The sequence below is a fragment of the Pelodiscus sinensis genome, chromosome 18 (genome assembly GCF_049634645.1).
Source record: "Pelodiscus sinensis isolate JC-2024 chromosome 18, ASM4963464v1, whole genome shotgun sequence".
Classification (NCBI taxonomy): domain Eukaryota; kingdom Metazoa; phylum Chordata; order Testudines; family Trionychidae; genus Pelodiscus; species Pelodiscus sinensis.
The window spans coordinates 23,724,433-23,848,762 of record NC_134728.1 but is presented as its reverse complement, the minus strand read 5'-3'; the positions used below and the strand labels follow the sequence as shown (position 1 = coordinate 23,848,762).

The window sequence follows — 124,330 nt, the reverse complement described above, 5'->3', positions numbered from 1 at the left end:
CTGCAGGCTGGGCTTCCTGCTGGGAGCCAGTGGGGAAACAGCCATTCAGACTGACAGGCCACCGGGAGGGATGGAGGGTCTGAAACAGCCCGACTGGCCCAGGGGGCACTGAAAATGCAATGCTAATCTCTGTCCCTGTTTGGGGCCTGACACAGAGCCCTCTGCAGTGGAGGGCAGTGGCTTCAGCAGGCCCCCTGAGTGACTAATCTAGTCAGTGGTGTTCCCCCTAACAAAGAGCCTCACACCCAGGATAGTGTAACACAGAAGTCAAGGCCCAAAGAGAAGGGTTGGAGACAGATCGGGGCTTTCCTGCAATCTTCTCTCTAATCTTTTCCAGCCGTGTGCAGAATAAATGTTTCTGTGTGCACCAAGGCATGTGCACCGCCAGTCGAAACACAAACCTAGCTGTGGGCGCTCTGCTAATCAGCTGGGCGGCATTTGAATCTCTCCCGAGCGACTGCACAAGCGCCCAGCTTACAGGGAACAAGGCCTCTGGCCCCAGCTGCAGCAGAAGAGGTGAGGAGATCATTTGGGAGAGGTGGGTCGCAGCTGCTTGGAAGCTGCCCCCTTGGAGACAGTTAAGTTCAGGCGAATGAAGCTGTTTTACCCTCTGTTGAGGTTCTGAGTGTAGTGAAGTGCAGAAAATAACAGGGCCTCATCAGAAAGAGGCAAAGGAACGCCGACTGCCATGAAGCCACTAGGAGAGGCTGTGGTTGTTGCAGTGATAGGGATGCCATCACCTTCTGTGGGTGGCTGGAAAGCCCAGCAGTAGGCCAAACCCGCCTTGTGCTAAAGTGAGCAAGGTCTGGCTAGGCCTTCACTAAGCTGGACTAGATCATGTGCCAGCTGGACAAAGCTGTGTACCATGTGCTTTGGAGGCCTCTGCCAGAGCTCGGCTTTAACCCAGCCCCACTGGCCATGCTTCTTGGAGACCCACAGTAAATCTTGCCAGAAGTGTCCAAGGGGGGGACAGAGTCCCCACAGCTGTAATCTCCAGAAGCAGCAGGTACTCCTGTATTATCCCTCTCTTCTGCCCCCGTTCGACCCAGGACGGGAGCTGGCGTAGGGGCACATTGTACTACGTGTTTAGCTATTTGTCTTCAGCCTCAAGAGCAGAAAATACAAGTATGGAAGAGCCTCTCTCTCCTCACAACCAGTCACCTCTCCTCCCCCCACTTGAGAGCACCACCTGTCACACTCCAAGGGGAGCCACTAACAAACAGCAGGACTGTTGGCTCTGGAAAGGCACCAACGTTTCTTGTTCATGGCCAGAGTAAAGGTTCATTCTTCCTTTTGTAATTTAGGGGTCTGTGTAGCCAGGGCAACAGGCTAACTTGGTTCTTTGAGATTTTCCCTGAGACCAGTGGTATGAATACTCTTAGGGGTACTTGAGAGAAGTCTGGGGGGTACATCAACACAACTAAAACTTGGAGAAAACTGAATTTTTGTTTTAAGTTTTACAGTGCTTTATTATTTTTGTACTTTTTACACCCAAAAATTTAATCGCCTGTCTGGCTACAATTAAGTTTAAACAAATGTGTTGCAATAGTAGAAAAAAAATTATGTATCTGAAAACTGTAGGTACTGGGGGTACTTAGTTTTTTTTAAAAGGAGGTACATATATATTTTTTTTAAAGGGTAAAGATTGAGAAACACTGTTAATAGAGCTTCTCTGTCCTGGGAAATGCTTCCCCCCTTTACATGAATGGGATTGGTTCCCTTATGCTCTGCAATGGTGTGACATCTGTGCTCCACCCAAGTGCCCACAGAGATAGGAGGAATTTGGGAAATCTCCAAACGATTTTAAGAAACAAAACCTGATTTAAGGCATTCCCCGAACTGCATTGCTGCAAAGCAAGAGGCTTTACCACACCCACCTGTGCTCAGCTGCTCCGTGAGTTGTCCTATTTCTGTCCAAAGGCAAACAAGTGTTGTGCAAAGCTTAGAAGGGAGGGTCCTAGGAAAGGAGACTGCTGTGCTACTGAACACCACAGGCTGCTTTTCCTAACAGCCGTCTACTTGCCTGTGCAAGATGTGTGCATGTCATTGCATTTCTGTGCACTGTTAAAACAGCTGCATGCGGAATGGATCCCTAGTGCAAAGTGCAGGTGATTGGAGCTGGCCATTTGTGTGTGCAAGGACCCGAGTTGCAGGAAATGCCTGTGGCCAGTCAGGCCTGCAATTGCTTAGGCTCTAGGCCTTGAAAATTTGCCTATAATGTGCAAATAGAAACATTTGGAGAGCATGCCCTCCACCAGAGCAAACTAATAAGCATCATGTCTGAGCCACTATTGGCCAGAGGATTGGGGGGGGGGGGGGCCGCACTGGGAAGGTCAAAGCTCTAAACATTTTCCTGTAGCCACAGCCAATTTATGTTTCCATGGCCTCAGCTGCAAACATTACATTGCATTAACCTTCAGTATGGACTTTGAGGACTGATTTAATCACCCTACAGCCACCCAAGATCAGGAAAAGCTTGTTAGAACTAAAAGGGGAAAAGTGACAAGACTAGACCTCAGGCTGCATTAGAATTAATACATGTGTGTAAGGGGGGGAGGGGCTGGGTTGGTTTTTTTAAATGGAGATGTTCTGATTTTAATTTATCACCACCCGTGGCCCATCATGGGCAGGCCCTGGGCTCCCTGCCAAGACTCCTCCTAAAGCCTGTCTGAGCTCTCACCACATTTGTGAATGAACCATTGCTGCAGGGGCTCCTCGGCTGTGCAAAATGATTCCTCTTTTATTAGGGTGTCTATAGGTCCCATTTTTAAAGGGACAGTCCAAATTTAAGCTCTTCTGACAGTGCCATGATTTTTTCTAAAAAATGGGCAGATTGTCCCGTACTTTCTGTTTCTCTCTCTTCTCCCCAGCCCATCAGTAGTGCTTGATGGATCCCTGCTTGCCAGCTGCCCACTCACCAGCACTGGTGGGAGGAGGGAAGGAGTAAAGATGCAGCACAGAGGGCCAACTGCTCCCCCTCCTGGTTTGTCAGCACAGCCCCTGCTGTGTGCTGGCTCTCAACCAGCCAGGCCCTGCCCCGTCCCATGCCCAGCAGGCACTTGCTGTGTGCAGTGAGCTGTAGTGGCTGATGAGTGGAGGCCAGTGGTCCATTATGTGTTGCCTCTGCTTCCTGCCCATTGGTCCTTTATCTGCCCCTCTCACTGTTATCTCTGTGCTTTGCCCCTTTGTCCTCACCCATATCCCTCCCAGTGGGGTGAATCCTACTCCCAGCCGTGTGTGAAGAACCAGTCCCTGGTGGAGCACTCAGCTCACTAATAACATGGCCAACAGGCTCTTTCCTTCCCCCAATACTCATGGCTGGGCTTAGGGATATTAAATATTGGTTAATTGAATAGTCAGTTAACCTCATGAATTCCTATTGGTTTGTCAACTATTCCATAGTCCCCAGGGGTACGGCTGGCAGCCAGTGCACTCTGGCCTCACTCCCAAGGAGCCCCTGCCACTCCACGCTGCTGCCTCTGTGTCAGAGGCAGCAGCACAGGGTGCCAGGTGGGAGCTGGTCAACAAGGGGGGGCCAATTTAAAAACCAGCTCCTCTCATGGACCTGCTGCCTGTTGCCCTGTGCAGCTGCCTCTGACACAGAGGCAGCAGCACGGGGTGGCAGCCGTCCCTGTCTGGGGGAGCTCCCAGACCCAGTGCAAGCCAGAACTGAGCCCGGCTACCTGCCCTCCTGGCTCCTAATACACTTTAAATGCAGAGCAGCAGCTGGGGTAGGTCTTGGACCCGGCGTGAGCCAGGACTGAGCTGGGTTGCTGGCCAGCCTGCTAAAATATTTACTGGCAAGGGAGGTGTGTGTGCAAAATGTGTGTAGTCTATAGCATTAACCTCTAAGCTTTTGCTTATTGGTTAATCAGTTAATGGACTACACTGTTCCATCCCTAATTGTGCTGGTGCACAAGGAAAACCCAAGACCCTCCACTCTGGGACACTGGCCAGAAGGTGCCAACCCCTGCATGTACCACAGCACTGGCACAGGAAGCCTCGCCATGCCATGCTAAGCTCTCAAATGGGGGAGGGGAAAATGGTGGGAGTGATTTCCAGCCTGTTCACACCCTGAACCTGCAGGCTCCACAACAGCCACCAGAGACCCCCCCCCCACCTGTACCCCCATCCTGCCCCTAGGGAGCATGGGACTGCACCCTCCCTTGTTAAGCTGCCTTTCTGGCTGTATTCGCTGAATCCCCTGCAGTCCGGTTCCGGTTCCCCGAGCCCTGGTGCACAAGGCAGCCTTAGGGCTTAATCCTTTTCTGTTGGTGCTGGAGACAGGAGGGGGCTCGGTTATGTCAGTAGCCAGCAGCAGCCTGGAGGTGTTAGTTGCGTTCAACACTGTGTGGGCAAGAAGGGACAAATCACAAGCTGTGGGGAAAAGTGGGGAGGAGCAAGGGAGAGCGGAGAAGAGACTGAGCTCCACAAAGATCATCCCTTCACCCCTGTGTGCTGGAAGCTGCTCCCATTGCTTTCCTCCTGCACAGTGCCACAAGCCTGCTGCTGGCCACATTCTCCTGTGAACCCTGGCAGAAATATGGAGAGGGATCCTGCGTAGCACCCAGCAGAGCCAGCAGCCTCCTTGGGCCCCTTGGAAACGTGAGGGGGCCCCTCAGCTCCACGCTCCCAGAAGGGACAAGGCTGAAGGCAGAAGGGGTGAGGTTGAGGGCAGGCAGCCCTCAGCAGTGCCCAGAGCACGGCACCCCACCCCCAGCACTGCCTGGAGTGTGCAGCATGGTGCTCCAGCAGTGATTTAAAGGGGCCCAAGGGTTCCGGCCTTGGCAGGGGTGGCGGCCAGATCCTTGGGCCCCTTTGAATTGCCAGGTTCTAGGGCAACTTCCCTCTTTGTCCCGCCATCAGCAGGCCTGGTGGCACCCCTTCTACACACCTTGCCTTGGAAGACACCTCGCCCGGCACCAGGAGAGGCAGGTCTGTCCTGGGGGGCCAGCCAGCTATGGAGGGCAGAGAGCACTGGGCAGGGAGGGTCGAGTCAGACAATCCCAGCCCTAAATGAGAGAGGTGCATGAAAGAGAGAGAGACAGAGACTCCTCAACTTAAAGTACAAATGTTCAAATTAACATAATACTTCTTATCGATTGCTGTTTACCACTGCACCTGAATATGAGTAATTTTACCATGGGCCCCGTATTCAGCATAGGGAAATATGGTTGCTCTCTCTCTTATGGTCCCTGAGCACCATAGTATCTGTGCACCTTGATGCTGGGGAGGGGGAGTTTCCCTGGAAACCAAGCAGAGCATTGTAGAGAGGGGACTCTTCATGGAGAGGCCAAGGTTTTAAAAGGCTGCTTTCCTGCTGCAGAAACAAAGGCTGTAAATATTGTGCTGTCTCTGAGTCTGGCTCAGTATGGGACAGGGGAAGCTGGGAAAGGTGGTTCTAAGCCACCTCTTTGTTCCCCTAATCCCAAGGCAGGCTGGTCCAGCACTCTGCCAGAGACTGTGGGAGTCTCGCATCCCTTCCTGTTCCTTACACGGGGAGAGAGGAGGGAGGTGGGAGCAGGTGCCACCGAGATAGCTTTATGCCATGCCAGAATCCTAGAGAGGGGAATGAGGACATGGCCCATTGTGTCTGAGAGGAGCTGTCGTGAGCTCAAGCCTAGCATCACTTTGGGAGCGAGGGTGTTGAAGATTACCCACCAGTCAGAACTACAGCAAAGGCTGCAGAGCAAGTCATTCGGAGGGATCAGACATATACACAAAGGAGTTTCCTATTAGAATTGCTGTTAGAGCTCCTGGCTGAGTGTTAATCACAGATATTTTTATCTTAGCCCAGGCTTTGTAGCTGGTGTCCAACAAGGCAGCCACATGTGGCCGTTTTGCCAGTAGAGTGTGGCTAGTTTGCTTCGGAGCTGGTTGGACACCACGGCTCTATAATTTGAACCTGAATTGTCATTTGAATAGTGAAAGGCTGGTTATTAGAGGAAAATGGGGCTGCTCCTTCATTTAAAGGTCTCAGATGAGAACATAATATGGTCACAAATCCAGTGAGACCCAGGGTATTGTATTTGTGCAGCTGAATATCCTAGGTGTGTAGTTTCTGAAATGAGATGTCCCAATTGACCATCTGTGCATTTCGCTGGGGCAGAGCACACAGCACAGCTGCTAACTGATGCAAAGGGCTCTCATGGGCATAGACACACTTGCACACGTGTGAAAATCGGGGCCTAACACCTGTGCCCAACAATGCCCAATTTTCATTCAGTTGTGGGCACGGCAGCTCTCAGCAACACAAGCTGCTGAGAGTCAAGAGGTAGGCAAGAAACAGCTGGTTAGTCCTGACCCTTTCAAACCCACTGCAGGAATGACCACATGGGGTGCACGGGTGCCAAGAGACATTGAGGAGTGAAAGATAGCTAGACACTGATATTATTAATCTGTCTTCCTGTATCAATAATTCAACATTGATGCAATCCAAGACTCACTTATCCTTTCAGTGAGAAGCAATCACTGAGGAATTACCCTTCTGCTCTGGGAGTCTACCAGCTCCTGCTACCCAAGGAAGGGGTTTCCCTTCACTCCATAAATATTCCAGTAGCAAAATGTAATTTAAATGTGAAAACTATGTTTATTGAAGGAATTATGCAAATAACTAAAGCATGTAAAGTAATTTTGTATCTATGCATGGAATGCAAACTGTATATTTTATTAAAGATCTAAGTGACCCATCATGCAATCTGGTTCTCTTTCTGGGGCAACTCAGAGCTTTGATGTTATACAAAATTAAACTGGCTTGTCTTGGGTTGGGACCATTCGCTTGCCTGACCCTTCAATAGCCAGGGGCAAACTCCCTATTTCCAGAATGACTTGTGATGGACACAGCAAATCAGCGTATTCCTGGCAATGCCTTGTTGTGCATTGTGTGGTCTGTCCTATTTTGCAGAGAGAGAGTCATAGAAGGAGGGTTCCTGTGACAAGCTGCTTTAAAAGCAGCATTAGGCACTCATGGATATTTACAGGGGAACATCAGTGGGCTGGAACAAAATGAAGTGTATGTCACCGGCCTCTAAATAGCTTCATCACCATTTTCTCCTAACAAACACGCAAGTGCAAATGCCTCATCTGTTCCCTAGCACAGATATACCAATGGAGCTAACATGCTGTGAGCTGTCCAACAGCAGCATAAGTAACGGCGCCTTTCCCTGGAAGGCTGGAGAAGGGACTGTACACATTACTGAGACACTTGGATTTTACTGCCTGGTGATTTTACTCAGCATTAATTTACATTTAGTTCAATCCACGTGCTGCAGGGGGTGAAAACATGGATTGGTAGTTCCAAAGCCTCATGATTGGGAGTGTGTGCCAGGCAAGTGGGTGTGAGGAATGCCCAGAAAGGACCCTCAACATTAATCCGTAATGATACATTTCCTAAGTATAAAGCAAGCCCCATTCGGACTCTGTCTCCCTCATCCCATGAAAGGCCTGTGAAGTCAGACCAGGCTGATCAGAAACTGTTGGAACCAAAGTAGCAATTTTCAGGGGGGGTGTTTTCAGAGGCTGTGCACTTCCTGGGCCCCTGAACACCAAGTGGTGCTGACTACTCTCCCGCATCTTGTAAATGTGATGCCAAACTGGGTCCAGCCATTTCTCCTCATGACCTGACCTGCTTCAAAATCAGCCTTTAACTCAAGTCTGGTGGAACCTTCCAATGGAAAAACAGAGGGCTACAATTCAAAATGAAACAACATTTTTTTCTTAACTGTTTCAACTTCTTTAAAGGCATCTTTACAAAGGCTAGAGGGCATTATAGAAGCCAGTAACTCTTAACCTTTCCAGATTACACTGCCCCTTTCAGGAGCCTGATTTGGCTTGCGTACTCGACCTTTGATTTCTTTTAAACCACTTGCTTATAAAATCAGACATAAAAATACAAAAAAGTGTCAGAGCACACCACTGCTGGAAAATTTCTTCCTTCCTCATGTTGTCTGTATGAAATTTTAACTTGTAGTGACCCTGCTAGTGATTTTTATGTAACCTGTTGTAAAACTAGGCAAATGTCTAAATGAGGTGATGTACCTCCAGGAAGATCTCTGTGTGCTTTGTGTAGCCTCAGGGTTACGTGTACATTTGGATTAGAACCACTTGGTTGAGAACTTTTAATTTTGCCCCTACGTACTTGTGTTACTTATTTATATTGTCCTTTGTCTTAGTTCACACTTTTTATAGGACTCCTTTTTGATTTGTAGATCTCCTGGCTAAGTCTCTTGCCAGATTTCTTATCTTTTCTACACAGTGGAACAGTGCACTCTTATGCCCTTAATAATGTCTCTGAAAAACTGCCAACTGGCTTCAACTGTTTTTCCTCTTGGTCTTGCTTCCCATGGGACCTTACCTACCAGCTCCCTGCATTTACTAAAGTCTGCCTGCCTGAAATCCACTGTCTTTATTTTCCTCTTCTCTTTTCTACCATTCCTTAGAATCACGTACACTATCATCTCATGAGTGCTTTTACCCAAGCTTCCTTCTACTTTCAAATTCTCAACCAGTTCCTCCCTATTTGTTGAAATGAAATTTTGAATAGCTTCCCCCCAGTAGTTTTCTCCACCTTGTGAAATAAAAAAAATTGTCTCCAATGCATTCTTAGAACTTGTTGGATAATCTGTGCTCTGCTGTGTTATTTTTCCAACAGATGTCTGGGTAGTTGAAGTCCCCAATCACCACCAAGTCCTGAGCTTTGGATGATTTTATTAGTTGTTTAAAGGCACCTATTGCTGAGAAAAGGGTGAGGTATCTCCCCTTAGTTAGTTTAGATGGCTTCCAAGTTAGTGTGTTGGCTTTTGTGGCTCATCCTGTAAGGCATTGTACAGGGAGCCTGGCCTTAGCCTCTCAGTGGTGTTCCCCATTTGTCATGGAGACGGTAGCATGGCCCACCGGCTACAGATATTTCAAGGCTAAATACATCAGAGCCAGAGATGCTCAGACACTGCAGAGCTGGGAGCTGCATAAGGACCTCCAAAGAGACAAAAGAAAACAGCAGCTTGGACTCTTGATCTGAGAGAAAAGCTGCACAGAAGGCATCGTATCCACCACTTGAAAACAAGGGAGTGGTTGACTAAACAGTCTGGAAAATGGTAAATGTAGCGTTAATCCAGTGCTCAGGAGCTAAGAGTGAATGGGATTCTGGGGAGGGCCCAGATACTGCAGAACAGCCTGACATTCACCTTTACAAAGCAGGGGCTTTGCTCTGTTCCCCCAGTGGTTCACTATGTTCTGCAGTGTAATCTCTGCTCCTGTCATGAAGTAAAACTAAATAAAATGTCTGCTGGCAGCTAATACTTCGCTGATTAAAAATGGCCACCTGGTAGGCTCCTGGAATTAAAATACAGACTTGATAGGGGAATTGCAGTAAACACTGTTGCTATATCCAGAGGGACCATAGGAACCAGATTACCCCAACTCTCTAATGATCAGGGGGACAGAAAAAACATCCAGATTCAGGGGCCTTCATCTTACTTCTGGGGCTTCTCTGCTCTCCACCACTCACTGATATTAAACCTCACTGATCTGGGAGTCATCGGGGGTAATGAAATGCTGAGTAACAAACTTATACTACAGAACAAGTAATTAATACACTACCTTACTTGAAATGTGTCTCTTAGGGTCCCCAAATTTTAGCTAACTAGAGCTATTTCCGGCAACCCTTACTCAGACAAGCGATTCTAATGGAGTCAATAGAATTGCACATATGAGAAATAGGTGTAGCTTGTTGAAAAATCCGATGGTGAGCCATTCTTTTTGATTGACAAATCTGAGGAACAGGCCAGATTGAGGTGTCTTTAGAGGAAGTTTTGGAACAGATTAATAAACTGTAATAAGTCACTAAAACCAGATATTATTCACACAAGAATTTTGTAGTAACTCAAATATGAAATTGCAGAACTGTAGTCTATAACCTAAAATTTAAATCAGCTTCTGCACTAAATGACTGGATGACAGCTGATGTGATGCCAATTTTTAAAAAGACAATTACAGCCCAGTAAGCCTGATTTTTGGCACTGGGCAAACTGGTTGAAAGTAAAGAACAGAATTGTCAGACACATAAATAAACATAATTTGTTGGGGAAGACTCAACGTGGTTTTGTAAAGGGAGTTCATGCCCCACCAATCAACTAGAATTCATTGAGGGGGATCAACAAGCATGTGGACAACGGGGGCGGAGATCCAGTGGCTATAGTGCATTTAGATTTTCAAAAAGCCTTTGACGAGGTCCCTCCCCAAAGTCTCTCAAGCAAGGTAAGCTGTCATGGGATAAGAGGGAAGGTCCTCTCATGCATTGGTAGTTGGTTAAAAGAGGAAACAAAGGGTAGGAATAAATGGCCTATTTTCAGAATGGAGGGAGATAACTAGTGATGTCTCCCAGAGGTCTGTATTAGGAACCCTCTCCCCCTTAAACATATTCATCAATGATCTTGGAAAAGGGGTAAACAATGAAATGGCAACATTGCAAGCTGGGCCCGGTAGCCTCTCTACCAACATATAAAAGATGAAAGAAGCTACCTGCCAAGTTGTGTAATTCACAGGTGCCTCTCCCAGGTAAATTAATGCAGTCTGGAATAATGACCTAGTACTCAGTGCTTTGTACCCTCAGAGACCTGCACAAGCATCCAATAGTGAATCCTCGCAGGTCACTGTGCAGTAATTATTAGTGACCCCACTTTCTAACTGTGATGTAAGAGTCCACTAGAAATACCCTCCTTTTGTGTCTGTCTCCTGGTCATGCTCTACAACACACACTTGCCCTCTTATAAGATCTCTTCCCCAGCCAGCCTTTCTGTACGGATGACAGCTGCAACCTTTTGTAGCTCTGAAGTAGCCATCACAGTTTTCGGAGAACCAAAATACACCCTTTTCTCTCTCCTCGGAGACTCCCTGTGTTGGCATTGACTGTCTTTGTCCTTGAAATGTTCTGGGCAGACAGCTCAAATGACAAACTCAGAAGGGCTGGAGCGGTTCCCACTACTCTGACTGCTACAGGACTTTGAAACCACCTTTCTGGCCTCTAAAAACCTGTCCCCAGGGACAGAATTGAAATGTAGAGGGAAGCAGGCCTTATTTTTTAGCTAGAACTAACCAAATGATTAGCATCAATAGGATTTAATTTTCACTTACCTTATAGCTGGAAAAAATTATATATAAAAACCCTTGTCTAACTTCCAGCTCACTGTGCTCTATGAAATGACAATGCTACAAACCTACCTTTACTAGGGTTTCTAATGGAAAAACATGTGAACCCTAGTAATAGAGGAAAATCACTAACACCTGGGACAAATTCTGCAGCCCTCAACTGAACAAAACCACCATTGTCTTCAAAGGGGAATTTTGCTCAATTAAGAACCACAGAATGAGACTGGAGGATTAAAGATGATTTTAGCCTTCTACACTTTGTGATGCTGCAAGGAGTTGTATTATTGAGTAATTGTATCAGGACTGGAAACCTATTGGGAAATCCTAATGGCTAGTTCCAGAGGGGTAGCTGTGTTAGTCTGTTTCAGCAAAAACCACAAGGAATCTGGTGGCACTTTAAAGACTAACATATTTATTAGGGTATCAGAGCATAAGCTTTTGTGAGATATAACTCACTTCCTTAGATGATGAAAAGAGAAAAAAGGGAAGGGTTACAGAGATGGGAATGTAAAATCGGTGCTAATTAAATCAGAGTGGCTATGGCTTACCTCCAATAGTGATGAGAATGTGAGAGTACCGGAAAGAGAAATTACATCTTGTAATGTGAGAACCACAAATCTGACACCCTAAAACATGGTTTCAATAGACACCTGAAACGGTGGTTTAAATAGTCCCCTAAAGTGGTCCTTACATTACAAGAGATAATTTCCCATTCTGATACTCTCACCATCTCATCAGTATTGAAGATAAGCCATATCCATTCTGATTTAATTAGCACTAATATCACATTCCCATTTCTGTATCCCTTCCCTTGTTTTTTTCTTTTTTGCTTCAGCATCTGAGGAAGTGAGGTGTGGCTCATAAAAACATATGCCCTAATACCCTAATAAATGTGTTTAAAGTGTCATCAAACTCCTTGTTTTTTCTAATGGCTGGCATACAAGATAAAACCTGTGCTGCTAGAGTTTGACAGAGCTAGGAAGAAATCAGAGCATAAAGGTTGGACTATGTGAGTCAAAGGAATAAGCGATCATAGCCCACACTTGGGTTACCAACCATGCTTCAGGGCATGAAACCAAGTGCAAAAGGCAGTTGCAAAAAACAACTCTGGAGCTGAAAGCATAATTTGCATGAACAGTAGCAGACTCACTCACTTTCATGGGGCCTCTTAAGTGAACATTGACATGATGGTGTGGTCATCATGATTTGTCTAATCAAAACCCTAATCACTTTTCATAAGAGTGTATTTTCATGTGGTACAATAGGCAAATAAATTAATCACTTTATCAAGTTGTTGCTACAAAAGCTGCTTTCCTGGCTGAGAAAATAATGATTGATTAAATTGATTATTTTTGCCACAAGATGATGATTAAAAGCTAATCAGATGAAGTGTTTTCTTCTAGCTAAAGATTAAAATACTAAGATTATAAGGAGAGTTAATTTAATTACCTAATTTTATCGCTGCATTACCACAAATGTTCAAAAACTATGAGTCAGGGCCCCCCTAAAAAAATGTCATGGCTTGAAAATCATGAGGTTAAAAACAAACAAATACCACACATTTGGGATTATTTGCTTTCTGGATTTTGAGCCTTTAAATCAGGGCTACTTAACTTTGGAAGCCCCAGAGGCCACAATGATACTCATAGTACATGCCGAGGGCCACAGCTTAAGTGTGGTTGCATATACATGCAAATCTATATGCAAATAGCTTCATTTACACTGATGGGCATAAATACAAAGATTAAGGCTAAACTATACAACATACAGGCCCCATTTAAGTCAGTTCTGCTGATATTAATAAAATGCAATATTTACCCGATTTCCACTCATATGACAGAACTTAATGAGCAACAACAGTCCAGGAATTTAACTACTAAAATTGCATATCAACAGAAGACCGTTATAGTGGCTACTTTTTTGTTTTGGCTCCCACCTGCGGGCTGCGTGTTGAGCCCTGCGTAAATCCAAACTGCACCACAGGCCACAAACAAAGGGGCTGCGGGACGCATGTGGCCCACGAGCTGCATGTTGAGTAGCCCTGCTTTAAATTATTACAGTTGGGTTACAGCATCAGACTTTTCTCAACAGCAATGAAGGGCAGAAACTATTTTTTAATATGGAAGTTGAGTTTCTCTTAGTGATGTCTCTCTAAGTGCTGGGGTTCTAAAACATCAGATCTTTCCAGCCTCATGATAACATTATGAATTCGCAGCACTAACATAGAAAATTCTGCTAACAGATAATATTTTTGCAACTTGTTTTATGTATTTGAAAACATTTTGTGTGTAGTCTGTCAGATTTCTCTTGCTTTTGTGTTTTTTGCACAGCAAGACGGGGGAGTATAAACAAAATAACTACAATAGATAGTAGGAAGGACACGGATGGATGCAGGACTTTTGCATGTATTTGCAATGTGCACATAAAGGGTTCAAGTAGAGATCATGCAGATAAACAGGTTTACACCAATGAGTGTGCATTCAGAGAACTCATCTACAGACTGCAATGAATAGAAGAGTCTATTTTATACCACTGTCCTGAGCTCTGGATTCCTTAATTTTGTAAAAGTTTATCTCCCCCTCTGAACTAGCTCTTCAGTGACGGTGTGCTGTAGTATGCTGAAGTCCATGCCTGTAACATTGGAATATTTTTTTCGTTTCCATTGCTGTGCAATGCATTTGATTGCATGAGAATATAAAAATTCCTTGGAGAAGCTGCAGTCTTCAGGATGAATCTCCAAGAAGACATCTTTGGATGCAGCTGAAAAATGTTCAGTACTCCCACAGTTCATTTGCTGTTTGTGTATTGCCCCAGTATTTTTGTAGTCTTACACAATTTCATGGTATTAAACGAGCAGGTTGTCGGTATTTTTTCTCCAATAGCAGCTTTTTGGAGTCAACAGCAATCAGTCAAGAAACAACACTGTATTTTCAATTTTGCATTTCAATTTACATTTTCTCAAGTCTTTAAGTGAAGTCATGTTTTTTGGGTGGGTGTTTTTTTTGCAAAATGGTGGGGCGGGGGGAAAGGGAGGCTACAGGGGCTGCCTCAGCTGGTCTGAGGAGTGAGGGTACAAGGCTCTGGGGGCTGGCCCAGGTCTCCAGCTGCAACCCCTCCTCTTCCCCCGTGGCCTAATCTGTCCAGGGCTGGATCATTGTTTCCATCCCTGGCCTCTCCTAGGGGGGGCTCTCCTCAGTGGGGGTCTGCCAGGTGGGGGCCAGGCTGTGCTTTCTGGCACTTGGGGTGGTCCAGGAGGGATGAAGCAGGGGGACCAGTGGCAGGGAGCCCTCATCCCTGTCTGGCATTGTTTGAGGAAAGGGGGACCACTTACCCAGTCCAGTGGCAGCCGACTTGGATCACCATCCCCAGCTGGCCACTGTCCCGCTGGTGCAGTTGCCCTCAGCGGTCACTCTGCAATATATCTCTCCTCTACACTTGCTTCCCCCAGTGGTAACTCTGCAGTATAGTGTCCCTCTTCTCTGCCCCCTCTCTTTCTATGTTCTGGATAACAATCCAATTCCAGGCACTTCCCGTTTCCTGGCACAACCAAATCCTGACCTTGCTTTGTTAGGGTAAGAGGAAACTGCATCCCAAATTTAGTGGCCCCAGTTCTTACGATGTAGGAGTTCTTGAACAAAAAGACTCGCGGACAGATACACAAACTCTCTAAAAATATACAGCTAAACCGTTTTAATACAAATATTCATTCTTCTAGTGTTAAGAGAGTCCCCCTTTGTGCATGTTTGCATGTATCTAGTTTTGTGTCCATGACATATTAATTAATGCTTATAATGCAATTAGTTAACTAATTTAGTTCTAAAACCACTCAAATGGTTTTGACTGGATTTCATGTAAAACCTTTAACTTTCTCTTTTAGGTTTCTGGATAGACTGTCGGATTAAGCTACAAAGTAGGAAGAACATTGAGCTAACGTGTGTAAAATTTTCAATACAGAGAAAAAGCACAATGACAACAGTACACATAAGGGTGTGGCTCCAGAGTGGGACACTGCATCCCAACACACATGCATGAGTCCATCAAGATGTTAGGCAGTAAGTCTTTGGCTTATTTGCAGCAGGATCATTCCATGGTTGGTAGCTATGTGGCTGTGGAGTTTGGCACACACAGAATCATAGAATCATAGGACTGGAAGGGACCTCGAGAGGTCATCGAGTCCAGCCCCCCGCCCTCAAGGCAGGACCAAGCTCCGTCTACACCATCCCTGACAGATGTCTATCTAACCTGTTCTTAAATATCTCCAGAGAGGGAGATTCCACCACCTCCCTTGGCAATTTATTCCAATATTTGACCACCCTGATAGTTAGGAATTTTTTCCTAATGTCCAATCTAAACCTCCCCTGCTGCAATTTAAGCCCATTACTCCTTGTCCTCTCCTCAGAAACCAAGAGGAACAAATTTTCTCCTTCCTCCTTGTGACACCCTTTTAGATATTTGAAAACCGCTATCATGTCCCCCCTTAATCTTCTTTTTTCCAAACTAAACAAGCCCAGTTCATGAAGCCTGGCTTCATAGGTCATGTTCTCTAAACCTTTAATCATTCTTGTCGCTCTTCTCTGTACCCTTTCCAATTTCTCCACATCTTTCTTGAAATGTGGCGCCCAGAACTGGACACAGTACTCCAGCTGAGGCCTAACTAGTGCAGAGTAGAGCGGCAGAATGACTTCATGAGTTTTGCTTACAACACACCTGTTGATACAACCTAGAATCATATTTGCTTTTTTTGCAACAGCATCACACTGTTGACTCATATTCAACTTGTGGTCCACTATGACCCCTAGATCCCTTTCCGCCATGCTCCTTCCTAGACAGTCACTTCCCATCTTGTATGTATGGAACTGATTGTTCCTTCCTAAGTGGAGCACTTTGCATTTCTCTTTATTAAACCTCATCCTGTTGAATGACACAGGTCATTCTTATAGGTCATCAGCTTTTTCAAAGGTTAAGATATCTCCCACTTTAACAATCCACTTGCGAAAGGGAGGGAGGATCACAATTATTCCCTTCTGCTGCACTGACCAACCAAGGAGCCCGCAAAGGATGCTGCAATAAAGGATGCTGTAGGGCAGTGGTCCCCAACCTTTTGGAGCTGCCAGGCGCCTGGGGGCGGGGCACTCACGTGCTGGGCACCCAGGGGCGGGGCCGCTCGCACGCCCGGGGGTGGGGCCACACATGCGCCACGCATCCAGGGGCAGGGCCGTCAATTCGCTGTGCGTCCAGGGTCAGCGCCCCCCCCATAGCCGTGCGCCCGGAGCCAGCACTCCCCATTCGCTGCATGCCTGGGGCCGGCGCTCCCCATGAGCCGCACGCCCGGGCGCGGGGACACTCATTCACCACACGCCCAGGGCCGGCGCATGTGCCATGCACCCAGGGTGGGGCCGGCCCTGAGCACTTGGCGGGCACATGTAAATGCCCTGGCGGGCGCCATGATGCCCGCAGGCACCACGCTGGGGAACCACTGGTGTAGGGGCTTCTGTTGTCCATGCAGCCCTAGCATAGCATGTGTCTTACGGAAAGAGTGGTGGATGAAGTGGAATGGGCTGGGAGTGCGGGAGGGAGCCAAATTTTGTTCATACAAATACTGGCTGTCAGCTTGGCCTTTAACAGGGACTTAAATTAATCTGTGCTTAGAAGTAACAGAATTGCCATTTGGGGAGGTTGAGGATCTCTCTGCTGATCATGCTTTGTTTCTGTTTGCCGGAGCAGAGCAGGTTTTGTTCCCCTTCCGGCACAAACCTGGCTGGAGCCAAAAGCTAGGTAGAAGAGTTGTCAAACATTGTCTCTATAGCAGGACTCTAGCTTTCCTGCTGATAAACAAGAGCAAGAGAGATGACAAGAGAATGCAGGCCAGGGGAGGGATGGCTGGGAATAGGAGCAGGCTGTGGCTTTGTCCTCTGACACCAGCTGAAATGCTGAACTAGCCAGGACAGTATTTGAACTAGGAGAGCTGGAATCTCCCCCCTTCACAGGGCTCCTATGTAAGACTTCCCCGCTCACTATTAGAACATGGCCTCAGGAACTTATCTAGCGACTGAGGGAGATGAGGGTTTCCCTAAGTTAACAGTTCCGGGAGTTTACATTTTATCATGTGTGGCGCCTTCAAGTCTCAGTATACTGCTACATTGTGTTACTGATTTATATACATAGGAGGAAGACAAAGCGGGCTCTTCTGCCAGTATTATAACTCCCCACTTTGCTGGAGATTTCCCATTTACATGGGACAAAGTTCAGGGGGATAAGATCTAAGCACCAGCCCCGGCTCATGCAACTTCTTGCGCAACTCTGCCAGCGATCTATTTTGCCATCCTTAGCTATTTTTACTGTGTGTATCATACTCCTAGCATTAACCCTAGGCATGTGAATTTCAGTATTCGAGACAATGCACAGCAGTTCAAAGGTAGCAATGACACTGCTACCGCAGAAGTTGCGCAATTCCCATCTTCATTTTGGCCTTCCAAAATGTGCCAGGAAGAGGAGGTTACTCACTTCCTGTAACTGACGTTCTTTGAGATGAGGATCCCTGGGGGTGCTCCACATCAGGTGTAGAGTGTCCCAGCGCCTCTGCCTGGAGTTTTGCTAGCAGTGCCTCAGCAGGGGCCGCACACGTGCGGCACACAACGCGCGCGAACTCCCTGACTAGCTATGTGCATGTGTGGCCCCCCGCCTCCCTTCAGTTCCTTCTCTATCTGGAACCTGGCAGAGGAGCGTGATTGACAAGATTTTATTTATTTATTTATTTATTTATTTTTAATAGGTTTCCGAAATAGAATGGAGGAAGGGAGGGTAGTGGAACACCCCCAGGGACGCTCATCTCGAAGAACGTCAGTTATAGGCGGTGAGTAACCTCCTGTTCTTCTTCAAGAGACGTCCCTGGGGGTGCTCCACATCAGGTGACTACAAGCAGTCTATCTTATGGAGGTAGGGACTTTGGATCCGGTAAGTATGCTGTCTGCACGACAGCTTTTGTTCACTGAGTATGGCGTAAAGGACCCGAGGAAAGGGAGTAGTGGTTTGCGAATGTGTGATCCGTGGACCACGTTGCTGCTGCACAAATGTCCTCCAGTGGAACTTTTCTGAGGTATGCGACCGAGGTTGCTCGGCTGGAGCAGGTGCAGGTAAGTTATTAAGTGAGTAATACGGACACTTTGTTCCCAGGCTGGGCTGCTCACGTAGAAGGAAGAACAGTTCAAAGAGTGTGGTCCCCCGCGGAACGTGCTCTGCACGTAGATTGGAAAGGCAGTCGAGTGTGGTGACTGTAGGCATGTCCTGTAGGGATAATGCCAGGAGGCTGATGTGAGTAGCTCTGTCAGGAGGGAGGGAGGCTTTGGCTGTGACAGAGTTGAGGTGTGCCCCAATAAATTGGATGGTCTGCATGGGTGTAAGCGTTGATCTGGGATGGTTCACTAGAAGTCCTAGAGAATGAAGAAAGTCTAGCACCATGGCTGTGTCTACACTGGCATGAATTTCCGGAAATGTTTAAAACGGAATACTATTCCGTTTTCAGTTTTTCCGGAAAAGGAGCGTCTACATTGGCAGGCTGCTTTTCTGGAAAAGCCCTTTTTCCAGAAAAGTGTCTGTGGCCAATGTAGACGCGCTTTTCCGGAAAAGAGCCCCGATCGCCATTTTCGTGATCGGGGCTTTTTTCTGGAAAAGACTGCTGGGCTGTCTACACTGGCCCTCATCCGGAACAGTGTTCCGGAATAAGGACTTATGCTCGAGCGGGAGCAGAATAGTTTTTCCAGAATAGCGGCTGATTTTGTACAGTAGAGCGTCGTTGCTTTTCCGGAAATTCAAGGGCCAGTGTAGACATCTCGCAGCTTATTCCGGAAAAGCGGCTGATTTTCCGGAATAAGTGGCCCAGTGTAGACACAGCCTCTGTGAGTGTGTTGATGGCACTCGTGTCTGGACCTTGCTTTGACTAGGCAGTCGTCCAGGTAGGGATATATGGTAACTCCTTGTCTCCTGAGGTGGGCAGTGACTTCTACTAGGATCTTGGAAAATACTCTCAGAGCTGTAGAGAGTCCGAAGAGTAGGACCATGTACTGAAAATGGTTTGGACCCATGTGTCTGAGGTAATTAGTGATGAAGGAAGAGGGTTGCACCAGGAGGCCAGCTGCATAGTGCTAGCTGTAGCCATCATTCTTGTGGCTGTATCTTCTGCATCAAGAGCCGCTTACAACGCTATATGCGGAAACTGATGCCCCTCAGAGACAATGGCTTTGAAATGTGCATTTTTTGCTTTTGGGCAGATCATTAATAAATGTGTTCATTTTCATGTGATTGTTACAATAGTATTTACTAAGCAGGGCTGAATAAATTGCTACCCTCAGCTGGAGTGTGGCTGCAGCATATACTTTTTTACCGAACGAGTCTAATCTTTTATTTCTTTGTCAGATGGGGTTAAGTAATTTTGGTGCTTATTTGTTTGCTGTGCAGCATCCACCATAAGGGAATTGGGGGGTGGGGAGAATGTGTGAAGAGAAATTCAGCTTGTAGGATGTTAGTGAGCTAGTGGGGAGTATCCTGTACTTCCTCCACAGGGATATTTAGATCTTGTGCAACTGTTTTAAGTAAGTTTTGGAAAGAGGAAATGTCCTCCGATAGCATTGCCTCCCCCATATCAGCTAATGATGTTGTGTGAGCCAAAGATCCTGTTGCTGACATAGGGGAATATTGGCTCTCATTATCACGCCTCCTAACGTGCCTGTGAGGAGATTCAGTAGATCATGAGTTATCTATAAGTTTAATTTTAAATGGTCTCTTTCTGTACTGTTGTGGAGGTTAGTTCCACATTTGCCACTGTGGGGGGTACGCCATGGACAGAGGTGTCCACAGATAGGGAGCCCAGGGAATCATTTGCGCTCTGATAAGGTCTGCTTGCAAGTGACTGTATCCCCAGTGACCCTTCTGAATCAGGGACCAGATGTAATGAAAAGCGACAAAATCCTCTCCCCTTTGACGGATCTGAGTAATGAGAAAGCAGTGACTAAAGGTAACTGTCTTCACTCAAAGTGAAGAGATGAATCAATCTTCAAGACTGTATGTGATCAGGGAGTTTGTGATGCGGGGGGCTGCAGTAGCTGGGAAAAGCCCATTTATCCCAGAGCTAAGAGGGCGAGCTATTGCCCCAAGAGTTGAGAGAAAGCGGCAGTATTGACAGAGTGCTCTCTTTCGTAGGTGCCATAGGGAGAGGCTGAGGTACCGGTGGAGCTGCCAAAATAGTCAGCATTACCGGGGTTTCTGAGGCTGGCACAGAGTGGCCTGTTGCCTCTGTAAGGGCAGCGTTTGAAGCACTTTCTGGCTTATTACGCTGTTCATCTGAAGTACCTGGACAGTCAAACGTGCTCAGACGGTTCTTATCTGAGTGGTCTGACTTTTTTACTTCAGAATGCTTCTTGGTGGGTTGCTGAGGTAACGAGCTTGCCCTTCTCTAGGGGAGTGATGAAATGCATCAATATGCAAGTCGTTATTCTCCCTGTAGGTGACCAGGAGAGTTTGTGATGCGGGGGGCTGCGCTACTGAGAGGAGCCCATATTACCTCAGAGCTGAGAGGGAGAGCTCTAGCCCCTAATGGCTGAAACGGAGGGGTCAGTATTCACAGAATGCTCTATTCCTTCTCTGGGCCCCATCTTGAGAGGCTGAGGTACCGGTACAGCAGTCATTGGGGTCAGCATTACTGGATTTGCTGAGGCTGGCACAGAATGGCACTTTGCTTCTGTCGGTGCAGCATTTGAAGCGCTTTCAGGCTTACTACGCTGTTCGCCTGAAGTACCTGGGCGGCCAAACATGCTCAGATGGCTCTTGCCTGAGTGGTCTGACTTTTTTCTCTCAGACTGCCTCTTGGTGGGTTGCTGCATCAGGTAATGATCCTGTCCTTCTTTTAGAGGGCTTAGAGTTATCATTGTTAGGTATTAAGCTGTGCCCTGAGCCTGGGTCAGAGGCATGTCTTTTGTCATTATGGAGCTTTTTCAGTATAAGCTCCTCTCTGTGAGACCTGAGTCAACACAGTGGGGGCAATCTCAATCTCTGCACGAATGAGAGCTCCCCAGACATTTGAGGCAGGAGTCATGCCCATCAGAGGCAGACATCGCGCTGCTATAGAGCGTGCAGCGTTTGAAGCCGGGAGAGCTCATACCGGCTTGTATGCTGAAGCGGCAGTTCAAACCCTGCACTGCTTTTTTTTTTTTAAACTAGTACTAATCTAATATAAACACTAAGAAACAGTGAAAGACTTAACTAAAACTAAAAACTAACTACTTTAACCACTAAGTGTGCTGAGGAGAGAAGTACACTGCCACGCTCCGTCCACAGCCGGGGATGGTAGAAAGGAACTGAAGGCCACGCATGCGCGTAGCTAGTCAGGGAGTTTGCGTGCGTTGTGTGCCGTGCATGTGCGGCCCAGCTTAGGCACGGCTAGCAAAACTCTGTCCAGAGGCGCTGGGACACTCTACACCTGATGTGGAGCACCCCCAGGGACGTCTCTCGAAGGAGAACCTGTGTTCTGAATCGGTCTGCGCTATGTCCCATCTCCAGGCATCAGTCATTTTGCGGCAACCCCTACAGTGTCCCCCACTCCTTGTTAACTCCGGAATTGTGCTGCTAAGGTTTAACTGTTCTGACCTAATTTAATTTCTTCCACATGGCTAACCAAAGGTGACTCGTCCACATCCAGCATCAATTCCATTTCTTCTGCTTTGCTTTGCCATCCTTCCCTGGTTTAGATTTTCCCACTACAGCAGCAGTTTGAGGAAATAGTGTCGAACATGGAGTGCACTGGCAGGGAAGGATAGCACTGCTCATCTTTAACTTACTGCTAATTCAAATTTCAAGGTCTCAGGAATGATGAGTGGCTCCTATGTTTATAAAAGGCCCAACATTCAGATGACCCACAACAATTATTTCATTCAGTTGTACAGAGACAAAGGAACCATTAAAGGTTAACGTGTAGTTTATCAACTCTGTAAAGCTAGCATGTCCATCTTCCATCTCCAGACACAGTAAACCTGTAACCAACAAGGGCAGACCCCAACCTTCTGCAGGGGACTGAATACACAGCAGGATAAACACTTCACTCACTAATGCCCTATAGCTCAGAACCGTGAAAGGACTCAAGCATTGGGATGCCATGTATGGCCACGCTTAGGCTTTGTAGATCCCATTGAATGAAGATGCCTTTAAGCTGCATTCATGCTTAAGTGCCTTGGCCCCGCTTCATATGATACCTCAATACCAACACACTCAGCAGGGAGCTGCCTAAATTGGCCAGTGGGAGATGCTGATGAGGCATGTCCTGAACTCTGCCTCTCTCAAGGAGTAAAGCATCCAAGTAGGGGCTGGAGGAGGCACCAAGCCATAGCCATGAACCCTTCTCCTGCAGACAGGCAGCTAAGTCATTTGAGGAGGTGGTGGTTGGTCCCCCATGCTGCTTCCTTGATAATTTTAGTCTAGTGGCTAGAGTGGTCACCCAGGATGTGGAAGCAGCAGGAAATGCCCATCTTCACCTGGTTTGAGGATCACACTGGAGTTACAGTGTGAGATAGTATCTCTTGGTATGCACACCTCCAGATCAGCTACTAGAAGTGGGCCTCATCCTCCCTGATTGGATCCACCTCATCATCTCTAGCCTGATTCTGGCCTGCATATTTATCCTTGCCTCTGGAAATTTCCACTACATGCATCTGATGAAGCAGGTCTTTGCCCACGAAAGCTTATGCTCCAACACTTCGGTTAGTTGATAAAGTGCCACAGGACTCCTCGCCGCTTTTGCAGATTCAGACTAACACAGCTACCCCTCTGATACTTGAGTGTGAGATAGGTGCAGGCAGTAGTTTCTTCCCCGGGCATGCAAACTAAGGTGCCTATGGAACCTGTATAGCAACAATGCAGACAGTGGGGCTGTGTCTAGACTGGCAAGTTTTTCCTCAAAAGCAGTTGCTTTTGCAGAAAAATTTGCCAGCTGTCTACACTGGCCGCTTGAATTTCTGCAAGAACACTGACGATCTCATGTAAGATTGTCAGTGTTCTTGCGGAAATACTATGCTGCTCCCGTTCAGGCAAATGCTTTGGCGCAAGAGGGCCAGTGTAGACAATGTGGTATTGTTTTGTGCAAAAAAGCCCCGATCGCGAAAATGGTGATCGGGGCTTTCTTGCACAAAACCGCATCTAGATTGGCACGGATGCTTTTCCACAAAAAGTGCTTTTGCGGAAAAGCGTCCGTGCCAATCTAGACGCTCTTTTCCGCAAATGCTTTTAACGGAAAAACTTTTCCGTCAAAAGCATTTGCAGAAAATCATGCCAGTCTAGACGTAGCCTGAGTGTTTAGATGCCACCTTAACCAGGGGTTTGTAGCATCTAAAAGCTGAGTCTCAAGTCCCTAGTGCACATGCCCATTTTCACAAAGTATCAGAGTGAAGTCCCAGGCACAGAACAGGAACAGCAAGCAGCTGTGGCAGTGAAGGTGCCGCTCAGAATGAATGAGTTTTGTCTCCACATGCATTTGATCTCAGTAGAGCCAGCTGACAAAAGGTATAAAAGGGTCCAACCAATTTCTATGGAAAATGTCCAACAAAAGCTGGACTGAATTCCCATTTCCTAGGCCACTCAAGAGTCATCCACTAGTAAGCTTATGCCTCAGGTGTAAATTGTAACCACTTCTCTAGTGGTGACAGGTTCTACATCTTGTTACCAATTTCCAAACCAATCTGTCCTTAAGAAAACTGCTTCAAAGGATTGAGGATGTTTCGACATTCCTGGTACTTACAACTGTAGCAAGAAAATACTGTGCTATAAAGACTTTTTAAAATTCCATATAAGTAATCAAAACATTGTGACTTTCATTTAGGGCAGTTTATTTATCATTTTGAACAAATAAGGCAAGATGTTTGAGCAAGATCATTCAAACAAGATCTCCTGTATCAAACTCACAGGAAATGCAATAAAGTCACTATTTCATACATATACAAACTAATGTCAATACTAATATATACAAACAGCCGGATCTTACAAAATAGCATTTCAAGTCAGCACTGTATGCCAAGGTCACTAATTTGTTACAAAAAGTTAAAGCTACAAACTTCACATTATCAAGTCTCACATAACTCACATCAGCATCTTTGCAATCTGGAAAACCAAGATGGCAGTTTGTTCAGAACACTTTTCAGCAATGCATATGGACCCATAAAGCATGTGAATACAATTTCACAATTAAATAAACAAATTGCTTAAAAATGTTGCCTGAATAGCCTTTTTCCCCAGGATATAAGCCTCAGTTGTCACAGGCTGGAGAAATGTAAGGAGTGAGCACATGTAAGACTCCTGCAGAGAATCTGAAAAGGTTATCCTAGCTAAGATTACAAATTCTTGAAGGTGAAAAAATTCCTATATCTGTTCAAACTCCAAGAGAAGCAAATAACTCAACTTTTATGGGCACGTAAGGCAGATTTAAGAGAAAATTAAACTACTGGACCACTTCTTATTTTCACATATTTGGGTTTTTCAGCTGTGATTTTTTTTATAACGTTTACTGAAATTGTTGGCTATTTCACTTACATTATATTTGACTGCAAGTACCAATTACAGCAATCAAGTTATGTACCCAAAGTGAAAACTAAAACCAAGCACCCAACTTTGGTGTTTTAAATAAAACATGGGCTTCCCAATGTCTTCTTGGGGGTGGAAGAAGTTTTGTCTGCTAGTGGTAAATATGATACAAAGAAACCATTCCCCACAGAATGCTCTATTTGTTAGCTAAGTTGCTACCAACTCACTCATATTGTACTTGTGCATCATGTGGAGGCAAAATGCACATGTACTAGAAGTAATTAAGCAATGAACCAGTGCATCTTCTTTCTGGAAGCTTCATTTAAACAAGGGAATGTAATGAACATTAACCATAAAAAAATGTAATATATGAGCCTCTTTTATAAATATTTTTGCACAAACACATTGCATGCATTTTTAATAAGTACTGCAGATGGGGTGTTTGTGTTCAGCCTAATGTGCTGTATTGTCAACACAGGCGCTTACTAGCCTGCATAGTTCATTTAAATCGCCAAATTCTTATTGCTAAGAGATTTAGCTATTTACTAACAAAAGCAGAGGTTTACATTATTTAGCTTGTGCTGTGAACATGATTTTTAACTTAATTTACTTGGTTTCTTTCAAGAAAGATCTTCATCCTAGAAACCTTTGAAATATCAGACACTACCAAAAATCATAACTTCCCAACAGCTGGTTAAGGTGGGTGTACATGGTGTGTGTTGTTCCGATGCGGTTCCAGAACATGTTGCCTGCTGCTTCCCTTTACTTCCAGAGTCTGCCTGACTAGACTGTGAGCTCATGGAATCAGTTATAGTAACTCTGTGTATTTGAAGCTGAGAGATAAAATTGAGGATGTTAGAAGTTAAGATCCTCACGGGTATTAACTGGCATGACTCCTATGCCAACAGAGCTCACTGATTTACAACAGCCATACAATCCTAAGAAACAAAGGGTCTAAAACTATAATGCTTCCAATGGCTATGACAGGAACCCTTTTGTTACTAGAAGCATTTGATTTCAGGAGACACTGATATTTAATTCTGTGTGTCGTACCAAAGTCTGTTTCAGAAGAATGACATGAAAACTGGTCCTTCTAGCAGAGGAAAGAAAATCACTGAAATACTTGCTCTTTCAAAAATTTCATCTTATGTTTAATAGCTAAATACAACTGAAAGTGTATCCTAAAATGAAATTCAATATTAGCTTTGCTCTTCTAATGCCTGTGCACAGCACATCCACTGTTCTGTCTCTGCGTCTATGACTGGCGATACCTGTATTATTTTTTCTATTTTGCTCTTCATCATGTCAGTGTAAGTTCATTAAATCATTTCAAGGTAATCTGACTCACTGATTGTATATTTACCATCTGGTGATTTTCCACAACTGGTTAATACCACGAAAAAACTAGACTTTTACATAGTTATCCCAGAGAGAAAGTGCACTATTTATCAGCATGTCCAGAAAAACTGGAACAGATTGATTTTAGCCATCTTAAATGCAGAACAGATTAAGCTGGAACGTCAGTTGCCTAACTCATCTGGCATAAAAGTTGTTTTTTTTTTTTGGTGGGGGGTGGGGCTCTTTTGGGTAACTGATCTTTACCTTCAGCTTAGATTTTCTGCTGCACTTGGCCTCTAAGGAAAAAAGCAAACCATTATGCAATTAATTTTTCATCTAAAGATGGAAGCTTAAAATTGGAAAGCCCTATATATTACCATAATTAGTGAAATATTTTTGCATCCTCTCTCTAGTGGAGCAAAAAAATATCTAATTTCCCGAGAGAAGGTTCACAGCGAACTTTTTAGCACTCTAATTCTAGTAGGAACTAAATGAAGCCTATTTCTCAGGATGTGGATGAAGAGGCATCTGGCTTTGTTTTATAGTGGAATTCTGCTTGGTTTCTGGTTTAGTCAATGAGGCTTTTAAACTGCACAATAGCATTTCTGATGGAAGCAAAACATGCTTAATCTACCAGTATTAATTCATACAGTACACAAAAGACAAAACTACGGTCTCAAAAAACTCTTGCTTAAAGCACACAGTGTAAGGCATGGGGTTCATTACAGGCTTTTTTAAAGTAAGTTTTGTTCCTTTCCAAGGGCAGAAACAGTTTCTGCATGTTTTTGTTTACTCTCTTCAGTGACTTCTTCAAATTTGCTAACACTTTCCATGGTACCTTAACAAAAGTAAGACAGTTAAAATGTCTGAAACTGAGTATGTACAAAAAGATATTCAGCAGTTAAAACAGCACAGTACATATTAAATTCAAAAGGATGAAAATGGACTACTGAAAGTTACATCAAGAAAATGAACCAACTTCCATTAGCCTTATTTGTGTCTGTTCCCCTGATTTAAAAACACGTTTAATCTAAAACCAGTAACATAACTCCTCTGAAATAATATACTTTCTATTTTAAATATATCTAACATTAAAACATACCATTATCCATCCATCAGGACGTCCCACTTAATGGCTTTCCTGAGTTCAGAAAGGTGCTATGGAAATATAAGTGAGCAGAAGTTTTGCTCCCTACTTTGCTAACACATTTCAATAGAAATCAATCTGCTTAGTAGTCATAAAAAAAATCAAGGTTCTGATTGTTTCAGAGGGAGGACATTTATTCTACCAGTGGCACTCTCAAAAGTTCTGTTGCCGACGTTTCTTGGCTTCGATGGCATCAAGGATTGGCTGCCGTTTAGACTGATACTTCTGGCGGATTTCTTCAATTTCCTGTTCCATCATGGGATCAAGTGCTGAGAGTCTCCTCTGAAGTTCCTCTACGCCCCAGCTCTTTAACTAGCAGAAAGAAAACAGAGTGCATGCCAACTTCAGAATCTGGACAAGTCCTTGACAGAACAGATCACCACTTGTCATGGCTCCTTCCCCACTCTGGCATGATAAATGCAGGAGTGGGAGCCATCAAAAGTACCCCAAAACCTTATCTACCAGGCTTTGGTATAAAACTTCCCCCCCAAAATCTTAACATAGATTTTGGGGATAAAATCTCCACTGCTACCACCCAATTATTAATAAAGCAACCAGGGAGAGACTACTTGGGAAATCTCACTCCTAAAGTACAAACCAAGACACAAAAATTAACCACTACCAGGTTAATAAAAAGAAAAGAGAAAGAACTTTTATTACCACCACAATATTCCTGTTGCAAGCATAATGACTAGATGGAACAGTACCAAAACAATATACTCACGGAGGAGAAATTTACTATGGGCCAGGAACTTAGTTACAAAGGAGAGCAAAACCCATTTTTAAATGCATAGACCAGATCCCATTTCCCAAACCATAAAACAATCAAACGGATTTACCTAAACTTTATCCTACTTACAGATTGTGAAGAGCATTCTCTTAGGGTGTGTCTAGACTACATGCCTCCTTCGACGGAGGCATGTAGATTAGCCAGATCGGAAGAGGGAAATGAAGCCGCGATTAAAATAATCGCGGCTTCATTTAAATTTAAATGGCTGCCCCGATCTGCCGATCAGCTGTTTGTCGGCAGATCGGGGCAGTCTGGACGCGACGCGCCGACAAAGAAGCCTTTCTTCATCGGCACAGGTAAACCTGGTTTCACGAGGCTTACCTGTGCCGATGAAGAAAGGCTTCTTTGTCGGCGCGTCGCGTCCAGACTGCCCCGATCTGCCGACAAACAGCTGATCGGCAGATCGGGACAGCCATTTAAATGTAAATGAAGCCGCGATTATTTTAATCGCGGCTTCATTTCCCTCTTCCGATCTGGCTAATCTACATGCCTCCGTCGAAGGAGGCATGTAGTCTAGACACACCCTTAGAGGGAGACATCCTGTCCCCTTCAATAGCTGTAGAGAAACTACTGCCCAGAGACAAAGGAGGGAAACCCAAAAATTTCTTTGTCCTAGTTTGAAATACCTACCTACATTCCTATTGGCCAACTCCACCTGAGTTAGATATAGTTAACCCCTTAGTCCCCAGGCTGCTGGCTAACCCTCATGATCATGACATTTCTGCAGGGAGTTCTGTTCTGACAAAGTTAAACAGTCATACAGCATCCCAATAGTAGGCAGAAAAATGGTCCTGAACTAACCAAGGAAAAAAGAATGAAGGGTTAAGTGAGAAACAAAAAGATGAGTAAGTTACATGCTTGTAAAATGCAGATATGGCAAATGTACCTAAATGTGGATTACTACAACCCCTCTGTAGTTACACAATCCAGAAGCAAACAAGCACCTTTTTATCTTCATAGCCAGGATCACTGCCAATCACTTCCTCTAGACACATTCCAAAATTAAGCTGCTTCTTGTTGATAGAAAGTGGGAATCAATATGCACATCACAACAGGTAGGCCACTTTGTCTGGGGAATGTCAAGTTAAAAATGAATTACACAATTCCCAGGAAAGCCAAGAGTTGATGCCTAGCTATTATAAAACCTTTGGAAAGGAACCTCTCATTACGTATATGTGGCAAGAATTCCTACCTCACTGGCTAGCTACAAGGAATTAAGAATCAGAGATAAGTGTAGGAAATGTACTTTCTAGACATCTGGGATTAGCTTGCTGGGAGACTTAAAAAGCCAGGACTCCCAGGCTATGTCTACACTGCAGGGTTCTTTCAGAAGAAGCTTTTCCAGAAGAGCTCTTCCAAAAAAACTTCTTCCAAAAGAGCGCATCCACACACAAAAGTGCATCAAAAAAGCGATCTGCTTTTTTGAAAGAGCCTCTATTCAGTGTGGACGCTATCTCGCATTTAAATTGTGATTGCTATGGATGGAGTGGTCACCAGGGCACCTGTGTGTTTTCCTCTTTCCTCTTCTTCTGAAAGAACTCCCTCTTCCCCACCACATAAGTCTTTTTCCCCCGAAAGAGCTCTTTCACAAAAAAGGCTTCTTCCTCATAGAAAGAGGATTACCAATGCTGGAAAACCCCCTCTATTCTTTCAATTTTCTTTTGAAAGAATGCGATTGCAGTGTGGGTGTAATTGAAGTTTTTTCAGAAAAACAACTGTTTTTCTCAAAAAAAAAAAACACCCTCTGTAGTGTAGACATACCCCCAGAAGTTAAACTTATTGATACCCCACAATGTCCAACAGACATCTTTCATCCCAAATCCCAAATAGAAACAGTATATTCATCTTCATTGCGAATAAAGTCAGATTCCAAGGCCAGTATGAACTATTGTGGTATACAGACCATCAGAGAAGACTAACACAGTAGGGATGTAAGCAACTAGTCAACTATCCGATAAGCATAAGCTTAAAAGACAGTTTCCCCTAGCACCGTCTCCATGGGGGGCATGGGAAGCAGAGGCACAGATGTAGCTTGAGTCCCCGCTTGCCCTGTGCTCCCTGCGGTGCCCTCCCTCCCCTTGCCTCTATGAGACAGCAAGGTGAGGAGGACAGGAGCTGGTGCTGGGGGGAGCCAGCTTAAAAGCTGGTTTGCCCCCCAGCACCATCTCCAGGGTGCTGCCTGCCCCCCCCCCCGCCTCTGTCAGAGGCAGCGGTGGGGAATAGGGGAGGCTGCTGTGAAACAACCCCATCCACAGTGGTCCCCAGGGGAGCTAGACCCCCTTGTAGACAGGGGCTGCTGCCGCCAAGCAGCTCCTGTTTGTGGCAACCAGGACTAGCCATGGGCAGGGGCTGCTCCTACAGCAGCCCTTGTCCACAGCCAGCTTGGCTGCCGCAAACAGGCGGATGCTGGAGCAGCCTTTGTTCACGGCAGCCACAGAGGATGCTCTGGCACCAGCCCCTTGGTAACTGCAATTTAACATCTTTATAACACAGGTCATAGAGTTTCCCCACAATAATTCTTAGAATAGAGCTTTTAGAAGAGTATCCAGTCTTGATTTCAAAATTGCTCATGATGGAGACACCACCACAACCTTTGGTAAATTGTTCCTAGGGTTAGTTAACCTTGCTGTAAAAAAGGATGCCCTATTTCCAGCCTGAATTTGTCTGACATCCACTTCTATCCATTGGATTGTGTTTTGTCTCTGTCAGATTCTAGAGCTCATTATTAAATGTTTGTTCTCCACATAGGTACTTACAGACTAATCAAATCACCTCTTTACTGTCACTTTAAGCTAAATAGCTCCTTGAGTGCCAAATACTGAAGTAAAATAACCTCTGTACTCCTACTCGAGGTTCCCTGTTTATGCACAGGACCTTTTGAAAACAGCGTCACATTGGGATATCATGTTGAAATGGATTGCCCCCATGTACATTTTTTTCCAAAGTCACAGGATGATGGACTATTCTAAGAAGCACTATGGTCTAACTCAGAAATAATCAATTATTTTTTGTCAAGATCCAAATTTCTTGGTCAATATATAATCAAGGTCTAGACTCGAGAGGGGGGAAAAAAAAAAAACACATCACCCCCCCAAAAAACAATAATAAGTAAATAAAAAGATTTTGGGGTCAGTCCAAAAGCATCTGATAGTCTGTACTTGGCCACCAGTCAGCCTACTGTTCCCAGATGTATACATTTAGCAGTTTTAAAACACACTCTTTGCTTAGACCAAGGGTGGGCAATAATTTTTGAAGAGGGGAAAGGGGACATTTCACAAATTTCTGAAATGGCTGTGCTGGAAGGGGCGGGCCAGGACAGTTCCCACGCTCTTCCACCCACAGACCCTAGCTGGCCTACGGATGGGGGAGCATGTGAAGTCTGCCCCCTATCTCCCCGGTGCCTATTGTTCTGTATGCCTCTGGTGGGGAGAGGAGACTTCGTGTGCTCCCCCGTCCCTAGGTCTCAGTTGGCTGGGGGGAGGGGAAGTACCAGGTTGGACATGGGCTGAATCAATAGGCTTGGCGTGCTGGCTCTCTTGTCCACCACTCCTGGCTTAGGCCTTTACCAGAGTACTAGACATACTGGTCCTCTTCCTTATTTACCTAACTGTCCAGGTGAAATCCCTATGGGGAGCACAACATTTATTACTCCCCCAATTCGTGTCATCTGCAAACTGTATCAGTGACGATTTTACTAGTAGAATGAAAAGTATGATCAGATATACATCTCTATATATCTGAACAATAGGTCTTGTTCCTCTAACGTAGTGTCTAATATCTGATAAGCCCTGAAAGATGTGAAAGGAAAAAGTATGTTTTTCTAAATTTAGAGGAACAAAGGGATATTTATCAGAGGGGTAGCCGTGTTAGTCTGAATCTGCAAAAGCGGCGAGGAGTTCTGTGGCACCTTATAGACTAACTGAAGTGTTGGAGCATAAGCTTTCATGGGCAAAGACCCACTTCGTCAGATGCATGTGGGTCTTTGCCCACGAAAGCTTATGCTCCAACACTTCAGTTAGTCTGTAAGGTGCCACAGGACTCCTCGCCGCTTTTAAAGGGATATTTGTTGTTGTAAAATGATAGGAATTGTGTAGCATAAGAATGGAAAACTAGGTATAACATTCGAATATTAGAAGAAATTTCATAAAGTAGGGAAACTTCCCATTCATTTTCAGCTAACACTGAAATACAATCTATGAAACAAACATAAAAACCCTCCGTCCAATTGAAGCACTGAAGAAATTTGTTGCATACTGTTGCCATCTACTGGATACTAGCAGAAGCAAGAGAGAAATTTAAATTTGCAATCTGAGTGCCCAGTTGACCAGTGCCCAAGAGAACAACTCTCTTCTTCCAAGAACCTGGAAACAGGGTATATAAATTGATGCCACCATATGGACTACAAAGTTTGCTGATGCTTCACAACCAGCCTCCCCTTCCTCCAGGGTTACAGGATGAAGCAGAGTTAACTGGACCCACAAGCAAGCCACAGAATTCAGTCATGCAATCAGACATTTGGACCAGCCCTAGATCTCCCCTAATCCAAGATTACCTGGGACTAAGAAATGGTGAGAGTTCGCTTCAGAAATTAAAAAAGAAATAATAATACAGGATAACTAAATAAAACTTGTCTTCTTGAGTCTACATTTAGTGAAGCCTCAAGTAATCATATTTTGGATTTTAAATACTTGTATGTTCTCCTTTTAAAGCCAAACTGGCCAAAAATGATGCAAAAATAACTTTAGGCAATTGCTTTTGTTACTTTAAGTTTGTCTCTTTCACACCAAAGTATTCTACTATCAGAAATCAGACTTTCAAACATGCCTGAAAATTAGTATGTGCTTTTAATCCTTAAGAGTACTGATCAATGTATTTGAGATGCTAAAGAACTGATCGCTGAATGCAATAAGAAATCCTGCCCTGCGTCTACACTGCCCTCTTGCGCAAGAGCTCCTGCACAAGAGAGCTTACACCTCTTAAAAAAAGAGCGTAGTTCTTGCACAAGAAGCCCTCTCTTACAATGCCGTACTGTAAATCTTGCTCGAGAGTGGGTGGGCAGTGTGGACGCTTTCCGGAAGAACGGCCATTCTTGCGCACCAGTGTAGACATAGCATGGGTGATTTGCATTGTTCCTTGGTTTAAAAATAAGTCCAGTGGTACATTCAAGACTGACAAATTTATCTGGGCATAAGTTTTTGTGAGCTGGAACCCACTTTGTCAGATGCATCTGTCCTTCGGTGTAGTTGCTGGGTCCTAACACTGGTCTGCATTAAATGCTTACAAGACTGTGTGTGTATTTCATGTTCAGTGCACACTATTCATTGTAGCTACTCTTGGTACATAAACTGCTGATTGTCCATTTACATGGATTTGTTAATTCATCCAAAGAGCTGAGAAGCTCAGGTAAAAGTAGACCTGAAAAGAACCTACAGCTAAAATTAGCAAGATAATGTTATCTGGACTCTTAACTTTTTTTTAACCTTTTAAAAAAAAATTTTTTTTTAAACTGAGCTAAATTCTATTCCATTATTGGCTAAACCTATCCGACTGGCAAGTCTAGTTCAATATATCAGCCTTAAAATGTAACACGTGCTGTAGCAAACTCATAACATTGACTCCCACTCATGCTAACATATCCTTGATTCACATGTCAAACTCTTGCTGCAACAGGATTGGGTGGCAGAGTCTATATTCTAGGCTGTTGGATTAGTTTAGCTAATTTGATTAGACACACACATGCACACATGAAAGATCCTCAGTGTCTGGTGTAGCAGCTTGCCAGAAAACAAAGTTTTTTTCCACACTTTTTAAAGATAACTGGTCATTTTCATTCTAGAGGAATAGAAATGGAATGATCTGTTATTTATTGGAATGTAAAGAGAATGATGTTTGAATTGAATTTGTTTCTTTGTCCACCTCCATCCCTCTTCTTCATTTCACTTGCTGTAAAAGGGAGGAGGGGTTTGGGAGAGGGGGCTTGGGAATGAAAAGTCCCTTATTTAGTTTGTGGTTTTTGACAAAAGATGTCTCCTATAGCTTACCACCATTGGTCAAAACAACGAGGAGTCCTGTTTAGGGCATAAACTTTCACAGGTAAAACCTACTTCATCAGAATGAGAACTCCTTGTTGTTTTTGCAGATACAGACTAATACGTCCTGAGACTTTTCAGCATAAGTCAGTCTCTCCTACTTGCATTAGGGATGTTAAATTTCGATTAATTGACTAATTGAATAGTTAGATGCAATTTGCATCAACTATTTGATTAGTCAATAGGGTGCCTCCGCCTTTGAAGTGTAGCAACAGCCCTAAGGAAAACCCTAAGTATGCCTTTCTGATAGAGGCAGCAAAGTGGGGGAGGAGGGAAGTAACCAGTAGACTAGCCTGTCAACTACCTGATAAGCATTTGCTTATCGGCAGCGCTTTTTTTGGTTAAAAAAAGGTGCCATTACTCCAGGGGAAAAGGTGCTGGTATTCCAGAGGAAAAGTTGTTGAGCTCTGACTGGAGGTGCCGGTACTGTGTACCGGGCAGTACCATCACAAAAAAAAAAAAAAAAAAAAAAAAGCATTGCTTATCGGATAGTCAACTAGTCGTTCACATCCCTAACCTGCATGCACAATACACATGGCTTGCACAATTACTGAAATTACAAAAAAAATTGGCCTATTCTATACTAGTCTCCATACGTTTTTCACTGCATTCACAATGTGTTTGCCCTTTAGTTGTCTCGGGAGGTTTCCATGAGGCTAGATTCTGAGAAGATCTATACCAAGATCAAAAGCAGCTCAATATTTTGTCTGACATTGCAAATTGTTCATAAATTACAGAAACTTGATTTATTATTGAAATCTGTTAAACAAATGGTTTTGGTGATCTTTTCAGCCTGCATATTGCTCAGAAAATATTCACTGACTCCCACCTTCCCAAAACACTTAAAATGGTCACATACCCATACGCTTGTGTGCAATTACATTTACAAATATTTGTATAACTACTGCCAACATTCTTTCTGCAGAACTTTTTGTAGGAATGCAGAGAAAGGGCAAATAAAATATGCAATAGAATTTGTAGTTTTAGGAGAACAAATAATGGATTTTTGAGAGGTTTAATGAACATTTGAATTAGAGCATTTATCTTTACTTCTGTTAAATGCAAATGGCACTCTGCTAAATGTTTGTTAATCATGCAGCTATAGTGGTTATTTTTAGCCATCATTTACCAACCAATATCACACAGTTAATTATTTTTATTAGGAGTATAAGGGTACTGTTAGCAAATAATTATTTAATGACAATTGCTGTAATTTCAGAGGCACTGGTGTACTAAAATATTAAGAGAAATCCAGCTAATTATTTAAGTGCTTAGCAAATTGAGTACTCCTTTGCTAGACTTTTTTTTAAGACTGTAAAGTGATCATTCCTAGAAGTCACAAGTTATCTGTTAGCAGATCCAGCATGACTCCATCTTTTGGAATTTCATTAGTGCTGTGTACAAAATAGGACATTACTTCCCACCAGCAATTACTTTAAGATCATTACTATGTACGTTATAACAATCCTAGCACAAGAAAGCTTTTTAGCGAAGATACAAAGTGATTTTGCCTATTTAGTATAGAAACTGTTAATTTGAGAGAAAAGGTGTTTTCTCCATAAGATATATTTTAAACATGTTAATACAACTTTATTAGACAGCAGTCTAAAGTGGATAGATGGCACCACTAATTATTCAATATTCTCCCCCTTAGGAGTCTGAGGAATAACATAGTGAAGTCAAGTCAGACAGAGGAAAACATTAATTCAACACTGAGTATGTAGATAAGAGGTCAGAGCCATTTAAACCCTTGAAATGGTTGTCATTCCCCACAGCCTATCCCACATTAATAATACAAAGCTCAAATTACAAAGTGTACAAAGTACAAGAACCTGAAAAGATGTGAAAAAATGGAACAGCAAAGGTGTTGCATGTGAGTATCAAGAGAGGCACTGAAGAAGTGGTAGGAAGGAAACAAACAAACAAACAAAATCGCACCTGCACAAGTCTAGGGCTACTAGTTCTTCACTTTAAAATAAACTTATATGGCGTTATCAGTAAAAGCCATGTATCTTCTCTGCGACCCTTTGTCACTGATAGGGAACCAAGAATAGTGAGTGGGCAGCATGAGTGACCTTCCATGTCAGTGGGCCACACGACAATTGGTGAGCAACCTGCACACTGCAGAGCCCGTCTGCCCCTCTCTCCCACGCACCGGGGCACCGGAGCCCCACACTTCCCCCTTCCTCCCAGCTCTTTTGAAGAACCATAAAACAGCTGGTTTGGGGCTATCTACTCTCTGGGAGGAAGGGCGAGGAGTGGAAATGAGTCTATTTGAGGTTCTCTGAAAGAGCTGGGAGGGCGGGGAAAGGAGTAGGAAATGCGGTGCTCTCGTGTGTGAGGGGCACATGGGGGTAGAGGTAGACAGGGCATCTGTGGGCCACAGGAAGAGCTCTAGTGGGCCATGCATGCCCTATGAGCCATAGGTTGTCAACCACTGCCCCATGTGGTTAGTGTAAACCTTTTTCATACATCCATAATCACAAGTAATTATAAAGGATTTCAAATCCACTACAGGTCTATCATCTGAAAGGTTGTTTTATTAAGACTGCCCTCTGCCATCCATGTGTATCACTACCAAAATAAATTCCTTCTTTGCCTAAAAAATTTCATGGCCCCCTTCTGTTTGGGTAACAGGGGCTCCAATGCAAGCCATATAGACCATTCTTTGGCACAGATGTTTGGGGGTAGAGATCATCCACTCCCCTGTTCTGAGGCAGAACAACACATACCTCTAGAGACCATCACTAATGTGTTCTTCAGAATCCTATTATAGTACTTCACTATCCTAATTAGGATTAGGGATGTAAAAATCACATCCCTAACAGAAACAATTCCTAATTTCTGACATAAATCTCCCTTGCTGCAGACTAAGCTGATTGCTTCTTACCCTGCTTTCAGTAGACAGGGAGAACATTTGATCACTGTCCTTTTTATAACAATCCTTAAAAATACGTGACGACTGTTACCAAGTTTTATCCCTAGTCTCCCCTGCCCAAGACTGAACATGTCCAGTTTTTTTTTAAACCTTTCTTCATTGGTCTAATTCTTTTATCATTTTATCATCCAGAACTGGACACAGTGTTCCAGCTGAGACCTCACCAGTGAGGAGGACTGCAGAACAATTACCTTCCATACCTTACGTATGACACTCTTATAAATATACAGCAGAATTATGAAGCTTTTTTCCCCAATTTTGCCAGTGACACAGTTTTCCCCCCATTCTTCATGAAATTGTTATATGAATACAAATATGCACAACTCAAAGATATTTTGGACAAAATATCTCATGTAATTTATCTCATGTACTCAATCAAGCACTGGTTGGTCTTAGGAATTCATGTGACCATCCCAACTTGTAGGGTCTGACCAGGTAATTTTCCATAGAAGGTGGGGGAGAGAAATCCCACCCAAAGTGGAATCTATAAAACAATGGGAAGCTAGCAGTCTTTGGCTGGCATGTCACTCCCAAGAGAATGAACCAGAAACCCCAGGAAAAAAGATCTTCCCTGGCTTGGAGGTTTGGCTGAAATAAGAACAGTTTTAGGGCAAGTTTGTAATGAGTGTTAGAACTAGCTATGCATTTTTTAAATCTGTAATTGACTTTGCTCTGTCTGTTTTCACTCGCAACCACATAAATCCTACTGCTTGTACTTAAAAAGAAAAAAAAGAATCACTTATTTACTATCAAGCCCAGTGTAAATAATTGTTACCTGAGGGAGCAATCAGTGTGTACATCCTCCTTTTGTTGTTTAAGGGGAATTACCTGAATAATTTATTTGGGGTTCTGATCCCATTGGGGAGTGGGTTCCCTGGAAGCTAGGCACAAAACTGCATTTTCCTCAGACCTGAAGAGTTTCAGTGTCTATATATTGCTCCTCGGGGGAGGAGGGTATCTCAGCTCTGTGCCTTAGCTGGGGGAGACCAGGGGATCTGGCCTAGTAGGATAGGATAGTGAAAAGCCCCCGAGAGCAAAGAGGCGAATGTCAGTGGCTTTGTCAGCACTCCAGGAAACACCTCCAAGAGGTCTTCTGTGACTGCACCCTGTCACACTCACCAATTGCATATTTATATATTTGTCCTTCACATTTTTTACATCATTTGTAAAGAGTACAGGAATCATGCTTCTATTTTGCAAAACTCCCACACATATCCAAATAGCAGAATAAGGGGACTACATTGTCTTTCAATATCCGTGCTTCTCTGTACTAGATAAGGGGAGGGGCACCTTAGAGATACTTCTTTTCTTCACTTGCTGAAGAAAAGACTTGAGATATTCACAACATCCCTTTAAGTCAAAACAGGAAGAGTTATGATAATTCTCTATCTGATGCCCTATTTTTTTCAACTCTTGAAAAAAGGGCAAAAGATTTACACTCACATTGTTAGTCAAGTGAGGTGTCACTGCCATGTTTAATTTTATTGAATATAAATAAAAGAATCTAAATAAAAAATAAAATAAATAAGGAATCTATGCAGACACATTTGACATAGCCACAGGGTATATATCCAAGGGCACAGTACTGTGTAATTTATCCCGTCACAATTCTGTCAGCTCCTGAGACAGACTTATAACAGATACAGTATTTCTAGCCAGACTATGTCAGATTTAAATTTCATAAAAGATTTACCTTAGAAACACAAACTAAACGTGGAAAATTGCCTCGGTGCTCTAAACAAGTAATAACGGGGGCACTATACATGAATCACAATCCAAAGAAAGAGGCAAGCAAGCAAGGGATGTATTAATAACATAGTGACATCCTTTTATTATTCAGAGAACAGGTACAACAGTGATAGTGCAAGTTTTCCCTAGTAAGTGAGCTTACTCTTGGTTTTCTGGGAGCCAGAGGAGACTGCCATAAAGTCACAGAATAATAGAACTAGAAGTAACCTCGAGAGTTATGAAGTCCAGTCCCCTGCCCTCACAGCAGGACCAAGCACCATCTAAATCATCCCTGAAAGATGTTTATCTAACCTGCTCTTAAATATCTCCAATGATGAAGATTCCAGAACCTCCCTAGAAAATTTATTCCAGTGCTTAACTACTGTAACAGATAGGAAGTTTTTTCCAATGTCCAACCTAAACCTCTCTTGCTGCAATTTAAACCCATTGCTTCTTGTCCTATCCTCAGAGGTTAAAGGAAAATATTTTTTCTCCCTCCAATTTATAACACCCTTTTAGGTATTTGAAAGCGGTTATCCCCCCTCTCAATCTTCTCTTTTCCACACTAAACCAAATCAATTCTTGAGTCTTCCCTCATAGCCCATGTTTTCTAGACGTCTAATAGTTTTTGTTGCTCTTCTCTGGACCTCCTCTAATTTCTCCACATCTTCTCTGAAATGTGGTGCCCAGAACTGGACCCAATACTCCAGCTGAGGCCTAATCAGTGCGGAGTAGAGTGGAAGAACGACTTCTCATGTCTTGTGCACAACACTCCTGTTAACGCATCTCAGAATGTTCCCCTTCAAACAATGCAATAGTCTGAACAACGCTGAAGAAACCCACATTGAACACATCAGTTTTAACAATCATCCAGTGTCAAACAATCTGTGCCTGAGCAAACTTCTCGCCGTCCTGCCCCTCACTTGAGGCAAGAATGCCACTAACATTGTGTAGTAAGGCAGAGGGGGAGGGGCACCTCTAGAGCCCTGGTGGGCTACACAGTGTCAACTGAGTTCTGTTGACATTGGCCACTAGGAGTTGGTCTGAGACTAATTTTATTTTACATGCCCCTTGCTAACAGCCCTTTAGCAATGTTAAGTCACTACAGATCTGGACAAAATCTGAACTCGTGACAGATGTAAAAAGACTCGATATCTTGTAACTATTTATAAATAACTAAATAAAAGTTAGGAATAGAAAAAGAGGCAACTGCAATTTACAAGCAGCATTCTTACATTTCCCCGTACGTCAGTATTTCTACAGGCTAGTTCTCGGTCTCCAGTGTATGAAATTAGATCCTGACTCGAGCCACAAAATGGTCTCTGAGGGCAGACAAAGCCTCTGAATCCCAATTGTCCTTGCAACTCCTGTCATCTGTGACATGAAATTTCATCCTCCAGTTAGTGCAAAGCCTTTCTTAGCATCTCTGCCACTTCTAACGCTGTTTAGAATTTTTTTTTTAAATATACTTTCTTTAAAGCCAGCCGGAAACTGGCCAATTGGAGTGGAGAGATTTTGCTAGGGGGTAGGAGCAGTGTGTGAAGCCTCTCCCTCCCCACAGTACCTGAAGCAGAAAGCAGCATGGGGCTGCTCTGTGCCTGAGGGTACCTGTGGGGTGATCCGCAGGTTGGATCTTACCTGCCACTTGGTTAGAATCTATCACTCAAGTACAAGATACAGAGAGCTGCAGTAAAAGAAATCTAGAGCTGCCAGGTGCCCATGTCATTTTCTTATTTTATATTACATAATACATGTGCCTTATTTTGGAATATCATGGCCACAGATAATAATGGTGATGCCATAAAGTCTATTCCTTATTTTATGTCAGCATAACTCAGCTTTTCCAAGGGAACCCCATTCTCAAAAAAACAGAAGTGAAAGTGAGTTCAATGGGGCTTACTCCAAAATTAAGTGCACTCTAAGGCCACGTCGCCACTTGTCAGAGGATTGACTTTCTAGTGATAGATCCTCCGGGCTTTGATTTAGCAGGTCTAGTTGCGGATCTTGTATTGATTTTCTCCGCCAGTGTAGACCTGGTCTAAGCACAGTCAGTCTTAGCTTTTGGGGGAACTTAATTTAAATCATTGATTTAAATTGCCTTAATTTAACTCAATGCACCCTGCTTAAAACTAGTTTCAAGTAGTGAACCTGTGCTCAAAACACATCCCAAAGTTGCTATGGGAGGAACTTTGGTAGGTAAGAGTTAAGTAAATATCCTAAAGGGTGGCAGCCATGCAAAACCTCTTGCCAGAAACAGGGCATTATTAAAATCTTATGCCAGTATCAAGAGGTAAGGAAACTGGAAGTTCTTAAGTTCTAGCTGTGGCTACTGAGGTTAATTGCTAGTAAAATTCAGAGTCCTCTCCCCACTCCTCCACCCCCAGTAAGAAAATACCAACAAGACCTAATGTTGTTAGCAGAAAAAACCCTCAGGGTTTTAGTGGAATTTCAGTGAAAAAGCACTTACTTACTGAGGGAGTTCTTTTTCCTTCCCCATTTACTCTCTCATCTTTCCATAAACACTTTTTATTGTTCTCAACTGGTTTCACATGCCCAATGCTCACCCACCATCTTTTGCCCACACACTCCGAATGGTTTTTAATAAGCCTGGTACTCAGTGTCAAACCTCCATTTCGGTTGTCTGATGAAAACAGGTTTTTCCAAATAATTTCATTAGGAGGGGTGGGAATTCCCAAGATTACAATACAAAAAGGATAAAGCTGAAGCTTCCTACACTATATGGGGAAAGAAGCTACTGGTGGTAGAGATACATTTTAGCCAGACACGTAAAGCTAATTAAAAAAAAAATCACATTCACTTACATTTCATACAAGTTTAAAATATTATTTTCCATTTATGCTCAGTTTCACACACCAAAATTTAACAGCCTTTGAATGCCTATCAACCATTTAAAATGCCTCAAGGAAATTCAGAACAGCTTAGATTTTTATGTCAGCAGTGTACTAAACTGATTATTTGCTTGTGGCTATTCGACAGGAGGAATGTAGATATGACTTGGAGGAAAAAGAAAAATTACTCAAGCTATTCTAACTCATTAAATGCCAAAATATGATATGCTACTAGAGATACACTATATTACAACATGTTTTAGGGCTGATATGGATTTTCAGATGAAGTATTGTTTCTTACATGTGTTCCATTAAAACCTAGCACAGTTACACAAAAATGGCATACGATTAATTACTGTAGGATGCTAAGATTTTTGAGACCTACTAGAGACCCTTCCTACTTCTCCACGTAGGCACCAATGATACTGCCAAGAATGGTCACTGCAGACTATGTGGCTTTAGGAAGAAGGATAAAGGAGCTTGAGGTACAAGTCATGTTCTCATCTAGTCTCCCTGTTGAAGGAATGGGCCCAGGTAGGGCCCAGAAAAGGCCCATTGAATTATGAAGGTAAATGTGTAGTTGCATGGATGGTGTCAGAAAGAGGGCTTTGGATTCTTCGACCTTTGGAGGTTGTTCCAAGAACATGGATTAATAGGAAGAGATGCTCTTCTCATCTCACAGGCAGGCTTGGTAACCCAGTGAAAAGGGCTTTAAATTAGGTTATCTGGGATATGGTGACCTAAGCCCTGCGGTAAGTGGGGAAGTGGAATAATAGGAGGAAACACAAGGAGGGGGCTGCAATTGGGGAAGTCTCCTGAATCATACTTAGAAAGTAGGACAATCAGCTAGTTATCTTAGGCGCTTGCACACAAACACAAGAAGCCTGGAAAAAAACCAGGAAGAACCAGAAGTCCTGGCACAGTTAAGGAACTATGATGTGATTGGAATAACAGACTTGGTAACTCATGTGACTGGAGCACTGTCATGGATGGGTTTAAACTGTTCAAGGAGGACAGAGAGAGGAGAAAAGGCAGAAGTGTTGCACAGTATGGAAGAGAGCAGTAGGATTGCTTAGCGCTCCAGTATGAAACTAGAGAAAAGTCTGTTGAGAGTTCAGGGTTAAGATTAGAGGCAAGAGCAACAGAAGTGAGGTCATGATGGGTGTCTGCTATAGATCATCAGACCAGGAGAATGAGATACAAGAGGCTTTCTTTGGACAACTAATTGAAGTTTCTAGATCACAGGTTCTGCGTCTTATGGGGGACTTCAATCACCCTGGCATCTGCTGGGAGAGCAATACAGCAGTACACAGGCAATCCAGGAAGTTTTTGGAGAGTATTGACAACTTCCTGGAGCAAATGCTGCAGAGGTTTCCAAAGAGGATGAAGCCAGGCTATTCTCATGGTGGCAAATGACAGACGAAGGAGCAATAGTCTCAAGTTGCAGTGGGGGAGGCCTAGGCTGGATATTAGGAAAAAATACTTTAAGCTGGTGACGACGCACTGGAATGGGTTGCCTAGGGAGGTGGTGGAATCTTCATTCCTGGGAGGTTTTTAAAGTCAGGCTTGACAAAGCCCTGGGGCTGAAATGATTTTGTTGGGATTGGTCATGCTTTGAGCGGGGGAGTTGGACTGAATGACCTCCCGAGGATTCATCCAACCATATTTTTTATGATTCTATGATTTTGGCTGCTCAAGTTTTTGGGTGCCTGAGCTGAGACATAAAGGAGTTCCTAATTTTGAGAAATGCACTCTGAGTGTATTTGCTTAAAATAAAACAAAAAAACAACAACAAAACGCTTAAGGAAATGATAATAGGAATGACACCCTAAAATTGAAATGATCAAAAATCAGAGATTTTCCAAAAAAATCTGGCCTATGGTGTGTTACACTATAAAGAGGTTACTCAGATGTAGGGTGCAGACGGACAAAAAGCAGATAAGGATGGTGTTATGGTTTACCATCTGGAGAGAGAGATACTGAACTAATAATTGAAGGGAAACAGATTGGACACAGACCTCTGAAACCCTAAGGAGGGAACAGTGATTGATTGTTTTGAAGACAGTGGACAGACTGAACAGGGTGAGGACTAAGAAGAGATACTTGTACAAAGCCAAGCCAACTGACATTAGCGGGCATCAGTGTCTGGGCAGAAATGTGACTGTATTATAGTCTGAGAAAGAAGAAATGGAAGTACTGTAGTAGGAGCATTCAGCACGCTGCAGGGGTTTGGATGTGAAGAGATGCGACAGTAGGTGGAGAGGCAGAAGCAGTCATAGGATGCAGGTTATAAATAGCACCCTTGTACATTATAGAGCAGTCACAACATCCCTCGGTTCACATTATGTCTACGTGATAAACAGATAAAAACCCTAAACATGTAAATGGGCAGATATATTAACTTATTCAAAATTATTAAAATATAGGCCAAGTTTTATTAAACTATTTGACCTAAAATTTGAGGCTTCAGGAACTGGATATTTTGGAACAATTTACAATAAAATAAGAGAAAGACTCTTATAAACCTTCTGCCAATAACAATACAGACCAAGATGTATGGGTTGCCATATTTAACTCCAGAAGGGGTTCCTATAAACGGTGTGTTAAGTGCTTAGAGATCTTTCAGGATGGAAGGCATTTCATTTAAGAGACTACATGCATATGTGTTTCAATGACCTGGGGTCTGAGATAGGGATGTTACATTTAGTTTAATCAACTAATTGGCTAGTCAATGGATTTTCCATAGATTAGTTGTTAAGTGGGGGAGCCACAGCAGGGTTAACCCCTGTCCCAGGAGCTAACCCCCCACTGTGGTTCTGCCTTTTAAATGTATTAAGAGCCTATTGGCTTTTAATATATTTAAAAGGCTGAAGTGCAGCAGGGGTACCCAACAAGTCAGGAATCAGCTGTCCCAGCTCATGCTGGGTCCCCCCCTCCCCACTGCAATTCTCATTTTTAAATGTACTAACCATAGCATACACTAAGATAGACAGTATGTTAAAGTCTCAAAAATCAAACACAAGACAGATATAAGAGCTTAGGCCGGGGTGGCCAACCTGTGGATGCAGAGGTACATGTGGATTTTCAGAAGTTAATATGTGGCTCCTTACATAGGTACCAAATCCAGGGCTGGAGCTACAGGTGCCAATTTTCCATTGGGCCGGAGGGTGCTCTGTCCTAGGCACTGCCCCCCTACAACCTTTCCCCCCTAGGATTCTGTCACTTCCTAAGAACATAAGAATGGCCGTACTGGGTCAGACCAAAGGTCCATCTAGCCCAGTAGCCTGTCTGCCAACAGTGGCCAGCACCAGGTGCCCCAGAGGGGGTGGACTGAAGACAATGATCAAGCAATTTGTCTCCTGCCATCCTTCTCCAGCCTCTGACAAACAGAGGCCAGGGACACCATTTCTGTCCCCTGGCTAACAGTCTTTTATGGACCTAACCTCCATGAAATTTTCTAGCTTCTCTTTAAACTCTGTTATAGTCCTAGCCTTCATAGCCTCCTCTGGCAAGGAGTTCCACAGGTTGACTACGCGCTGTGTGAAGAACTTTCTTTTATTAGTTTTAAACCTGCTACCCATTAACTTCATTTGGTGTCCTCTAGTTCTTCTATTATGGGAACTAATAAATAACTTTTCTTTATTCACCCTCTCCACACCAGTCATGATTTTATATACCTCTATCGTATCCCCCCTTAGCCTCCTCTTTTCTAAACTGAAAAGTCTCAGTCGCTTTAACCTCTCTTCATATGGGACCCATTCCAAATCCCTAATCATTTTAGTTGCCCTTTTCTGAACCCTTTCTACAGCCAATATATCTTTTTTGAGGTGAGGAGACCACATCTGTACACAGTATTCAAGATGTGGGCGTACCATAGTTTTATACAGGGGCAGTAAGATATTCTGGGTCTTATTTTCTATCCCTTTCTTAATAATTCCTACCCTCTCCACTAAGCCTGTCACACTCATGCTTCCCCCTCCAGAGTCTCCCACTGAGAAAGAGCTGATCCCAGTGGGCAGGAGGAAAAGGAGAAGGTGGCACTGATCGGTGGGGCTGCCAGTGGGCAGGATGTGCTGAGAGTGGTGGTAGGGAGATGATCAGGACTGGTGACATAGAATTGTTGCTCTTTGGCAATGTGCATTGGTAAGTTCTGGCTCCTTCTCAGGTTTAGGTTGTCCACCCCTGGCTTAGGACATTCTTGGTACAAGCCTTTTGCAAACAAACAATGGTGAAGAATCATGCCAAATATTAGGAATGTAAAAACCCATTTAATTAGTTAAACATTATAATTTAACCTGTTAACTGATTAAACTGAAGAGGAGAGGGAGAAGAGCGCTCCAGCTGGGTTGAAGCATTCCCCCTCCCCCCACCCACAGTGGGCACCTCGGGGCTGGAGCAGCCCTTCATCTGTGACAGGCAGGGGGCCACTCCATTCCTTGCTGGCTAACCATAACCAGTAAGCATCACCCAGTAAAGTAAAGGTGATGCTTACCAGTTAACCATTTACTTCCCTACCAAATATATGCACTTTAACGAGTTCTTAAGTATAGCAAATTACTGAACAATGAGATCAGCTTGTTTTCAGAACTCTTAATCAACTAGCAAAAAGTCTGCAATTCTTCTGGAAAAAATAAAGTAAATGCAGAGAGGCATTTCATATGCTGAGCAGTGTGACAAGAATTCAGATCTTGAAAATGGCAAGTTTTTGGCTTTGTTAAAAAACTCTCTAGCACTCTCTTCCTCCCTAGCACTTTCCCGTGAAATCCTGGCTCAACATCACCCACACATAAAAAACACTAAGATACAAATTAAGGGCTCGTTCTCATTTACATTAAGGCCCATGATAAGAGGCATTAAATATTTTATCATTCTAGAACAAGTTGCCCAATGCAAGTAATTGTTTTAGAAATTACAAAACTAGGACAACTAATAGATTTAATTATAAACATGGTGAAACATCTGCAGTCAATCATATTCATCTTCCTTTAAACACCACAGGGCTCCATTTTATGTCTATTATTTTTAAAAAGCTAAATTAAGCCATGAAAAGATATTCAGCACAAACCACAGTGCTCTGATAAAAACTAATTATTTTGATTTTTTAAGCCTTAGAATGTTAGTAAAGTTTTAGTGAAGGCAATAGATGAATGCAAACACTGTAGGATTTCTTGTAAGATTAAAATACAGATATTAATTTTTCAAAGGGATTTGAAAAATAAAAATCTCAACAGCACAAGCTTCTGCTTTTAATGTAACTTAATTATTTAGGTAGTGTTCTGGGTACACACAGTGTAGGCTGTAGCATGTAGTGTGATTCATAACAGCAGTTGTGCTGGAATTTCCAGGAGGGCTGACTGAACAGCAGGCGTAGATTTCTCCATACAGAGTTTTTGTATTGCTTTTTAATGGTTTAGAAACGGATTTCTCATCATGGAAATGTGAAGATTTTACACCAGTATAACTGTATCCACACCAGTTTAACTATACTGGTGTGAAAATTACACCTCTATCTTGAACAGTGAGATAAGTCCAAAAACCCTGAATAACCAAAACAGACCACCACCACAACCTTGTCACCCCAAAGCCTGAGCAAAGACCAAACCTTACTGGCTGTGAGTGAAAGAAAATACATAGTGCAGCATATTTAGAATCCTACTCCCAACTCAATCAAATGTTTAAGACAGACTGGTTATGTGACAGGAGACTCTGTACACTTAGGATTTGTACATTTATGTCAGCTTTACCCTGCTGTTCACAAATATGGGCTTTTTGCCACTGTAGCCAAATCATCTCATTGTCTCAGGATTACACAACAAACATCTCTTTTCCCGGGCCCACCTCCATCATGAACATCTGGATTGGGGAATCCTCTAAAATTTTCTACCTTTCCATTGTAAGCCAGTGGGCTTCATCATGGGCTCAAGAACCAAAGAACGCACTCCAGTCACAGGATTCCAGTACTATTTCTTAATTTTAAAGTTATTTAACACAAGCTCAACACACTCATGTCCCCTCTACTCCTAGGATTACTGCAGGGAGTCTATTTACTTCTAACAGTAGACAGTCCACAGGTCATCTTCCTGGGAGTCTAGGTGAACATCTCCCTCCTTCCTGGTCTGATCCCTGTAAACTACAAAGGATTATCAGGTTTTCAAAATATAATATAAACTACAAAGGATTATCAGGCTTTCAAAATATAATTTGGACTCTTTCTCTTGCCACTTGATCTCCTGCAGAAGTCTACCACCTCCTTGCATCTCTCCAGCTTAATGAGGACCAGGTGATCTTATCAAGTTATCACCTGATTCCCTCACAAGATCAGTTCTTAAGTTAGCTGCTTAACTCAAGCTGGGTCCCAGATAGGGGTGGTTAACCAGTAAACATTCCCCTTATTGGGTGCAGTTTGCTAGAGCACCCCCCCATCCATGGCTCACCTGGGCCAAGCCTGTTGCAAGAAGGGGGCACTCCAGCACAGCTGTGGTGGTGGTGGGGAGGGTTGCTCAAGCCCCCGCCCCCATTTAATCAGTTAACTATAATGTTTAACTGGTTAACTAATTAAATGGGATTTTATATCCCTAGTCCCACCCCCATCTGCAATATGTCTATGCTGCAAAGAAAACCCATGGCATCAAGTCTCAGAGCCCAGGCTCCAGCTCAACTGGAAATATCTACAGTTTTAGTGCTCCATCCCCAAGAGCTGGAATCAATGAACTCTGAAACACAATGCCACAGGGCAGTGGTCACCAACCAGAAGATCAGGATCTACCAGTAGATCTTGGAGCCTCTGACAGGTGATCCTGACTGGTTTGGCCAGAAAGCTATCAAGTGCTAGCACTTCAGTTGCCCCTTCACCCACTGTCATGCTCCTCCTGCTGTCTGCCTTGGAGTTGCCCCCTGGGAGTTTTGTGCTTGCTGTGCAGGGTGTAGGAGGGAAATGGGGGAGGGCACTGATGTCAGGGTGTCCCTCCTCCCCTCCACTGCTGTACCTTATCTCCACACAGAGAGAAGGGGGTGGAGGGAGCTGAGCAATGCAAATCTGTCACTAACACTGTGTGTGTGTGTCTGTTATTCTCACAAACACACACCTTCCTCACTCCCATCTCCTGACCCAACACATACATAAGGTGGGGGAGGAGGTTGTTGTTACTCCTTTTCCTGCTTGCAAAGTGGCTTATGTTTGGTTTGTGACTGGTCTGTGCATTTCATAATGTTCATTTCTCTCTTACGCTTAAATGTAAATCTTTGAGTAGTGAGTTCTAAAATGCCTAACCTGCCATGGCTGGACTAACTATCCCTGTGGTAACTGCTGCTACTGGAAGTGGCTGGCATGTCCCTGCAGCCCCTGAGAAAGGCAGAGCAGGGGTTCTCCACATGCTGTCCTTGCCTGCAGACACCACTCCTGCAGCTCCCATTGATTAGTAATAGGGAACCGTGGCCAGTAGAAGCTGTGGGCTCAATGCTTGTAGAGGAAGGGCAGCACATGGAGCCATGCTGTACGTAACAGCTGCTTTCAGGAGTGGTGCAGGGCCAGGTTAGGAGTAAGCCTGCCTTACCCCCACTGCTCCACCACCTGGAAGCAGTCTCAGTTAAATGGTGCCCAGCCAGAGCCTGCTTCCTGAACCCGTCCCAACCCTCAACCTCCTCCTGAACTCATCCTCCTGCCCAGAGCCTGTACCCTGACATGAGTCCCCCCTGAACCCCAACTCCTTCCCAGAGCTTGCACCTGGAAACCTCTTCTGGACCCTAACCCCCCACCCTGGGTTAAAGCCAGAGCCCCCCCCACACACATTCCAAACCCCTTGGCCCAAGATCAGAGCCTGCACCCCAACTCCTACCCCAGCCTGGTGAAAGTGAGCGAGGATGGGCAAGGGAAGGGGATGGAGTAAGCAGGATGAGGCCTCAGAGAAGGGGTGGAGCAGGGACGTGGCCTCAGGTAAGAGGTGTGAAGGAAGCAGGACAAGGGTATTTCGGTTTGAGGTAGATCTTACATTGCACTTAAATTGAAAAAAGTGATTTTGTGGTTAAAAAGGTTGGAGACCACTGCCACAGGGTTTTATTTGCAGTGTAGACATTCTGCAGAGCCAGCCAACTTGTGATATTCATTCTCCAGTGTCTGTGTCTTTTTGTTTTACGAAAACATTTGAAAGGTCTTGTTTTTTGTTTCACATTGTAATGGGAAGGGGAGGATCCCTTGAAACCTTGACAATTTTTCACAAAACTTAGTTCTTGTTTTCTAGCTGGCATTATTTTGCCACTTGGTTGCTTGCATCCAAACTAGGCTAACCAGGTGTTTAGAACTGAAAATCATTTACTTGGGATAACTGCAGTGAAGACACAGTAAGAGAACCAAAAAAGTGCCCCTGTGGCTTAATAACCAAGTAAAAGAAGCAGTGAGAGATAAAAAGGCATAGTTTAAAAAATGGAAGTTAAATCCTATGAGAAAAATAGAAAGGAATATAAACTCTGTCAAATTAAGTGTAAAAATATAATAAGAAAAGCTAAAAAGGAGTTTGAAGAACAGCTAGCCAAAAAATATCAAAAAGTAATAAATAGCAAAATGTTTTTTAAATACATCAGAAGCAGGAAGTAAATAACCAGTGGGGTCCCTGGATGATTGAGATGCCAAAGGAGCACTCAAAGACAATAAGGTCATTGCAGAGAAACTAAATGAATTCTTTGCTTTGGTCTTCCCAGCTGAGGATGTTAGGGAGATTCCCAAACTTGAGCCATTCTTTTTAGGTGACAAATCCCAACTATACATACAATATGACGGGGACTAATTTAGCTATAACTAGTCAAGAGAGAGATCTTGGAGTAATTGTGAATAGTTCTCTGAAAACATCCACTCAACGTGCAGCGGCAGTCAAAAAAGCAAACAACATTAGGAATCATTTAAAAAGCGATAGAGAATAAGACAGAACATCTTATTGCCTCTGTATACATCCATGGTATGCCCAATCTTGAATACTGGAGTACAGATGTGATCACTTCATCTCAAAAAAGATATACTGGCATTGGGAAAGGTTCAGAAAAGGGCAACAAAAATGATTAGGGGTTTGGAACGGGCATCTCATAAAGAGAGATTAAAAAGATTGGAACTTTTCAGCTTAGGAAAAAGGAGGCTAAGGGGGGATATGACAGAGGTCTATAAAATCATGACTGGTGTGGAAAAAGAGAATAAGGAAAAGTTATTTGTTTGTTCCATAAGATAAGAATTAGGGGTCTCCAAATGAAATTAATAGGTAGCAGGTTTAAAAACAAACAAAAGGAAGTTTTTCTTCACACAGCGCACCATCGGCTTGTGGAACTCCTTGCCAGAGGAGGTTGTGAAGTCCAGGACTTTCACAAGGTTCAAGAAAGAACTATAAATTTATCGAGATTAGGTCCTTCAATGGCAGTTAGCCAGCATGAGTAGGAATAGTGTCTCTAGCCTCTGTCAGAGGCGGTGTATGGGTGATGGGAGAGGGATTGCTTGAAGATTCCCTGTTCTGTTCACTCCCTCTGGGGCATCTGGCATTGGCCACTGTTGGCAGACAGGATACTGGGATAGATGGACCTTTGGTCTAACCCAGTCTGGGCGTTATGTTCTAAAACGCATCTTCCAGAAAGGCATCCAGTCTGGATCTGAAGACATCAAGAGATGGGGATCCTACCACCTTCCTTGGTAATTTGACCAGTTGGAGCAATCACCTTCCATTGTTAATAATAATAATTTTTTAAAAAAAGAGCTATATACAGCTAATTTGATTTGTCTGGTTTTTCTTTCAGCCATTAATCTAGCAGAGAAAGGCATAACAAGAATCAAGAAGTCCTTTAGTACAAGATATTTGCTCCTTATGAAGGTACTTATACATCACAACCAAGTGACCTTGATGTTCCCTACATTTTCACCACTTAAGAGACTTGATATCTGCAAGGATTAGTATTATATGCCAGTTTATGTTCAGACATATTTTCTGTACCAAGAACAGCAATAACTTCAGTACTCACCACATTTCCCGTCATCTGAAGAAATGGGTTGTGCCCACGAAAGCTCAAGATACCATCTACATCTAACACGGCTACATTTCTATCACTAATCTACATGTTTTGTTAATCTTTAAGGTGCTACTAGATTTTTCCTGTTACAGACTAACTTGGCTACCCCTCTGAAGCTTTTGAACACATTTCTATCGTCCCTCTATCTATTCACATCCATTCTCTCCTTCCAGGTAAGCAAGGCCCGTCTTGCCAGGATTATCTTCAGTCATTATGGGAATATCCCAGTCCCTCTTTGCTATTCACTTTAACAGAGAGGCCCTGTAAGCTGGGAGGATTGGATGAGGGGGAGGAATGAGAGGATCAAAAGTCAAAAGCATTTAGAGCTTTTTAAACAGGATTTCCCTTTCACCTTTTTGACAGCTTTACATTCTTTGCTTTTTCACCATTTGGAAGTTGCTCTAACTCCTCTGAAGGGAATGAGAAGCTAAAATTGTATATTTGTTGCTGTCAAACAGAAAATTCCCAATACAGGAAGCAATTACAGAAGGATCATAGTGGCCAGTAGTCGACATCTGTACATTCACTGCACAGTTATTGAGAAGTCACTGTACAGTGATTATGCAAATCAGACTCCCACCCATATCCAGATTGTAGAGGACTGCATAATTGAGGAAACACCATGCAACTCCGCATCCATAACTCGAACAGCACTGACTAACTCATATTAGCTGCGAATTCCATTTCAACATTGCTTGAGATAAAGCCTGAAAGGGTTGAGAAAGGAGAGGTTCTACTATCACTGCTTTCATACAACTTCTCCATAGTGTTACTACAGTACCACCCTAACATACAGGTGTTACATTAAAGGGGAATTTGCCTCCAAAATGCCACTTTCTATGAATTATCAAAAAAAAATTTTAAATACAGATTTGATCAGTACATTTTAATCAGAGATCCAAGACCATTTCCTTTTTTAATCTAAGTAGAAGAGCAAGCAACCTACTTCATATATTAAAACACACCACTTCACCTAAACCAGGGGTGACCAACTCGTTACAGACAAAGAGCCAAAATAGTGGAGGATACAGCCGAGGGAAACGTCGTCGAGGAAAAAAAAAAGAAAAAAGACAAACATGCTGCTCCCTTTCAGAGCTGTAAGTGCGGGAGCCACAATTTTTTCTTTGAAGAGCCGCATGCAACTCACAGGCTGTGAGTTGGCCACCCCTGACCTAAACGAAGAAAGTGTCAAACTGTTTCAATAGTTTTGTTCTGTAGCACTGAACTTCAAGCATTTAAAAATATAAAATCCTCCCAGGACCTAGAAAGTAGCTGGCTGATCCTAGAAGCCACAAAGACATTTTTACTATTTCAGTAAGGGTGCATCTACACAGCACCCTACACTCGAAATAAGAGTACACAAATTGCAGTACACAAAATTGAAGATGGAATCAAAATAAGATACACAATTTTGGTGTATTTTATTTTGATTCCATTTCAAAATACCTTATTTTGAAATGTGGCACATCTACACAGGGCCAAATTTTGAAACAACGCACTATTTCAAGACATCCGTTAATCCTCGTTCCACAAGGGTTACAGGGATGCCAAAATAGCACACTTGTTATTTTGAAAAATATTTTGAAATAACAGGCGGCTTGTTAAGACGTGGAGTATCCACGAGATACCTTTGGTAACCCGAATAGCCGTGCAGTGTAGATGTACCCTAACTGAATTAGAAACCAAGCTTAAGTCAGCTTGTCTGGACCAACAGGAAAGCTCAGCCTCTCTTGCTTACCCAGAAAATATGTTTTCTGGAGACAGCAGTAAGAAAAAGTGCTTACACAGATTTTTCTTGCAATTTCAAATGTGTTCCCTCCACAAGTGTTTGTGTTTTGTCTGATTTCTATATATAGAATTCTCAAAGTATTTTTACACATTACAATAAATCACTAAATTAGGCCGTGAAGCTTCTGCTAGCAGTAAAATTAAATATGGAGTATACAGTTTAATAAAATACCTGAAGTGAAAATTTACATGTCATGCCTTCTACACAGAACTGCTTCAGAAAAGTACTCAGCAAGATCCTATTACAAAAAAAAGTGTTATAATTAAGTGGTATTGTAATGGTTTGCATTCTGCTGAGATTTACACACAGGTTCCATTAATACATCCTGCTGTGAAAATGCTACTGGAAGACAGGCAACATTGAAAAATGTGTTTAAAAGCGCAATGCGTAGCTGTTTAAAGGAAAAAGGAGGAACAGAAGTTCAAACAAGAACTATAAAAACTATGCCACTTGACCAGCTATTGTCCACTCCCAATGGACTGATAGAGTCTGCAATTCTCAAGCCCACTCTAACTGTACTGACAGACCTACAAGCAATCCTATTTAATGAAAAACATAAGGCCCCAGGGATAACTTCAATGAATTATGGTAATTTTTAAGCTACTGTACATTGTAATTTCCATAGCTTTTTTAAAAAAAATATATATATAAAGACTGATCACTAAGTTAAACAAAGCAGCTTACTGTCTATTTAAATGGGCCTGAGTAGGATCTGCTTGTGGTTCTTCCAAGCTTAACCATAAATGCCACTAACAGATTAGTAACAATCATTACAGTTTAGGTCTCTGCTTCCTATTTGCTCCCTAGACCTGAAATGATATAGAGGGAGGATTGTAGCTGCAGGACCATTTTAGAGTAACAGTGCAATTCTGGAGTACAACTGGAATTGCTAGTCTGACTGCCCTCAACCACTACAACACACTCAGGTAATAAAATATTTTAATCCAAATGCAAAAGGGAGGAAAGTTGCTTGGAAATTCGTTGAGGAAAAACTGTTTATGGGATATTTCAAAAGGAAAAGCGTAACCTTTCAGGAATAAGAGTGATGGTGCTCTTCACTGAAATGGGGGCCAAATCTTTGAGATCTCAACCAAAGAGACGATTTGTGCGTGGGCATGGTCCCCTAGAAACCTATGTCTAGTTAACTATTTTGTCATGCTAGATTTTCATAATTTTATTTTTGATTAATAGCAGTTGTCCATCTAACTGGGAGGCATTTACCTAAGTGTCTCCTGGCCAGCAGCCCTCACAAGGCAGGCTGGACTCCCCAAGTGTTGCAGCCCCAGATCACTTGAAAATGCAGGCTGCTCCCTCCATGTGGTTCTCAGCTCCAGGATAGGAGAGAGGCTTGTGCTGCCCCCCTCTCCCAGGCCAATCTCTCAGTTCCTATTGACTGGTTGTTTCCAGGCAATAGGAACTGAGAGATTGGCTGGGGTCAGTCTCTATTGGCCAGCTGATTTTAGCCAACAGGAGCTGAGGATTGGGCTGGGGGTAGGGTGATCACACAGTGCTTCCCCTTCCCTCCAGAGCAGAAAGCCACACAAAGCAGCCCTGCACTTAAAACAGCAGCTGCTGCATGCCTGAGGGTTTGGGCAGGGAAGTCCATGGGCCGGATCCTGTGGGTTGGTGGGCCAGATCCAGCCCATGAGACATATCTTGACCACCCCTGATATACATAACACACTATGCCCTAGGGAGGTTGTGGAATCTCCATCATTAAAGACTTTTTAAAGGTAAACAAACACCGGTCAGGAACGGCCTAAAACTAGATGGTGCTTGATCCTGCCATAAGTGCAAGAGGCTGGACCTGATGACCTCTATTGGTCCCATCTAGTTTTATGATTCTAAATTTCAACACAGACTTTAGTTTTCAGGGACTTTGAATATTCCCAACAGGTTCTACATAGAATAGAAATAACTGTTTAGAGATTCAAGAGCATAATAAATCTGAGTCTTTTAAAATGGGCTTTTGACTGAGTTCAGTATGAAAGATGACAGGGCAATCCTTTTAATGAGGCCACTAGCTCTTTTATTCCATCACTGCTCATCAGAAGTATCCAACAATAGTATTAACTCCTCTGTAAACAATATTCTAGACAGCTCAGATCTAATGGAAAACTGTTAAAATAATGCAAGACCCAGATCTAAAACCAAGACTTGGGAGGTCCCCATCCACCACCTTCTTTTCATGGACATCTCCCAAACTTCGTGGACAATTTTTCCAAAGCCTGCCAAGATATTAGCCTTATCATAAGCCCAAAAAAGATTAACCTAATGCACCAAGGGGATCAAGATCAGCAAGCTCAATAACTATGAACCTGATGTAGTGAATGAGTTCACATACTTGGGGTACACTATTGCAGTCAATCTCTAACCTAAAACATGAATGTAACATATTGTTGTGGAGCTTTTCCAATGTCTAGACTGTACAAGGTATGGTCAATCAACAAATTGACAGAACACACAGATTGGTGTGTATCATGCATGGGTTATCAGTACACTTTGTACATGAGCAAGACATGGACCTTATGCTCTCATTAGGAAAAGAGGTTCAACAATCTTAGTGTGTGTTGCCTGAGTTGAATCTCTGACTCTGTCCCTCCAGGAGATTCCAAATACTGAGGCTACGTCTAAACTGCACGCGTGTTTTTGTGCAAGTAAATTTACAGTAAAGCATCAGAAAAGAGGGCTTCTTGTGCAAGAGTTATTCCTTTCCACGTGAGGAATAAGCCCTCTTGTGCAAGAGCTCTTGCACAAGAACGCAGTGTGGGCGAGCAATATGGGTTTCTTATGCAAGAAACTCCTATGGCTAAAACGGCCATCAGAGCTTTCTTGCAGAAGCATATCTCTTGCACAAAAGCACATGGCGTGTGGACATGCTCTTGCGCAAGACCTTTTGCGCAATAACTCCTGCGCAAAACAGTTCTTGCGCAAAAAGTCTGCAGTGTAGACGTAGCCTGAGGTGCTAAAGCAGGCCAGTATACTCAGCATGCAAATGCTCCTCAAACAGAGATGCCTCTGCTGACTTGGGCATGTATGCAGAATGAATGATGGGAGCATCCCAAAGGACATCATCTATGGAGAGCTGGCATCTGAAAAAAGTCCCAAAGAATGCCTAAGATAGTGTTTTAAGGACTTCAAAGAAATGCACATGGACAACCACACTCAGGACTGCAGCTTTTGGAAACAAAGGCTTAACAAAGGTCTCCAGAGCTATGAGAGGAAGCAGTCTAGTTTAGGAGAAGAGAAGGCGGCAGAGCCCCAAATGGACAAAACACCACATTTAAATGTGACAGATGCAGCAAAGACTGTCTCTTTTGAAAGCCTTTCAGCAGCGATGGTCATGGCTGCCATAAAACAAATCGAGAAAGTTCTTCATTTCTCAGGAGCAAATAACCATCCCTCAAGACTGAAGGATGCCTACTACACTACTACAGATAGCACAACATAAAACCTTAGCAAAGAAGCACTAGAGAGACACACAGGTAAGACTGAGTAATTACACACATTGTACACTGTTGAGAATGAGCACTGGTTAGACTTTTCTCTGCATGTGTCCAAACCAAACAAGAAAATAAAAACACATATCATGAGGAATCAAAACACAAAAAGGAAGAAGAGGGGTATGGATATGAGACTCAAGTACAGTTCTGACCAGCCTTTCAGAAAAATCCAGATATTCGTCTGAACTAAACCATATGCTATTTATAGACTTCAGCCAATAAATGTTTTATAAATATTTTAGACTATATTCCTTAGGGCAGCGACCGTCTCTTCCTTTGGTCTGTACAGCACCAACCATAGTTTTAGCACTTAATTTATTTTGATTTACAAAAGCACTTGTGCCAACTACTTCATAGAAAATTAAAAAATAGGGCCAAGTATTCCAAAACCAAAGATGCTTCCAGTCTATGGAATTCTAACTTATTGGTGACCACTCACAAAAGCCCAAGACAACAAATGAATCTTGCAGCAGTATGACCTTAGGGTCAGTAAGTCTGGGCTCTGAGTAAACAAATTCTGCACTAAAGGACTCCACCCTGAAAATATCCTGGCCAAGCCCTCACAGTTGAGGATTGGGATGTAAAAGAGTAGTCAGTCAGTCTACTACTCACTTCCCCCTGCTTCCTGCCTCTATATCAGAGGCAGAAAGGTAGGGGGAAGCAGAAGCCAGTGCTGGGGTGTGTGTGTGTGCTGGCTTAAAAGCCGGTTCCCCCCAACACAGTCTCTGCAGTGCAGGGGGAGAAGGGACAGGGGAGTCAGGAGTCTTACTGCATTTAAAAGGCAGTGCCACAGCAGGATAGGTCTGGGACCTGGCCTGGGCTGGGACTCAGCAGTCCCAACTCGCGCCAGGTCTGGGATCTATTCACGCTGCGGCTCTGCAGTTTAAATGTAGGAGGAGTTGGGCTGCCTTGTGCGCCTGGCTCCTACTACATTTAAACTGCAGAGCTGTAGCGGGCCCTCTTATTGAGTACTCAATACAAACTGTATCGAGTACACGATTAGTCAATTAGCTTCTTAACATCCTTTGTTGACCACCTGAGCTGATTAACTGCTACAATGTCACATATGAAAGAAGCAGCGCTAAGGTTACCTGGAGTCAATCCATTTAATCTTGTAAACAATATTATAGGATGGCGTTAGCTTCATAATGCTTCCATTTACGAGGGCTGATAAGCTACAATACAGCTACAGCCTAAAAAAAACTTCATTGCAAACCGTAACAGGAGCTTACTTTCATTTTTTAATTCATCCAAAAGATAGCTTTTCAAATTGAGCTACATATCAAACAGAGACTGCTATATACAATACAGCAACAAAAATGTAACTTTGGCAGCAAGAATAAGTTATAACAGCAAGTGCTCTGCAATCAAATCACTGTCAGTTTGCGTCAAAGTGAAACAGCGTGAATGAATGATGACCCCTATTTTACAAGATATTTCCTCCCAATGGGTTGGGGGGAGAGCAAAAATGATTATCTTCCAGGAAGATATTAAAAAAAAAAAAGCCATTGAACTACTTGACATTTTCCATTTCGGATATTGCTACCATAAAGTTTTCAATCCAAAAATCTAATGTTACCCTATTTTGTGGGGAAACAGAATTCTCTCAGGTTTTTGGGCATGGAGGGGGAGAGGTGGGGTTTACTGTTTTTGTTTGCTGTTTTGTTTTGTTTTTTAGTATAAAGCCTACATAGAAGCTGTAAAATAAGATCAACAATTTGGAGTAACCATGAATTTGTTTATGAGGTTTGCAATGTAGGTTCAAGATCACCTTTACAGTATAAATGGCCTTGAAACTTCGGTCACATTCAGCGAACAACCAAGAGACTGATTATAAGCAATAATGGAGTTAGAAATATTTTGAACAGGCAGCAGCACATGGTATCAACAAAAGGACATGGTATCAACAAAAGTGCAGCCAGTATATGCAAACTATTGCAGGATCTACCTTTAATGCTATAGATTTCACATATTTTTAACAAACTGATGGATGAGAGACAGATTCATAACTGCTCACCTGTACAGCACTTTGTCCGACCATTATTGTACATATGAAAGCATCAATTTGTAGCCACATGCTCTGAGTGTCCCTAACACTCTGAGGGTATAGATCTACAGTGCAATTAAAATCCTAAAGCTGGCCCTGACTCATGGGACTCAGGCTAAGGGGCTGTTTAACTGCAGTGTAGATGTCTTGACTCAGGACTCTAAGACCCAAGTGATGGCCCAAGAGCTCAGGCTATGAGTCCGATTATCTATACAACAATTAAACAGCTTCATAGACATCTGCTGCTAGGGACTTGGGCTAACTGCAATACAAACATACCTTGACTACCAGAAGTTGGGACTGTACAATAGGGAACGGACCACATGATATTCACCTACCTCCGTTCGTTACCTCTGAACCATCTGGCACTGGCCACTGTTGGAAGATATGATAATGGGCTAGATGGATCCATTGATCTTACCCACTATGATAATTATTAGGTTCTTACACCAATGCTCATTTTTAACAGGAGAGTATTTTGGTTAATATGGGAGAAGATATTCAATTATTAATAAAAGCATCACCAATTAAGATGATTGCCGGAAAGACTGTGACAAACATGCCAGAAAGGTAGCAGCGGTATTTGCTTAAAGGAACTGCAATCAGTGAACAGGCATTGCTAGATAAGGAGGGCTAGGTATGTGCATGGAAATGGTCACGATATTTCCACATTATGAACCATGACATGCAACATTTAAAACCAATGACTTGACCAAAAAAAAAAAAAAAAAAAACTTCAACTGAAAGAGGTCTTGCTTTATAATCAAACTTTCACAGTGAAGATTGCATCTAGGTAGTACGTTTTACGGAAAGGTCTCTTTCCATAGCAGGAACTCATTAGAGGACTTTATTTTCAGTCTTGGGAATTACTGACAGTTCCTTTTAGTCTCTCTAGTCTTTTAAAAAAATGTTGTTTCTCAACTTAAATCCCCTCCTCTAAGAAAGAGTGTAGCACTAGTGTTTTCCTATCAAACAACTTTTACATTATGAATTCAACAAAGTATAATTTGTATGTCTATTTTTTCAATTTAGAAACAGGGCAGAAGTAGTGCATAATCTACCTAGTAATATCCATCACTGTTTCCATTAAGGATGTTAAAATGCATTTAATTAAGTAACCGTGTAACTGCTAAAAATTTCAGCAGTTACATTGTTACACATGGGGAGCATGCTCATAAGCCGTCTACCTGCTTGTACCGGATCTTGCCTTCTCCATCCCCACTCATCCTGCCGCCTCTGATACAGGGACAGCAGCACCAGAAGCAGGCAGCTCCCCAGGAGCCAGTGTGTACTAGGAGCCAGCTTTTAAGCTGGCTCCTCCCTGCATACTGGGAACCTGTGTGTAACTGTGAATGTTAACTGATGAACCCAGGCTTATCGGTTAACAGTGTACACTGTTACACTTCCACATCCCTAGGTTCCATACATGACTAGTTAAAACAATGAATATTTTGCCAAATAAATTCTCTTTAATGAGTAAAGTATGATTATTTTAATAGATAGTGCCTAAACTCGGTTTTCTTTCCAGCCACTGCCAGTGGGAAAGGAGGAGTATACAATAGATGGAGAGGAGAAACTTTGTCAGATAAATCCCTTGATTTACTAAAAGCATTTGGTCTAGTCATGAAACATTCAGTACAGTTGAAGAAAGCAGTATTTTAATGGAAGCTTCCTTCTGCCCTACTGAAAAACTATATATTTTCAAGTGAATTCTTGATACAAACAACCTTAATTCATTGCATAATGCTCTGGGTCAGAAAGAGTACATTAAAAAAAACCCAGAGTTAATATTACTTTGAGACATGCTTTTCACGATTATTCAATGTAATACTAAAAGTCAATAAAAAGACCTGTAAATGTGACAGATGGATTTTTCATTCTAGTAGGAATTTATTTACCCTACCACCCGATTGGATTTTGATACTTCAGCAATCAGTCCTGAATAACCATCCAAGCCATGGAATGGGAAAGAACCAACAAAATAAGACATTTTGGGGGCCGTATGTATTTTTCTGTCTCTGAATCCTTGACTTCTATTTTCCAAGCAATTTCATAAATACAAGGGAATTACAACTCAAAGGGTCATAACAGAGGCACAAAACTTTAAGTGGTAAACAAGCTCAAAAACATCTTACACAGTGTTAGGGTATTTTCCTAGATTGGGTTGTGACCTTGAGCAAAAGGGAGTTGTGACCTGGGGCAGGGGGTTGTGATGCAGGATCTGGGAGGGGATATGGGGGCAGAGGGTTTGGGTTATGTGGGGTAGGGGAGCAAAGGATTGGGGCAGGCTAGAGGCTAGAGGCAGGCTCTGGCTCAGAGACTTACCTACTTGACTCCCAGCCAGCAGCCTTCTCAAGCAGACTCCCTGCCTTCCCTGTCTCCACACTGGCTGCAAGGGCCATATGATTTTTGAATAGCTACAAGCCTGAGAGGAAGGGAGGGGAGGGTGCTTCCCAAGCTGCCAATTGTCAGACAGCTCCCATTGGCTGGAAACTGGCCAATGGGATTATGCTGGGGACAGGAGCAGTACGCAAACCTTTTCCTTCCTCCTCTGGGCTCTCAGCTCTGCAGTGTGCAAGGGGCAGGCAGGGAATCTGCCTGAGGTTCCCCGCTGCATCTGCGGGCCAGATCTGGCGGCTTAATGGGACAGATTTGGCCTGTGGAGGGGTATTTTGCCTAGGCTTGGGTTAAATGGTAGCCTGGCTGAGCAGTTCCCTGTGCACAGGTAGGGGGCAGTCCAGCCTGGGCCAGAGCAGCCCCCACCAGCATGTCATGTTGCCTCTGCCTCCCCCTGGCCTGTCCCATTTAAGTAGTTAACTAATTAAATGGGATTATACAGCCCTACTTTACCATGCATTGTGTGAAGGACTACCTTATGTTTGTTTTAAACCTGTTGTCTATTCATTTCATTTGGGGACCCCTAGTTCTTGTGTTATAGGAAAGAATAAAAAACCCTTCTTTATTTGCTTTCTCCACACCAGTCATGATTTTATAGACCTCTATCATATTCCTCCCCCCCCCCCTTAGGCATCTCTTTTCCAAGCTGAAAAGTCCCAGTATTATTCATCTTTCCTCATATGACAGCCATTCCATATTCCCATATAGCCCTGAACAGCAGAAACTCTATAGAGCAATATAATTGAAAAACCCCACCGGTAAAATTAGCTCTAAAAATGCATCCTTGGTGCGGTATTTCATTGTTTGAGATGGAGAGATCTCTTCTACGGCCACGTCTACACTTCAGACCTACATCAGTGTAACTACAATGCTCAGAGATGTGAAAAATCCACACCCCAAGTGATGTTGTTATACCAACCTAACCCCCATATAAACAGTGCCATATCAATGGGAGAGCTACTCCCATTAACAGAGTTACTGACTCGCAAAGAGATGGATTAACTATGTCTTTCTTCTACTGGCATAATAATGTCTTCACTAAAAGGCTAGAGTGGTGCTGCAGATTCACTGACTGCAGCACTGTACAGGCAGTCCCCGACTTACGTCGGATCAGCACTTACGAACGAGGCTTCTCTCGCCCTGGAGGTCACGGGCGGCGGATCGCCACTCGTGTCCTCCGGGGCGAGAAAAGCTTCTCCCGGTCTCCCTGGTCTGCTGTGGGGGGGGAGGGTCCAGCAAAGCCGCTGGACCCCCCCAGCAGACCAAGGACACCCGAGCAAAGCCGCCCAGGCGGCGGGACTCCTCCCGCCTGGGCGGCTTTGCTTCTGTCCCCCTGGTCTGCTGGGGGGGGGGGGGGGGGTTTCAGAAAAGCCGCTGGACCCCCCCCAGCAGACCAGGGAAACCGGGAGCAAAGCCGTGGAGCACGCCTGCAGCGGGACAGCCTGGGCATGCCTGGGCTGTCCCGCTGTGGGCGTGCTCCAAGGTTTTGCTCCCCGTCTCCCTGGTCAGCAGACCAGGGAGACTGAGCAAAGCCGTGGAGGACGCGGGCGGTCCCGCCACCCGCGTCTCCCTGGTCTGCTGGGGGGGGGGGGGGTGCAGCTAGTGCCCCCCCAGCAGACCAGGCTTTTCTTGCCTACGCCTGGGGCAGAGCAGCTGGGGTGCTGCTGGGTTGGTCCAGTAGCGCCGCTCCTCGGCGCTACTGGACCAACCCAGCAGCACCCCAGCTGCTCTGCCCCAGGCGTCCCCAAATCAGCCGCTGCTGAAACTGACCAGGGGCTGACTACAGGAAGCCCTAGGCAGAGTTGCTCTGCCCCGGGCTTCCTGGAATCAGCCGCTGAGCAGTTTCAGCAGCAGCTGACTTGGGGACGCCTGGGGCTCTTAAGTTGAATCTGTATGTAAGTCAGAACTGGCGTCCAGATTCAGCCGCTGTTGAAACTGATCAGTTTCAGCAGCGGCTGAATCTGGACGCCAGTTCCGACTTACATACAGATTCAACTTAAGAACAAACCTACAGTCACTATCTTGTACGTAACCCGGGGACTGCCTGTATATGCAAATAAAGCCTAAATAATGAAGCACAGCTCTGCTTCGGCTCACCAGGTGTCAAAATGTACAAAAAACCCTACCTTCCTTTGTTCCTATATTTCCACACCTTGATTAGTTCAACTTCCACAAAGACAGGCAAAAGGCAGGAAAGCCATAAGTGTAAACAAGAAGTGGCTAATAAATGCCATCAAATATCAAAGTTCAGAAAGACAGAAAATGAACAGCGTACCAAGTACCAGTAGACACCAAAATGTACATAAGACAAATGATGCCAGCACTAAGGACTATAATACATCAAACACTCTGGTCGTTGTAAAAGAAAGCATGTTCAGAGTGATCGATAAGCAATAAATCACTAGGTGTCTAACAGTTCCTCTTCTGTCATTTGCAGTGAAAGAAATGGATGGTTCCACTACACAACCAGCAGATCATTAACATTCTTCTGCAAGCCATGACATTGCCAGGGCCTCAGAAAGGAGTATGTAATACAGCTTGAAGTTGTAATTAATAAAAATACTCTTTACACTTACAATTTATCATTCCATTACTGCAGAAGAAACTGCACTGGACTGCGAGACACATACCACTATGTTAGGAGGCCAACAGTAGCTTTTGTGGAGAGACATGGACTAATAGGCTGCAGAACCTCTCTCCACCTCTCACTCCATACACTAATGAGCCAATGTGGCTGGACCTTATGTTCATGATGTACCTAAGCTGAATAACTAGAGAATTCCAGTTTGCAGATGCTCTCAGTTTACATGCAGTAAGTTGATTTACTTGTTCTGAAAATAAACTTTTCCTCTCCATTCACACTATTAGCAGATGTCTCAGTAAAAGTTAAGAGCAGAGGTCAGTATATCGTAGAATCAGAATTAACATGCCACTGTGGATTCTCTTCCATCTAGGCGTTTCATGAACAATTCTTCTGGAGGAAGCCACTACTAGTCTCTAAAATGCTTTTCCTTCTCTTCCCTGCTACTAAAATTACAATTTTCTTATGTTGGTTTTGATTTAAAGATCCCAGAAATTAGGGAAATACTAAATACAAAAGATCTAAGACTACCCTGCCACAATGGGACAGAACACAGCAAGAGGGAAAAAGGCATTGTTCTTGATAGAAGGAACCAGAAAAAAGTTTTACATTCTTATTTCAGTAAGAGAAAAGGCTCACTTTGGGTTACATTATACTGCAAAAGGGAATTAACTTGGATGATCACTGCTGAAAGCACTGGACTGGAACTAGCTTATAGGCATGTGTACAATTACAACCACTTCTATCAGGCATACATAAATAGAGATGATAGCTTCTAAAACTAACAGAAGATCATTAATATTGTCCTGTAGAAGTAGTCTTACCTAAATATGCATTTTTGAAAGTAATTTAAATAAGGAAACAGGGATGGCACCATTAATTGTTTTCTGATTTTATTTGTTAATTATAGTTCTGATGCCAACTGCATTACCAATGCATTGAAGTGAGCTTCTAAGAGTCACAACAGCTGTGGGTACATTTATTACATTAGTTAAGCAAATACATTTTGCTGTAATTCTTCCTTCAACTGTTTGCCAGATTTCCTTCCATCACTTTGTGCATTATATGAACAAATGAAAATCCAATACATGAAAGTGTTTTTCTATGGCTCACTCATCTCTATTGTTTTTGTGAATCTTTCAGCTCAACCTGACAAAAGCAAAAAGGCAGCATGACCTAAAGAACTGGGTTCTGTATTGGGGTTCAGAGACATGGAAGCAAATTCCAGCTCTATCGCTGACCTACCGGTACTATATGATTTGGGAAAAGTCTCTTCACCTTCTCTTCTCCCATCCTTTATCTCATCCGTTTAGAATCTGAACCCTGAGGCAGGGGCTGTTGCTTATTTTGTGTTTGTACAGTACTACCACGGCAAGATCCTGATTTTCCCTAGAGCCCATAGATGCTAATAGAATACAGAATAGTCACGTAGCCAAAGCAGCCTAGAAAGAGGGTATGACCCTTTGTCAGCCATGTGGAAGTCAAGCTGCATCTTGGAATCTTTCCACCCCAATAACGATTAGTGTTGTCTCATGTTACTTCTAGAATTTCTGAAGAGCAGAGGAAATCATCCTAATTGCAACACATAAACCCCCTGAGAGACATAAAGAAATGAAACAAGACAGCCTGAAGTGGAGAATCAAGAGAATCTATGCTGGGCTTGCAGAGTCCAACAATTAATGGGCAAGAAATAATTCTTATCACCTATTCTATTATGACTAACACATAACATTGATTTTATTAGCAGCTAATTGAAAAACTTCTCAGATGGGACAGGACAGAGAACATTTACTATAGAGAATGATATTTTCTGAAAGTCGTGTCTGTCTGATGCAGAACTCGGTACAGTGAGTTTGTGAGCAAATGCTGTGAACAGTAGCTGTGTCTCTCAGTTCTTGCACAAACATCTCCACAGGAGACTCAAGGGAGGATTATCAAAAGTCAACTCTGCTGCCTCTCACCATGCACTATGCTCCATGGGAATCTATAGCAGTTTTCTGACTGACTTGATTTATGAAAGGAATGAACACACACGCACACACAGTTCACAGGAAAATTTAGAGATTATCAAGGAAGACCATCATTAGTTCAATGGGTGGGGCATGGAAGACAAACATTGGCTTTCAGTAATTGCAGGGAAGGAAAAGGGCTTATTCACCAATCCCTAGGCATGAACCAAATCAGACTGTTCCCAAAGAAAGTGGGTTATTTGAATGGGAGTGCCATGAATTTTGTTTCTGAATGGCTGTCTTCTTGCCCAGCCACGGAGCTAAAGTTTGCTAGTACAGGAATTCCTGATTGCTGATAGTTTAAGAAAACGTAGAGAAGTTTTAATGAGGGCTAATAGGCAATGAATAAAGCTCTTCTGGGATCCCTTGAATGAAAAAGCATACCATTTTCCTCAACTGGATTTCTGCCAGGTATTCACTGGCAGCACTAGAAGCAGCACAAATGGCTAAATACAGCTGGGCTATTAAGGGCAGTACTCATATTAGACCTCCAAAAAGCACAGATATGGTGCAGGTGACCAAAACAAAAAACAGAAAAATGCTCATCTGAGACTTTAAGGCTACAGGAGTTGACCCTAGCACCAACAAACACATTATGTAAGATTACCACTACCTACCTGCATAAATACTCAGAAAATGTGCTTAAATCCTAACTTTCTACAATAGAAATGGCATAGTTACAGTTGCCTGTGAGGAAACACAAAATGACATCTAAATGCTCTTGCAGTGGTGCCCAATACTAAATACTGGTGTGATCTGACTCACTTCCAACAAATTACCTAGAATTTGTGGCCGCCCTTTTGATTAGTGAGATAAAGGAGTAATATATTATATTAAGCAAAAACTCTGCATTACTATATAGGGACATCTCATTGTGGGAAAAAGATGCAGATTAACTAAAAAAGCAGGGGGAAGATATTCCAATCTTATTCTCACCACTTTCCTGTGGACTCTAGGACAGCTTTCAGTATTGTAATGACCCCAAGAAAGCAAGGATCAGGAAATCATTATTCTGCTAACATAAAAAGACAGGTTTTCAATGATTTAGAAGCTCAGATTTTTTTTAAGTTCACGTAACTTTCATTCAAGAGTTTTAGAAGAGCTGAATGGTGAGTTTGCTGGATTGATTTTCAGAAAGTCTTGGAGTGCTGGGGAAGTTCCAGAAGACTGGAAGATAGCTAATGATATTCCAATTATTAAAAAAGGGTAAGCTGGATGATGCCAGGTAATTACAGGTCAATCATTCCGACACTGATATAAGACAAGTCAATGAAGCAGCTGATTCAGGACCTGAATAATAAAAAAACTAAAGATGGACAATGTAATAAACACAAAATCAACATGGGTTAAAAAAATAGATCCTGTCAAACTAACATTATTTTTTAATGATTACAAGTCTGGACGATGAAGGTAATAATGTTCATATAATATACTTAGACTTCTGTAAGGCCTTTGACTTGCTACCATGTGGCTTTTGATTATAATTTTATAATGTTTAAATTTTTAAGACAGCACACATTAAAGAGATTAAAAATTTACTAATTGGTCTAAAAAAAAAAAAAAGTAAGTGTAGATAGAGAATTCTTATTGAGCAGATTTGTTTCTAGTACGGTTCCTGAGGGATCGGCCGTTAGACCTATGCTATTTAACATTTTTATCAATGACTTGAAAGAAAAAAACTGTCAGTCATCACTGATAAAACTTTGCAAGTGACACAAAAATTGGAGGAGGAGAGGTAAACAATGAAGAGACAGTTCATTGATTCAGACTGATCTGGATTGTCCGATAAACTAGGATTAAGAAAACAATATGCACTGTAATAGGATTAGGAACAAACCATGCAGGAAATTCTTACAGAATGCGAGACACTATCCTGGAAAGCAGAGATTCTGGAAAAGATTGAGGGAATGGGTAGGATGTAATGCTGGATTATCAGATGCACATGAGCTCCCTGTCTCATGCTGTGGTCAAAAGAGCTAATGCGATCCTGACACACACAAACAGGGGAATCTCAAGAAAGAAGAGAGGTCATTTTAACTCTATATTTGGCATGAGTACAACCACTGTTGGAATACTATGTGCAGTTCTGTGCCGACAATTCAAGACCGATGTTGACAAACTTGAGAGAGCACAGAGATAATACAAAGGAATGATTAAAGGATTAAAAAACATGCCTTATAGGATCTCAATCTATTTATCTTAAAGAGAATGTAAAAAAAGTGACTTGATTACACTCTATAAATAGCTACATGACGAACAAATATTTAATAATGGGCTCTTCAGTCTAGCCACAATCCAATGGCTGGAAACTGAAGTTAGACAAATTCCAACTGGAAATAAGGCATACATTTTAAGAATGAGAGCAAATTGGTAAATTATGCTGTGATGATAAATTATGCAGGGTTGTGGTGATTCCCAATCACCAGCATTTTGGGGGGGGGAGGATTTCTATGGCCTGTGTTATATAGGAGGTCATACAATGATCTCAATGGTCCCTCCTGGGCTTAGAATCTATGAAATAAAGCCCAGTAGCTCTGCAATATACTGTACACAAATAGTCATAGAAGATCCCATCAAAGTGTCCACTATCGAAGATTTAATCAGATAACTGCCATTCTAACTTCCTTTTAACTTCTTCAAAATTTCTCCAACTTCAGTCACAAAATGAGATGCAAACTTTGGTCTACTTAGATTGGTTTAAAGAGGGTTTTTTTAAAGGTAAAGAAAAGAAATGTTTTGGTTTTTAAAAGCAGGACAAATTTTATCTATCTATATAGATCTTGCAAGGATATTCACTGAAGTGTGTGTCATGGATAAACATTAGCACCAACAGGGAAAAAATACAGAGGCTTTATGAGAGGGATGGAGAACCCATGGCCTAAGGGCCAGATCTGCCTAAATACCTTTCCATTTGCTTGCTCCAGAGGAACAGTTCTGACCAGGAAAAACAACAAAATGTTTTTCTACAAAGAAAAAGGGAAAAATATCTTTTAAAATGAATGTTGTTGGCTTAGAAACCAGGAATCCTCAGTTTACAGAAGCTAGGAGGGAGAAAGCATATAGGACTTAAGGTGAGAAAATATTTAACTAGTCTGTGCCAATAAACCAAATAGTATTTCGGTTACATTTTGAGGCTCAGAGAAACCAATATTAATCTCCAAGTTTACTGATCTTGTCTCTTCTTGGAGCCACAGAAGTTAAGATAAAAATCATGCTCCCCAACTGTCTGCCCCCTCTGACAAAGCAGAATTAATTCAGTGCTGGGTTCTACCTAGGTTCCATATGTTTGATATTAATAAAAATATACTCTTACTACAAGCAGTTTATGGTACTGAGGCATTCAATTGCTAAGCTGTTTAACAGATGAGTTTTGCCTAAAGCTGATCATTAGGTTACTCTATTCAATTTTTGTAAAGAAACAGGAGATGAATCCAGCTTTATGTTCTTGATTGCATTACATAACATGCTACTGCTACTAACTCTCATTTAAGGGCTGCAGGAAATACCCTCGTGTCTATTAAACATTAATGGTTGTTGCTTTCAAGTACTCATCCCTACATAAAAGAAAATTAACTGAAGAGTCAGCTCAATTATAGAATTAAAATGCAAAACTGTGTGGCATATTCATGCATGGAGGGAAAGCAGAGCTAAGGAAGTGTATACTACTCAGAAGTGAGATTTTAAAAAATTGTTGAATGAGGATAACCCAAGCGCATTTAAATAGTGTTCATTTATTGTTTCAAAATGTTTCCTTTTTGCGTTTTTCACCACACTGGTAATGTATGTAAACAACAACACTTCAGTAATAATGGAAGGCAGTAAACAAGGCATATAACTGAGTCAAACAGCTGTTCAATACAGATCTAAAAATATTTCTTCTTCTCTGGTAGCTACACTTTTCCAAGTTTCAGTTTGCCAGAAGCTGGGAATGACTGACAGGGGATGGATCATTAGATAATTACCAGTTCTTTTCAGTCCCTCTGAAGCACCTGGCATTGACCACTATTGGAAGACATGCTGCAAGGTTAGATGGACTTTGGGTCTGACCCGGTATGGCCCTTTTTATGTCACAGAGCTTTCCCCTTTACATTATGCCTCCTATACTGCACGCTTTCCTCATTACAGCCGTTCCCTGACTTACGACCACCTTGACTTACGACGATCCGTACTTACGCAAACACAACGTGCTGCAAGGTTAGTTATGTCTGCGGTCAGGCAGCATGTTTACGTTTCATTCCCTCACAGAGTTTTCAGTGTTTGCTTGTGGCCATCATGTCAAGTAAAGAAAAAGGGCTAGTGATAGTGACAAGGGTGGTGAGAAAAAAGAGAGAAAAACTATTGATTTGGAACAGAAAATAGCGATAGTGAGACAATACAAAGGGGGTCAAACAGTGTCCTTCACGTTGCGTAAGTTAGGGCTATCGAAATCCATTATCAGCACCATTATAAAGGACAGCGATCGCATTCATGAAGCGGTGAAAGGGTCTGCTCCTATGAAATAAAAAATTCTAACAAAGCAAAGAGCAGGTCCCATCCTGGAAACGGAAAAACTCTTAGGCTATGTCTAGATTGGCAAGTTTTTCCGCAAAAGCAGGTGCTTTTGCGGAAAAACTTGCCATCTGTCTACACTGGCCGCTTGAATTTCCGCAAGAACACCGACGATCTCATGTAAGATTGTCAGTGTTCTTGCGGAAATACTATGCTGCTCCCGCAAGAGGGCCAGTGTAGACAATGCGGTATTGTTTTGCGCAAAAAAGCCCTGATCGCGAAAATGGCGGTCGGGGCTTTCTTGCACAAAACTGCGTCTAGATTGGCACGGACGCTTTTCCGTTAAAAGCATTTGCGGAAAATCATGCCAGTCTAGATGTAGCCTTAGTGCTTTGGATGGAAGACCAAATTGAAAAATGCATACTATTAAGTCTCATGACAATACAAACTAAGGGGACTTAGTTTTGAAGACTTAAAGAAAAAGGAGGGGTATGACTATGACCAAACTTCACTGCCAGTCACGGTTGGTTCAATCGTTTCAAGATGTGTGCAAACCTTCATAATGTGAAATTAAGTGGGGAGGCAGCCAGTGCTGATTCGAAAGCAGCAGAACCTTTCATAGAAGAACTGGATAAGCTGATAAAAGAGGGAAATTATTTTAATGTTGACGAGATAGGTCTCTTTTGGAAGAAAACGCCTGAATGTAACTACATACACAAGGAAGCAAAAACTATGCCTGGTTATAAGTCTTTCAAAGATCGTCTAACAGTCTTGTTAGGAGGCAATGTTTCTGGGTTTAAATTGAAACTCCTCTTGATTTATCGCTCTGAAAACCCTAGAGCCTTCAAGAATATCAGACTACTTTACCAGTCCATTATTGTGCTAATAAGAAAGCCTGGATGACGCTTGCACTTTTTGAAGATTGGTTCATGAACTGCTTCATCCCTGAAGTCAAGTCATATTTTCTGGAGAAAGGAATTCCTTTCCAAATTTTGCTCATTTTGGATAATGCTCCAAATCACCCTCAATACCTAAATGACTTACATTCCAATGTGAAAGTGGTGTTTCTGCCTCCCAACACCACATCTATTCTCCAACCCAGGGACTAGGGGGCCATAGCTGCTTTCAAAGTATATTATCTTCGCAACACATTTGCAAAGGCAGTAGCTGCCACAGAATGCGCGAAAACGGCAAAACATTACGTGAATTTTGGAAGGACTACAACATTCTGCATTGCATAAGGAACATTGCTGCAGGGTGGGAAGAAGTCACTCCACAATGTCTGAATGGCATATGGAAGAAGACCCTAAAAAGATTTGTGAACTGTTTCAAAGGCTTTGAAAAAGAAAAGGCACTAGAAGACATTTCTAATAACATTGTACATCTGGCAAAAGAAGTGGATCTGGAAATGGATAATGAAGACATACACCAACTAGTTGAGGATGTCGGGGAGGAGCTGAGCAATGAAGAATTAATGCAGCTTGAGGCGGAGAGGATAGAAGAGGAAGAGAGACAAACAGCCCAAGTAGAAGAAGCAGACGCCCCCAAAAACTTTGTGATGAAAGAAATGGCTGCAGCTTTCAACAAAATAAACGAAGGAATGCAAATGTTTGAAAAAACAGACCCTAATGTTGCGAGATTCTCAAAGGTGCATCGTTTAATTCAGGATGCCCTGGCTTGCTATAAGGAAATTTATAACGAGAAGAAAAAACAAACTGTCCAGTCCAAAATGGTTATTTTTTTTTAAAGAAAGTCCCCAGCAGTGTTGCCTCCCATACTGAACCAATGCCTTCTACAAGCAAAGGAACGTCTAAAATAGAAGATGATGATGATGTTACTGTAGTTTTTTACTCCTCCGATTCCTCATCCAATTAATTCAATTCACATCACTGTATTTAAATTACTGCATTGTGTTTTGTATTTCATGTTCATGTTTGTTAAATAAAGTTTGCTGTTGCTGCAGTAGTTTTGTTTTTTTTGTGTGTTTCTATTTTTTGTTGTTGATTGCTGTGTTGTTGGTGCTTGGTTACACTTCGAGTGCTTCGTATGGGGTATTTCCAACTTGCGAACAAATCGAGTTACGACCAGCTATTCGGAATGTTACCTGTTCATAAGTTGGGGAATGGCTGTATGTGCACACTCCCACTGAGCTAGATGTGCGCTAATCCACAAAATAACATCCCATGTTATTGGACTAAATCATTACCTTCAACATTTTCCTCTATATCTTTTCAAAAGGACTGTGTACCCCTTGCTATGCTAACATGTCTAACTTCCCATCCTTGGGCAATACAAATACCCATTCAGTGACAGCATGCACATATGGAGGCAGCATCCTTTAGGAGTGGGCAACCTAAGGCCCGGGGGCTGGATGAGGCACCCAGCTTGCCTGGATCCAGCCCCAGAGGCTCAATGCTCACCCCCCAGCACTGGGGAATCCACACTGGTGTTCCAGCCTCTTCTCTCCCCTCATCCCCCGCTGTGGGGTTGGAGCAGGCAAAAAACGATTAGCCTGGGGCCCTCTAGGCTCTGGTGTGTGAAGGGAACGAGAGGAGTATCTCTCTCCTTCTCAGTGAGCATTTTTCTTGTTTTGCTTCCCACCTGTGTGTGGCTCCCCAACTGATTTTTCAGTGGGTCGGCGGTGCCAGACCCAAAAAAGGTTCCCCACCCCTGCTTTACAGTAAAAGAGGGAGAGTTAAATTAAGTTAGAGGGTGGATTACGCTTTTAAAAGGAGGTGGACCTAACCTTACCTATGACTAATTAGTCACCACCCAACTGAGACTTAACACACACACACACACACACACACACACACCCCAGACTAGCAGCACCTTAAATACTAACAAACCATGCAGACTGTATCATGAGCTTTCGTGGGCACAGCCCACTTCTTCAAATGACAGGAGTGCTAGAAGTTCAGATCCAAGGGACTTCTAACACTCCTGTCATTTGAAGAAGTGGGCTGTGCCCACGAAAGCTCATGATACCGTCTACATGTTTTGTTAGTCTTTAAGGTGCTATTATTCTATTGTTGTTTTTTAATTTTTTCCTGTTATAGACTAACTCGGCTACACCTTTGAAGCTTTCCTACTGAGATTGTGAGGCCATGATTCAGGTGACAGCTTGATGATTATCTGATCCTTATAAAAAACAATAGGGGTAACAGGTAATTCAGATTAGGTGGAGAGCTTCACGGGAGTAGGAAGGATCCAGCAGTAGTCCTCAGGTCAGGGGGAAAAGCCCAGTTTATATAAAACTCTCAGGCAGATGACTTGCAGAACAGTCTTCAAAAACCAGGCTAGGAATGAAAAGGGAACAGAGACGCTCACTCTGACTCTCAGGCAGATGACCATGTGTAAGCATGTAGAAAGTAGATAGTCTCCTGAAGACAACCCTGGGTCAAATGGGAAAGGACATGTTTGATATATTTTCTGTTGTTTTCAAGTCCTTGAAGAAAACCAGAATCCTGTAGCTGGATAGGTGCATAGGTTGGTAAGTTTGCCTGCAGCTTACCTATTATTTTGTGCATTGCATTCTTGAAGTGATTCTAAACATTAGCAGAAGTGCACAGGAGCAAAACAGAGTTTGTGTGTCATAAAAGGCTACAAGAAGAATGTATGGTGGGCAGTAGGGATGTGAACAGGTAATGGTTGGTTACCCAGCACCTGATCACAGCCTAATATTTAATTGGCTAACTGAATAAATAGGATTTTCTATCCCTAATGGACAGTGTTCTCCGTAAGCTGTGCACTTGTGTGGCTGTACAAAAGAGATTCAGATGCCACCCAGATGATTAGCAGAGCGCCTACAGCTAGATTTGTTGTTTCTACTGGTGGTGCACATTCACACGTGCCTTGGTGCACATAAAAAAAAATCTTTTCCGTACATAGATGGAAAAGATTAGAGGGATTATTAGTAGTGAATCCTGTAGTGTAGTCTTTATGCCGGTCCTATTTAGGCTAAAGTGGAGAGATCTGTGCTTCCATGGCTCTAGTGGCCCTATGAATAAGGGCAAGAGGCAGAGAAGAACTGCAGCTACTACACCAGCTTGGGCTGAAAGACTTCCTCTAAAGCACTGTCTCATGAACAGACAGTGGACTTTGCTTCCAGCCTGGCTTAATGATGTGGAGTAAAATTCAATACTGAATTAATTCCATATTAAACAGAGCACAATAAAACAAAAGCAGCTAACACCAAAAGAACTTGCACTGAAATAGCACCGCAAGGGATTGTTGAAAAATAACACATTAATGTGGACTATCCATCTTGCAGTATTGCTAACTCCAGAACTATTCAAAAATTGTAAGTCTGAATCCCCAAAAGTGAAATTGGCTTAAGAGTCATCATGAGATTTTAAATAAAAGATTGTTTTGCAATCTAGTTTTGAGACTAAGGTTTTCAGTTTCAAGTGTTTCTCCACTAAATATCTATGAAGGCTAGAAACATAGCTTTTGTTTGTGTTTTAAAAGAAGGTTGAGATTTACAAACAACATGACTCCTAGAAGTAAAGCTTTAAGAAAACCTACACCAATTATCATGAGATTTAGCAACACTGATCTTCACACACTACACATTAAGGACTGTAACCACGTGGAATTTGGGTTATATTTTAGTGATTGTGCACTTTAAAACAAAAAGAGCAAAATTACAAAGATTTTACCTGTGTCCCGGGTGTTCTTACATGAAAAATATACTCAGAGGCTGTAAAAACTCAAACAACTAAAAAAAAAAAAGTGGCTATCAAAATGCTAACATTCAAAATGAGTTAACATTTAAGTTCTCCTTGACTTTGTTACGGAAGAACTTCAGATTTACAGACACCTTGGGTTTAGAGTTTATGCAGAACTTTAAAATGTCCATAATTTTGAACAAGAGGTTACAGATTTCAGCTGCTGAGGGAAGTTGGGGGGAGTGCCAGAGCCTCTGTCCCTTGGGAGCACCAGGGCTCAGAGCTTTAGATCTAGGGGGAGCACTGGGATGTATGAGGGGTTTAGGCTTTAGCTACACAGGTATGTGGGGAGGAGAAGTAGGGCTGAAACCAGCGCTTCCCTCATAGTTAAGCCCCAAGCCCCTGCGCTCCTCCTTGCCCACCAGGACTGATGCCAGGAACAGAGTCACGTGGCTGAAGCTCCAACTCCAGTTCTTGTGATCAGAAGCCTGACCTCCACTCCCTACCTGGAGCCCTGATCCACATCGTACAGCTGCAACCCCAATCGCTGCCCGCTAAAGCCCTGAGGCACTAAAGTATTTGCTTTTAGGAGTGGGGAGTGTCTCCACAGCAGCCAGCTTACTTCCAGTACCACAAGATGTCCAGTTGATTGGTATGGTGTTTGTATCTTTGAGGTTCTATTGTACTTTGTCCATATAAGAAAGCTGCTACAATAAGATTAACAGCCAATTTGTAAGCCAATATTACATTTCAAAGAATATACTTACAAATTCATAGTCTCCATCCTGTGGCACCTTCCAATCAGAGGAATTCTTTGTCTGGCCAGATGCATTCTTTCCAAAGCTACTGATCTGATTCTCCTTTTCTTTTTGTTCAAAATATTCCAGGAATGATGGTTTGGCTGGTTGCATCGTTTCATCCATCCCTGGAAATATTTTAAAAAAAAAATGTGAACACAATGGTCACTTCTGTAAAAGACAAAAACTAGAGCATTAAATGTTAAACAAAACAATCTGTCCCAAGCAATTAGATTACTAACAACAATACTTGGTGCTGATAAATTACCATTTGGAAAGCACTAAACAAATAGCTAATACGTGTACAACTAATGTGAGAAGTATTATTCCCCCTGCTTCTGTTTCCCTATCTGCAAGAGAGGTTAAGATCACAAAGCAAGTTGCATCCGAGCCATGATTAGAAGTCCCGAGGTTCTGATTGTTGGACCTGTACTGAGTCCACCAGACCACACTGCTAAGTGACTTACCAATATGCACTAGAAGCTGCAAAAAGATTTCAGCCTGCTGGAAGCCAGCTTATTTATTACAAACTAGGTTGTGTGCATTACAAAATAGGCCCAGAAAAGAATGAGGAGGAACGATTAATTTTGTAAGGTGCACGTGGGGTGGAGGAAAACGGATTTTATACCAACACTTGTTTTGATAGGCTATTTCCCTCAGTAAAATACAGGTTCTCTTACTAGGTCACACAAGTGCCTCATCGTTTTGTCATCCCACTTTTCACATCTCAGAACACCAAGCACATGCCCTACCCATCAAACTTTCCATTATGAGACCTGCTGGGTTCCATTACACATTCTTTAGAGGAATCATTCTCTAAATAAAAGAAGAGAAAAGTGGACTTGAAGGGCATGATGCAGTAGAGGTCCAGTAGAAGTCCAGTTTTGCCAAGGAGAAGACCAGATGGACTGTTTCATTAGATTGGATTAGAAACGAATATAGTAGCATGCCCTGCCTTTCTTCAACCACAATTACATTTGGAATGTGGTCTGTGCAGGGTGGGGGCACTAGGGAAGCTGTGGCATCTCCCAGCTTGTAACAGTAAATAAACCTCAAATATATGGTTTCCTTCATCAGCACCCCAATATAAAAATTGTTCCAGCACCCTTGGATCTGCAGACGGTGAAGCATGAATTCACCCCACCAGTCCTCTCTAGTACAGTCACACCTGCTCATCTTACATCAATAGCAGAAGCGAGTGACCATACATTAAATTAAGAAACTGATGTTGGAAGCACAAATGTGATCAGAGGTAAAGATGAGGTACACTCTAGGAGGATCTCAACCTTCCTCCGTTGGAGAATCATTAGGATGCCATGTGGGTTATGGTTTGGGGGAGAAAAGAAAAATTTGAACAGATTGTAGCCTCAAAGCCCCTCAGGAGAAAAAAAAAAGACAATACAAAAACTGTTGTAAGTAACAAAATACTAGAAGTTTCCATGTGGATTCTGACAGCATAAAAGGATATGACTGTCAAATTTAAGACATACATGTTAGTGCAACTGGTTCAGTTTCAGATATCTAAAATGTACTCATTTACATCCACCATGACAAGCTAGATTTAATGCAGGTAATACTTTCTACAGAGTCTCAGCATAAGAAAATATACTTGTACAGAATAATGTTGCAGCAAGCTACATTTTAGGATCATGAAAGCTGAAGCTGTATTTACAAAGATTATTCACAGCTAAATGCAATATTGCTTTCATTTATGATAAATTGCTGCATATGGTTTTTTGAAACAAAATACAACGTCAACTAACTTATTCTGAATACCGTTTTCAAAAGGGAATGTTATTTCATTGTGATAAAAACAGTTTTCTTCATAATACAATAAATCTATCATGTCTAAGCACATTTTTAGCCATTACAGGAGTCAAGTTTTACATTACCATAAAATCCAGCAAACTCAAACTCAATTTTATACAACAGTTACTGTAGGTCAAGTGCTAGCACAAATGGCACCAAAATTAGCCAAACATAAGCCAGGTCTAGAGTCTGTAGTTAAGGTTACACCACCAAGTGCCATACAGATGAATAAAGTATGATTGCCAAATCTAATAAAAATTAGGGTTAAAAATATACAATAGTCTCAAGTTATTTTCCAGATGTCTGTAAGGCAAACTCTGGCAAAGAGTTTCCATTTAGGAAATATGAATGTCAAAAGTCTAAACAAGCTTGTCAAAGGTCTCCATTTTCCAAGAGACTTCATGCTATTAACTGGTGCTTTGCTTTTGACAAAATAATGGTTACTCTGGAAATGCTTGCATGTCTAGTCACAAAATATTATTCTTTCTAGTTAAACTGACATCTTGTATTGTAAGATCTTCATTTCCAAATTTTAGCTAATTATTAATAGATATAATGGTTTGAATCCCTGCATCATCATAAGATATTTTAAGGACATCTTGTGTGTTTACAGAAGTGTTAAATAGAGTAAAGTGAACTTCTATAAAGCAATAAGATATTTTAGCATGATCCTTGGTATCTGATACTGAAAGAGACAGAAGGATGGCTGCACAAAAAATTAAGCATCACTACATCAAATATCTTATAGCCGTTCCTGAGCCAGAAAACAGCTGACGGATGAAAAATGCTTCTACATCTGCATCGTAACAGATGTTAAGACAAATTATTGTCTTCTACTGCTGGCAATAGTTTCCTTTAAAAAAAAGCCTCATTGTACAGAATCAAATCAACAAAGCCACCTTCAGACTTGCAGCATGAAGGTCAGTCGTGTTTGCAAAGTTAAGAAATAGTGTGCTATTGGGAATAATTACTCAAGTAGTATAGAAATCTAATTACCACTGCCGTGACAAAACATTCATTTGGTGAGTGAAGCTCTTCCACACATACCCACTCTATGCAACCTACTCTATGCCACTGCAAGTACAGTAATTCCTCATTTAACACTATAGATGCGTTTCTGAAAATGTTTGTGCTAAGGAAAAACGTGCTATGCAAGGTCAATTTTCCCATTAAAAATAATGTAAAAGGTGGGGATGCGTTTCAGGTGGTCGTGGCAAAGTCAATTTTTTGTTGGTGCTGGGTCATCAACGTCAACATTAGATATCTAGCAACACAAGTCACCACGGTTTGTTAAAACACAAAGATAAACATGTGAGTGAGCGGAGGAGCGCTGTGACCATGTGTATTCATCCACTCATGTGTATTACCACTGTTTTCACCAACTTATATCGCTGTGCGAAGTAGTCCGCCACTTGATTATTTTTGTGTTATTTCGGGGACAGTCATGTTATTCAAAAAACGTTCCCTAAAAAAATCATGCTATTGCAAAAATGTGTTAAGCAGGCATGGTTAAACAAGTAATTACTGTACAGGTAGAAGATGAACGTTATAAAGGTTATAGTCCAGTGAGTCTCAAACATTTTTTTATGAACCATTTGAAAATGTTTGAGGTTCTCGGCAGACAGTTTAACGATCTTTCCAAATATTGTTTGTACCATTAGATAAAAGTGCTATCTTAAAAAAACAAAAAAAAAACAAAAACAAAAAAAACCACACAAACACAAAAAAAACCCAACACCTTAACAACAACTCTTTTTTGTTCTTTAAATAAAAGCAGCCAACTCATATTTTAATATCAGCAGGGGTCTCTCCCCTGCCACACCAGACACAGAACTGAGGCCGGAAAGGAAGACCATCTCTTCCCAGCAGCCGGAGCTCTGAAAGCTGGGTTTAAAAAAAAAAAAAAAAAAAAAAAATCGCCTTTTTCTCTGGCCACCACAGCCCTACATGTCCCAAATTCCCCCGCCCCCTCTCCTCACTCCACTCCTTCCACCTATTCCTCCCACCTCACACCACTACACCTATTCCTCCCAAAGCCACCACTTAACCTTACATGTAGGGTCCAGGCACCTAATTAGTGGAGCCTAGGGATGTTAAATTTAGTTTAATCAACTAATTGACCAGTCGATGGAATTTCCATTAATTAGTGGTTTAGTCAATAAGCGGGGGAGCCACAGCAGAGTTAGCTCCTGGCCCCAGGAGCTAATTCTGCTTCAGCTTTGCCTTCTAAAAGTATTAAGAGCCAGGAGGCTCTGAATACACGTAAAAGGCTGAAGCACAGAAGTGAGCGGGGGGGGAGAGAGGGGGAAGAGAGACACGACACATGACCCAGCACGAGCCAGTAATCAGCTGTCCCAGCTCATGCCAGGTTCCCCCCCACACTGCGCCTATGCTTTTTAAATGTAGTAAGGTTCCTACTAGCTCTCAATACATTTCAAAAGCAGAGGTGTAGTGTCTCGTCCCTGCCGCCTCCACTGCCCCCCGTGGAGACAATGCTGGGGAGAACCGTCTTTTAAGCCGGCTCCCCCAGCACCAGTTCCTGCTCCTTCCTACTTGCTGCCTCTGATAGAGGCAGTGGGGAAAAGAGGGGGGACTAGTCAAGGGACTAGCTGACCATCCAATAAGCTTATGCTTATCGGATAGTTGACTGGTTGCTTTCATCCCTAGTGGGGTCACTCCTGCAAGACTAATTAGGTAGGCAGCCCTTCATTCTCTCATGTGCAACTGCCCAGGTGTGCACCCCAAGGGAAACTATCCATGGACCACCTGAATGGAGCTCATGAACCACAGTTTGAGAACCTCTGTTACAGTCGATGAATACACAGGAACATTTTATGAGATGTGATGGAATTTTGCAGAACAAGAATGAACATATGTTGGACAATCCAGGATAGTAAACAAAAAGGGATTTAAGGGGCCTAATCTGAATAGCTCCACCTGAAGACAAGTTGAAGGGAAGGTGGGCTATACCTATATGGGCATATCTAGTGAAGATCCAAGAGTTATATCAATAAGATCTCTCTTGACAGAAGATGTCTAAGGGGGAGACCAAAGACTGTGGACTCCAGAGAGACTAAATCGGCATGAAAGCCTGGTGAAAGATGATGAATTTTGGAAGAAGGTTACAAGCGTTGCCAACCAACCCCCAAAAAGAGAAATGGCCAGAAAGAAGAGGCAGCAGCATGAATGCACGCAGACAATACTGTATAGTCTGGGTATGTCTTTTAAAATCTACGTTATGATGAACAGTCAAATTAGTGCTTAAGTGTTCTTTAAAAAAAAGTTCATTTAGCTGCTCCTTTACATAGAGTACTATCTGATTTTCATAAACTTATAAAAATTAACAGGGCTGTCAATTAACGCGCATTAATACTTGCCGAGTAGATCAGCTGTATGATGCTGCCCCTCTGAAACACTGCTGCGGCGTTTCAAAGGGGCAGCGTAACACGGATCCCGGGGTCAACTGGAGTCTTATTGTTTAACAGTGTGATTAATCATGCTATTAATTGCAATTAATTTTTTTAATTGCTTGACAGCCCTAAAAAATTAACCTTCAGTAAGTATGCTTAGACGTAGTTGCTGTACTAGAGATTAATTCAGGAAATAAAATTTTAAAAAGTCTCCCCCTCTTCTCAGAACAGTAAAACGTTATTCTTCACCTAATTCTTGTTCACAGTAACACCCATGGATAGATAGAATCAATCACATGACCAGTTAATTCAGTCATGAAATGGTCCTTGGGAAAATTCAGAGAAATTTGCAATTTGGTTTCAATCTAATATTTAGTAAACTAAATTTCTGTTTCCACACAGAAAGACTATATGTGAATACAAATAAAAGGCAAATAAGTACAAACAGCTTCTGGGGTTAGCTGTTGATAACGCTGCAATAGTTAAAAGAAAGCATGTACTATACCTCTCATCCACAGTATACCAGATACCAATAACCACAAAATCAGCTTTGTCCTTTGAGGAATACAATAACCTTCAATCTATCATAGCCACCATGTTTGTACAGGACATATTTTTAACCTTAAATATTGGGTTACTGGAATAATGTATTAACTGATTAAGAAGTAGATTTGCTAATTGACAAGGAAATGATGAATAGAAAAAGGCCATCTAAAATGAAAAATCTAGCACAGCTCTGAGGATTTTTATAAATTTTAATTGTGACTATAATTTCAGAGTCAGGTTGCTCATTTAGCAAAACTGACAGAAATGCTCCTTGAGAAGGAAAGACAATACACCAAAACAATGTCATTCTGGCATGCTAGATTTATTTTTGTAATCCTGATTTACATCAGTACCAGCTTTGCAGAAAGGTCGTCTGCTATTAATTCAATAGCAAGTTCACCTGTTTAAATTCCATTTAACATTTCGATAGAAACCCAAGAAGAAACTAAAAACTAAGCCTGGTTCTGTAAAGAAGTCAGTCAGTATTGGCGACTACTGTAGGAGGACACCAGACTGGATGGGTCTGTCAATTTATGCTAAGTAGATATTATTGCCTAGTATAACAGAGTGGTAGCAAAATATTAAGGTTCAACAGAAGTGAAAGTGCACAATAAAGTTGAAGAAAACATCTAATGGTTTTAATGTGAGCATTATGCATGTCAGACTGCAATAGCTTCTTTATGCAAACATGTATTTATGACCTTTAAAAAACAAAAACAAAACACAACTTCTTACGGAGCTGAATCAAGGTAGCTCCTCTGGAGTTGTTAATGTTCCATCATTTAAATACATAGCTATCAGTTAAGGGCCATATTAATTAGAAAATAGAGCACAATCACTTTGTTGGGGCTTCTCCAATCTATGAAATGGTTAGTATATTTATTTAACACCATAAGCACTCACAGCACTTTATTGTAAAGTGTGCCAAATGAAGAACAAAGATCAGAATCCCTACCCAAAAAGAGCTATGAAGAAAACACTCAGATGTACTAATACCATAATTTCTTTGAAAAATGGAAAAATATGAATGTTTAAAATCTATTTTGAAACAGATGTTGAGACAAAATAGCAATGAAATCAGTGTCATGGCTGCTCAGGTGAAGAGAAAATGAATCTCAAACAGTGCTATACCAGATACCTGATATTAACATTAATTTCAGAATAATTGTTAAACATAGTCTTGTGTCCAATAAATCCCACTGCTTTGAATCTTCATTAGTAATGCCCAATTAACTCCAACATCAATTAGTAAGTGGACTTTATGGATGGAATTGTCTAAAGCCAAAAGACTTCAATGGGAGTAGAACTAAAGGCAACGTAGAATGCTTTTGAAAATTCCACCCTATTAGTCAAGTAAACTTGCTGAGTAGTAAAACTGAATATAACATGAATGTTTCTCTTCTACTAAAATAAATACATGAAAAATAGAAACATATGCAATAGAAAAAATCATTGTTTTACTATTTTCCCATTTACAGTGATCACCCCCATCAGTTCTAGAGCTAAGATACTAGCTATGATATATGTACATTCAAGACTGCATAACCACTTGCGTGTTCTTTAAAGACCTATGCCTGAAGTACATAGATTTTCCTCATTCCAAATCAGAGCTGAGGTAACTGCTGGGAAACAAATGGAACACTTGCCTTACAAGTACATTTTTGTACTATAAATGGATTCAACACTGAAGATAGGGATGTCAATGTGTAGCTGAGTACTCGATTAACCGATAAGTTTGGGCTTATTGGTTAATCCTATTGAATATACATTCTCCCTCCCCCCCGCTGCTTCTATCAATCAGAGGCAGCAAGGTGGAGGAGAGTGGGAGTAGGTGCTTTTAAGCCAGCACCGGATCTGCAGAGCCACTTGCCCCCACAAGCACTCCAGAAGGTGAGAGGGACAGGTATGTAAGTGACTACTGAAATAGTTAAATACTGGATAAGGCTTATAGGGTAGTTGAGTTGACTACTCGCACTTCTCCCATCCCTTTCTGCCTCTGTATCACTTTCTTTCTGCTTCAGCACAGAGGGTGAGGGCAGGGGTGGCTGCCACAAAACAGCCTGTGCCTGCAGCAGGTCCAGGCTCACTGCAGACAGGAGCTGCTGCTGAAGCAGCCTGTGTTCGCAGCCAGCCCAGGTCACCAGACGGGGGGAGGGAATGTGGTCCCAGCAGACAGGAGCTGCTGGACCCAGCATGAGCTGGGACCGAGTAAGCCCTGCTCAGCCACAGCTCGTACTGGAGCTGGGAGCTACCATCGCTGCAGCTCTACATTTTAAATGTAGTAACAGCCGGCTCGTGTCTTACTACATTTGAGCTGCAGAGAGGGTAGGTCCTGGATCCAGCGTGAGCCAGGACAGAGCACCTTCCCTTACTGACTACTAACGTAGTCAATACAAATTGCATCAACTACACGGTTAGCCACTTCTTAATAGCCTTATGGGAGCAGGTACATGCAGGAAGCCAGCTTTTAAGCCAGCTCCCTACACGTATTGGCTCACACAAGCTTCTTCCCCCATGTTGCTGCCTCACTATCAGAAGCAGGAATGTGGGGGGGGGGGGTAGGAGAGGGAGACAGGCGGGAGCCAATATGTGTGGGGAACGGCATTTAAGCTGGCTCTCCTCACGTGCCAGCTCCGCGGAGCCACCTCCCCACCCTCTGCACTGCTGCTTCTATCACATTGCGTAGCTTATTTCGTAATTTGGTGTTGTCTACATAGTGCCAAATTTCAAATAAACTGCTATTCCAAAATGTCCCTTTATCTGCGTGGAACGAGATTTACAGGGACATTGGAAAAGCGCGTCCGTTATTTCAAATGATATTTTGAAATAATGGGCTTGTTCAAAAAAACGTGGAATCGCTATTTCTGGATACCAGAAGTATCACGAAATAGCGCTACAGTGTAGACATACACTAAGGTGACTGACTTTAGTTTGCTCACAGTCCTAGTAAAATGCAGCATCTAGAGAAGCTACTAGCAAACTACAACTAAATTCCAGAGAGTGCACTCATTTGTGATAATGGGATACAAAGTGGGAGGTGCATGTACACCAAAGACTTTGGAAAAACTTGCTATTTGTTTTGTGATAACACACAGAGATAGCATCAAGGAATACAAAGGCCCTGGGCAGAAAAGCTTCCGATCAAACTTTGCAAAGATTTATCAAATGATTTTAGATTAAGCATAAATTAAAAAAAAAAAAAAAAAAATCAGAAAAGCCATTGCCATCTTTCATAGTTTAACTCTGAGGTCTAAGCTAAACATTTAACAATAATTGTGCACAATGACTACATGCAATAAATGCTTAATATGAGAACTTCAAATGGAAATTATAGTTCTCTTTCATCAAGCTTTTCCACAGAGAGCCATAACGGATGTTTAAAAGCCACTCAGGATAATCTTTATTAGTTTCTGTACAAATTAACAGAACTGCATCATTTCATACAATATAGCAGAAAGAGGGAGATTTATTTAGCAACAGCAAGAAAGTATTCCTCCATTAATTAACTTCTTACCCTTTGGTAACATGCTGTAATTCACCCACATGAAGTGCAAGGCACACAGAATTTCATACCTTATTATATTTACTTGGCTAAGTCTTCCCATGACTAGGAGGAACTTTGTGTCAGTCCCAAATGAAAACTAAAGCATGCCTGGCAGGTCCTACCACTACTGCAAAGCAACAGAGGACAATTACAAATATTTCAAAGCCTCCAAACTAAATTGTTTTTTAAACTATAAAATATCTTATATTCATTCAAGGAAAGAATATTTGTTCTCAGTGACAATCTTTCTATAAAATGAGAAAAGGTTCTCTGGATGGTCTATGATTCAAGGAAGCTAGTTAAACTGACAACCACTCTTTTTGACATCAAGTCAATTACAGGCAGTCTCCGGATTACATGGATCCGACTTACCCCGTTTGTAAGTAGGGATCCGATGTGAGGCAACCCCGGACTAGCTGCTTCCCCCCAGCAGACCAAGGAGACACGAAGCCAGCGCCCCTCCGCCCCCCAGCAGACTAGGGAGACAGGGAGCGGCTTTTCTCAGCAGACACCTCAGCTTGAGAATAAAGGACTGAGGGAAGTGAGGTGTGGGAGAATAAAACTGAACTCTGGAGAAATGTTTGGCTAGAGTTTCCTCTACAATATGTACCAGTTCTGACTTACATACAAATTCAACTTAAGAACAAACCTACAGTCCCTATCTTGTACGTAACCCGGGGACTGCCTGTATATATTTAAGAGAGTTTGTCTGTCTGTGTCTGCTCAAGAACTCTTCCTAAACAGTAAGAGCTGGGACCACCAAATTTGGTGTATAGCTTCCTTTTCTCATAACTTAAAGTAAGGTCAGGGTTTGGTTGTGCCAGGAAACTGGGATGTACCTGGAATGGGATTGCTTCTCATAAAGCCATACCAAAAAGAGAATCACCAGGGAAGTGAAGGGGGATGGCTGGGAGCATGCCCCCACCCATCTGGGACTGCCCCAGCTCTGAGCCTCCCACCCCCAGGGAGGGCAGGGGGAGGCTGAAGCCCCTCTCCCTCCCGCGATGCATAGGGGAACATTGCTGGCTGTTCCCCTTCCTGGGGAGCAAGGGAAAAGTACAGTTTGCTGCATTCCTCACTCTGGCTGAGGAGTGCTGGGGGCAGATGAACATGGACCTGCCCCAGCTGGGGGACAGACACCCCTTTCTGGATTGTGTCTGATGGAGATGCAGCAGCCTTGGAGAAGCCCTTCTGACCTGGCCCCAATCTGCCTCAGTCAGAGGGGGCTGGGGTAATCCTCTCTCACAGGGGCAGCCTGAACCCCTCATCACCAGCCCCGCCCGAAAACAATCTCTTGGGTCATGCCTTCACATTCCCAATGTATTTGAGAAGACTTCATTACCCTACTGTTATAAAAACACGGTATTTTCTTGTCACCACCCACATGGCAGTATATGTACGCCCACTGCTAGGCTCTAGGGCTGGACCCACAGCTACACGACAATAATCCGGTTGCACAGATGGGAAGTGAACAACGGGCAATCATCTTCACCAGCAGTATTGGTGAGGTGAAGGTGAAATGGAATACAGAACGTAACTAGCACAGAGAAATATGCCCAGTACTTGAAGAAAGTTCTCATTTGAGGACATTTATATTCACTGTGTATCAACAGTAGCAGTGAAATGCTTCAGATGGGGAGGGAAGCGTTTAGTCAATCTAGATATTTATACAATGCTCATTATAGTATCTGAGGACATATTGCTAGGAGCACTTTATGTCCCAATTACTTTTAAATGTTACAATTCATTTTAGATATAAAGCCATACCACTGAAGAAGTCTCTGAATAATCCAATGCATGAGCTAGAGGCAGTGTTATGGAAAATAATCCACTGCAGAACAGCTAAGAAGAATGCCAATGACATGCTTCTGCAATAACCGCATCATCCATTTAAAAAACAGGCAACTAAATAACTTCAGATATTGACTGCCATTAAGTCATCTTGAGCTGCCTTATAAACTAAAAATCAATAATGCTTTATTCATCTACAACAATAACCCAGAGCAACACCAAGTGGATGCCTTTTAAGCCATGCACACTTAATTATGCTGTGTATTTTAAATGACATTCTACAGAAAAAGTCATTGTTTTACATGGGAAATTAGACTTCTGATTAATGAAAGGTCTATTGAAGGCAGGCACTTAAATATTTCACTTTAGCTAAGTTAAAATATTACTATGCTGTACATTTAACACAGGAATACCAAGAGTACATGTTCAGATGGCACCTCTAATCTGAAAAAATTGCAGAGCACACATTACTCAGACAAACACCCCACTTTCACTCGTTAATGAAATGCTGCCATCTCTTGGATTGCAGTTGCTTAACAGAACACAGTCATTTGCCAGCATAGGACACAGGAAGAGATTTCAAATGTAATTGGAAATTCCACATGAATTCATGTAATTATTTGATTTGGAAACTACCAAGACACTGAGGCTAATGCACCTACACTGTGAGGAGTGGCATGGGATCTTTTAACAATCAATAACAAAGAAATATTTTACATCAAATTCAAATGACAGATGGTCTAGTGCTATTGGAGCTGTTAAAAAACACACTGCTGCATTTGTACACTAATGAGTTCCATTAAGTGATATAATAAAGAGCCTCGCTTATCTGTAACCAAAAGTCCCTTGGGAAACTGAAGTTCCATCATATGTTTAGTGTGGTGTTTACATGCCATAATGACATGCCCTTCTAACAAAACAGGGAAGATTTAAGTACTGTACAAGCCAGTTCTTACCTCACTTATGAGATCTGATTATAGCCCAAGAAGGCAATATAGTTACCTTATCTGCCATACGAGGCACATTTCTCCTCTTTAGACCAGGGATGGGGAAACTTTTTGGGTCAGGGGCTGCCGACCCACAGAAAAATCAGTTGGGGACTGCACACAAGTGAAAACCAAAAACCAAACCAAAAACCCCTCACTGACTTGGCCCCCAACTGAAAAGGAGAAAGACATTCTCCACATTCCCCTCCCACACCAGAGCCTAGGGGTGCCCAGCTTGGTAGATTGTGTGCTCCAGCCATGCGGTGGGACAGTGGGGGGGAAGGGGAGCTGGAGTGCCAGCACAGGCTCCGCAATGCTGGGGGAGAGGGGAGCCGTGAGCCTTAGAGACAGGATCCAGGCAAGCCGGAGGCTGGATGGCCTGAGGTTCCCTACCCCGCTTTAGACCTAACAAGATCCAGGAAACAGTTTTCCATCATCTTTGAGCCCTACCCATTCTAGTGGCAAGTAATAAAAGCAAGAAGTGAATAGGACAAGATTTTCAACAGTGTCTACCAGCACTAGGGTTGCCAATTTTCTAACTGCACAAAACCTAGTCACACCCCTTTCACAAGCCTCACCCCTGCTCCTTTATTGGCTCACTCTTTCACACCCTCACTCACTTTCACTGGGTTGGGCCAAGATGTGGGATGCACGAGGGAGTGAAAGCTCTAACTGATGGTGCACGCTCTTGGGTGGAGCTAGGGATGAGAGTTTTGGGGTGCAGTAGGGGTCTCATGTTTGGGACCCAGGCTTCCCTCAGGTGGCTCCCAATCAGCAGCGTAGTGGGGCTAAAGCTCTGCACTGAACCATGAAAGAAGCCAGGAGCTCTGGTTCCTAAGCAGGAAAGTGTGCCAGGAGGCATCCACACACTGCTCTTGCCCACAGGCACCACTCACAGTTACGCCCCATGCGAGTGCAGAGCTGGTGCTCATGACGGGGGCAGACTGTGGAGCCCCTAGCCCTTCTTCCCCCAGAAGCTGGACCTGCTGGCTGCTTCTGGGTGTAGGATGGAGCCAGAACTGATAGGGACTAGTGTGCCTTAGTCTTGCAGAACCACTGACCAGACTTTTAATGGCCTGGTCAGCAGTGATCAGGGAGCCTTTTCAACTATGGATGTTAAATATCAGTTAACTGCATAGTCAATTAACCTCATGAATTGTTATCGGTTACTAGACTATTCTATAGTCCCCGGGGGTGAGGCTGGCAACTAGTGCACTCCAGCCCCACTCCCAAGGAGCTCCCTTGCCACTCTGTGCTGCTGCTTCTGGATCAGAGGCAGCAGCACAGGGTGCCAGGGGGGAGCTGGTCTGTGAGGAAAGCCAATTTAGAAACCAGCTCCCTGTGCGCAGACCAGCTGCCTGTTACCCCGCATTGCGCCTCTAATATAGAGGCAGCAGCGCGGGGTGGCAGCAGCCCCTGTCCCGGGGGTAGAGCACTGAGCTCCTGGACCTGGCGCGAGCTGGAACTGCGTCGGGCTGCCTGTCCGCCCAACTCCAAATACACTTTAAATGCAGAGCCACAGCAGGGGTAGGTTCCAGACCTAGCATGAGCCAGGACTGAGCTGGGCTGCTGGCCAGCCTGCTAAAAAATGTACTAGCGGGAGGAGGGGGGAGGGCAAGAAATGCATGTTGTCTATAGCAGTGGTTCCCAATCTTTTTGATACTGGGGACCAGTAAACCCATTCACAAGCTTTTGGAGGACCGGTAACATTTATTTGTATATTTGCATATTCATTAAGCAAATGATGAATAGGCAAATAAATTGTTTCTGGTCCCCCCAAAGCCCCCAGTGCCAACAGGAGTGGGCCCAGTCGACTGCCCTGAGTGGTTTCCCAACCCCAATCCCGAGGTATCCACTTCGTTTGGGACCAGTAAGGTTAGAAGGTCCCCCTCAGGTCTGCTGGGTGACTCTGCTCGAATGGACCCTGGAGGTTGGTTGAGTAACCCCGTGTCCTCTTCCCCAGATGCGCCTGCGTTCGTGGGCCACACCCTGTCCCGGGGCGTGTCACTGGTCCTACCTGTCTGGTGGGTTGTTCCACCCCCCGCATCCTGGACCCAATCCTGGCTGCTTTATTAGCCAGCGCCGGCTCCCCCAGCTGTGTCCAGCGCTGGGCGTTGTGTGTTGGTGCGCACAGCGCCCAGCTTTCTCCCTGGGTCCTAGCATCCACTGGATCTAGCCCCGCCACCTGGGAGCATACCCAGCAGAGTGGCGTCGGGTGCCCTCCCAAGAATCGTACGTGAAAATTTTTCTGAGAACCGGTATTTTTTTTTTTTCCTAAGGACTGGTACTGGGCCGCGGACCACACTTTGGGAAATGCTTATAGGTTAATGCTATAGACCAGCTTTTGCTTATCAGTTAATCGACCACACTATTACAGCCTTATTTTCAATCAGTGGTTCCATTCAAAAACTGGACACTTGGCAACCTAACCAGCACTACAAATATTTGAGAACTAGTGAATAAATAGGCTAGGTTATCTAGTGACTTGTTTCTTTTTTCTTGGGGGAAGGGGAGGAGGGTGCGCAAATGTTTGAGTATTTGTTTCGAGTATCTCTTTGGAAAAGCAGAACCAAGCAATTGTAAAATATTTAAACAGACAAAATTACTACATGATGGATTTTGGTACTTCTGTGCTCAACCCTATACAGGCAGTCCCCGAGTTACGCGGATCCGACTTATGTCGGATCCGCAGTTACGAACGGGGCCCTTCCGCTCCCTGGTCTCCAGCAGACCAGGGAGAGGAAGCAAAGTGGCGGAACATGCGGCCAGCTGACAGCCCAGATGCGCCGTGGCTATCCTGCTGCCCTCGGGCTCCGCGGCTTTGCTCTGCTCTGCTCCCCCTCCCCCTGGTCTGCAGACCAGGGGGAGGGGGAGCAGAGCAGAGCAAAGCGGCGGAGCACGCGTCTGGGCTGTCAGCTGGCCGTGTGTTCCGCCGCTTTGCTCTGCTCTGCTCCCCCTCCCCCTGGTCTGCAGACCAGGGGGAGGGGGAGCAGAGCAGAGCAAAGCCGCGGAGCCCGAGGGCAGCAGGATAGCCACGGCGCATCTGGGCTGTCCCGCTGCCCGCGTGTTCCGCCGCTTTGCTCCCCGTCCCCCTGGTCTGCAGACCAGGGGGACGGGGAGCAAAGCAGAGCAAAGCCACGGAGCCCGAGGGCAGCAGGATAGCCACAGCGCGTCTGGGCTGTCCCGCTGCCCCTGTGCTCCGCGGCTTTGCTCCGGACGCCTGTGGTACAGCAGCTGGGGCGCTGCCGGTTGGTCCCGTAGCGCCGCTCTGGGCGCCACTGGACCAACCCAGCAGCACCCCAGCTGCTCTGCCCCAGGTGTCCCCAAGTCAGCAGCTGCTGAAAATGACCAGTGGCTGACTACAGGAAGTCCCTGCCCCGGGCTTCCTGGAATCAGCCGCTGATCAGTTTCAGCAGCAGCTGACTTGGGGATGCCTGGGGTTCTTAAGTTGAATCTGTATGTAAGTCAGAACTGGCGTCCAGATTCAGCCACTGTTGAAACTGATCAGTTTCAGCAGCGGCTGAATCTGGATGCCAGTTCCGACTTACATACAGATTCAACTTAAGAACAAACCTACAGTCTCTATCTTGTACTTAACCCGGGGACTGCCTGTATATACCCAAGTACATTTTAAATCTAGTATACTTAAGTTATCAAAATCTAAATAAAATAAGTCAATTCATCTAAGAACAGAAGGTATAGCTATGTGAAAGTTTCTTCACGCTTAGTACGAGTTGCCAGAGGAAACTGTTTCTCAGAACTTCTGTAGAAAATTTAATCAGAAACATGACATTTCAATGTCCACAAACGCTTTTTCACTTAGAAGCAGGGTTTTTGTTTTGCTTCTTTTAAAAGATACAAAAGGGGGGAAAATTCATAAGCATCAAGGAGTTACAAAATTCTGCCTTGCCACTACTTGCTTCTATGTAAAAGAAATAGATCTTCATACTGTATTCACCTGAACATTCTTTCCCAGTAATCATTTACAAGATGGACCATTTTTAACATTAATCCAATTAATTAAAACTACCATTGTTTTTCTCATTTAAGATTCTGAAAAACCCTTCCCAAAAAAAAAAAAAAAAAAAAGTTCTGCTGCTGGTTTGAGTTTTTAAAAGCCCAATCAATTTAACCATTAACATAGAAATAAGTTGAAAATGAAGCATTCGAGGCAATTCACAGGAAAGGCATTTGCAAGCTGCTAAGAGAAACAGTTATACGAAAAAGGATATTATAGTGGGGTCTGAATTATCCGACTTTCACTTATCTGACCTTCCGGTTTATCCGACATAGCCATTCGACGTGCTATTTACGTGTCCATGCATCACATACTGCCATGGCCGCAGCTTCGTTTGTTCCTCTGCGCCAGTGATTTATGTTTGTGCTGTGATTGGGTTGCATTTTGAAAAATGAATTTTCCCCTTAGTGCAATATAATTTTATTGTTTGAGGAACATGGCATGTGGAAAGAGAAAAAAAGTGGTTCTTTCCATTGAACAAAAACTTGAAGCATTGAAGAGAATAAACAAAGGCGAGTCCATGCTAAAAATTGCATCTGAACTCTGTGTGGGACAAGTTACATTTGGTGACTGGAGGAGGAAAAGAAGTGAGTTAGAAAAGTGGTGCTCTGATCGATCCTCAATTGAAGGACTGAAGGACAGAAAAACAATGAAAAAATGTGAATATGAAAAAGTGAGTGAAGCTTTGTTCTTACGGTTCACACAGCAAAGGGAAAAGGGCATGGCTATCATAGGCCCGATTCTGCAAGAGAAAGCCCTGAGTTTCCAAAAGGAATTTAACGAAGGGGAACTTGATTTCACGGCTAGTGTAGGCTGCTTGATCGCCGGAAAAAACGATAGAGGTTAAGGCAGATCAGTATATGTGGCGAAAAATTATTGGCAAATCAGGAAGGGTTTCTGAAATTTAAAGCAAATTTTCATTGTCTCATTGAAAATGAAGGATCATCATGTAAGCAGATATATAACTGCGATGAGAGAGGCTTAAACTATAAAATGCTGCCTTCAAAAACTCTAGCTTTCCGGGCTGAAGCATCAGCTCCTGGGTATAAATGAAGTAAAGAAAGAGTGACGATTCTAGCCTGTAGTAACACTACTAGTAACCACAAACTAAGACTCACATTTATTGGAAAGGCAAAAAAGCATGAGCTTTCAAAAATATATCACCTAGTGCTCTACCCGTTTCATACAAGAATCAGAGGAATGCATGGATGGATTCAACAATTTTCCGAGGCTGGTTTTTCAATGAATTTCTTCCTGAAGTTGAACAATTTTTGAATTCCATAAACCTACCAAGGAAAGCAATCCTTGTCATTGATAGTGCGCCATCTCATCCTCATGAGGATGAACTGCTCAGTGGGGACATTAGAGTGATTTTTCTTCCTCCTAATAGCACCTCGTTGTGTCAGCCTATGGACCAGGGTGTGCTTGAAGCGTTAAAGAAAAAATATCGTCGTAAGCTTTTAACTACGCTCATTGAGGTGACAGATGATGGAAATGGTATGCTAGATAAGCTAAGGACAGTAAACATAAAAGATGTTATTTATTGGATCGCACAATCATGGGAAGAGATTGAACCACAAACTCTGGCAAGATCATGGAGAAAGTTACTTCTGAAAGACGAAAACACACAAGAAATGGTGCAAGAAAATTGTGATAACCTGCTACCTTTGTTACAACAAATTCCAGGCTGTGAGAAGGTGAATGATGATGATGATATACAGAAACGGATGGAGAAAGACGAGCAACAGGAACTGACTGACCATGACATAATAGCTCTTGTGAATCAGGATGACAATGGCAATGAAGATGATGAAGTTGAAGATACAAATGACAATGACAATACGGAGAGAATTAGTCATAGCGAAAGGGTCAAGGCTCTCGAGGCGGCACTGGCTTATGTTGAACAACAAGGGGAGGCAACTGCTAGTGATGTTATATTATTGAGACACTGGTGCGACCTCGCCGTAAAGAAGAGAAACAAAGCTGGGAAACAAACTTCAATCACTAATTTCTTTAAACAATAACTTTAGCGTTTTGCCATACTGCATACTAAATGTTCTGTACTCTATTATGTAAGTTATTCTGTTAGTTGTTCTGTAGAATAATAGTCTGTTATTACAGTATGTTAGTTATGTAGAATAATAAGTAATAAACCTGATTTCATACTAGTTTGCGTTATCCGACATTTTCATTAATCCGACCCCCCTTCGGTCCCGTTGATGTTGGATAATTGAGACTTTACTGTAATATGGAAAACGCACTGGTTTACATTTAGGAATAATATCGTTCTATTGGAGGAGAAGGTTAAAAGGAAAGGAAAGGGAGTTTAAGCTAAATTTTAGCCTGATATGGTCATTTGCCAAAAGATTAAATCAATAACCAAATGGAATGAAGACTTTAGTTTAAAACAAACATACACCTCTTGCAGCAAGAGCAAAAATGCAGAATTAATCAAGCTGTTCTAGGTCTTCTTGAAATTATGGCATTAAATGTACATGTCCAAGAAAGTAGTATGCACAATCATGATATTTCCACAGCACTTGCACATGGAACCTCAAATTCATTCCTCAGAATGAGCCCGAGGAAGTCCTGCAACATTTCCAAATGTTAAGCAGCTCATCTTCCAATTCAAACAGCAACTGCCTGTTCTGGAGCTCCCTCTTCTGGCTAGAGACTAGACATATCCAACAACTGCAGTATCCATTGTAGGATGTCCAAGTTGGGTGCTTCATCTGTGAAAATAAAATTATCCTGGGCATCCTCCACAAAGAGCAATTGAAAGACAGAACTACTTGCTTTCAGCTGGTGAAGACCACAAACTTTTGAGGCAATGTAAGTGAAGGTGAGGGGCAAGTGAACTGAAATAGGTCAAAAATAAAGGGGCTTAGCATGTTCAACTTTGTGAATTAATGAATGAATTACATCAAAGAACAATTCCCTCTCTCATCCAAGTTTAAAGAGAATTTTGATAACATTCTTCCTTTGGTGTGAAGTTAATGAATAGATAACAAGAGATAGAACAGGTCTGGAGAAATACTCGGAAGTGAACGAATGAGCATAGAATTTTTTCTTATACAGTAAAATCAAGAGTCAACAAAAAGGTTAGAAAATTAGATTTCTGTTCCCTTTAAAACTTGAGAAGCCATATTACTCAGATTCTTTAAAAAGGAAAAATTAAATATATTTTCTGTTGGTGAATAACTGGTATTTTCACCTTAAATAGCCCTTGTCCCATCCTATTTGGGCAATCATTTAAATTATAGTAAACTACTTTACATAGTTGCCTGATTTTCCATTTCTCTTTTTGTCACAGACTGTTATCCTGTTTCACTCATGCTCAGCAATAAAATATAAGACGGCTCTGATGATGCCATTTCCTTTCTTTCCATTAATTGTTATAAAAGCTGTTATTTATGGCTAATGAATATTTGCCAAAGTTTGAAATTTCAGCAGAAAAGCCAGAGTTTGCCAAGCTCTGTATCAATTTATAAGCATATTAATGTGTGCTCCCTCTTCAGTTAGAAAATAAACTGTCTTCACTGAAAGAAGATGGTGAGTAAAGAGCCACCAAGTGGAAGAGTTTGTTAAATTCCTGGGGAAAGTGCTTTTTTCCTAAGTGATATGTATAATACTTATCCCCAATTATTCTTAGGTGGTCTAATCTATGCTATGTGATGACCCAGCTGAACACCAAAAGCATAGACACAGTCATGCTGATTCAACAGTGTTTTGCTTTTGTTTTTAAGTCACAAATCTTTGCACTGATCCTTTCCATTGGAGTTCAGGACAAACACAAATCACCAGTGCAACCCTTAGAACCAATGCTAACATGCAAAAAAATTAAAGAAATGATTTGCTTTGGAGAAAGGAACAAACCTTTTCTATTAAAACCCCCCCAAAAAACAAACCAAAAAACAAACAAACAAAACCACAACAACCCCATGCTGGTAGCTCAAACATGTGAGAAAATTAAACTGCAAGACAAGCATGGGGTCTGAAGATGTTCACCACTGTCAACTGAAGCATCTATCAAATATTTCCAGTACTGTCAAAACTCCAAGTCAGCAGAAATGGATTTCAATGAGAAAAAGTTTGGCGGGGGGGGGGGGGGGGGGGAGAGAAGAGTAGGAGAGATTTTTTTCTAATTCAGCACTATCACTCTCCCCTGCTTCAAAGTGACCCTTTTCCAACATAATCTGTGAGTAGAGGAGCATCTACCTTCCTGCAGAGCCAAACTGTACCCGTCATTTTAAACTCTGCAGCCTTCAATGAGATGGAAATGCTAGGTCACTATCTGTGTGTACACGGCTGTACATCAAGCACTCGAGACATTTGTTGTCTTACAAACATACTCTTATTTCAGGCATCAGCTTCTAAAAAGGCTTGCCAGTTTCAGATATTAGAAAACAGCAAGGTCATCTTTAAGGCATCTTCTGGACTAATCCTGTAAAGCAGGGGTTCTCAGACTTGTGATACCACGACCCACCTCTCAGTTGCTCATGACCCCCCTCTCCACTGCTACAACCAGCCGCTCAGTTGCTCACGACCCCCCTCTAATTTGTTTGCAATCCCCCTCTAAAGTTGCTTGCGACCCCCCCGGGGGTCGGGACCCACAGTTTGAGAAACGCTGCTGTAAAGGATTTTTCATTTCCTTCAAACTCTGAAAAATACAAGCTAGCATGAGACCAGGTATCTTCTGGAATTCTGAGGAAAAGGAATGCAATTCTTTCCATGTATCCATCTTTTAAGACTTCAAAATTGCTTGAGTTAATCAAATATACTCTATATTTACTATATGAGTACATTAAGGATTTTTACTAGGGATGTGAAAGCGTAACCATGCAAATGGTTAACTGATGAGCCTGGGTTCATCGGTTAACATTCATGGTTACATGCAGACTCCCAGTATGCATGGAGAGCAGGCTTAAGAGCTGGGTCCCAGCATACACCAGCTCCTGTGGAGTCGCCTGCCACCCTGCTCTGATGCCTCTGTATCAGAGGCAGCAGGGCAAAGAGGCAGGTGGGAGTCAATTGCCAGCACACCTGTAATTGCTGAAATTTTCAGCAGTAACAGAGTTAATTATACACATCTTAACATCCCTAATTTTTACCCATACCTTTTATTCTTGACAAACATCCAACACTGCTTCTCTGTTCATCACTGGATTCTCGACAGCCTAAGTGGTATGAGCTAGGAGTATCACCAACACTTCAACAACCTCCTGAATGCTTTAGTACTTAAGTAATGGAGTCATTTCCCTATTTTGGATGCATTTTATAGTCTCTGTATCCCATGTATATTTCTTCCATGGAAATACTTCACTTGTAAGACTTTTTGACTAATTAGTCAGATTCCATTATCTAGTTTATCTTTAAAGTCATAAGCAGGCTGGGACCACTTTCATCAAGGACTGCCTTGCCACTCCCCAGAATGTTTATTATGCTTAGAAAGTGTTTTCCAGCTAGAGATGTTAAATTGCGTGTAATCCGGTAACTGTGTAGCCGACAAACAGTAAACAGCTCTGCACTGAAAATACTTAAGGAGCCAGCAGGCAGACAGGCAAGCATGCTAAATATAGTTTAATCAACTAGTCAGTTAGTTCAGTGTTTCCCAAACTATGGGCAGCGGCCCAGTACTGGGCCGTGGGAAAAAAATACCAGCCTCAGCGTGGCTGCCGGGAGGGGAGCAGAGCGAGGCAGGCTGGGAGGAGATGTGTGTTGGGGGTGGGGAGGAACTGGCCCCCGGGAAGCAGGGTTGGGGGCATCAAGGCTGTCCCACAAAGATGGGGGGAAGCAGGTGGCAATCCTACCCTTCCTTGCACCCTCCCTCCTAGCCATATTCCCTACCCCCAATCTGCTCCTGCTCTGCCTCCTGGAGTGCCCATGCAGTGCCGGGTCCCCCAAGCCGTGGCCCAGGCTGGGCAGAGGATGCAGCCGGATGAAACACTGAAAATTTATTCATTTTTCATTCTTTATGTGTTTTTATTTTTGGGCTGCAAAAAAAAAAAAAAAAGTACTGAAAAATAAACAGGTTCCAACCAAAATAAAAAGTTTGGGAAACCCTGATTTAGCCAGCTTTCTATCCATCTTACAGTCCATTTATCCAATCCACAGTAGGCTCTTAATATATTTAAAAGGCTGAAGTGCAGCAGGGGGGGGGCCCAGCAGAAGCCAGGACAGAGCTGATTGCCAGCTCAGGGTCCCCCCTATTGAGCTTTTGATTTTAAAATGTATTAAGAGTAGGGATGTTAAATATCAGTGCATTGAATAGTCGATTAACCTCATGAATTCTTATTGATTATTCTATATTCCCCAGGGTTGGGGCTGGCAGACAGTGCATGCCATCCCCACTCCCAAGGAGCCCCCTGCCTCTTCATGCTGTTGCCTCTGATTCAGAGGCAGCAGCGCGGGGTGTCAGGTGGGAGCTGGTCCATGAGGGGAGCCTTTTTTTTTTTTTTAAACTAACACCAGACCCCCTCATGGACCAGCTGCCTGCCACTTCACACTGCTGTCCAGGGTGGGAGCTGAGCCCCCAGATCCAGCACAAGCTGGAACTGAGCCAGGCTGACTGCCCACCTGGTTCCTAATACAATTTAAATGCAAAGCTGCAGCATGGGTAGGTCTGAGACCCAGGCCACTGGTGGCCAGCTAGCTAAAAAAATTACTGTTGGCAGTGGGGAGAGGGGGAGGAGAGAAGAAATGCATGTAGTCTATAGTTAACCAGTTAATCGACTACACTATTACATCCCTAATTAAAAGCCCACAGGCTCTTATTACATTTAAAGGGCTGGTGCGCAGCCGGGGGGACCCAGCCAAGCTAGGAATCAGCCGGCTCAGCTCGCATGGATCCCCTCCGCTGCGCTCCTGATTTTTAAATGTATTAAGGGCCAGTAGGCTCTTCATCGGTTTAAAAAGCAGAGTCGCAGCATCTGGGACTGGGTGTGAGTCAGGAATCAGCAGATTCCTGGCTCATGCCTGGTTCCCTGCTACTCCACTGTGGAGAGGGTGCTGGGAGGAAACCTTCTTTTAAGGTGGCTCCCCCCAGCACCGGCACCAGCTCCTGCTCCCTGCCCTTGCTGCCTCTGTTAAAGGCAGCAAGTGGGGAGGGATAGGGGGCAGGAAGCGACCAGTCAACTAGTCTCTTACATCCCTACTGGCTGGCTCTGTCCCAGCTCACACCGGGTCCCGGCAGCTACCCCCCTTCAGCTCTGCATTAAAAGTATACTTTTTAGTGATTGATGAGGATAAATCTCCTCTTCTTAACTCCTGATTATATTCAAAGAGGTGCTCATTTGAACCAGGTTTCCTCCAAACCATCATGTTTTAAATACAATAATAGAATAAATTAATTATTAGTCTGGACCACCACGCCAGTTTAAAAGGCAAGCGAAAAGGAACTCCTACTCCTCCGTGCATTACATCATTAAGATGTAGTCTTTCCTTTCCATACTTTCAGCTAAATCTCTCCATCCAGGTCGACATCTTATATCTCTACTACTATTGCAACCACTTCCTTTCCAATTTCTGCATCAATGCAATTTTGCTCCACTTATACTCATCAAAACAATCAATGCCAAAGTAGTTTTCCTGGTTTGTTACTTCACCTGGATCACTCACACCTCTTAGCTCCTGCCCACTGGCTCTCCCTGCTGAAACACAAGCTACCCATCTTCACTTAAAGTCCTCATGGCCTAGTCCCATCCTACCTATCATGTTGTACACTAACAATGTAGAGACCCCCAACCCCAGCCTTTTCCACCAATGCCAACCTTCACTACTTTTATAAAAAAAACAAAAAAACAAAAAAAAAAAAAACAAGCACTATACTTTTTAGAAGTAAATTCTCTTTAATAAAATATTCACATTGACTGACTGGAACCATATCAAAGAGAACCTAGTAACTTCAGACACCATGTCTTCTGCATGCTGTCAGGCAGCATCGGCACGAATGGCAACCCCTTAAAAACAAGAAGTAAGGCACGTAGGCCATAATTTAAAAACAAAACAATAACCTATTAACTGAATTCAAAGTTAGTAAACCCAATCTGGGGTTTAACTGGTAACTTATAATTATTTTGTAGGCATTGTCCTGGGAAGTTAGAGCAACACTAAGAGAATCTACAATACATAGCATAGTGAAAGCACATAAAACTAATATCTCCCACTGGCAGACCAGCTTACTGAAAGCTATTACTCACTTGAATTAAAACATCCTTACCTGCTATACGTGAGATTATTACAATAAGCATCTTAACTTTCCATTACATTTACCTGTCTTCCTTCTGCTAACATTTCGTCACAATATAGCCTCATTGTATTTTTTGACCACACACATTCATCTGCTTTGTTTTCTCCTCTTCAACCTTTGCATTAGGGATGTAAAATCCCATTTAACTGGCCAATCGATTAAATAATATGTTTAACCAGTTAACCAACTAAAGAGGGATGAGCCAGGACAGCCGCTCCAGCACTAGAGAGGCCCCCCCCCCCGCCAGCCACTGGGCTGGAACCCCATTCCATCCCTGTTGCAGGCAGGGGCTGCTTCACTCTGGCTAGAGTAGCCCCTGCCTACAGCCCCGTCACAGGCAGGGGCTGCATTGACCAGGACACCAGAGTACCCCACAGGCATGGTCTGTGCTGGAGCAGCTCCATTAAGAGTGAGACTTACCAGTTAAACCTTCACAACCCCACATGTAAGTCACGGTACGAAAGTGTAACTATACAATCACTAAAAATAAGGGGGTCTTACTCTTCATGGTCCCCTCTTCTTCCTCCTCTTCGGTGTTTATTACCATTGTACCCAACTGAGATTCCAGGGTTCCATCGTGCTCTATCATAGTATTGGCTCCATCGCTCATTGTACTGGCAGCTCTTATAGTACCAGTCTCATCTCCACTTGCTCGTACCATGGTACCTGAATCTGTATCGTCTTCCTCCTGTAGGAAGATGCAAGAAGTACATTTATTGAGCAGAATAATATTATTTAAACAGTGGCTCCATTCAAGGGGAATTGGTATAAAATTTCCAATCGTTTTTTGGTATCAGAGTCTTATAAAAATATTAGTAATATTAGTCAGCAAAATGTAACAAATTATGCCTTTTTTCCTCTCCTTCCTATCCCCATTATAGGGTTGCCAACTTGTCATGGAGTCCAGTCCAGGAAACTACCCACAAATGGGCAATGCAATATCTTCTCCATTCCTTTTCCTCTAGATTTATTTGTTAGAAATATGCTGGGATGACAGCTTTGCAGACTGAAGTCTTCCACTTAACCACAGAACACAGCCAGCTGGCATCTCAGCCCTGACCCAGTAGCCCAGGTGTAGAGAACGTCAGGCCCAGGGGCCAGATGTGGCCCCTGGCTTGCCTGAATCCAGCCTCCGAGGCTCAGCATTGGAGAGTCCACACTGGCACTCCAGACACCCACCTGCAGGGTTGGAGCGCACAAAAAAATCTACTAGGCTGGGCCTGCCAAGGCTCTGGTGTGAGAGGGGAATGTGGCCAGTGTTTTTCTCCTCCTTAGTAAGGGACTTCTCACTTTTGCGCAGCACCTGGCTGGTTTTTCTGTAGTCAGCAGCCCTCAACCCAAAAAAGGTTCCCCACACCTGTGGTAGGCTATCACTAGAAGTAATTAGGATAATTGAACTAGAACCCCATTTTCAAGTGATCTAGAAATCACTGAACAATTATTAGATGGCAGCAGTATTCAGTCTGTAGTATGTATGAGCATACTAAAGATCAAAAGGGATAATGTCTTTAGGAGCTAGGATTTAAATTGTATTGTCAATAGCAATAAATTCTGAATGAATTAAAATGAAATGAATTTGTAAGACTTATAAGAAATTGTACATTAAAATCAAACCCTGTCTTTTGCTTCCAAAATATTTGCATCCCTTTGTTGCTATACTAACATTATGACAGACACTGCAATCCTATGCAGTGTTGTCTTTGGGAGGACATATTGTACAATGTTTATGAGTGGGTCATGTATCATCGTGGGCCAGGGACAGGACAGTACACTACACCAGAGGGGGAGAGGGTCGCAGAGCTTCATCAGGAACTAAAAATAGCAGCGAGTGATTAAGGGGAAATTACTCAGACTGTAAACAGCACTAAAGAGGGTCCACTTCTGGGAAGACTTGCACATATTAGTTCAAAGTGGGTATTACAGAGGCCAACACACAAAGAAAGGGCTTGTTATAAAAATAGTTCATTTAAACTGATTCTTGGCCCTCTCTCTGATCCAGCAAATTGAGATGACCTTCTAAAGCAGGGCTACTCAACATGTGGCCCGCAGCCCATCTGTTTGTGGCCCAAGGTGCAGTTTGGGTTTACGCAGGGCTCAACATGCAGCCCTTGGGTGGGAGCCAAAACAAAAAAGCAGTCAACATAATGGTCGTCTGTTAATACATGTTTTAGTAGTTATATTCCTGGAATCTCATTGCTCATAAAAGTGCTGTCATATGGGTGGCAATCAGGTAAATATTGCATTTTATTATTATCAGCAGAACTGACTTAAATGGGGCCTGTGTTTTGTATAGTCTTGCCTAATCTTTGTATTCATGCTGTCAATGTGACAGAAGCTATTTGCATATATGTGCAGCTATATATGCAACCACACTTAAGTTGCGGCCCTCGGCATGTGCTGTGACTATCATAGTGGCCCCCAGGGCATCCAAAGTTGAATAGCCCTGCTCTAAAGCAAAGGGGATCCCAACCATTGAGGAAAGTCTAGAAACATGTAAAGCTCTGCTAGGACAGAAAGACTAATGGGTGACCTCTGGTAAGCTTTGAGCATGCATATAGAAACGTCTATGTTTTCCCTGTAATGCTTTTACCTTAAGAATAAAGGTGGATGCTTAAAAAGAGCTGTGTGGTAACTTGTAATTGCTAGCAATATGCTGTTCATATAGCTCTTCGAAAGAAAGCAATGTGCAGGCTCTGGCCTTATGGCAGGTTGGCTCGCTAGGCATATCACAGTATTAGGTCAGGAGCACTACAACCTTAAAGCCACTGGTCAGAAGGGAGCAGGACAAGGAAAAATTGCCTCAATCTATAACTCCTCCTCAACAATAAGAGCTAGGACCACCAAATTTGGTATGCAGCTTCCTTTTCTCCGAATTTAAAGCAAGATGAGGGTTTGGTTGTGCCAGGAAATAGGAAGTGCCTGGAATAGGATTGTTTTCTGTAACAAGGAAAGGGAGGTAGCTGATCAGATGGACAGTGATACTACAGAATGACCACTAGGGGCAGCGAATGAGAAGACAAAGATAGGGATGTTAAATATCGGTTAACTGAATAGTCGATTAAGCTCATGGATTCTTATTGGTTACTCGACTGTTTTGTAGCCCTCTAGCCCCCTGCCACTCCGCGCTGCTGCCTCTTGTACCAGCCAGAAGCTGGTCCACGAGGGAAGCCAGTTTAAAAAGCCAGCTCCTCTCACAGACTGGCTGCCTGTTGCTCCATGCTGCTACCTCTGATACAGCTCCACCAAGCCTTACCAGGCCACCCAGGGCATGAGTCTGCTGGCCGGCCTGTGTGTGCCTGCCCCCTTTCTCCACCTCTCCATGCCGGGACCAGCCAGCATGGCCCCTCACCCCAGGGAGTGCCAATAAGACTGGCCCGCATAGCCTCCAGACCAACGTAGGAAGAACAGCCAGGGCCAGCCTGTGCAGCTCCTCATGGTCTGGCCCTCAGGAAGATGCTGGTGAGCAGGCTCCCTGCCCCAAGCCAGCCCTAGGGAGAAGCCAGAAACGTATTTGAAGTCTTCTACAAATTTATTACATATCTTTACTAGCCCAGCAAAAAGCTTTAATTGTGCTGTGATAGGCGGTATCTCTAACCATTCAGTAGAGCATAAGGCAGGTAGCTCAATGTCTCACCTGATTATAAAGGAGGTGGGGATGGGCTGATAAAGAGCAGCTCTAGGATATGAGTTGAGAAGTCCTAAGCTAGAAAACCCAGAACAATCAAAGTTGGGATCAATGTCTGGGCAGAAGACTATGTAGTGTTACTGTTCAATTTTGTGTTAAATCAGCCAGTGAGGTCCTAAACCAGAGTTTCTCAACCTTTTTTTATAAAGTATCCCCTTTAAAAAAAAATTAAAATTATAAGTACCCCCAATACCTACAGTTTTCAGATGCACACAATTTTTTTCTACCATTGCAACACATTTGTTTAAACAACTTAATTGTAGCCAAGCGGGTGATGACATTTTTGGGTGTAAAAAGTACAAAAATAATAAGCTCTGTCAAACTTACAACAAAAATTCCATTTTCTCCAATTTTCAGTTGTGTTGATATACCCCCCAGACTTTTCTCGAGTAACCTTGAGGGTACTTGTACCACTGGCTGAGAAACACGGTCCTAGACTATAGGGGTCCTAAGTGTTACAGTAATATAAACAACAATCATAGAACTGGAAGGAAACTCAAGAGGTCATCAAATCCAGGCTCTTGCACTCATTGCAGGACCAAGCACCATCTAAACTATCACTGAAAGGTGTTTCACTAACCTGCTCTTAAAAATCTCCAGCGTTGGATATTCCACAACCTCCCTAAGCAATTCATTCCAGTGCTTAACCAAGATGACATTCAGGAACTTTTTCCTCATGTTCCAACCTAAACCTCACTTTTTACAATAATAAAAGGGAGTAATTTTTGACTCTACCAAATATGCGGACTATTTTAGAGAAGAAGCTTAGGAAAGGCACCTATTTTCTCACATGTCAGCACCAATATTTTAATGTTATTTTGTCCATTAAACACTCACTGAGTTTTCTTCATCATCTTGATCCAATTCACGCTGTTGTGCTTCCTGACGTTTCAGTTTAACATCCATTGCCTCATTAATCAAGTCCCGCAGGATTGATGCTCCTTTGGCACTTTTAACAAATGGATGCTTAACAAAAAAAAAGTAAATATATTTTAGAAGCAGCAAATGTAGACAAAGACAAAGCAGTAAAATACTGTTATCCGGAGCTATGCCTATCCCTGCTGAATTAATTGGTGTACACAAAGAGAAAACTTTATTATAAACTTTTACTTCATGATTTGTCCTTTTAGTGACCGAAAATGATACACCTGTACTGAGTCACACAAAAAGGGCATTTCTACATGACTTTGCATTCATAAAGGTTTTCTGAACCATCATATCTAGAAATGAAGTAAATTTATAACACCTAAGATAACACCGTGTCTATCACTTTCCAATAATAGGCCAACAGCCTGCCTTAGTTATGGCCTTCCGTTTCTGACATTCTAATGACTAATTGAAAAGCCAGACTATCAATACCTTGACAATGCTTCAGAAACCAAGATGAACTTCTATCATGGAAAGAAATAGGTACTTGAGGAAAGAACATGGTACAAAGGGCAGATAATATCTATCAGCTCAAAGACAGCAAATGGAAGATTAGTTATTAAAACTCAAAGAGTGCTTTAGAAATTGAATAGCTCTGCTTGTATTACTTTAATAGTAGCAACTACAGGCAAATGGGGATAGCTAGGAAACTGAGGATTTTAACATTAACAACCAGATATGGCTCTTTCTTAAGCATAGGGTCAAGTTAAGGGGTAAACTGTATGTCTTAACAGTTAAGTGTTAGGATTTTTCTCCTGAAATCCTGAAACACTGAGTATGGGAACAGAAAGCAGGAGGAGATGGTTTAATTTCCAGAGAAGAAACAGAAAGTTTTAAAACCTTACATATTTGATCTTACACCGTACAAGTTGCAGAGGGCAAGCACAGAGGGAAACCAACATCCCAAATACTCATTTTCTGCACTATGATTTGTCTAGTTAAGAATCCCTTCTGAGAGCACCCTGGGTAACAAATACCAGACCTGTAGAAGCTGTGTGGCAGTGGCTCTTTGGTCAGGACTTTTCACAAGACACTGTTTTACAAAGTCTGTAAAGTAGTCTGACCAGAGTTCCGGCTTCCGGAATGTTGGAGGAGGATTTGTAGGAATCATGAAAATTGCCTGATAATAAAAATAAAATAAAAAAGATTATTATAGTATTCCTTGATTTTGGAAATCTTTAGGATAAAAACACAGAATAGACAAACATTTGATCAAAGCATAGACGCAGACATTTAAAAAGTTATTGATGTATCAAGACCTTCTGTGGCCTCAAGTGTTTATGCTATGTATATTCCCCTCCAAACAGAACAAGAGATTTATACACCACACTGAAAAGGCATTCCTCGTATGACAAAGCCACTATTCTGTTGATAATGACATTCTAAAAGTCCTCTATTAAAAAGGAAGGAGAGAAACAGTTACATAACCCAGGATAGCCACTGCATGGTCATATTCCACCACTCAAGAGGTAGAATTCCCGAAAGAGCTTTGCCTCTGAAAAATCCCTTACCCAAGAATAACATGGTGGAAATCTATGGAGTAGCAAAATGGTAGGAATTAGCAATGATCTTGGAGAACCTGGTTCCTTCAGAACATCTTCCTACAAGAACTGATCCTGAACAAACACACTGGTGTACTCCAGTTTGGAGTACAAATTAGAGTGGCAAGAACTGGAAACAATATGACAAAGTGGAAGCTGAAGAATGACCCCAAAGATGAATGTGGAGTCTAAACAAAAAAAACTGGAATGCTGATTGATAGCAATATGCTATCTTGCCTAGTTCCTTGGGAGCACAAGTCATAACATCAGATCTTGGCTGAGATTTTGAACCAATGAGCTATGATTACTACCATGGAAAACTGTCTTTGCTGGTGGCTGTGACAAAAAGATTTACTTTGAATGCAACTCACAAGACTTCCCATTTCTGCTCATGTATATTCTGAACAAACCTGGGAATCACACATATCTTGACACAAGAGAATCAAATTGGCAAATTTTCCTTTAAAGATTTTTTTCCATTTTACTAAATATTAAAAAGCACAGGTTAAAAAAGAACTTGCTCATTCTTCCCTAGGTTAAATAGCTAGACAGATGAATAAGCATCTTATAAGACATTAACTGCCAATGGAGGCTGCCTGCATTCTGCAAGAGTTATATTTGAAAAGGCCTCAGCTCTTACCCTCATTGGATGAATATCTGCATATGGTGGTTTTCCTTCTGCCATTTCTATTGCAGTGATTCCCAGTGACCAGATATCTGCTACACAGTTATACCCTATTTCTTGGATCACCTCTGGAGCCATCCAAAATGGGGTTCCTATAACGGTGTTCCGTTTTGCCATGGTATCCTAAAATTGAAGGAGAGAGGGGAAGGGAAGGGGGGCAGAAGAAACATGTGTCAGCTACTGCCAGTCCCCGACTTATGAACGCATCGACTTACCACCAACCACACTTGCAACCCAACCTCCCATTAACCCCATTACAGCCGGTCCCCCACTTACGAATGCACCATCCGCACTTATGAACAGCGCAGCTATAGGTAAAAGCATGTATTTCCAACTTACGAACAAACTGAATTACAACCAGGTGTTGGAACATAATCCGTTCATAAGTTGGGGACTGGCTGTATTTGTTAATAAATAACACTATCAGTGAAGGTTACACACAAAAGTTAGACTCAGTAAGACTGAAATATGGAATTTTGCACATCAGGATTGAGATGCATTGGCAGAAACGTGTGAGGAGGACACAGTAAAAAGAGTAGGTACTAATGTGCTACCACACAACCAACTATTTTGGTCTTTAGTTCTGTGAATAGGAAAGCCAGAGTGTCAGCCTGATTGTCCCTCTTCTGGGCCCCATGGCAATGCATGTGCATTACATTCATGTAGCTGCTGAAGAATTGAATTTAGCATAAACCCTTCAGTAAGTTTTTTACTTGTAACTCTAGGCTGAATGAGAAATTTCTATACACGCAACTGAAGTAACAATTTTACTCACTGTAAGTTGGCCTGCTACCCCAAAATCTGCAAGTTTAGCATGTCCTTCTGTATTTAGTAATATATTTCCAGCTTTGATATCTCTGTGTATTTTCCTCATAAAATGTAGATATTCCAGTCCTTTGAGAGTTGATTGTACTATTGTAGCTATTTCCTCTTCTGTCAACTAAAGAAAAAAGCAGATAGATAGGCATAAGATGGCAAAGACAGACATTTTCTTGAACTACAAAACAAGATTCCCATGCCAACTAGCAGAAAATGTGATGCATTTTTCAGTTACCAAGACAATATTTTTTTAAACACAGTACAACTGGTTTGCTTGGTCTCACTTCATATATATTGCGTATTTTGTGTGCATGCCCTTTCTTACAGGTAACTTGCTATAACACAACCAACGTAAGAAGTATACAAGGTCAACTATAAAAAAACTGAACTCCTGAAAATCAGGATTATATTTCAGGCACACAGACATTTTAATCAGAAAACTTACTCAAACTGCAATTACATTACAGTAATTCCTCATTTAACACTATAGATATGTTTCAGAAAATGATCATGTTAAGTGAAAACTTGTTATGCGGGGTCAATTTTCCCATTGAAAATAATGGAAAAGGTGGGGGTTGCGTTTCAAGCAGCGGTGTCTGTTGGGACTGGGACATAAGGTTGTGGGAGAAAGAAGACTGGGTTACAAGCAGGGAGGGGAGGTGTTTGGCTCTGGGGAAGGGAAGGAAAGGAGAGAGGAGGGGGATTGGGTTGGGAGTATGTCCCTGTTGGGGAATGGCATGGTGAGCGGCAAACCCTCTGCCACTTTGCAGGGAGGCGGGGGAAGCCCCGCGCAGCCGCCAGCAACAGGCTGGCTGGGGAAGTCATGTTATTCCGGGGACGGTCATGTAATTAAAAAAACGTTCCCTAAAAAAAAATCGTGCTATCACAAAAACGTGTTAAGCGGGCATGTGTTAAATGAAGAATTACTGTATCTTGAAACATCCAGTTAGCTACATACTTAAACATCCTGGTTTTCAGGAGCGCTGAGCACTTGCAGCTCACAGGACAGTTATTGAGAGCTCTGGATGCTCTGAAAAAAGAAAAATCAGGCCAAAGAACTACACATAGACTACTATAAAGTTACTTAGTATATTATGCAATATTTATACTGGATATTTCAATCCTGACATTGCATAAATATGGATGACAAGGGAGAAAGGACATACTGTTTTATTTCGTAATCGAATTATATCAGATACAGATCCAGCTCCACAGTACTCCATAACTATCCACAGGTCCGTGTTCTTAAAATAGCTGCCATAATACTTGACAACATGGGGACTACAGAAAATTAGAGAAAGAGAGTAAGATACGATTGACTGACAGCAATTGCATAAATAGGAGCACAATACAAAGCACAACCGAAAAAAGATGCTAAGAATTCGGGGTCATACCTGAGATCCCAGGCTTAAGGCTGAATATATTACAAGGTTAAGAGTTTACAGGAAATGCTCATATCCTTCATTTCAGTATTTCCTCTTAAATACTGTAACAGCCATTACTCCCAGTTCTGCAATTTAGTTCTGTGACATGATATATTTTACTAATATAATAAGAATTAGGTCTTCACAGTACAGTTAGTCAGTTTATCTTATCTATAGTTGCTGCCTGGCTGCCCAAAGAAGCAATAACCTACGCTCTATTAATGTATCAAATAGCAAGAATGACCCTTTGTCCTTTGGAAAGAAGCCAAAGGCTTTAAAAAAATGGGAGTCATAAATGGACCAAAAATAAACTCTTTGCTCAAGGAATGACCCTCTCTCATGTAAGAATTTAAATTGGAATATCTGAAGAGTTAGTCACCATGAAGGAGTCTCCCTGAATGTTTGTGCAAAGAACAGAGCTCTTCCAAGATTCACTATGCCTGCTGCTAACAAGCATTGAGCAGCTGAGCAAAAATGGAAGGTCCCATTTTAGGCCTTTGTCTCACTCTTTTAAAAACCAGGTATTTTAATCTGTCCACCCAGGAGAGATTGAAATGCTGCCCAGCTGATTAGCACAGTACCCTCAGCACCCAGACCCAGAAGTTTGTACTGGTGGTGCACATCCACACATGCCTCAGTACACATAAAATACATTCCGCACACGGATAGAAAAAATTAGAGGGAACATTACATGTGGCCCCTATGCATAGAGGCAATTAGGGAGGGTTCACTTGCTGCCTCCAGCACCAGCTCATACCCCACCCCCCATCCTGCACCTCCTTCCATACTCAAACTCCCCCATGGAGCCCACACCCTAACTCCCTCCCAGAGCCTGCACCCCACCCCACCCCAAGTCCTGCCCAGTTTCATGCCTCCCAAACAACCTCATTCCCAGCTCCACCCCAGAGCCCACACTCCCAGCTAGAGCCCAAACCCCTTCTAAACTCCAAGCCACTGTGTCAGCCCAGTGAAAGTGAGGTAGGGTGTAAGCAACGGCAAGAATGGTGTGGGAGTGAGCGTCAGCAGGGCCTCAGAGAAGAGGCAGGGCAGGAGTGTTCAGTTTTGTGTGATTAGAAAGTTGGAAATCCTAATTATAAATCATTGGGTCCATGTTTTAGTACTGCAAATCTCATTCATTTTAAGTTTTTTTGCTTACTTACAGTTTAAGAAAATTGTTCTTCAGACCAGAGGTTTAATACTAGAATAAGAAAGGACTTAGAAATAGTATGTAGCTTTTAAATATTTATCCATGGGAAACACTTTTACGGCAGGAGGCCAGATGCATATATGATCTCTTCAAAGGTTTTCTGCTCAGACAGTTTTTCCAAAGGGAAGGATTGAAATCAGTGAGATAACACAGGGCCTGACTTTCAAAATACAACCACTCCACTTGTGTAAGAGTAATTTTGGCTGTGCTCTGAAATATACTAATATCTCTAAGTGCTGGCTCTGAAAATGAGAATTCTGTCACTTTTTCAGATAGCACACTGCTCTGTGCACATGTGAAGTGAAACACATAAGTGGAACTCAGGTGGAGGCATGTAATCGTGTATACATCACCTACTCTCTCTCCCCTTTCAGTTTTCTGAGTGGCACTTGCTGTAAACAAATGTATAATCTATTAAACTAGACTGGAGAGAGAATATTTAAAAAAAAAACACAATGTAAATCGTGTTCTTTGATAACTGTTGATTAGGCCACTTCAGACAGTACAATGGATGGTCTCACTTCTGAAAAGTGTTTAATACCACACCAGTGTTTCCTAGATTCAATTGCTAAGAAAAATATTGCATGTGATTTGCTTAAGGAGTTGCAGATGGGATTCATTACATTCATTTACCTGTCACATTGCTGCATTATGGATATTTCCTTTATGATCTCTTGCAGGTCAGACTCAACAGGAACCTGTTTAATTGCAACAACTTGACCTGTTTCTTTATGAATAGCTTTGAATACACTGCCATAGGATCTGTAACAATCAAAATGTGAAATACTGAATACAAGCAATACGACACGTTAAAAAATGGCACACTTTCTGGTTTATACTTAGAGGTGCATCATACTCTAGAAAAAAAAGGAGCATTCTTTAATGACCTCTCTTGCCAAGAATATCTTAATAGGTGATTTTTGAACACCATGTACAATATGGACACCATAAAAAAGGCGTATTAGCAAAACTTCAGTTGATCCACAGGTTCCTGCTGCTATGGTAACAATGAAAAAGAAAAGTAAAGATACTCATCACCACATTCCCTATAAACTTAAAAGTATCTTTTTACCAAAACTTCTGCTAACTCATTTCTCTAAATTATTTTCAATATACAACAAAAACTTTGTTATCCAGCATGTTGGGAGAATAGGAAGTGCTAGTTAGTTAAATATTCTGGTTAATTAAGAATTCAGAGTATGGGAGGGGCTCTGGGCTAAGGCTGGAGTACGGGGTGTGGGATGCGCTCTGGACTACAGTGCAGGCGCCAGGGTGGAGCCAGAAATGAGGGTTCACGGTGCAAAGGGGGACCTGGGTGGGGGCAAGGAGTGAGGGCTGTAGCTGGGGGTGCAGCCATGGATGAAGGCTTTGGGATGCAGTAGGGGGCTCCAGGACAGGGCTAAGGGGTTCAGAGTGCAGGGGGAGAGAGGTGTGCAGGGTGCTAAGGAGGGGTTTTGGAATGCTGAGCAGCGCATACCTCGGACAGCTCCCTGCAAGCTACAACCTGCCCCAGCTGCTCTTCCGGGAAAGTGCTGGCAGGCCCACTGCTTCCACTCACAGGTGCTGATCCTGCAGCTCCCAATGGGATCTGCGGAGCCAGCATTCGGGGCAGGATGGGATCAGCGCACAGAACACCCTGGCCAATCCTCTGCCTAGAAGCAGAAGGAACATGTCGCCGCTTCCAGTGACCCACGTGAAGCCAGGAAGGAGCCTGCTCAGCCCCCACCAGACTATACTGACAACCCAATGAAGTTCAGAGTGCAGTTCATAGAGCTTTTCAGTTGGCACAGGGTTGGATAACAGCTTTTACTGTACATTGAACTGAGGTATATTAAAACTAGAGATGTAAAAATGCAGTTTAAATGTAACTTAGTAACTACTAAAAGTCATAGCAGTTACACATGCTTCAGGCTCTGCAGTAGAATGCCCAATCAAGCTTTATACTGCATAGCCTGTAATAATACCTCCTTCCTGGGAATAGGGCTGGCAAGGGATGCTGCCCACCTGGTCCCAGGGAGACTTTGCTGTGGGCTCTGCAGCCTGTTCTCAGGAACAAGCATGTAATCTGAAGCAGGAGAGGGATGGCTGGGCCTGCCATGTACAGAGGCTGCTCCAGCCCCTACTGGTTAACTGGAACTGGTAAGCTCTACCTTTTAAGGGTGAGGCTTACTGGTTAACCAGTTAACCTTTTACATCCCTAGTAAAACTGGTTTGTATATCATGCCATATATTTATACCATCGTATTAGAGCAACATGACTATACAATTGTCATGTTTGTTCCCTCATCTTTTCCCCAGTGAGGGAAATGTGCAGTAGTATGTCTTATAGGCAGCTGTTGCTATATGGTTTTGCTAGAGAAGGCTAGGCGGAAAAAAACAAACTTTGAACTTGAAATGGAAGATTGGTGAAGTTTATGATGGTCCTTAATATCTGAGACAGTTCATTTCAGTGTCTAAGACCAATTTCATATTTTGTATGCTTAAAATTGTATCTTCATCCATTTGCAAATAAGGTGCAACAACAGTTACCTGTAATGCATGCAGAATAACTCTTTAAAAAATGAATGGAAGTCATAGAAAAACTTGCAGGAAACAGAACTAAATTAAGCTGTTGCTTATCTCCATTTAATTAATGAAAAATCATATTAGTGTCCAGATTCTCTCAGAGTGAGATATAACACTGCAATAGATTCAAGGAGGCAGGAAAATAGGATAATGTGTTAGGGGCACTGTTCCTAGAAAAATGAAATGCAGCAAGGATTCCCATAAGCCATGGTTTTGACTAGGGATGTAAGCGACTAGTCGACTATCCAATAAGCAAATGCTTATCAGATAATCGACTAGTGATTCAACTAGTCGCTTCCCACCACTTGCTGCCTCTGTCAGAGACAGGCAGCAAGATGGGGGAGGGCTGGATCCGATGCTGGGGGAGCCGGTTTAAAAGCCGGTTCCCCTCAGCACTGTCTGCATGAGAAGGGGCAGGGGCACAGCAGGGAACTGGCGGCGCTTCTGCCTTTGAAATACAGCAAGAGCAGGACTCTTGCTACATTTCAGAAGCAGAAGTGCTGCAGGGAGCCTGGGGCGAGCTGGGGACTCATACAGTCTCCTGCTGGTCCCACACACCCTGCTTTTGAAATGTACAAGAGCTGCCCAGCTCTTGTACATTTCAAAAGGAAAACACTGCCCAGAGCACAGGGCCAGTGGGGGACTGTTTGAGTCCCCCACTGGCCGTGGTCCTCACGGTGCTTCTGCCTTTGCCATGTAGCAAGAACCAGCAGGGCTCTTGCTACATTTGAAAGGCAGAGGCGCCCTTATCAGCTAATCAAATAGACAATGCAAATTACCTCAACTATTCGATTAATCTAAATTCAACATCCTTATTTCTGACCCTAATATAGAAAAATCTTCAGGTCTTGGTGGAAATGTAGCCTAAAAAGTCTCTGCATTTCACATCTGAGTTTTCATTAGCATCTAGTAAACACTGTTTAAGCTATTTAGAGATGAACAAAATTGAAAGACAAAAGAAAATAAGAAGTGCTGGCCCATACACTGCAATATTGTGTTTTTCTATAAAAATCAAAGTATTTGGATAATTAAATCAATTATTGCTTCAAAGAAAAAGATCTGTATAAAAATTTATTTTGAGACAGAATGGCTTAGGACATGTCAATTTTAATTTCTTATAAAACTGTAAATGAATACAAAAAAATATAAAAAATTATCTTACCGGAGGCTTTCCATTTATCATCTTCAATTTTTCCACCAGCACTGTAGTGTCTACTACAGCTATTCCTAAACCTTGTCTTAAACACATTTGTCTGTATCTACTAATACCCCAAATATATTCCAGCTATCCTGATGAAGAAAAGCTTTTCCAGCAGACGTTTGTAGATTGTCAGAAGCTCAGAATTCAACACTGAGTTCAGTTATTGCAGTTTCAAAATTTCACACAGCACTTAACTGTTTAACTAGATGCCAGTTAGGAAAACAATGTACAGTCCATTCCTTTTGCTAACAATTCCTACGTGTAATTGTTTATGTGCACAAACGTAGTGTTAAGTTTCTTGGGTACATCTTCAAACAGACTAGTAGTTTAGAGAAGCTGTCTGTCTCACCTGGATTTGTTCAACATATCTTTATATATATATATATATATATATATATATACACACACACACACACACACACTGGCCCAATAGAAGATAAAAAAAGAAGAGCCTGAACATCAAAATTCAAACAAACCTCAATTTCTATGTTTCTTCTAATTAGCATCTTAACTAATACTCTACTGAAATTCCAACAAGAGGTTCTAAGATGAAAAGGAGAAGGTTTTAAATTTCAGTTTTCAGCAATTTTTTTCTCTCTCCTACACTTTGTGGAGAAATATGCTTCCCGCTCTTGCTATTGTAGTGTTACTTATTTTTTGCTTGCCTCTGTCTTTGTTTACAGTTAATCTTGGTTTCTTATATCTCAATAAGGAAGTGATGTGTTCAAGCTTATAGCCTGTGCATTAAAAACCAGGAAAACAAAGGGGTTACTATGTGTAATGCTCAACAATTGAAATGGTCATTTTTATTTTCAATAGTTTAATTCTTCTGTTATTTATTTTGTGTTTTATATTTTAATATTTGAGGTAGCAACAACATTTAGACAATTTACAACAGATTATGTTTTCTGATTCCCAATATTTTCCACTGGGAATGGTGATTCTGTCTACTCTGATTCAAAAATAGATCACTGCTAATAAGTATACTTAAAGTGCAGCTCCAAAGCCAACAGTCTTGTTCACTGAAAAGAGATCAGATCTGCCCGGGGCTTCCTGGAATCAGCCGCTGATGTGTTTCAGAAGCGGCTGACTTGGGGACCCCTGGGGCAGAGCAGCTGGGGTCCTGCCGGGTTGGTCCCGCAGATCCGTCCTTTGGCGCTGCGGGACCAACCCGGCAGCACTTCAACTGCTCTGCTCCAGGCGTCCCCAAGAGCAGCTGGGGTGCTGCCGGGTTGGTCCCACAGCCCCGAGGGGCAGCGCTACGAGCCCAACCCGGCAGCATCCCAGCTGCTCTGCTCCCAGCTTCCCCAATTCAGCTGCTGGTCAGTTTCAGCAGCAGCTGAATGGGGGAAGCCTGTCCGGCTGCCCCAGCACTTCCGGGTTCCTGATGGTGCCGGACCATCAGGAGTCCCGGAGCATTGGATGCCGGACTAATGGAGTTTTACTGTAGCTTATTTTTCATATCTATACTGTACAGCATAATTGTTAATAGTTACTATTAATAGTAGGTGCTACTTCTTTCCTCATTTCTTCTCTACTTAACCCTGATGAGCAAGGTGTTTCCTACTCAAACAGTGGGGTCACTGCTACACCCCAAAAGAGGTGCTTTTCATCAACTACTACTGGTACCTAAATGCTATTTTGACCCTAAATAGATCCACAAGGGTAGACTCTTGTTCTAACGAGGAAGTCTTTTAACTCAATTCCAAAACAAAACATTTTTCCTTAATTTAACAAATGAATTAATGAAAAAGTTCATATTAGGGTTCTATACTCTATAAAGAAACATTGCATTTAAGCAAGAAAAATGTACATTTTATTTCCTCACCATTTTTAATGTTCTCCAATTCAGAACTTGTGTATACACTACTCAGATCTTAAACACAGGTGTATTCAAATGCCAAGAACTAGATTCATCAGCCCCCCCCCCCCAAATTTATCTTATATATATATATATATATATATATAAAAAAAAAGTCTTCACAAATAGTCAGCCATTACATGCATACATTCTTGAACAGGTTTATATTCTTTACTCACCCTTCTCCCAGCTTCTCCAGTACATCAAATACTTCTTCTGGTTGTTTGGTCAAACTATCTTCATCTAGTTTCTTTAGCTGCCTAAAAATATAGGGATGTAGGAATGAAGAAGTTTAAGATCCTGTAATTTGTTTATTTTTGAGAACAGAACTGTATGTAAAACTGACAATTTGAAAAAATATAACAATATAAAATTTAGTCTGCTTGAGGAGTAAATTAAGAGGTTAGATATTGCATGAAGATGATTGCATTTATCCCAATCAGAACATCTAGTTGTGCTATTTCTTACTATAAGTACTACAAAAGGTCTGAATCTTACGGGGACAGGTTTTATCAAGAACAGAGATCTACATTTCCTTTCAATGGCAGGAAACAGTCAAATGCCTGAGGTGTCAAAATATATCCGGGATCGTTTCTACACTACTTGAACACCAAGATTTATTAAACAAATCTCCAACAAGCTCAAAGTAGAATTTAGAAAAGAGTTTGTATCAAGAGCCCATACAGTCAAATATTTTATCCAAGTTATTTTCATGCCTTTTTGTCATTGCTCTTTGTGATGCACAAAAGGCATGTCAATGGGAAGGGTTTTTTCCTTGCTTATTTTTTAAAACTAGAAATTCAAATCATGTACATCTGGGAAGATTATGAATGACTGGAGAACTGGGAGGATTTAAAAAAAAAAATCAATGGACCTGAACAGACTTAAAAAAAAAAAATCACTTTCTTTTTTTGGTTAGATTGATAACGTTTCCTTGGTGGTGTATATTTTTTAAATTTATCACAAAGCATCACAAGCAGCAAGAAAACCATAAAGCTGATCTTTGCAGTTTACCTTATCATAAGCTACATACAACCACTAAGATGTTCCAATCGGTCCTTAAGGACATAAGCTCCAAAACTCAATCCTTTACATTGTACTAAGTGACATCTAATAGCCACAAGGAAATGTTTTTGATTCAAATGGAGGCAATACACATGACAGTTGTGGTCCCAAAAGACAAGCATGATCATACAATTTTGATTCCCACACTTCAGCCATGTTAAGGACGAAGCACATGTGTATGCTTATACTGTAACTTACACAAATATCGGATGGCTTCTATTAGCTGTGGTTATTAAACATCAGGAGAGCAAATATAGATTTTGTATTTGTGATACTAAACTGGCTCAACAGCCACTATCAAAAAATGAGCATTGATAAAGTTTTTGAAAACAAGGAATAGAAGCCACTCTGGGTTCATTTTCTGTTATGTTTATATACAAAAGCAACACAGCAGAAGCAGTATGCACATGGGTTACATACAATGGCTTCCTGAAATGAAGAAAATATTACAAGCAAGCAGACTCAGGAAATGGCGAAATACTGAAAGTAGTCACTAGCTTCTTCATAAAGATAAGCACGAAACCAACAAAATGTTACTTGTTTAAAAGAGGGGGGAAATTACTAGATTGGCACTATATAAGTCACCATTTCTAAGCAGTGTGAATTGTGGAAATCTAAAGGAAACATATTATACTAGAAGTGTCTGGTATGAGCCTCAGCCACTAAACATCAAGATAGAAATTGAGTAGGCTTCTACTGAACTTGTGTAGTGTTTAGATTTTTCTAAAATTCTATTTCCACTGACACCACCAGAATACTCAGACCCTGAATAAATTCAGAAATTCAACATTACTCAATTAATGATGAGTGATCCAAATCATTAAGGACATCTTGTATTTTCATAGTGTACATTTTTAGAGAGAAACTACAAAACCTCCATCACTGTATGGACATGAGCACTCCAATCTGGATCAAGCATAGTTAAATGGTTGCATTAACAGTTATATAATAAATGCACACATTTCTACTAGTAGAAATGCTACTCCACCATTTAAAAAAAAACAACTGTTATTTATGTCAGAGAACAAAAGCAGCTGCCTCCTTGTTTCATCCTTCAAATATAGTTAGAAGCAGCTGCAAGCTACCGATAGTATTTTGACAAACTGAAACTTCATTCGATAGCAGATATTTTAGGGGCATTTCAGCAATCTCGGGTTGCTCAAGTACAGCCTGCAATGAAATGATAGGAAGGTAACAGCTTTATTCAAAGATTTAACTGAAATCCCAAGATATAACTGGTCTTCACACCCAACAGACATTACTGTACCTGACACAAATAAGATAAAGAACACTGAGGGACATATGGAACAGCATACAAGGTTCTGTTCATGGCTGTTAAGAATAAATATCTTGTCATGCTAATTAGCTTGCACTAAAACTAAACACTTTGGTCATTAAATATGTCAGAAGAGCAAGGAATAAATATAATTTTACTTTTTGCCAAATACAACCATTTACCGACGTATAAATTATTAAGAGGAAGAGACATTAGGAATTAAATATCTAATTCATTATTGACTAATTATGCCCGATTTCTGGGAAAAAAAAAAAACACCACAAAAAAAACTGCTACCAATTTAAAAAACAATCTGACAGCACACTTGACGTCTCTTAGTACAAAAGCTTCTTTCTGAGTGAAGAACATATGCCTCCATGTTTCAATAGAAAAGGTTTGGGTCATTTATTTTTCCATAGTTTGATAGGGTTTCTTTAAGGGGTGGAGGCCTACTTATGCTTAAGCTGTTTTCACAAACTCTTCTCTGCAAACCTGATCCCACTATTGAACTAATCTAGAGGCAAAACACAAAAACAAGTTAATGTTTTAATATTTCAGTTTTCCTCTTCCTGGGAATCTCTTTAAAGCAATGTGATACTCCTTGTCCATTCAAAGTGTTGCCAATGGTTGTGTTCTTATACAGCTAGTCTTCATCCCTCACTGAAAAATTCTAAGTGTATTTGGACCCAGCAAATCTGGCGTAAAAGATAATCCTGTGTTCTAACAGAAAGTTACCACAACAATCACCCACAACAGTCACCACACAGCCTGAGAGAAAGCTGTTTTTAAAAGGGCCTAGCTACACAGCAGTGTTATTTCGGAATAACTGACATTATTCTGAAATAATATAGTCTGTGTCTACACTACAAGCAGCTATTTGCACAATGTCAAAATAATGTCAAGCTGGGGGACTTCTTACTCTGACTTCTGTAACCTTCATTTTACGAGGAGGAAGGCAAGTCGAAGGAAGAGTGCTTTTTCACAGACTTCCTGCTGCGTAGACAGCGCCAAAAGCCGAAATAAGCATTTCAACTTCAGCTACGCAATTGACGTAGCTCAAGTTGCATAGCTTATTTCAGCTTTAGCCCTGCTGTGTAGATGTGCCCTAAGTGCTTATTCATTAGGAAGCCAAATTTCCCAAGTGTCAGATAAGATTTGGCAGTTATGAAAGATATGAGAGAGTGAGTGAGTATATAACAAAATGCTCCAGGTACTCCCTTAAAGAGACTAGGGATGTTGGGGAGCATGTAATTCGGTAACCGTGTAGCTGACAAAAATTTTTGTTGGTTACACAATTAAGACTCTTGTGTCTCTGCATTTAAAGGATTTTGAGAGCTGGCATGCAGTCAGGCTGGCTTAGTCCTGGCTTGCATCAGGTCCCAGCAGCTACCCCCACTGCAGCTGTGCATTTAAAGTATCTCCCAAAATACTTGAACTGCTGAGCTGCAGCCGAGATAGCTGCTGGGACTCGGCGCAAGCCACGACTGAGCCAGCCTGACTGGGTGCCAGATCTCAAAATCCTTTAAATGCAGACACACAGAGGTGGGGGGGGGGGGGAGAATTGTGTGTAGCTGATAGCATTAACCGATAAGCATCCACATATCGGTTATTCATGTTCTACAGCCCTAAAGAGATGAGAGTCTCTAAGGGTGCATCTATACTACACCCTTAGCTCGAAATAAGATACACAATTTGCACTACGCAAATTGTGTAACTTATTTCAATTCTTTTTCGAAATAACACACTATTTTGAAACATCCCTTATCCCTCATGCAACGAGGTTTACAGGGATGCCAAAATAGCACATCTGCTATATTTTGCAATAGCAAACATGTTCAAAAGATGCAGGGTAGCTATTTCGGGATACCTCTGGTATTCTGAAATAGCCTTGCAGTGTAGACATACCCTAAGTCATTAGCACTTGACAGACTTGATGTATAAAGGCCCAGAAATATTCTGTTTCAGGATGCACAGAAACAGACTGAAATGTACTTGGAACTAACCAACAGAACAGACATAGCCATATTTCACTGTGTAGCACACAATTTATCACCAAGGGGAAGTCCCCTGTCTTGTTTCCTTCAATTAAATAATTTAGCAACTCCAATCACCATACTCTCCTAATTTCAGGTTTTTTGCTTTTGCATGGAACATCAGACAGACAAACAGTATCCCAGCCAGTGAAGTCTTTCCTACTGTATTACAGTAAAGAGGTACAATAAGTTTATTCCAGTTTTTCTTTGCTTTATTATATACTGTAGTCAGCTTTTATTAATTGTTTCTCAATATCTTGTATATCAGAGATATTTTGATTTGTTATCTTATAACTACAGACAGTCCCCGGGTTACATGGATCCGACTTACATCGGATCCCTACTTACAAACGGGGTGAGGCAACCCCGCACTAGCTGCTTCTCCCTAGCAGACCAGGGAGACACGAAGCTAGTGCCCCCCCCCCCCAGCAGACCAGGGAGACACGGAGCGGCTTTTCTTAGCAGACACCTCAGCTTGAGAATAAAGGACTGAGGGAAGTGAGGTGTGGGAGAATAAAACTGAGCTCTGGAGAAATGTTTGGCTAGAGTTTCCCCTACAATATGTACCAGTTCCGACTTACATACAAATTCAACTTAAGAACAAACCTACAGTCCCTATCTTGTACGTAACCCGGGGACTGCCTGTACAGTAAAAATATTCTTAAAAGGTGTTATAGAACATTTCTTTGGGCCTCCCATTGTATTTTCAGTTGTCTAGACCATAAATGCCGCAAGACAAGCCTTCTGAATCTTCTTTCATCCTGAACATAGTCATAATTTTAACATTCATCTTTGATGGTCATAAAATAAGTGCCGTATATAGAAGAATAATTGCTGAAAGGCATATGGCTTTTTTCCCCTAAGATTACAAATAATATATTATCAGATCTCCAGTCTGCTAGGGATGGTGTCCTTAACCTCTGTTTGCCAGAAGCTGGGAATGGACAATGGGATCCGTTACTTGAGGATTACCTGTTCTGTTCATTCCCTCAGTAGAACTGGCATTGGCCCATCAGAAGTCAAGATACTGGGCTAGATGAACCTTTGGTCTCACCCAGTATATCCATTCTTATGTTTTGCTTACTATATTTACATTAAGTAGCATGCAATTACTCTAGGTTGCATCTTTCCTGTGTAATATTTAACCTACTGAAAAGTCTTGAAGTATCTCACAGCTTCAACCTATTCTTAGATTTCTATGACTTATGGTTTCACTAAGGTTCCTAAAACAATGCTGTTACTAGCCTTAGCAAATTGATGGAACCCATGTTTACTGTTAAATGTATCTAATCACTCTTTAAGAAAAGGATAATTTGGAGGGTATTTTATTAAAACACAATGGCACTGAAGATTGGAAATTGTGACGCCAACATTTTAGTAGACATCAGTAGTGCTGGTCTTTGGCCCAACAAAACTCAACCATAATTGTTCATTTTTAAACCACATATAGCCTACTTGAAAAAAATAGGCACCTCTTCCCCCAGGTATGTAATGAACAAACTCCTACACCTTGCTCTGGATGCTGCAAGTTTTACCTTAGAAGAAAAGATTAGAATTTGCTACTCCAAAATTTGCATATGCTTATCAGCAGGGCTCACCAGCCGCGCTCTCTGTCGATCAGCGCATGCGCAGATCGCCCAAACCCGGCTCTTCCAGGTTGTAATCTACTCGCCATGGGCAAGTAGATTGCATTATTTGTCGAGCCCTGCTTATCAGGTAGTCAAATAGTGACTAGAGTAGTTGCTTCCTCCCATCTGTTGCCTCTATCAAAGAGAGTTAGCAAGGGGGGGAAAGCAGGGGCCGGTGCTGGAAGGAGCTGGCTCATGATTCCTGGCTCATGCCCAGTCTCTGATGCTGCACCTCTCCTTTTTAAATGTAGTAAGAGCCACCAGGTTCAGCTGATTCCTGGCTCATGCCCAGTCCCCTGGCTATACTTCTTCTGCCTTTTAAATTTATTAAGAACCGCCCCCTTTATTGACTAATCGAGTAGTCAATAGAAATTACACCAACTACTTGATTAGCTGACTGAACACAATTTAATATCCCTAATGTATGCAAAGTGTATTGCTCTGCCATGTATTTAATAACCTCAGCCCTTTATCATTTATCCATGTAATTATTACATGTGGGCTTTCTACACATTACATTTATTTCCGTTCAGTTGTTTTTTTAATCCCTTCTCGATGAATTTCTAACACTCCCACTGCAGTAGAGTCATGCACCAATACTAGTGAAGCTGTAGTGACACATGCTGAGTAGATTTTTAGCCTGTGGAGAAGAGTCCTGTGATGCTTGTTGCTATGTCACCCATCCCACGGGTCCCTGCTCTCCCTGAGAAAAGCTGGGATGAGTCACCTATGAATATTGCCTGATTTTTAGAGGATTTAACCTTTCAGTGGGAAGATTTTTGTATTTACATTGCCCACACCCACCCTCCCCTGACCACCAGATGGACCCACCTCCCCTCCCCGTCTCCCAGATCGACCCACCTCTCTCATCACCAGCCTGCCCTAGACCAATCCCCCTCACCCCCAGATCGACCCACCTCTCTCATCTCCAGCCTGCCCTAGACCAATCCCCCTCGCCCCCAGATCGACCCACCTCTCTGATCTCCCCCAGCCTTCCGCAGACGGACCCACCACTCTGCCCAGCCCCGGGACTGACCCACTTTTCCCATCCCCCCCCCACCATCCGCCAGAGCTACCCCCCCCCTCATCTCCAGGCTCTCCCAGACCGACCCACTCCCTCCTCATCCCCCAGATCGACCCACCTCCCTCATGCCCTCCAGCCTCTCCCTACCCAGGCCAGGTCCCGACACCCCAAGCCCCGGCCCCTCACCGGCGCGGGTTGCGCAGCTGCACGGTCTCCATGGCACCCTAGCGAAGCAGGGGAGGGCACGCACTCATTCCTCCATGACTCCAGCCGCTCACTCCCGGCGCTTTTCCAACGGCGCTTCCGCTTCACTTCCGCCTCCTCTCCATACGCCGGAAACAAGGGGCGGGCTCCCAGTCAAATGGGCTCATAGAAGCTGCTGCGCCGCCCACCTCCCCGGGGCGTGGTCCTTCCACTGGCTCCGCCCCTCCTCACTCAGAAGGGGCGGGCAGTTCCCTCGCGCGTTGGCTCAACGTCACCTCCTAAGGCAGGGTGTGTGCTGAGGGGTGAAGCAGCGATTTCCCAGCAGCCTCACCGCTTCCACCTATTTTTGCATACATTTAAATATTCCGAGCAAATAAATATCTCCCTGATTGCACTAAGCAGTGATTTTGAAGCCCACAACCCAGGCGCCAAAGCCCCTTGGTCTTTGCCCTAGAAACTACTCTCATCCTTTGGGACTCTGCTCTGGGAGTTGGAAGCAGCCCAGCAGCTTCCTGGACCTCTGCTTTCCTACTCAGTCAACCCTCTCCTGAGTGTGCTCCAAGCCTCCAACCTGTTATGGTTAATGTGGGGCAGAGGACAACAGCCTGCCCAAAGCAAATGGCCCTCAACCAGTTGGGAGGGGGCCATAAAACTCATGTAAAATTTGAGGACATCACATGAAAAAAAAGGAAGACAGGAAATATGGTTAAAGGTTAAAAACCAGGACACTGGAAGAGCAGCCTGAGCAAAGAACTCTTAACAGCACCTACTTCTCCTTACAGGTGTCTAAGGAGTCAGTGGGTGCAGCCCACAGGAACCTCTGCTTGCAGGTATGACTTAATGAGAGATCAGAAAATAGGTATTTCAGTTGCACAGCACCAACCAGCTTCCTCCTTATGGTTGTGATGGATGGCCAGCACCAGGACACAGTTG

At 42.7% G+C, this 124,330-nt stretch overlaps 1 protein-coding gene across 2 annotated transcripts; it reads right to left on the bottom strand.

The window, feature by feature from the left end:
• Nucleotides 1-23,994: 23,994 nt before the first annotated feature.
• On the bottom strand, nucleotides 23,995-123,550 carry STK4 (serine/threonine kinase 4). Of its 2 annotated transcripts, none has more exons than XM_006132258.4 (11): nucleotides 123,380-123,546; nucleotides 116,347-116,427; nucleotides 111,174-111,302; nucleotides 109,076-109,190; nucleotides 107,866-108,030; nucleotides 107,046-107,213; nucleotides 105,847-105,984; nucleotides 104,775-104,903; nucleotides 100,754-100,940; nucleotides 75,871-76,028; nucleotides 23,995-27,499 (listed from the first exon to the last, which is right to left on the bottom strand). In XM_006132258.4, exons 1-11 carry the CDS (start codon nucleotides 123,409-123,411, stop codon nucleotides 27,341-27,343), a joined length of 1,461 nt encoding a protein of 486 aa, XP_006132320.1. In that variant the 5' UTR covers nucleotides 123,412-123,546; the 3' UTR covers nucleotides 23,995-27,340. The 2 variants fall into 2 exon arrangements, with proteins under 2 accessions (XP_006132320.1, XP_075757390.1); XM_075901275.1 differs by lacking the exon at nucleotides 23,995-27,499 and adding an exon at nucleotides 28,632-29,046 and having other exon boundaries at nucleotides 123,380-123,550.
• Between the last annotated feature and the right edge of the window lie 780 nt (nucleotides 123,551-124,330).

Coding starts and splice junctions, on each gene's coding strand:
- STK4 (XM_006132258.4), bottom strand. CDS start 123,411: ATGGAGACCGTGCAGCTGCGCAACCCGCGCCG. Junction 116,428..123,379: donor CAGCTGCGCAACCCGCGCCG/GTGAGGGGCCGG, acceptor CTATATTTTTAG/GCAGCTAAAGAAACTAGATG. Junction 27,500..75,870: donor AGGATGGAGACTATGAATTT/GTAAGTATATTC, acceptor TCTTTCTGCTAG/TTAAAGAGCTGGGGCGTAGA.